The following is a 142,005-nucleotide window of genomic DNA, read 5'->3' as shown; positions in this document are numbered from 1 at the left end:
AAATTTTAAGAATATATCGTTAAAACTCGGTCACCGTTATTATAAGAATGTTAGAAAATTATTCTAAATATGTTTAAAACTGTATAATATAGACGCCAATGAAACCGCTACTCGATTACCAGTTTATCCTACAGTTAGCCTACCTCTCTAAACAGGTATCGCGCTACGACACTTCTTAGTCAACACTTGTTTGTGTATATACACCGTAATAGTAACTATGTCGTACACATTATGTTTTATTCATTCCCTTAAGACCAAGAATATGTTACGAGATACACGAGATTGCTTATACGTGTTCGTCGAATAATTATTTTTAAGAATCTATCTATCTATTCTTACCTAGGCTCACCCCTGCACCCAACTCGGGTTTTGGACCAGCGGAGAGACTACTGACTATACCGCTGGAGAGCGAGCTGAGAGGCGCCAATTTCGAAGCGAACGCGTCGGCCAAACCGTTCTTAGCGCCGGCGAGGAATGTCGTGGCGCTATTTATCACGGGTCCGACGCTGCCGCTGGTTGCTTGGATCTTCGCAGCGACCAGGTCGTTAATGAACTTGCTAGTGGCCGAATGTTTCGTATCGATGCCGTACGCAGCATTCTTCGCTTTATTCGCGTCGTCCAACACGGCCAAGGCTTTGGTCTTCGAATCGATGAAGGAATCCAGTTTCTGAAACGCAAATTGAATTGTAACAGATGCTACCTTCTGCGCGCGAATAAACGAATCGATGTGGGAAACACTTTCGTCGAAAAATTTTATCTTACGCCGAAGACGAAGTTGATGATTCCGTTAGAGACGCCAAGCTTCACGACGCCGATCTTTCTTTTGTCCCTGTCGGACCTGTCATCGTCCAGCCCTTGTTCGTCGTCGGCTTCCACGACGTATACCTAATTTTATTTGTTTACTTAACCACATTGTTTGTCATATTACAACGACGAATAATACTTAAATAGATGGACAAATAGATAGACGAATAGACAAAGGCAAGAATAAGCGGTAGAATAGGCTTGACTTCGAAACGGCCGACCACGTGCGCGCACGGCACAGAATTTTAGTTACACTCGCGTATCCGGCTCCGCGTGTTTAACCGTTCGTATAGAGTTAACCACTTTCACTCTTCGCTCCTTCCTCGAGAATCGTGATTGTCTCTTTTTCCATTGGACTTCGTCTCCCGGATCTTCTTTCTCTCCTGTTAGCGCTTCATCTTTCACGCGACGCAATCAAACGCACACCTTTCCAAACTCGAAGGAATTTCGATTCACGAGTAAACGAAAAACAGTTTTTCCTCCATTATACGTTAGATCGAACAAAATTTTGAGTTATAGAATGAAATTTCACGGTGAAGGAATTCAAATTTGTCCGCATAACCGCTCGACCGAATTGCGTCACGGTAACGTGTCCGAACGTTGTTTTTCAAATTCGTCATCTATTATTCGAACGAAATCTTGCCCATCTGTGCTTCGAAGCACAATCCGATCGTTGTTCTCGTATGGAAGACGGTAAGATAATAAAACTTTGAAATACGCGCTTTCACTTTCGCCATTCTCGACACGTTCTGTTTATGAGTTACATTTTGATTCCAGACGCGATACGTAACGATTACTGCCACCATACCAGACTGTTTTATCGACTTTTTCACTGCTGTATAGCATTCTTCTTTTGAAGCTACAAAGAGAGGGACTTTGGCAATTTAGACTTTCTAATTAATTTACCGACTCGAAGCAGCGGAAAGGTTTGAATCGTTCGCGAGATAAAAGTTAAGCGAGTTTCGACAAATTTTAAGATAACGATTAATCTTTAAAACGGTTAACGAGGTTCTTACCTCGTTGAATGGACTCAGATCCTCCGACTCTGCTTCTCTCTTGACGACAGGACTGGAAGCGACAAACGCGACCGCCAAAGACAGGCCGATAAGCACACAGGTTATCCTCATTTTTCTTACTCCTCGTCCGCTTTTTGCGATTCGGTTTGTTTGCTCTGAGGAAAACGATGTATCGTAAGTAGACGGAATTACTATTTCGCCTAAGAGTAGCACCACTCTTGGGTACCAAGCCGAAATGTCAAGTGAAAGGACCTCGAAGTGGACACGATTAATTGGTTTAGACCATTGAATCTCGTCGTAACTTGAAAACTTGATCAACGAAGAATGACTCTGTTCGACAACTATATTGCCTTTCCAAATATTCAAAGTAAAAGGTACTTCAGAGTTTGACGTAGAAATGATCAACGTCACGGTAGCGTGTATCTATCCTATACGCAGCGATAGGTGCGATTACTTATTGTATTAATTGACAAAACGTCGAAAGTAGCAACGTGCGATGGTAATAAGAAAGAACTAACTAAACAGGCACGATCCAAGTTAAATGTTCGAGTACATAGAAATTGCTTATTCGCGATTGATCGAATTACTTGGTTAGATTTGTCACAAGCGAGAATGAAACATCAGAAACATGCTGTGACAGAACATGAACACAAAACATGAGTGACTCGAAGCGGCTGTCAAAGCGAAGAACGAGCGTCGAGGAAGCGGTCACGTGGCGATATTCAGAGAAAAATAACTAACACGACGAATTTGTGATCAACTTACGAGCGAGGTTGTGCGGTTGCAATTGCGCGAGGAGATGTGTGCTTGACGGAGCGCGAGCCTCGTTTGAGGACCACGGTGAAGGAGATCCCGATGTCTTTAACCGGCCGAAGGGGAACGAAGGCGAGCATGTGTGCCCCTTCGAGAATCGAGAATCGAGAATCGTGGATCGAGCTTCGAGAATCGCGGGCCTCGCCTGCCTCAGGTGGGGCACGTTCGATTTCCTCCGCGAATCCCACGCAGCCTCGTTCTCTCGGCACTTGGAATCGCTGGATTTGTCCCGCAGAAGGGATTCGAGCGTGCCGATACGCGGTCATTACGTAACCAAGACACACAGGGGAAGACGGTCTCGATCGGCGTGGTAGGAAACGACCTACGATCTATTACGGGGAAGCGGCAAATTTCAAAACATATCTTACACACAACGACAAAATTCGAACGTTCGCGCTCGTCGAGATCGGGAATGATGTGGTGGGGCTGCCAGCGAGCAGAATCGAAAATGTCGCAATTGTACGACTGTGAAAGGAAAAAATAATAGCAAAACCGAATGTCTCGAGTAGTCAAAATTGAGGAAGAAGCTACACCGATAGGATCGGTCCAACAACACACTCGTTAACATTGTATCAATTTCCAACTATAACTACCAACTGTAACATCGCAAATGGTAATTATGATATTTTTACATCTTGTTCCTCATCTTTTAAACATACAATCCTTGCGTTCATTTTGTAACGTATTAGTAATATGCAAATTCTGAGATATCGTTATCCAGATACCAACCTGTTTTCTGCATAATTATTGTACTCAATTTTCGTTTAATCGAACGCTGAAATAAAATTGCAGTAAGGTGAACTTGTTGGCATTTCTTGTAGGGTCGATACAATTCGGAGATCCTCGTCGAGATAACGATCTACTATCAGAATTGCGAATTAAAGGATGCTAATATAAAATAGATAAACAACTTAAACGACTTGAACTCTATCGTGTGAATATGGATTATTGGTAATTCTGTACTCGAGAAATACATCTTTCTCGTCCTCTTTTATGTCTTTTAAAAATACAGTCCTTGCGCTCATTTAGTAATGCGCGCGTATACGAAGACAATATGTAAATTCTGAGACGTCTTTGTCCTGATTTCAATTTGTTTTCGGTATATTTATCGTAGTTCACGGGCTGTTCTCGTTTACGAGTTAATCATAATTAGCCATATGTACTTGTCAGGGTAAATTCCATAAATTTTACAATTCCGCGAATAACGTCGTACTTGTTTATTTTCCCTCTGGCGTATTTATATAATTCCACCAGTAACAAGGAAAGTCAGAACAGCCGTATATTATTATATAATTATACATTTATACGCGGGGCGACGCATTCTTCTCTCCCGATACAACGATTCTATACCAAAATAGACAACATTCCAGATTATACGGTCCATAAATCGCTCGTGTCGTATCGATTATCGAGAACGTTGCTACCATCGCGATTATCGTGTTGCAATTTCATTTTCAAATACAGACAAGGTGCACCCGACTGCCGCTTTCTCGCAGCATTATCTCATACGACACCGGAGCATCGTAACGACGATTACGCAACGTCCAGTTTCACCAAATTGGACCATTCGTCTTTCTCACTTTACATATTGCGATATGAGTCGTCGCTGACCGAAACGTGACAAAACTTTGACACGTCTTTACGTATCGTTGCGATCTAATTACGCTAATTAAAACAGCAGACGGAACCCGTAACGAGGCGCGACATTGTTTTAAAGGGTATCGCAACCGTTGTTCCTGCAATTAGCCCCGGGTTAACCGTCGACGTTTTCTCGTGTTAAGTGGCCGTTTCGTTTCGTGAATCGACTTTTTATTAACCATCGAAACGTTTCGTGTCTACCACAAATCGCTATGTTTATTTTAAAACCTGCTATTTACGATAATAGAGAGAAACGAGATCCATTTGTCTAGCTGTTATCGCGCTCGGTCGGGTCGACTCCGACAGAGAAAGCTAATCGGGACAACCTACATATTTACCTTGGCCATAATTTTGACGATGCTATGGACTTTTGGGTCACATAAAATTTAAAAGAAGACGAGGGAAACGTTTTCAACTATACCGCCCACGAGAATCAAAGCACGTATTTTAATTTTCAAGGTGATACAGGGCAATGCCTTTTACGGAGAAGCGAAATTATGTAAATTCCAGTGCAAGAAGGGCTACTCTGTCTCACGTTTCGGGCAACACTTGCGCAAGGAATCCTGTTGGTTCCAGTTTGTCGTCTCAAAACTCATTGTTCCTAATACTAATCACGTACAGAGGAAGAGATCGATTCTCTGGAAACGCGTTCCGAAAGTGTATCCTCATGGTCGGGCGGAGCGGTTGCTTTTGTAGGTGAATCATTGGATTAGAATAATTTTACGACTATTGCGTGAACCGTTATCGTTATCCTGACCCAGGAATTTGAAAATAGATATCTTAAAAAGTACGAGGCTATTTAGAAAGGAGGTGATATTTCATCATCGGTGATTGTCGCTTTATTAGCGAGAAAGATGGAAAGACGTACGCCGTTGAAGTCGAAACGTAATATTTCACCAATCATGATTCAACGTAATTTTCAAACGACGAGAAAACTGCGGCCATCGAAACAACGTATGATGGGAACAAACGCGTAAGTAGTACAGCTATTATGTGGTCAGACTGTCGTCCGTCTCTACTTGTCGTGTGGTGCCACACCGCGCCCAGATGCGTAAATACACCAGGTATTTCAACCGCGAATAGACGCAACTTTCCATCTTAAAAGAGAAGTAGAAAAAGAGAGAAAATGTTTCTGTATTATATGCTTCAGAACTAGAATTCGTAAGAGCATTTGTTCGAAAATACGTATGTTAAACGTAAAGAAAAAAACAATTCTTATATCTATAACGGATATTTTCCTACAGCGGGATGGCAAGATGTGAAATTCGCAAACACGGAGATAAATTTCTAGTAATTCGTTTTATGAAAAATAAAAAGTACCGAGTTTATTGGAGAAGCCGGAAGGCAAGCACTTATGTAACACACTCGAAGGTATCGTTTGACCAATGCGAAACTTGATAGCCTTCGAGAAAGGAACAGGATGTCCCTTCTCATGAATTTCGCAAATGGAACGACCATTTTTATGGACCCCGGACAAAATTGGGGTTCGGAACAAGGCGAAATGCATCCCGTATGTAAGAAAGTTATGCAACAAGCGAGCCTCGAACGGAAAGTGGATGCTCCGAGTTCTCTCGTTTCACTCAACCAGTCGAGCACGATTAAATTGTAACCGCTTGATGTACCGCTAGCAATGATATATTTCGCCCAATGAATTCAATCAACGCAGCGAAACGTAATGACGTAATACATTACATCGCCTGACATTTCTTGGAAACAAAAGTAGAAATTGCATCGAAATTTACCTCTTATTTTTCGCATTATACGACGAGGAAAAACCGCAGATGGCCTCCAAGATTTCTGCAACGTGAAAGTTGCAGCCAACTTTCTATCAACGAAGAAACTTATCGGAAATATTCAAAAAATTTATAAATTTAAATAGAAGTTAGCACCGGAAATGGATTCGACCCGCAAAATCCAGAAAAAGCACAGCTTTTACTTTAAGACACGTATACATCATTAATTTTCCTTGTCATCTTAAACATATAACTAGATAGAGATAGCGTTTACTTACTCGGTATCGATGTCCTAGAAGCGTCCCTTCCAAAGATTGGACCTCACAGTTCACCACGGTATCGCAACGTGTCGAACACGTGGTATTCGCGCACTCGGTAACTCTTACGTTATACGATGCTCGATCGACGCACCATGTCATAGATTAAAAGGTTCGTCGATAAGCATCTAACACGATCACCAACAGTTGTAACACGTTCAACAAAAACTGTATCGATAACCGGAAAGGACGAAATATCGAAGTCACTTTGTGATCGAGCAAAGATCGGTTTTGAAAAGAGACCGGTCGAGCACAAAACTGATATCTCCGACTCTCGATGAGAAGTGCCTTGTAGAGCCCACAGAAGCCTTCGAGTTTTCGTCAACTGGCTCTAAAGCGACGATAATCGGTGCAATCCTCTCTGATCGACGTGAAAAAGAGCGTATCGGGCGCTCGATACGTCTAAACTCGATACGCGTCGTCTCGATGGAGGAATAGAAGCGAAGAGACCGTCGCCACCGAACGCTAAGGAAAGTCGTCACGGGGAAATTGGTAGAACGAAACGTAGGCTACTCTACCGATGGCGTCGGAGGTGGGCGAAATTTATGGCGTAATTCCAACGCCGCGTGACTCAAGGCGGGCCAGCTTTTTTTCGACGCGCGTTTCCTGGCACAAGTGGATTGACATGGCATGTAATCAGGAAAACGTTTACGATAGAACCTCCGTTATACCAACTGTGCGACACGCGTCGTATCAGATTATGGAATGCTCGTACAAGAATACACTTGCTCGTGCTCGATAACAACTGTTTGTGTTTCAGAAAGCATTACATAAAATTCGTAACGGAGAACGGAACGGAGATGCGTAAGTGAACGACTTGAAAATACAGATTGTGTGGAGACGATGAACGCACCTGTGCAATGAAACAATTTTCTCAGAAATTTATGGTCCCGTATTATTTTAAACGTCCAATTGGCGTGCATGATTTTGGAACAATTAAACACGCGACGCTACATTTTGCACTCCTGCCGTGTAATAATTTCGTGAATCGCGTAGCGTTGTTTCAACCCACTTTCACGCGATTCGGGCGAAACCAGTTCTTTATTCATTGTTCCAGTTTCGTTATCCACTTTCTTGGCTGATTCGAATAGATCTTGACTGTGATGATTCGCGGAGGTGCCCTTGCCACGACCCTCCTGCGAATCGATCGTGTGCTCGATCGAGTTCAAAGAGCTCTCGTCGCTTTCGCTTTCACGAGTTCGCACGGTCACGACAGAAACCGCGATGAGAGGTTCCGTTCTAGAAAGGCCAGCGAGCTTCCTTGACGATTGGGTCGAATGCTTTTACGTAACGTTGCTGCGCGCGTGACTGGGTGTTACACGTATGTATCCTTTTGTACCTGTATTAGCGTGTAGTAGCTACTTGCACGAGTATAAGTGCGCTTTGGTGGTAACGGGTTCGACGGATGCACCTCTGAGAAAGCTCCGAAGAACAACTATAAAAATATAAACAATTACAACATGTTCCTCGATGGTTACTCGAATGAAAGGTGTTTAATTAACCTACATTTTTAGAACTACATGGTTTCATAAATCGCCTCGCAAGGTTCGAAAATAATATTCGGCTGTTAAACTATGCCTCGCGAGTCTGAGACGGTTCGTACCCATCGCTACGTATATGTATATCAGCTTACACGCCGAATAAATAAATCGTCTTTACTTTCTCCGGTTAGCTCGACCACGGAACTTCTGACACTCGTTATTTTTACGAATCGCAGCGACTACGTGTTTATAAACATCCGTATCTCTCAACGCGTTCGAGAATTACGTCGTCGTGGTGCTTTATTTTCGCAATACAGCGAGTGTTACGACATTGGCGCGAGCTTTTTCCCGACTGGAGAAAGTCGAATATTTGTATAATTTCTCTATGGAACGATCCCAGCTAGGGATAAATATATTCTGCGTTAATAAAACAAGCGTAAAGGAAAGCGGAGTGTTTTAGTACTTCTAATTACGTCATAAGACGAGGATAACGAAATGCGAGTAAAAAATTCCCAAGGAAAGTGCGTCGATTAGAATGACCGCGCCGCGCGCCGGCGCCGCGCCGCCGTGGTGAACCGCGTACGCAACGGTAATTGGTGCGATAAAGTTGCTGTGACGGAACGCGGACACTTTTTCGGACTTGTCAATTGGTGCTCTATGACTCCTATTAATATTTAAACATCGTGACACTTGGAAATGTTTGTACAATTCATCTGCATTTCATTCTAGAAGAGCGTTGCACGAGCATGTTTAGCGAATTACTCGGCCTGCGGGGATGAGTCAATTTTGCACGCTAAGATTGCGTGTATAATTGCACGATACACGTTTTCTTCTATGCAGGCGCCGCATACGGTGCAACAAAGGCATCCGTTCGACGGTCGCGTTTCGCAAGTCGGTTCTCTTCCTCTTTTCAAGTTATTTTACTGGGATTGGGATATTAATTGCTCGACTAATTATTCGCGAATGGTGTGGAATATACATTAGAAACATCAATGACTAATGGACGCTTTCAATTAGAAACCAATCGTACGGGATGCTGAGAGGCATCTGTGGTAGCTCGAAGGATTTGTTCTTAGAAAGTAGCATTTCCTATTGTAAACGGTACCGAACAAAATTGCGTTTTCTATTCAAAAAACCCTGGCCTACAATGCTCGCCTATAACGCGACGTGCGATGTCCGTGTGCGTCCTTGCAATAATTTTATCAACTCGTTGCGTAATGCTGCATGATCTGTGTATGTAATTACTATACCAGCGATTTACCAAAGTGAATCTTTTCAGTCTCTTCGACAAAGATAAAGCATATCTCCGGCGAAGAAGTTGATATCACGGAAAAAGTTTTCAGCTGTTCGATGCTGGATTACGTAACAACGATTCTTATTATGTGCCATCAAATTGATCGAACGTTCGTGGGATTCGTACCGATGCGGTGGGCGGATGGAAAGTAATCTACAGGAGACGCGGTGTAAAAATCCTTCGGATCGCATGATTGCGTAACTCGCGAATGTGTGAAATTTCCGGATGAAAGGGTACACAGTCCCAGACCTTAAACTTTCCGGCTACTACTCACGGTATTTCAGCTGCTTGAAAAAGGAATTCTGCGTAACATGGAATTATCTCTAATTTGGGACGATGAAAGAGTAATTAAGTAAAACGTAAAACGATAACAATTAAGTATTATAATGATACAGTTCGTACATTGTTTGATATATTTTATATTATGTACAACCGAGCTACCGGAACGATTACGAAAATTGAGCTCCTCTCCTGCCGAATGGTGATACTAGCATAAACTCTATTACGTATCAATTATAATTTAAAAAAACGAGAGTGTATCGACGATAAACGAGTTATTATTACATGTGTGATTTCAACGTTCATTTGACATTTGAGATGACGATTGCTGCAGCACGCGTAAAAAAAAAGAGAACAATTAAAGCTATAATTTTCTTAATTAAGTAATTTATATTTATAAATCCCCGTAACTAGTAGATACAAGACCCCATATTCACTGCTTAATTGCTGCTTTAGGACTGGAAGAACGATACTTACGACACTCGCAATTATCGTCGCAGTTATTAATTCGCCTTTCGTTTGCTTTGCGTAAATTAAGTAGAAACATGTCTTTATTATGCACAGCGTAATTTTTATTATCTCAATCGCAGAGCAAATGAATCGAAAGTATTTCGACAGCCAAATTATTAGTGGTAACAAAGAGATTTAGACTTTAAAAAATCACCTCGTTACACGTCGTTATTTTCACCCTTAATGTTTATTTTCTAAAGCTATTAATCACGGATGCTGCCTCGCTTTTAACGATTAAACCGGCATTGTCGTATGAATCGATTAATAGCACGCAGTACTTGGTAATCAGGTTAGATGAATGCACACGGTATTGTTTCACTTGAACAACCACTGGTTTCACAAAAACGTTAACAGCGACAAAAAGCAATTTCGAAATGGTCTTAGATTTGCATATGTCCTTATTTAACAGAATATAAGAACAGATTGACACGGATATTTGTTATTTAATAGCTTCTTCATGTTCATAGTCGGGAAGATACGATGTTTCTCAAGGTCCGCGAAACTGGTAATTAGGCTGAAAAAGAAATTGATCGATTAGATATTGAGGCAGTTAAACAAGATACATAACAAAGCGAAGGAAAAACTAGCAGAATGAGAACGATACTTTTTAACTAGTAGCTATTTGTCAACAACCGTAAGGTTATTGTCTGATTAATATACGTGAATGCATGTGTTGAATAGGTAACTTTTTCCTTTTCTTTTTGCACACAATAAAAACGTATAATAATAATAATGGTAATGGTAATAATAATAAAAGCTAATTTATAAACGTCGTTACGAAAGAAAACGGTGAGACCTGATTATGAATATTTATAGAGTTAACATTACAAGAGACGCGAAATCTAAAATGGTTATAAAGCGATTAATTAGCTGCATCTTTTGCAACCGATTCGCTTCTCGCGGAGACACGACTTTTCGTTTACGTCACAGAAATTTACAACGTATTCTTTTCGAAAGATAGACAAGAATTAGAACGTAGCCGAACCAGTTGCACAGCTCAAAATGTTACAGACGACAGCTACAGTGAAAAAGTTTCGCAAATGCGGTCCAAGGGTCAAATGACGTTTTCGCAACGCCAAAAATTCCGGCTTTCTTTTCAGAATGGAAAGTAAATGGCCTTCGAAACCAGCGTTCAGTCTCTGTGACACACAGTTCTCTATAAGATAAAGCTCAATACAAATCAATTACGAGGAGAATGCCACGACCAATATTAGATCTCTTCGATCGCGTGAATCATATACGGTCAGCGTTAACGGGAATTCGCTGGTACCACCATGACTTTCACGATTCGATAAAGATATTGGCAAGTGTAAGAGGTAAGAACAGGTAACATGCAAACTGTGTCGCGAACAAACGGAAAAATCATGATCATCCGCAGTTGTTCATAAGTCAAACGGTGAAATGTACTTTCACCTTTCAGCTTGGAAAGGTTTCCGATCGATAATTAACGTTGGGTTGAAAAGCGAGTTCATTTTTTTGAAGATGATGAAATAGGTTTCGTCAAATTACTTAGCAGCCTGTTTGTTTACCGTAAAAGTTTTGCATCCGTTGCGAAAATTTCGACTTATCGGCCATGCTTTTAATTCACCAGGCCTCGCAGATTAGTCGTAATCGAGGTGAAATCGAGAGGTGCATCAATTAATCGACTCTGTGTCGTCACGCAATGCGATTGCCACACAAATGTTGCAAAATATACGTTGGATCGCATTCGTGTACAAGATATGTTCTAAATACTGAACTCGTAGACAAAAACTTTTAAGTGTATTTTTCCCAGAATTATATGTAATAAAAGTGTAGTAAATCGTCTCGAATGATTCGAAACATTACACCGTAATATTAATGATAACAAAATAGAGCAAGATATTTCCATGACGATTTGTACTCCTTGTAGAAATTAATTTCGATCGTCGCTGAAGCGATTAAATTCAATTCACCTAACTCCGTAGGCGGAGAGAGTCGATCAACGACTCGATCCTCTCCTTTTCAGGAAGACAATCGTTGCGTCACGTGTAAAATTGCATCTGTCTTGTTCGCTAGCGGAACGTCCGGTTTTGTTTTAGCCCCCTTTTCCAAATCATGTAATCCGTAATCGCGTAACGCGTCATACACGTCACTATACAGACGTATAGTGATGCACACGCACCGCCACTTTTGGACGACTTGTCTTGGAATATTTCGCGGAATAATATCTCTCCCCCGATGCAAAGTAGGTAATTTTTCAAAGTCCGTCCTCTCCATCCATAAACTGCATTTTGAATATTTCACCGATATTGCCTAATCGAGAGTATATCGATGCAAGGATTTATATGTTTGATTTTGTACTTATAAGCTGTTTGAAAGTAGTAAAGAGGGTAGTAAAGGAAACTGGTTGCTAGTTTCAGTTTGTGACAGTCGATGTCGACAACCCGTCGTTAGGCACAGAAGTGTAGCGAGACGGAGCTCGAATTAAGACGTTTAAACGTCCCATGGTTCCATGCGTCCCATGGTTGATAAGAAGCCACGGGTGAAAAAGCGAGTCGCGTTTGATCGATCGTAACGAATCGAAGTCAAACCAGGTCGAATTGAAAGTAACTCTGGTCGATGACGTGTCTTGCATCCTTGGATTATCGCGCGTTCGTAATAAATAATTACCTGTGTACCCACGTAATTTCAATAGTTGCAAGGTAAACGCAAAATAATCATTTTACATTTTGCGTTACTGATAAGAATTCGCCTACGAATTTATTTCGATCAAGGACGGGATGTTTCAGGTTTGAAAAAGTCCTGATCCTCTTTCCAATTTAATCTCTTCGGAGACAAATCGATATATAAATAAAGGAAACGTTTAATATACCTACGCGATAGCAACGAACTCGGCTTTATTGTTCACAAGTTACGTTTATACAAAGGAAAATACTTGATCGCAGCGGTTCTAAAACTTTTTGCTAAAATGATACGGCGAAGAGATTAACTGGAAAATCTTAACTCGACGAGCTCGATGTTTTTTTTTATAATAGGCGCTTGATTTTCGTTCAAAGTTCACCGTTAATTAAAGTAATTGCACTGAATGTATTTGTCGGTTAACTTTCTGGAATGAGTATTAGTCGAATGGAAAATATATGTATTTAAAGGGTTGTTGTTAGTTTAGTTCCCCGTTGCGGCGCACGAAAATTCCCGATCGAAGTATCTCTCGGAGGGACCGCGTAAGAGGATGGTGTGCCAGAGGGATGCGGTACACCATAGGTACCACGCGGTGGACCATAAGTAGGTTCTGGTTCCTGAGAACTGTTTGAGGAAGCAGTCAGGAGTCCCGTGAATGAGGTTATTAAGGAGGCGACCAGTTTTAGTACCGCGTTAATGATGTCTTTGATCGAAGAACCTAGCATGGCGAACGAGTTTGTGTTCATCGATGGGCTGCCTTGCTGGAAAGTTGATAAGTACAATGTAATGAGAAGACAGCGAATCACGAGAATGTTTTTGGAGTCTAGGTAGAGGGGCGTAGGATATTTTTCGAGTCTTCCAAGTGCGGAGAGAAAGAAAAGGAAGAAAAAGTGAATAGAAGAAGAAGAACGACTGGATAAACAGAGAAAGAGGCTCTGCGAATACTCACAGGATAATAAGAAGTACCTCCGCCACCGTTGCCGCCACCAGAATCGCCACCGTAGCTCGTAGGGGCACCGTAAGAGTCTCTTGGACCACTGGATCCTGCGCTGGTACCGGCGACCGATCCTGCGACCACCGCTTTCACGAGACTCGTTATGTCGGATTTCCCTTTGCCGTTCGAGGAAATCTGGAAGAGATCCAAAAATAAGTTCCTGGACGATATTTAACATTGAATAGCAGTCACTTTTCAATGGTCATTATTTTTTATTTATTTTCTAAATACGATATTTATTTCTACGACTATTCGCTGAACGAAGAACTGGGTTAAATCGAGACATTGGTTCACGATGGTATATACGACACTGATTTATTGATAAAACGATCGATTTATTGACTGAAGACAAATGCTTGTTAACAGAAAGATCAATGCGTACTTTGCTAAGATTAGAGACGATTCCGGCGATCAATTTAGACAGTTGACTCATCTTGCCGGGTCCAGTTGGCTGAAAATAAAAGTAGACAATGAGAATTGTATTCGACCGTGACGTTACTTTCAAAGAAATTACATAAATGATAACAATCACCTCGAGTAAAGGTCCCAGTAGAGTTTTTATCAAGTTCGCAGCAGAGGATCCACCGTTACCCGGAGGCTGAAATTCACGCGTTACCCTTCCGACATTAACGAACGGTAGATAATCCATAATTCTAAAAATATAATCAAAATATAAAGATTAGCGGCAGCAGATGACAATTGAATCGTAAACAAGAATTACGATTTGCGTTTCGACCTGGATGAGTGCACGAATGATAACATAAACATACCCGTGTCTGATAAATTCTAATTCTTGTTTACGATTCATTTTGTATTAACCGCCGATAGTCCTTGCATTTTGATTATCGGTGACTAACAATAAGTCTAGCTAAAATCACTTATTCTACATGCCTAATTCTAAGGGAAATGTTTCTATTTACTTTGCTGCTTTGACGGCTCAATGGCACTAGTAGAGGACCGACGAGAGGACCGATCAACGGTGCGCTCAATTGGAGGAGAGGCGTCAAGATCGCTGCCGAGTCTCTCTGCCCATCTGGGCCCTAAAACAGATTTCTTTACTTGCTTTGATTGAAATGTTTACCTCCTGTCGCTCGATATCTCGCGTATTTTAAAAGCCAACTTTAAAGAAACTTGGCAACTCACTTCGCTAAACTGCAACAAGATCGGTACCAACAATCCAGGGATGTCGTAGCCTGGATTCTCTCCGTCTCCCTAAAAATTTGAACGATTCACCTTTACGAATGATTCGTCCTTATTCAACCTGTCTTTGTTTCTTGTTGAAACATTTACCTCTGACAGCTCTTGCAGAATCGGAAGAGCTCCATTGAGCACGTCGGCGATATCGGCGTCAGACTCAGGCTAAAAGAAGAACGAGGCGCGTTGCTATTGAAAATACGATATGTAAACAGTCGCGTATTATAACCGTAAACCACGAAGGTCATCGGCAATCTTACGTCGCTAAGATCTTCCAAAATTGGAGCGGCAAGTTGAAACAATTCGATTACAGCTTGAACGGAACCACCACCCTCTTCCTCATCATCATCGTCGTAGTCGCTCGAATCACCACTCTCGTCGGAGCTATTCTCCTTCGATCCATTATTTTCGTCCCCACCGTTTGTTTCGACGTCGTCGTCGCTTTCGTTGCTCTTCTTCTCGCTACTATCGTTATCGTCGTCGTTGTCGTCGTCGTCCTATAAATCCGAATTTTCTTTAGCTAGTCGGCTACAAAATACCCGATAAGATACGTATGATCGATAACAAACGTACCTCCAATTGTTGCGCCAAAGTCGTCTGATTACGTTTCCCATGTCTCAACGATGACTGAAATAAACGCAAAGTTGGACATTAATCGATTAATTTTACTCGCACGATTCGGTGACCAACGAAAACGAAACGGCGAACATCGTTGGCGTTGATCTTTCGAGGGCGAGTGCGAATCGATCAAGCGAACAGCAAGAACGCAGACACGTAACGTAATGTTGTGTCAAAATGGTACTTTCGTAGCTGTTTTTGACACGATTCGCAATAAAGCAACCGAAGAGTTCTTTTATTCCATGGAACGAACATTTCTCGTCGCAAAAATGACGTAATCTTTACGTATCCCGTAATCGCACCCGTTTACATCTTTCCTTTCACTGTTTTAATTATCTTAAACTACAGCTGTCGTTTATTCCATCTTTCTCTCAACTCGAGCTGCTTGACTCGCGCGTTCCTTTCTCCGTATAAATCGATAGGTACAATTAGCGGACCTCTGTCCCGGTTGTACTCGGCTTACTTTTACTCGATTTCGATTCTTACCGGCCGCTCGGTGGAAACTTGCGTCCTCTGTGGCGTCTGGAGCTTTTGGTTCGCTTGAAACGTCTGAGGTGTTAACGGAGGCGGTGTCAGATCCACGGGAAGACTGTTATTTCTCCTGAGCGACAGGAACGCTTTAATGAGACGGCTGATCGTCGACGGTCGTTTGGGCGTTGTTTTCTGACTCTTGGTTTGTTGCTTACTCGAGTTGTCCTTTTTCTTCTCTTGCTTCTTTCTTTGCTCCTTGCGTGTTCCGCCCTTGGCTTCGGTCACTTGACTGCCGTCATCGAACACAACGTTGATCTGTCCCGACTCATTCGTTACGGTGTAATTCGTATCGAAATACGGAGGGAAACGATCCGGTGGATCTCTGGTCGGTAACACGTAGTACATGTCTTTCTCGGTTCTTAATGTCGTCTGTTCATCGGGTTCGTCCCGCGTGATCGTAATTACCGCCTCGAAAGGGACCCTGAAGAGCGGTTTCAACGAATTCGACAAGTTGGTCTGCGTGGTTAGATCCACGCTCTTTACCGGCACTGGAATTTCTTCGTTGAAGATCGACGGCCTGAGTGTGGTGGTGAACAGGAGGTCCGAAGGAAGAACGCCAAGGTTGCTGGAGACGTTCCTCTCGACACCGTCAAAAAAGTATCTCGTGACAAACGGATCGCTTGGGAATTTGATGGTATCGGTGGTTGTCACGGGAAGATAGTTCCTCGGGGGCGGCGAAACCGCGTTCGCGTTTCGAAAGATATCGTTACCCTTGAAATCTAAAGCGGGTCCAAGCTCCGGAAACGGAGGAACGAACTGCTGATCGTTCGTCAACTTGAAGGAATTCGCTACGTCGAAGATTCCCTTGAAACCTTGTTCCTTGATTCTCGACTTTGGAACGTTAATGTTCGCGGTTATCGCCAGAGGACTATGGACGGTGGTGTCTGCGATGCCGAACGTTGCAAAAGTCGAATACGTCTTTCGATTGTCGAATCCAGCGGTCGTCGAACTTGGCAAGTTTTGAATAGCGATCAATTTTTCTTTTGGCGAGGAGACATTCCCGATTCTGGATGTCGTTTTGCCCTTTTCGGGATATCTACTCGTCTCCAAAGGCCGGACGGTCCCAAAATTTGTAGCGTGCTCAAACTTGTTTGAGTTCTCGAGATTTCTAATATTCTCCGCGTATCTAGATTTTTCAAAGTTCTTTCCGATCGCGAAAGCTCGAATGTTCCCGTCTTGCTTGACGTTTTCCACGCCTCTGAATCCCGAGTAAACGTTGTTCAACTGTTTTATGTTGTCCGACTTTTCGACGCTTTCGGAACTCTTTGGCGTTTCCTTCACCGCAGCCAACGTAATGTTTATCTTCGAAGCCATCAAGCCCATTACGTACTTGGCCCAGGCCACTAGATCATCCTTCGACGCAATCTTCAGCGGGAGCTGGATCTCCAGAATCTTTGGAACGCTGAAAAATCCGTTTGTTCCATCGCTAGAGACGGTCTCGGGCGAGCGCTTAGCGAGAGGCGCGGGCATCGAAATCACCAGGTTCGTCGCTAGGAGCGCGAGCACCGGGTAGGATCTCGGTAACCTTCTCGAAAGTAGAAAAATCATTCTGTATAGGTTTCCTTTGTGTCCGTAACGATAACGATCTCTTCAACGACAGCAAAAATATATTGGCACTCGTTTTCAATGGTCGTACAACGTCCATTCCACACACGCGGCGCACCTTGCGACTCGATCATCGATCGCTGCGTCGCTTTTCAAGAATCGGTTGGCTACAATTCGAATACCGCGTTCCTCATGTTTAACGACAAGAGTCGTTTCGTTCGAGACCGAACAAACGGAAAATAGAAAATGAAAAATCAATCGTAGAACGCGACGGTAAAACTGAAAGGATGCGTCGAAAAATGATTGTTTTATAGTGGTTGGACAATCGATCGCCCCTTTCCTTCCTGATCGTGGAAGCGTGCACTTTTTCCATGCACCGTCCACCTCGATCGGGATATTGGCATTCCTAATGATAGTGCACGACGCCAGCGGCGAGTGCATTCACTTCCGTCATTGCACCGAGGGTACAATTACTCGTAGGAGGTCCGCTTCGGGGTTCGCGTACCGCGCGAAATATACCTGACGACAGCGCAGCCTTTCGCAATAAACGCGGACCGCCTAATCTGGTGAACATGGGGAAACGACGAGGCTTCGACCACGAATCGTATCTCCGATTTACTAATTAGCTTACGCGACTATCGATTAACCTCTGGCTCGCTTCGATATTCGAGCCCACGCGAAAATCGATGCTTTCTAGACGAGAATCGTTAACCTTTCATTAGTCCCAACGTCGTTGATGTTGGAAAATCCCGATTGCAGCAGGAAATCGAGTACGTAGGGCATTGCCTAATGCATACGGATTGCGATAAACGTATACAACGACATCGACAAAATCAAAGAACGATCGGTCGCATGTAATATTTATAATAAATGTATGTACGTAAAAAGTTTTTCATTTAACATAATAGCCTACCATTTGGTTCGCATCCTCGAGAAACGAGAAAGTTTGACAAGTATTGTAGACGGTAAGGCGATCTCCTGCTGGCCATAGCCGTGATCGCGATCTTGACATTCCGGACGGTTAACAACGTGCTCGGTAGCCGATGAACGATCTCTCGCTACGATCGTTAGCTGTTTCCAGTAAGGAACAAAGCAAGGACAAGTTTAAGGCTCTCCCACGCAGATGAAAGTTACCACGCTGGTTTGCTTGCGTTCATTAAGTCGATCGTGCGCGTTTTACGTAGAAGCGAATTAATAATTTTGTACTAGGCTACGTCGACCACATTCTTCGACCACTTTGGAGCATTCAGCTTCACCTCAAATTTTATTATATTTAATGAAAATATCGAAAAACTCTCGAGCGAGAAACTCGTATGATCCGATACGTGTCTCGTGAGTCGAAGATTCGATTATGGTATCTCGTGGATCATCCTCGATCGAACAGGTTTTGCAACCTATCGCAGACTCGAGCAGCCTTACGACGTACACCGTTAGATCGGTTTACTGACCAGCCTCAACCGACTATCGTGTCATAACGATCGCACTAGATGTCGGCCAGCCGCCTTTTAAGGTGCAGATCTTTTCAAGGTCGCGTTACCCTATAGAATTTCAATTGCTGACTCGCAGTTTAACGTCCGCCGATCTCTATTTACCGACGATGAACAGAACCGAAGCTGACCCACTTTGCGTAACTAACGTTACGTCAGGAACGGTGCCAACTCGTTGCTTTCAAGGGATTGAATTAGATTAGAGAAACCATTTTTCTCCTGACGTGAAGATATTATTGCATCCGACGAGAAAGCATCTTGCGTGATATTTATCAAACAGCGACATTGTCGTGATCACGGGAAATAAATAGACGTAAGGTATGAAAGGTCGTCGTGTTTTGGAAAAATAGGTCCCTTGCTCAACGAAACGAATCTTCGTTGCAAAAATAACGAGTCATTTCTATGAATCTTTATCCGACAGATCAACAATTTACGACCATCTTTTCACAGGAATTACAACAGTCGTTCTCCAGAGAGTTCTTCATTGAAATTCCACACGCACGGTACAACGCGATTCAGTTTTTACCGTCCGCCGAAAATAATCCCTCATGAATTAAATATCCTCGAAACAAGTTTGTACGCTACGATGCTGTACACTGTACAGCTCGATTCCTTTGTCCTGCATTGACCTGCGTTTGTTTTACCATTATCCTTAGCTTATACAATTTTTTAAAAAGAATTCACGATACGCTCGATTGCATCCGAACGACTTTTAAGTTGCAGGTATTTACATAGCATGTTGTTTTGCAAGTTTCTGCATTGTAACCGATTCGATTCAAAGTTACGTCGATTAAAATGAGGAAACGAGAAGATGGAAAGAAAATCTCAAAGTCGGATAGGAAGAGTCGACGGTAGGAATGGTTGGGCGAATCACGATTGGCCTCGAGGCAACAAGAAACTTCAATTCCTTTCCTCTCCAAAAAGGATCGTCCGGATTTTGCGGTTTTGATCTCGAATTTCGCGTGTTTCTTTCGTATCGTTCGAGCAGAGTGTCAAGAGACGGAAGGCCTTTCACTTTTTCCCCTTTTGCATCGTTGCGAAACCGTGAGAAATCTGTCACAAGTGCACAATTAATTACATCGTGTTTCCGAAGAATGATGCAAGTTCTCTAAAAATATTTCATGAAACATCTGGTGTACAGCAAGCAGCAAAGAGCAATACCGATGCGAACGAGATATTTCATAAACAACGATAAACGACAACAATATTTCCTTCCTACTTCGCATTGTACGCGAACAAACGACGTTCGTAACGATGTATAACGACAACAGCAATTAGTTAGCTTTCACGATCAGAAAATCGTCCTGCTATTCTTCCATAAATATATATTTTTAAACAACGTGGAGACGCTTCACCGGGTACACCACAGACCAGAGAGAAAAGACTGAAACGCACGACACCGGGGGACTTTCTACTGCTCGAATATCGGGCTGTCGGTATCAGGACGTTTGCCTTTTGAATATCATTTTGCGCCATTATTAATATGGATGTCGTTTAATGCGGATCAATGCTATTCGTAGGAAGTAAAAACACTTATTATTTTGTTTTCGCTTTTACTGTGCTTTATCTTACGACTGTATGTCGTATGTATTATTATTGTCATAATATTTTTTTATATCAATCATTTCATCGCTCTACATGACCTATCGTTACTCTCTTACGGATTTAGTCTATTTTATAACCAGACCGACAGTTTCTACTTCCATCCAAACCGAACAAGTAGGTATAATAGATCTGATATCGTTACAAAACGCTTCAGGCAATCCTCAATTATTCAAAGTTTTTTTCTTACCGCATTGAACGCATTCGCTTTCGATAGAGTAGCTGATCTTTGTTCATTATTATTACTAAACGGTAATGTCAGTTTTTTTTGTCCGATTGACTTTCAACGTGAAAAAGGAAAACGGTATAGCGCGCGAAAGAAAAAAAATTGCTTATTGGTCGTGTACACTTGTCCAATTAGAGAATATAAATAGAGAGCATTGACGGATACTATGAAAACTTGATAAGTTTCTATAACAACATTTCACCAAATTTTTGTATAGACTGTGTGATTCGCAGTTGTGACACCACTATTTATCACTTGGTTGGATGCCCTATAACTCGACGCCTGTCCACCATTCATTCGCGATAGAATCTACACCGAGGCGATTGATCCATAGGTCATCGATCCGCATGTGCCATTTACTCTGACGACATTTCGTAAAATGGTAAAAAGTAGCCGAGTGTAAAACAGAACACGCGAAATCGTCGTTGCATAAGTAATTCTTATCGTAATTAATTCCAGGACACCTTGCGAAATTCTTCAGTCTGCTTGAATCAATGGGTTCACGGGTCTCTCGATTTCGCGTCACCTCATGCGGAAACGTCGCGATTTACGTCACGATTGATGTCTTAGGTAAAACAGGATGCAAGATAACTTGAATAATTACAGATTAATAATCGTAGACCGTTATCAGCAAAAAACAGATGAAGGTGTCTCCGTCTGGTGATCGTGCACGCAAGCAGCGATAATCTGGGTCTCGAGTGGCCGGTTCTCCCGTTGTCGGTAAAATCGCTATCGAACAACGAAGATCTAGCTATCCGCGCTTCGGCTAGAAATAAACAAAATTGAATTCTAATGAAAAAGACAAGATTCGTGAATCGGCCCATAGGTGCTATTAGGTCCATAATTTGTTGTTCGTAAGAAACCTTGACTCTGCGATGGATATCTAGTTCGTCAAACCAGTGACTTGAATTTTGAAGAGAAACCAATCGATAGAATGGAACACAAGGTGGAAGGTATAGCACAACTTGTGTTTCGGAGACAAGTAGACAAAAACATCTAAAGAAGACGAATGGTGCGACAGACACGGAAATACACAGTAGCGTGAAAAGAGGAAATGCGATAAGCTGCTTGAATATTGCGAATGCAAACTTTCAACGATACGTTAACTCACGTTTCGGACGCAATTAAGAACGCACTTTAGCTACATGCAAGGTTAGCAGCATTCGCGGTGCAGCCGGTTTACAGCTAGTTTCAGGATATCGATACACATAGATACGATTCATAATTTTTAACCTAATTGACGTTGCGAAATTCATAATCGCAGTTAATTGCAGCTGAAAAGGTTGACAGAAACAGCTTCCTTTTTATGTTACAAATTTCCAATTTTTTTCAAATTCATAGCGAAAATAATGATCTGGTTTTTATCGAGATCATTAGCGCTGAACGATGCGAGCTCTCGCGTGCTACGAATATTCAATCAGAAATAAGAAACGAGAGACGATTTACGCGTGATTTGTTTCGATGAACTTATCTTTCGAATCTTGTCGCGACTAATTGACGCTCTATGTACAACAATCTCGAAACAATTATGACTTTTCGTATTTCAGCGCGTTTCTCGGTTCAGAAATAATTCCAAGTATTTGTATTACTAAAAAGGAAAAGGTAATCGTGTTATTCGTGCTACGAGGAAAACAAGCTGCAACGGGACCTGCAGAATTTATTATTTCACGTGCAAAAACGCCTCGGGGAAATTTCTTTTCTAACTGGTCCACGTAATCGTGACTTGGATGACTTTTTCTCGAGTCTTTGTTTTCGCTTATCCGACGTTATTATGCAAATTCCGACATAATCGAATTCCCAGGGAATGACTGACTTGGAATATACCATGATCCTTTTGAAAGGACTAAGCGTATAGTAACCAGCACTGGTTACAGGGAGAGGAACAGTAACGCGTGATACTTTCTCCGATGGGTTTGCGTTACAGCCCGTGCTATACGAAAATCCACCGTAGCTTATGAAATCAGTGATTTAAGGGGAACGCTATCCGCATGACTGAAAAGAGCTGACATATAAACATTTTTTCGGACGGAACAAAAGGTTTAGTATTCTCAACTTCTATGTAGCGTCTAACCGAATAGTTTGCGAGATCAAAGTTCAAACTACGAACTTCTACTTTCAGCTTTCAACTTGCAGCTTCCGACACTCGATTTCCGGGCTTCCACTTTCGCAATTCTTGAACACATTCGCGAAATGGCATATACATACATATGCAGAACGAGAGAAAGGTGAATGAAGAACTCGTGGCTGATCACCGAATCGAGAAAGAAACTTTTAATGCTGTCTTTCGTCATCTTGCAAAATTTCACCACGTCATCGACAGTGAATTCTAGATTAACATACAATCGCGAATATAACAGACTTAGCAACATCGCGTTCGACCTAGCATCGCAGTTGAAAGCGACTCCCGTGCAGAAAGATACTGGTAAAAACTGACTCAACCTACTTTTGTAATAACAACGACGAAAAGCCTTGGCCTGTTCGAGGTCAGTCGGGATAGAAACGAGGAACTTTTCTATTTCGTTGCTACTGCGCCTTCGACTCATCCAACCATCCCTCCTTATCCGATAGAACGTCGTCGATTATTTATTAAGGCGAAAAATGCACGATATTCATGTTCTTTGGGCGTGTTTCTTATTTATTTTCTCAGCTTGTCAATGGAAAAGAGGAGGAATCGCGAACACAACATTACTTGAGAAAGATAAACAGGTGTCCGCGTATGTCGCGAAGTGAAGACTACGCTGCGATACTTGCAATGATAATTTATTCTCTGCCTAAGAATGTTCGTTAGGAAAAAAATCAAATAATCTTGTAACAGAAGGTAGTCTTGTTTCTCAAGTACAACGTCGGTTACACGATTTATTGCATGCATCGTAAATAGGAAAATTTTTCTAAGAAGATGGTCAAAAGTCCACAGTTATATGCTTTTGGAAATATATTCTCTAGTATTGACGGTTGATGCTGTCCTTTACGAAAGGAAGAAGAAAGGAAGTCTGCGAACCGTCTCGTTTCACGCGGAATTGCATGGAACGTTCGAGCTCACGTTTTGTTCATTTTCGCCGATCAGGTGCGGCGGTTTCCTCGGATAAACCGGTAGCGGAACCATCGTTATACACGAGTCGTTCTATCCCGGATCAAGTTCTGGAAAACGTTATGTGGCCAACCCGTGTCCACTTGGTAATGTGCGATTGGAAAATAAATAATTTAGACCGTGTTTTCTCAACACTGACTTACATAAATTCGTCGATTGCTCAAAGCGACGATGGCTATTATCTACTTTTCATTCGACCAGATATTGTGTTGAAACTGTTGTACTTATTTAAAATAATATAAAATAACCTTCCCATTGAAATAGATACGTTCTCGAAAAACTAATCGCTACTTTGAAATTAAAGAAATAAAAGCTGTACCGATACAAGTTTCTAGCTCTTTACACGCGAGATATAAACGATTGCATTCTATGATAACATATCCTGTCGCGTTCGTATCGCTTGAGTGGTAGAACGGCCTTATTTGGATCGAAGGATACGTGTCATCCTTGAATCGTTCGAGGGACAATTTTTATCGAGGCGCGTAATGGAAGAGGAACTTTTTCTGTGTCGCGTTCGTTTCAACGAGGACTATGCTCTTTCTGAGCGATTTCTCGACGGCTCGAGAATTCAACCATTCGCTACGAAAAACGAAATCGTTGGATTCGTTGGAAGAAAAGTGCTCGCAAGAAAATAAGTTTAACGCGCGGAGAATGAGGCCGAGCTGCGCGAAAGATTATCCTGTCAGAGAATCGATGAAAGCGGAATCAAATCGCGCATGAAAGTCGAAGTTACGCAACGTCGAAAGTTCCTCCGAAGATATTTTTTTCATAAAATTCGAATAAACTTGGAATATCCCGACCCGATGAGGGCTACATCGTTGGAATTTTCCGTGTATCATGTAATTCTGCGGTTAGACTAACGTCAGAAATATGCAACTAGTAGTTCATAGAAGTATAAATTATTCAACTGATAATTGCTCATGAAACTAACGTTTTCTTTCGTTTCCAAAATTGTTGAAGACAAAGCAAACAACTTTTGAATCCTCTTCTTCCATACGATAGCCGATCGAAAAATTCTCAGTTTCGTCGTCAACTAACGATCGCTCTTCCTCTCATTTCTGTCGTTCACTTCGCTGACAAGTATCTAATAAGCGGAAACGTCGCAACAAGAAGCATTTCAGCGACATTTATAATTCTCGGGAAAATAAGACGTCTCTAGTGTTTTCGGTAGCAACCACTCTGCGAATCACGATAAAGTCGTACATACTCTATCCTTCTGTTTGCTAAAAAATAATCGTATTCGACTCGATCGTAAGAGGACGCTGACGTGCAGCATGTTTGCAGAGTTTACATTTGCATACAATCATTAAACGAATGAAGATAGCCAGTGATTAACTTCGCCTGAAGCATTAGACACAACGTTGAAGGACGCGAGGAAATTAAAGAGTTTGCCGACGAACGAGTTCAAGGCAGTTGAGTCAAATTTTCTCGAGGACTGTTGACTTCTAATGAGTTTCCTGCTCCTCGATTCATCGAAAACGAATTGCTTATCTGAAAAGTACCGTATAGTCGTGTAAGCTTCATTACAGAAACGTTGTGAAACGTCGTCTAACGTCCGTTGACAAATTTCCAGAAGAATTCGAAAAATTGCCCTTACCTTGACGAACGATTGTTTCGAAATGAATATTACGATTTATTTCGTGTCACGATGTGGTATAAAACTGACCTGGAATTACCAATTGTTGGTTAACGTTTAAGGCACCGACACGAAGGAAACTTTCAACGGTGATTGCCAAATTTTCGGTAACCTATCGATAAACTCGATCAAGCGTGACGGTTTCTTTGTTCGTTAGATTAGCGATGCGTGTCAAACGCATAGTTTCGCGTCACATTTTATTCTTCGAAAAAAGTACTCGCAACGAAATTTCAATTGAGATAGTTTTTTAAGTAGACCGTAAATGAGCGAATCAATCGTGCGGCGAACGTCGTTGGCAAGATTTGATTGTTTCCAGGTGGTTTGAGCCGTTTCCGAAGAACGAACAATTGCACGGCAACATGGAACGAAAGTTCTGGGTTTCCAACTGTACCGTGATGCAGATCAACGAGATTTGTTTGGGATCTTAATGGGATTTTCACTGGATAAAACTGACAACAAGGTCGGGGAGGCAGTAAACTAAACTGGAAACGTTTCTCGGAGAAAGCACCGGTAGTCCACCGGGTTATCGAGATAAATCCAATTTACGCGGTGACTCGACAAGGACTCGTTTACGAATAATTGGAGGAAAGTTTCTTTTGGGAGTGTGTAATTAAACGTTAGGAACCCATTGTTGCGGGAAACGATTCGCAGCCAACGGTAACCCCAGTGGATCGCGTATACTTTAGCGTCTGGCAAGGCACGGGCATCATCTACCGCAGAAACAATATTCCTCGTTCGATGCTTCAACCGAAAAATTTGTATTTTCTAAGGACATTATTACATTTTTCGTATACTTCTTCGCCAGTAATCTACCGTCTGATCATTCTTACTAATCTTCGCGAATAAATATAAAAACGAACGACTAGGATTAATGTTAGTTAACGTATCAGACTACGACGACGAAACGTTCCGGACGATGTCCGTGGAAAGAATAATCAACTTTCATAAATTGTATCATGTCTTTATATAGATTTGTAGTCCCTCCTGCTTGGAGGGGGAAAAGAAGAACCAGTTCCATAATAAGATACAACAGCGAAAATTAAGTGTTACGTACCGTGAAATGCGTTTACGATCGTTTAGAAAAAAAAGAAAAAAAATGTCTCTCGTTTCTTAAAAAGCATAAAATTGGATCAATAGCAAATACTTTGTGCGATTCGTTAAACTCATTTTACAGATGTATGCATTATTTTAAACACTCTGCCCGAGAAGATAATCTTGCTTGCTTTTGATACTATATTCTTTGTTGTCACGCTTGATTTTCTTTTTGCGTTTGTTTTGTTTATAAATAATATAAGTTTTCTCGAGGTGTCGGAAAAGGATCGTTTCGCTGAATCCACGGGTAGCTTCCGTTTATCCTCACGGTCGAATTCGAGGATCTCTTTCGTCGGTCGTCGCTACGATCCCTCTCTTCAGCATCGCGTAGCGGCGAGCAGAGAAAGAGGAAAAGAGAGGCCGGAGGCTTAAGTGTAGCGTGGAGGTGGTGCCAGGCCCCTCCTTCTAATAAAAGCCGCTCACTAAGCTCCGTTACACAGACAGTCACAGAAAAGTCGACGAGACCAAGAGCCGCCGAGAGCTCCTTTAGGGTCCTCTTTAGAAGCGGCCAGTTTAAAAGTTACCAAGTGACGGATTAATAATCGGTGTGTGGTGAGTTCCTAGGTGAACGACAAACACTCTCCGACGCGACTACGTGCAATCAGTCTCGTTTTCAGTGACGAGAAACGTGAAAAACGAATCACGTGACGGGATCCGCAAACAGTGAGGAAACTATCGAGCTTCCGGAATTTCGTCTTGAAAAACTGTTACGATATCGGTTACGTTCCGTTCCATTCAGTTCCGTTTAAGCAGAACTTGAAACGCGTGTCCATTTAACACCAGTGACGTACCCTTTTCGCGACCCAGCAGCACCAGAGTCGGGTAGTGATTATTTTGTGATTACGTTGTGATTACATTATCGGTAATCATAAATCGGTAATTCTGTCTCTGGTCCTCTGCAGCATACAATGAAATTCTAAAAATTACGTTATTCGCGAAAATATATACCAATTATAATTGCCAATTACGTAGCAAAACATAATCGTGGATCACATTTCTTCGACATTGAATAAAAGTTTGAACTAATCGATTCCTTCGAGGAATGCTTGATGGTTTCCCGTGTACAAAATGTTTGCAGTGGGTTCGAGCTTCCTCCTCGAGTTTCTGTTCGATGTATAGTGATTCGCGAGCCACAGGATCACGCCGCGCCGGATGGAACAAGAATCGCCAAAGTGAAAACCTTCTTGGAGTGGTTCTCGAGCAAGAACGACGAGCTCGAGGAGAAACTCGAAACTCGCGAGTCACCTCGTGCTCGTGCCGTGCAGGAAAATACGTTCTCCGTTGAACTGTAGCTGCGAAATCCACGTGTCGTTGTTTCCTCCATATATTTTTCTTTTCGCAACATTGCCGAGCAGCGAAACATCGTTAATTTTGTCTTTCGATCGGAGGAAAGTTTGGCAGCTGTCATGGTTATTCCCTTTCTCTATCGGAAACTGTGTTTGGCCCGTTGCCTGCGAAACGTGTTGCCAACTTTTTGCAACGATCGCTTCACGGTTTCAGGAATAGAAAATTTACGACAGTTTTTAGTTCCAGGTGAAATGGTTCGAGAAATCGAGAGGGAAGTAAAGTTATGGTAAATTATGTTTTTCGCGTCGTTCTTTTGTTTTCTGCTTCAACGATGGCTCGTGTTTAACGTGCACAATGATAAAGTATCAATGAAACTTGCTAATCCTTAACCACAATCGCGCAACATTGCATCACCGGCTAAGTAGAAGCATGCGTACCGAATCTATATTACCTCAACGTGTCGCCACTATTGTATTCTGGTTACTCGTTCCTGCAATTATAGATTCGATTGGATGCCTAATCGAGTAACAATCTCATTTCAATTTTTAACTTGCTTTGCGCACACGTGAAATGAAGATTAACACGTTAGACGTAAGATGGCAGCCAAAGATAGAATTGCACGTGCTAAGACACACGAGCTGTGTTTATTTTTCTACCAACGTTCTGTCCCTCTGTAATATTTAATTAGCAACCTATTTGTACCAGAGTCAATTTGTAAAACACGATGTACCATCTTCCCTCGAGAATCTCCGAGTCGAGGATGCCAACGGCATCCTCGACTTTCATTTGGTCGAAAGTGATAGTTTCGAATGTATGCTCGGGAAAGGAGAGCCTCCCCTCTACGCACTCCCTCGCCTTGTCTTTGTCTCCAGAATCTCATCGAACGATTTCCGGTCCACCGTGTAACAAACACACCAAAGATACAAATTTCCTTTCTTTTAAACGACAGATAATACCAAACCAACCTCCGACCAAAAGATAATCCCGTGAAGAACAGCGACACCATAGGACGTTCGATTGACGAAATTGTATTTTTTCCAGACACTCTCTACCATCAAACATGAAGTCCGCATTCATCGTCATGGCAACTACGCTCTGCGTGGTTTTAGTCACCTCGCATCCGCTTCCTTCGGAAGAAGAACATCTTCGATCCGAGGTAAGCTTTTAAAAGGAATCTCGGTCCACGAACGTACCGCTTCGAGTTCAAATTTGCTCGGATCAACTTTTTAACTTGACCCATATTTCCAGGAAAGAACGAAAGCAAATTCAAACGGCGAGTTATGTAAATTGAAACGAACGAATTACCAGCCTCACCTATCTATTTTTTTTTTTTTTTTTATCCGTTTCCTTTAGAATTTACGAAACAATCCCACCCTCGTCGTACTGCGCTCCGAAACGGTTGCTCGTCTACGATTGAAAAATGATACGTATAACACGCGTGTTCGATTGCTTTCTATACGTCACGCGTGCTACCGAACCGTTAATTCCGTAAACGGTGATCTTGGTTATCGAGAGCCCCGAAACCGCGTGAAAGTTTCAGTTTCCGTTTGCAAAATTCGCCGTTCTACAGCGACAAGCACGACCGCGGTTAATTGTCGCGTTAACCGACGATGGAAGAAACGTCGGGCGTCGAACGTTGCGAAAGTTCTCGCTTCGACTTCGATGTCCGGTTAAACAGCCGATCGTTGGACCGAATCGATCGATTCGGTGATCGGAGATGATATTTCACTTTCGACGAGACCTCTTTCACTCGGGCCGAGTGCTACGACCTCGGCAAAACTATCTATCGTTGTCGAGATGTTCAAAAATTTCCTTTTATTAACAAAGCATTGTTATCGATCAAAATTCAAAAATGGTACTCTAACAAAATTTTGTGCGTACGATTACCGATTACCGGACCAACAGTATTTTACCTCAAATATTATGTAGTTTGATACTTGTGCCGGATTCAACGAAGAATAGGCTGGCATTGGGTTTCCAATCTAGATAGCCTTCGTGTGGCTTACGCAATTGCCAGAGTAAATATTGGAATTACTCTGAAGACTGACATTGGCACCGCGAGTCTCTGCAACGCAATCGAATAAATTTATATTTTTTATTCTGAAAAACTTGGATATAAACTTACATATTTTCCTGCTGCCTATTAAAAGAACTGACGTGCATCGGGTTGTCGATGTTCGATCGTCAAGTATTTACTCGGAGGAACTCGTTGCGCGGACATCCTGGAAACTTGTGCGTCAAGCATGAAAATCTCATAGTTCTTGGAAAGAGATTTTCAATGGAAGAGGTTGGGCAAACCGGGCTAGGTAGGCGAATGTCGTGTCACGAGCGATGAAACACATGGTCCGTCGAAAAGCCGAACGTCCGATCGGCTCTCTTCTTCGGCCCGGCACTTTCACTGGCCGCGAACACTTGCGGAGTTACGACGGACACTTTCTTCGCTCGATCGATGCCCAATGGAAAGCGCGTGCGAGAACGTCCACGCGTGTTTCAACCTCTCTCTGATCTGTGGTTCTCGAGACCTCGTGCTCGACAGCGATTCTCAAATGTCTTCCCTTCGATTCTCAGTTTTTACTCTCCGAATCGGGAAACATGGTTAAGCGATTCTATTACAGTTTCGATAAATTCGAAAGTAGAATAGACTTGTAGTGCTTTTTTTCTGTAATAAGCGCGAAGGGAGAAGTTACGCGAAGCAACTAGGCTTTGAAATCGAATCGAAACACTTCCTAGATCTTTGTACGACAGGAGGATCGATCGTTCGAAAGTAACCGATCGGTTCTCCTTTAGAAACAACGTGAAATTGCGAGATGAATTTATTAGAGCGGAGATCGAGATGGTCCAAAAAATTGATGTGGACGTAAACGTAATGTGCAGGAACGAATATCGTAACAGCCGGTCGAATGTGAGCGGTGTTTGAGGGAAAGTGAATCATGAGAACCAGGTTAAGCAACTTTTGACTCCGAAACCGTCCAAGTGTCCAAGATTGATCGATACATTTTATCGCATGCTTTTTCCACGTTGTTACAACACATGACAACAGGCTCACTCCTAAAACGAAACGGTACTATTTTCGTTCTATACGAGCAAACGACGTCGTTCCTATGATACTTTAAACGTGTACGTACTGTACACGGTAACAAATGGTAGCGGCACTAATTCACCGTTCCTCTAATCATACGCAATCAGATCGTTTAGCTCTGTAATTCTGTTTGAGTTATTGCTCCAAGTACGCAACTTTGCGACTCCGCCGTTCCATCAGACTATTTTTATTGCCCTCGCGTCTCGATTCGCCGTTAAACATCAGGCACGCGTAAACAATGATCTCGATAAAATCCTTCCGAGTTAACGTTACTCCTTGCGTTCGGCATTATTATTGCGCAATAACATTACCTTACTCTTACACTCTCGGGCACTTTCGACGAACTGTCTGTCTGGCAAACGATCAAATTGCATTCTCGGATACTTCCTCGTTCCCGTCAATGACGCAGCCACGAAGCAACGATTCCGTTGTCTCGAGAACCAACTTGCGAATGGATTAAACGGAAAAACGTGTTTCCTCAGTTTTCAAGAATTGGTTCACGAAGAAATGGGAACTGTTTGTAGGGACCAAGGGAAACTTTTTTCAGACACTCGATCGGTTGATGATGATCGAAGCCGACAACGAGGCCGCCCTACGGAGCAAAAGGACGATCGGTATCCTGCGGGAATTGTTCCCCGAAATATCTCAGGTGAGCCGCTGCTAAACAAAACGTAGCGAAATCCTGCAGACGGCCAGGACCATTCAAACTCTCCCACCTTTGTCCTTCGAGTTCCTGTGTCGGATTCGTTCACCCGACAGAGAACTTTGAACGTCCTCGAGATTGTATCGTAGGAGGCACGCGGCAAAGAATTTCGGTCGTCGACTGTGACATCAACGGAACAAGTTCGTTGATCACGATGGAGTAATTTTATTAATAGAAGACTATCTCGATTACGTGGACGCTTCGTCCTTGGAGAAAAGAGCGAAACGACGTTCTTTAAAAGAGACAAATCATTGCTATGAAAATATATGTAATTTATGCGATCTAAGTTAGAAGAGAAACCGTTCACGCTGAATCGGCATTCCTATCAAGAAAGTTTCACGTTCGATTCCCGATTCACGATTCACGATTCACGATGGGCATAGAGTTTCCTCGTTTACGATGCGTTCTGTCGCTCGATCGTACAACCACGTTCTTACTTATTCATTTGCTTTCACGGATTAAGATACAATCTCGAATGAATGGGAATTACAGGAACACGTTTCCCAAATCCCGTTGACAATTTCCTCTTTGCAACATTTGCCACTCCTTATCACAATCACTAGAGCAGCCAGTATTTCGGCAACCTAACAATCGATACCTCGACTCCGATTTTTTCGTCCAACCTTCTCGATTACTACGAAGGCTAACGACAAATTTATCGTTGAGCTCGATGAGATTTTGAAACGTTAACTCGTTGCTCTTAAAGCTGTCGCGTGATATTTCGGCGACATATCATCGTCGATCGATATACAAAATCGGATGCCTAAATGAAAAGTTCGACATCCTCGATCACGAAACAACGTAAACGTCTCTCCACGATTCGTTGACGAAGTAGTGGCGGTCGATAACTCGGCTAAAGACGTGCCGAGCCAATTTTCGAGTCCAGAGAGAATCGAGCCAGTTCGACAGAACGAACCAGCTAAGAGCTGTTGTTTTCTAGATGGTCGAACAAAAGGTGAACGCGATAGTCGCGGAAGTCATCCGAGCTGTCGGACCGCTCGTGCTGCGCAATGTCCTTGGCAACAATCGGCAGGATAGCGGATCCGCCGGTGGAAGTTCGTCCAGCGACGGATCGACGGTGACCGTCGCGTCACCCTTCGACGACGATGACGAGGAATCTGGCGAGAACGGGTTCGCGTCTACCAGCTCGAACGGCTCTAAAGTCTCGATCGCTTTGCCGACCTTCCCGCCGGACGAGGACGAGGACGCGGATTCGACGACCATCGCTTCCAAAGAAACGACTACCGATGCCAACCGGAACGCTGACACGACGACCATCGCCACCAACACGGTGGCATGACAACGTTGTGGCCAGCTCAGCGAATCGTTGGAGGTCAATGAACCGGCCGAGGAGTAACCACACGAATTGTATCCGGCAAGGATAACCACCGCGCAATCGGGACTGCTGCGGGAGTCAAAGCTCTGTCTCTTTGTCAAGCACATTTCTTTTTTGTCGCTAACTCCGTCATATTCTCTGTGCGTGTTTGTGTGTGTGGGTTTACGCGCCTTCCCTCGAGACTCGTCTTTTCTGTCTGTTCGTGTTGTCGTTCGCTTTTTTCTCTCTTTCTCTCGCCAACTTTTTTTTTTCGAAATCATCCATCGTCTGTGTCTACGATAGGCGAAACTACATCTCTATTCTCTAAACGCTAACAGTATTTTTCTCGTTTTCTCCTGTCTTTACGGATACTACGGATTACCGTTCGCTTTCGCTTCGTTTCAAGCTTCACCAGAGTCGCGGTCGCGATCGGTAGATCGTGATCTCTTCCAGATCGGTCGACCTTACGAGACGTCGATGACCTACCTGCAAGATAAGCGTCGTCGACGATGCTTGATCTTGAGATTCTTCATGTTTTATTTACTATTATTCTTTATTCGTGTCCTTTACGTACTTGCGTAAATTTTTGACCTCGACACCTCAGCATCTATCGGACAAATAGCTTTCTTACCATATTAATACCGAGTGGTCAACTTTTCGAGTCTATTCACCGTTCCATCGACGCTTCATCTTTCCAAACTCTTTCGAGCGGACTGCTCGAAAGTTTCTCTGCTTTTCTGTTTTTCGATTCGCGATCAGTCATCCGTCATCGTTGCTCGTTACTTTACGAGCAGTTTATCATCGAATACTGGTTACTGTAATTATTTAGGATTAGGAACTCTGCCAGTATCGTGTACTCAAAGAGGTTAAGGTCTGTTCACTTACGTCGTATTGGCTAATCGCGATCGACGCGTTTCCCGATCACGGGACATCGCGAGAATACGCGTCGTACGCTTCGCATCTCTTTACAGGCAAATACTTTGCGTTCCGGTGTGGGTCGTGGATCGATCGTCATAGAATATCGCGAAGACGCCTCTGCGTCGTTTCACTGAAATATGTAGAAGGAGAAATCGTTCGACATGAATAATTCGCGACGGTAGACCGATCGAACTCCGATCTAAACGCACAGCAAGTTTTTTTGGCGATCGATCAACGACGATTCGTCTCGAAACTAGGTTGAAGAGGTCGACCGTAAAACGTTTGTTTACAGGACGTGAATCCGGAGGCAGAGGACAGAGCGAACGAGGTGGCGGCGGAGTCTCAAAACAACGAGGTCAAAGTGCAGTTTGCCGACGAGCAGGGAACCGACGACTCGGCGCAGTTGACGCCACTGGACGAGGTGGAAACCGAGGACGACGAGAACAGAAACAAGAGATTTCTCAACTTTGGGTTCGGTGGTTCCGCGTCAAACGGCGGCAGCGGAGCCGGCTCTGGCAATTTCCTCTTCGACATTATCAGGGTGAGTCTCCTGCGGCTGCGGGAATTGTTCCCTCTTCTTCGATTTCGATCGAATGGCGGATGAAAAATGGAGGTATCGTTTCTCGTTTCGATTCGAACGATGAATATATTTTTTTTCTTATTTTTGACGAAGTGGAAGTTCCGTTATTATCAATTTAAAGAGAACAGTTTTTATATCATCGGCACGTATACACGCGTATTCGATGCGTGAGCATTCCTATTTCCACTTCTGTCTGTACGGCTGTTTATAAAACGTGTATTAATACTAAAACGAGTTTAAACATTTTTCTGGTACACAGAGACTGGTTTATTATGGCTGAATATTGCTCGAACAGCATCTATTAGCGCCACGTTTATCGAATATTATTGATATTCTCAACCGACGCCGACGTACGATTGACGTTTGTTTCGGTTACTCGTTGCAACAACAAGAAAAGAATAAGAGCGCGAAAATTGTATCTATATACGTCGGTAACGCAAGGATCTCGATCGCAGCGCGACAAAACCGGTAAATTGTTTAATATTCAAGTAAGAGGCAAGTCTCGCAGCGCGGCGGCGGTCGCAAGGGCGCCTACCTACTCGAAACTCCGGTGAAAGTCATCAACCGAATTGTCGAGCTCCGTCGATTGGTTGCCATTCCAAGGTTTCTGACCTAGCCACGACCCGACCTCGTGGAACACACGTCCTCGTCGTTTGCAACAGTTTACGTACATCTGACAAAACTGGACAAATATATAACAAGTATGACTAAAGTTGTTGGTTCAGCTTTCGATCAGGACCCAGCACTCTTGGATTAATTACGGTTAGAAATGACGAAAGTTTCTCCAGTCTTCTTCTTACGGTAATAACGCGATGAGAAAATTATTAGAGATTTCACTTATTTTATTCAACGAACAAGTTTATGTCTCTGCGTGTACGCGCCGCGACTCGTTTCTGCGAGAGAATCTACGATTCATTGTCCGTATACGCTAACGGTAACGACGCGATTGCGAATAATATCTAGTCGAAACGAAACTGGTCGATAGTTGCTTGCCTTTTACGGAGTCGGAAAACTGTTATTCCTTTTTCTTGCAACTATACGGTCGCGCCGCGAATGATTAGAGGGTAATAAGTACGACTAAAAACTAACAGCCTAACGACTCGTGTCTCGCGAAATCGAATTTTTCATCGCAACGAAACATTTCGGTCCTCCATTTTTCACCCAGAAGCGAAACAATAGCAACCGTAACGCATATCCCGTGGACCTCGCGCAACCGTCCACGGTATAAATAATTCCGTTACCGACAAAGCGCAAAATCAAAAGCATCGTTGCGACCAGAAGAATCGTGGAAGATGAAAAGATCCGTCCTCTCCAGCAGTGTTAAAGAAAAATTTCAGCAGCTTTGCAGGGGGTCCTGTTCAACGAGAGATATAGCAGAGGGAGGCCAAAGTCGATAGTCGCTGACCGAGCATGATCCAAAAGAAAAAAACGAACGCAAAGACAGGCTATCCTCGAGGAGCGGATCAGTAAACGAAAGTTCTCGTTTCTGTTCTCGTTTAGCAAGCGGCCGACGGGGCGGCAAGAGCGGCGGGCACGGTGTACCGCGTGGTGGCAGGTACGCAGAGCCTAGGGCTCGGCTTAAGCGCCTCTCGGGACTTGGGCCCGGCTCCCCAAGATGCCGCCCCTGCTGCCGCTCCAGCTGGTTCCTCGACCACGGCAGGATCCTCGACCAGCGCACCGGCCGCGTCAGGAGCCGGCAACCTACCACCGGTACGCCAATCCTTCCGAGCAGAGCCGAACTGGACACTGCCAACTGCACTTATCTCCTGGTGAACGGAACCAACCGAGACTCCAGAGTTGCGATCTTCGGCCATCTCTCGACGCCGAATATCGTTTCGATGGCACCTCGTCGACTTCCGTTTACCCTAGCTTCTTTCACTCTGACTATCTCTTTATCTCTATCTATTTGTCTCACATTTTCTATGTTTCTTCGGTTTCACTCACATCATGCTGGGGACCACCCGCCGAGGCACAAACGAAAACGAATACTTCTTTCGAGGATAAATCAAATTAATCAATCGTACATATATATATATGTGACACGATGCTCGACACTATAATAGCCGATCATTTGAATACGCGACTCGAAACTGAAACGATAATAACAATAAAGAATAGTCGCTTTATAGTATCGCGCGTATTGCAACCACTCGTTACTACACATTATCTTCTACACATGCCAAACCACGACAAAATTAGAACAGAGTTTGTTTCGATTCCGCGAGTCATACGCGAATGACAAGACAATTACTTTTTTGTCCATGTTTTCTCTGAGAAAGAAGTATTTCGCGCGTCTATAAACTGTGAATCGCGTCTTTAACAACTCGAAGCACGCGGCCATTTGTGCAGCGTGCATAATAGCTGCACTCGACTGTGTTTGATTTGCACGTCATACTCCACGCACGTGGCTAACGACCGCCAACCACTCGTTTCGCACGTTTCTCCATTTACTTTCCGCCTTCCGTTTGCTTAACTACTCCGCGTCCAAGCGAACAGTACTTCCCGTATGGTTTCTCATTCTTGTAGTTTGCTCCCAGTCTTTCTTTTCCTCGTCGGCTTGCGTCTTTCATGCGTGTACATCTTTAACGTTATCCTTAGCCTTGATCGTGCACGGACTGTGCGCCCGGATCTCTACTTGGAACGATCGCCGAGTTGAAAGTAACACCGACCAGAGATTGAACAAATTATTACGTGGATACATAATTCAACATTCGAGTGATCTCTCGAGAGATTCATTCTCGAGAGATCCTGACGCGCAGTCGGTTTCATGGTCTCTGTACGCGTCAAGGTTACTGTTCGTGATCCATCGTTATTGTCACTAACATGTGCGCTCGGAATCGTTTAATCCCAGTTACGGCTGATGTCTTTCCAGAAGGATTTAGAATTAATCATGTCTTGAAACGATTGTTTGAATATATCGTTTTTCCGTTTATGTCTAATCTACGTGTGATAAACTATTTTTAAAATGTAGCAAAACAAAATTCAGCCTTATCTGTGTTAATAGCGATCATCGTCGCGTCTTCCCACTAACAGTTTTCGCGTAAAAGTAACCTGTACGCGTTTCGCGACAAGTATAGAGCAGCTTCCCCCCTCCCAAAGATCCGTTCAGTTCTCCAAAACACCTTTCCGATCGTTTCACCCGGCCAACGATCCCGACGCGACACCGACAACCACCGACTAAAGACTTTCGGAGAAGCAACTGGCTGATTGGACATCCCGGCCGATTCGACTCGGAATCACAGGGCAGCCATTGATCGATTGCCGATTCTCTCGTTGTTGTGATCTCGTACTCGTCCATTGCACCATATTTTTTGGCGACGTAGCTGTAGTTAACTCGTTGCTGCTGGAACGGACCGAGGCCAAAGTCCTGTCAGACGACTCGGCTTCGTCTCTACGAAGAAATTGTAACTTGTTCGAGAATATATTAAAAATTGGTTCGAATCAAGACATATTCGAGCAAAGATCTCGCAGCCGAATCGTCTGCCTTCGGGCAACAAACATTTAGTAGCAAAGTAATCGCAGCACGGTGCGTGACGTACGCTTCCGTTAACGGACCGATCAGCGGTAAGTATCGTTGAGTGTGCGTCACGCCGCCTGTAATTTTCACCAGTAATTTTACCGTTTTATTGGGTCCTGGTAAATATGTTTCTAGTTTTGTTGCACCTATGGGGTGTCCGTACCGCGACGAAGCAACTACGCGATTACCTCAAACCCGTTTTTCTTGGCGTAAACGCCGATTCCAAGTTTTCAACAATGTTTTTCGAAGCATACGGACGCCCTGTAAAATCTTCCGAAACAATGTCACGAGCCGAAGGAGCGCACGTAAGGATCGTAGCAGCAAGATCGATGGATCGTAGCCGCAAGTAGGATTCAGGATGTAAAAGCACCGTAGTGTCGGGAGCGCTGGAGCTAGACGTGGAGCTGCTACACGCTGCAATTATCTTCCCACTATGTAGTATAATAAATAAAAGAACGTTCGCGCAACGATCAATGACAAACATCGATCTAGGCGACGTGTCTTTCATCCACCTTCTTTTGTGCTCATCCCGAGAACAGACGTTGCGTCCTGGTCGATGTCTGACTAAACGAAGGGTTTGATTGTTTACAGCTGGTGGCAGGGAGCGGAAGTCAAGCTAGTTCCTCGGGAGGCATAGCCGGTAAAGCGGAAGAAACCCCAGAGGCGGTCCCGGGTCCGGTCACAAGGCTCTTCGTCATCGCGAACAGAGGGATCTCGAATCTCCTGCAAGACCTTATCCTTGTAAGTAATGTTAACAGCACAAAAGAGATAATAATAATAATAATAATGATACGAATACTACGGTAGGACTATTCGAGAGCAAAAATGATTAAAAAACTGCGAGTAAGTGGAACTTATCAGGCCATGGAACGCGGTCTATCGGTAGTTTAGACTATAATTACAAAGTCCAACAGTTTTTACACGGATATACACGCTTTTGCATGACGAGTATAAAAATTTGCGAATAGAAGGTTTATTCTTAAAGATACGAACCCGCCTTCTCTTTTGCGGATTAGAAATCGATTATGCCTATCCAAACAGAGACGATACGAACGAGAAAAGGATGGGTCGAAATCGTTATACGGTTACGACACAACGCTGTTTCGAGCAGAATTTTCCAAGCAATCAGCGTGTGACGAGCAAAAACTTGGTAGAATCGTGTGCGTGTTCAAGAGGGAGAAGGACCTTCAGTCACCTTCCGTCGAGAAAATCGTACTTTTCCAGGTCGAGTTTGAAACAGAAATTTTCGTCGCGGCATTTCGTTTTGTATCGTTTTACGTAATCGATGCGTGCAAAAGCGAAAGTACTTACATAGATACTATTATCGAGATCGCGGTACGCACTCGCGTTTCATTTTGCAACGATGTACAGCTAGAAAGAATCGTGGCTTTTTTTTCTACGTCAAGGTAAACGCAATGCGTTCTTGCAACGCTCTCATCAGACAGCATAGAATCGTACACGATCACGGCGAGAGCAATTTGTTCGAGACCGTCGCGAGATTAGAATCGTGCTCTAGTTCTGTACTTGAAATCGAGCGTAGAACGAGTCGATCGCTGAGTAAAACTAGACGTAAAAAGAATCACGTGATCTCGTCCAAGATCCGCGAAACCGGATTCGAATTCGACGCTGACCGATCTATCGCGTCGATGTCGTGCGTCGAGATTTCGTCGAAAGTCGAGCGAGCACACCGTGTTGTCGTTCTAGATATTAAAACCGGCCAATTACGCAAGTGCCCCCGTCAGAATCGATAGAAAGCAAAAATGTAAGCGACTTTCTCTATGAAATAGCTCGTCCATTTGCTGGCTGACTTATGCAAGCAGCTGCTACCTGCCACCTGGCACGCGATATTGCCAGGGGCATGGCTGACCAGCTACTCGATTCGCGATGATCAGCGATCGTTTGACCAGGGACGACAGGTCGTCGAATCGGGCCACCCGAATACTCTTGACACGATCGTTGATTCTCTCGGTGTCCGAGAGCATGTTGCGTGTGAAACACCACGGCCATGATAATTTCGACATACTCGTTGAGCACGTTCACCGAATGCATGTGTAGCGTTTCGCGTAAAGTGTTGCAAACTGTGTTCTACGACTACTCGAAACAGTACTCGTATCGAAAATGCTTTTTACGGAGGAATGAGAAAATAAAATTTAGTAGACAAAGAAATTGACACTGATGCAACGATATTCTCGCACGATATGATTTCGTAAAAACTGTCCTGTTTCTTGACAAATGTTGTCGCAAATAGATATTAACGCGGCTAAAAATAAGGCGTGGTTTTACAGTTAGCCGTTGATAATGATAGTCGCGTTTATATTATACGCAACCTCCGAGCAAGTTCGTTGGCAAGCAGCGGCTATCGCATTGGTTGGAAAGCGTTCACGCTTCGCGCATCGCACGGAATTCTTCTGCTTCCTATTGACGCTAAAAGTCGGAAACTCCGCTACAGACTCCGGTTTCGTGGTTCGAAACGAAACAGCGTGTTCGTTTTTTCACACGATTCGGTGAAACTTTGGTCGTCCGAATAAGAAATATTGAAACTAATTGTAATCGTTTTATGATTCGTAGCGCTTAGCGGCAACGAGCGAACGCATCGTAAACTTCAAGGCGAGACTGATCACTTCCATCATCTAGAACTCGGTGCGAAAGGACTAGGGTGAGCAAGTACAAGAAAAGATTCGGTGGTCCTGATTTAATCGGGCCACGTTGGAGCCATCGCCGAGCCGTAGCTGTCGCGGAACACGGGTACGACGTTGGCAACGTAACCAGCCAACACGTTGCCCCCTTGTCCCCGAGATCCGAAGTGTTATTCGTCGATGGTAGAATCGTCCTCGTAATAAAGCGCAACCTCGCGACTTTACTTTTGCAATCGAAATCACGAGTCAGATCGCGATCCCGTCTCCTCGTTCTCTCTGTTCTCTTCTGCTTCGCTGTTCTTATTTTACTGTCACCTTTTACCCTCAGTCTCTCGTCCTCCGATGTCTCTGCAACACTTCTCCCTCTATTCGTTCCCCCACTATTTTTCTGTCTCTCATTTCTATAACTAATCTTTTTTGTAACTTATCCAATTTCTGTGTAAATGTAGCGGATACATAAGTCGCGTGGTCAAAAGTCGACGACCGTCGCAGGAATGTGCTGCAAAATGGAACTCGATACGTGTTTGAAATCGTAAATCTACCCGCGACTAGATACAAATATTTGGTTAAAATACGAAATTGATGACATAAACTGCACGGCAGCCCTATTCAAAACGTATCTTCCTGTCGACGTTCGACTTTGACATCTCGTCCTTTCGTTGGATCGCGTAAAGCTGACAAGGGATTCGCGAGAACTTGTATATAGCTCTTCTCGGAATGCAATAGTGCCAAGCATTGACTTTTCGTTTTTTCTTCTTACGATCTACCTATATAGGTTTCCTTTTAATTTAGCAGCCCTTGTTTCCTCGGCTGTTGCTTCTCTAAGGGCTGCTAACGCGGCTACGATTGCGGTGAAACTGCTGAGTTAATGAACCTTCGTGTCCTTTGTACAGAAACAGGCGTAACTTCAAGTTCTCTTTTGTAGACTTGAAGTAAACCGATAATGCTTCGCCATACCGTTTGTAATATATTGTTGGTCAAAGGTTCGTCGCATTCGACTCGAACTTGTAACGATACCATTCCCTTTTTAAACTTCCCGAAAACAGGGAAGTGTAATAAGAGAACGGCTATCGTCGATCGATATCCGTCCAAGTGTGTTGATCCTCGAATTGAACGCATTATCTCTCTTATGTAAATCGTCCCTGTTGTTTTGTAGTGTAAATAAATAAATATTATTGTCATAGAACGAGAGTACCTATTTATCATATCACCTAACAAGGAATAACGATCGATGTACCCCGTGAAATTGCATACCACTGAAACTGTTTGTTACAATAGATAATCAATAATTATTATTATGCTCGTTGTAAATATAAACGGCGAAACGTTGGTTGCGCTATGCGCTAAAACGTTTCGAACGTCCTCTTAATCCTTGATCGACATTTTGAAAAAATATATTCGAAGAACGATCCTCGCGACTAATTGTTCTCCGAATAAGCAATCTCTTCGTAAGCATAATACATTTGACAGAAACACCAACAACACCATCGTTGTATAAATATCGCACGTCTTCGCGTCCCAAGTTACGTGAACGACACACGCGAGTTTAATCGAGTCCACGAACGGAAAAACACGAGCTTCTATTTCGATTCACTCACCGACACGATTGCATTTGTCGCATTTACGAATCGCGATCATTGTCTTGCTCGATTCGAAATTGAAAAATTCATTTTCCATTAGGCTTTTTCTACGACTTATTCTTATTGCTCGACTAGGTAGGCAAAGAGTCTGTGTTGGACGATTCGCAGGCTTCCTCGTAGACGAGTATTTCATCTTCGCAGGAAGCCCACCGGTGTAGCTAGGGAGGCGTGATCAACGGCCGCGGCAGTCGTTCGGTAGACTCGCTCACGTAAACTGGATCCCCCAATCGCACGGTACCGTTCGAACTTCGAAGACCAAGGTGAATTCCCAACACTGGACTGTCGCCGACGAACTTCCGGAAACTAGGATCCGTTATTTGCCTGTAACTGTAAAGTAAACGATAGACAGTAGCAGAGTAAAGATAATAAATAACAAACGCAACAGAGTTGATGAAAGATAGACTGTATTTCAGGACATACGCTCTGAGAGTTTTCAAGGGTTCGGTCTGAGGATTCTTTTCACCCGTCGTCGGATCGATGGTAGTGAAGATACACCTGGTGCACGGCATAACGTTCTTGAAGATCACATCGCCGATCTTCACCCAGCCCCAAGTATCCTCTTCGTACGGAGCGGCGCCTTTTATGACGAAATTTGGACGAAACTGTTCAGCATTTATCGACTTTTCTAGTCGAGTATTCAGGTCCATCACCGAACTTTCGTTTATCAGGCAATAGCTGGTGGCGTCTGGATAGGCTCCCTGTGCAAGAAAACCATACATGTATATTTTGCAAACGAAACGAAACGAACACGAGAAACTTACAGTGTCGTTCTTGGTTAAAAAGAATCCGTTGTTCTTCTTCCTGATTTCTCGCATCGGATACTGCAATGGATAGTAGACCAGCCTGTAGCCAACATCTTCCTGAAGAAGAAACCGTGACAACCATCTTGCTGGTTCTTCGCCGCAATCGCATGCTGCCACGACCTGACCCCAAACAGCCACGCGGAATCCCTTACCTTTGATTTGTGACAAATCGAGGGACATGGACATCATTCCCGGAGCGGAAAGCGTGAGAACTGATCCGGAGAAACTGGGTGTCACCTGGACTCAAACAATACGTGTTTAGTACTATGTAAAACGATCAAGTAACGCAGGTTCAATTGAATTACCCGAAATTTCCAACGTAAAAATAATGAACATTTCTAATTTTATGTAAAAGATTGAGCCAGAAACGCCACAAAGAGACAAGAGCGTTCCACGAAGGAAGAACGCATCGCGAAACGAATTAATCGTTCGCTTCCTAGCCTGGCTATTAATTCCGTGACTTTTCACGATGATAAAACGGTCCGTTAATTTCGATTATAAAAGTCTCGCGTTCTATGAATCAAAGCCTTCACCTAAGCATCTAGAAAACTCGATTCCTAGGACCGCGCGCGAACCGAAATCTAAAAATAGCTGGACATTGATTTGTCCTTCTGGTTATCTCGAGCAACGGTGCACCCGTTTTCTTACAGAGAAAAACAAACAGCATCTTCGTAAGAATTACGCTGATTAGATTAGCTGTTTCGTTGCGAATCAAGACAAGATGTGTAAACTCGTGTTATGTAAACGTGGACTATTATGTACTGCGATGACGAAATATCGACATACAAAAGTGAAATCGTTTGCTAAAATTCTACAATTAAAAACTAACCGAAACCCTCGGCATTACTTGTTCTAGTTCCGCAGCTTCTACGATCATATTCGTGGGAAATTTTTGCACGATAAAATTTCTTACCTGGACCATCTTTGGGACTTGTCTGGCGGTGACAAAGTGTCCGTTGAGGTCGATGACCAACAGAGTCCGATCCCTCATCCAACCGGACTGCAAGCCCAGTGGCATACAATCCATCGACGTCATTCGTACGGACCCGAGCGATTTCACCGGAAACGCGATCAGATCGCTGAGCTCGCCGACCTTCCGCCATTGCGAGGGTAACGCTTCCTTCTGCCTCTTGGTCCACCACCACCAGAGGAAAACGGCTACCGTCCCGGCGCCAACGACGGCCGCTGACGTGTACGTCAGCCGCATTCTATCTGCTCGTGAAACGTTCACCGATTAATTCTCAACGGTTAAGCGACCATGCGGATCGGTCCGCTGCGTGATCGTTCGGTTGGAATTACGATCGAACGGTAGGATATAAATTGATCGTTCTTAGGAAATTATTACGAATTTCCGAAAACTTTTATTTCAGATATGATATCGAACGTACACCTCTAAATAACAGATCGGCTATTTCGCGATGCAGCTCTCCATCCAAACAGCCCGTTTGTTCCTAAACGGTGTACAACAGGCGCTTTCGTCGCTACCTAAACTCGCTTCAACTAGAGCGTAAACCTTTCTCGAGTTCTTCGGATCTATCGTTGGTTTCGCGAATGGTTATCAGATCGCCGAATCCCGGAAAGAAATGTCAAGTCAGGTATAAATATGCGCGGCATCGTTATCTATGTAGATATGCATGCAAAGTGGAACGCCTTATCCTTTGATGGTCGTAAATGAAAAGCAACCATCTTCGATATAGAGGTACGAATTCCGGAAACGCAAATTGGACGTCGACGAACACGGTGATAATCGAACAGAACTCGATGTTGTTACCGTGAAAAGAAACGTAATAATGTTTTTATGAATGATCGAAACTGGCACCGACATCCTTTGAATCCGGAGAAATTGGAGCAAGCATGGTGTAACGGAACACGATGACAACAAATGTGCTCGGAACGATTTGCACAATTTGTTCGTAGTAAAATGTCTCGTGTCGTCGATACTGTCGCGGGAAAGTAGGTTAAAGAGGTTCGTGCGCTTTCGAAAATGTGCATAGAATATTGCTCTTTGTTTCTCCTTTTCTTATACTCTTTTTTTACCCGCTGCGTCACGACTTATGTACATATGTAGGTTGACTAGCCATTTTATAATGTTATTGGAATATAGAACGTTCAGACTTGGTCTTCTAATCGCAAGTCATCGCGAATTCACATCAATTCCGTCTTACCCGATATTTACCGATACATCTGTTTCTCTTCCACTAGCGTTCAAGACATTGAATGCCTCGTGGCGTGATGTGACAACGCACTCTTTGCGTGGAATCAATACCACGGGCGTCGCTCTCCAACGTGCAAACAACGATGCAAATTAACGCTAACGAGAGAGCCGAGTATGACTTACGAGATACGCGCTAATCTCATGCTAGAGTATTGAACGTATCGTTGTTCAAATATAGTTATCACTGGAATCGATCCAACATTGTTTCCCTAAGGATGGATGACCGGAAAAAATAGTAGAATGCTATCTCGCACGGTTGGTGCCACGACCTCGACCAGCGATAAACAGCAAATTAAATATAAACGTAGGCGTATAAAATGCGTAGCTTACGAGGGTAACACGAGTTTTCCGTTACAATTGACCTGCGTGCCCCTACGCTTGTCGCAATTTCACTCAATTGTTTACTCTTGACCGGTTCACAACGTACCAAGAAGAAGAAATAAAAACCGACTCTGACGCGGCGCATTCGATTCATATTAATCGTTGTTAAGACACAACGGTTTCCAATTGAACCTTAATCGACGAATCCCGGGATCCCTGACATGTCGCGACGAGACAAAATCAATACCGGTGAAAGCAAGATTCGAACTGATTCGATATTGACTATATAAAGTAGAATACTTACCCAGAATCATCGGTAAAGTTGCAGGAATCCTTAAAGAGGAACCAATTTTACGGACGCGGTCAATAGTCGGAGGAGACTCTGAGGTGGTGGTACACAGGCCGGTCGACACCGAACTGAAACCAATGTGAGCTTCCCGAGATCGAGCGACCGTGTTCTTCCTCGCGAGCCGCGACGAACTTACCGTTATCTATCCACGCTTACGTTCTGCTATCTCCCTTCCCAGTTCTGGTAGGCACAGTCGGTGTACTCGATAGGGCGCGATCACGTGTGAGGAGTCATCGAACCTCACGCAACTTCTAAACCCTTAAAACTGATTTATTAGCCGCCCTATTCATCGACTTGACAATTGCCATGCGCATCCCTACTATTTTCGAGTTTTTCAACACACATCGGAATACATTTTACTATAATAAATGCTGATAAAGAGAAGCTGACGCAAGGTGAACCATTCGAATATAGATTTTTGCATATCTCTATGATTTATGGATATGTAAAAATAACTGAGGAACGATAAAACGTGTTTAGTAATCTTTACTCCTACTGTATAGTGTGCATTCGTATCGACTCGAATTGAATATCTTTCCAGAATTCTTATTAAAATTTTGATTAATTTAATCTTTTGCGCTCGAAATGCTTTAATTTCATTGCATTATTTCAATGCAATCGAAGGCAATTAATGGACACACGAATGGTATTAAAATTAAATTAAATAATAAGTGTGCGCCATCGGTGGAAAAACGGCCAAGTTTGTAGTGAAAATAGTTCCCAGTGTTTCTGTACGGTGGCGCCATTGATAGCTTTTAATGAATTATTCATTAATGCATAATTAACACGACTCTTTGCCTTACAACAATATAATATATTATTTTAACTATCATTTTTACAAATAGTTATTTAAAGCAGCAATAGTTATCGACGCCATCTAGTAGAAACAGTGGGAACCATTTTCTCTACGAGCTTGGCCATTTTCTCACCGATGGCGCCACGGGTACTAGACACACGCCATCTACCAACAGCAATGGGAACTATTTTCACAATAAACTTGGGCGTTTTCCCACCGATGGCGCCACTAGTATTAATACAGTCAGCGATTGTCATATGTCATATACGAGCGACGCAGTCATAAGTCGTGACTTTGTGAATGTGTTAAACCACGGAACAGGTGTTTTGATTCCCTTGAATCTTTTGTTATAAAGTGACAGTTAACAGTTCACAGATACGTTTTCAAAAGGGTGACTGTTCAGTGTCCATTTTAGAGATACGTACAACATCGAAACGAAGAAATTATCATTTCTCTGTTTACGTCATCTGATTTTGTTGAGGTAAGTCGCAAGAACTTTTGATTGTTTACTTGGACAAACTGAAATGCATATTAGTTGATGATATTTTGTCGGTGTTCATGTCTCAAACGTAAGCGATAAATTGTACAAAGCGTCGACCATTGTTTGAAGGTTAGGAACTATGACGTGTTATGAATCATCCGTGAAAATTGTTTCCTTTGACCGTCTTTGTTTATAAATTCAAACATTGTTTCGTCGTTTGAGCAATAACTATCGCTATTATTTGTACCCCTTGTTCGCTGTAGCAATATCTTGTTTTTGGTAGTGTTCTGTTCGATAGCAGATAAGAAGATTCAATTGTAAACATAACATTATCATGTGGAGGGTAGATTTCTCTGGGTTAATTACATCGTGCTCACTATTTTTCACACAAACAAAAGCACAAATTTAAGTTGATATTTTGCATCTGTTTCAGTGTTCGCCATGCCAATTTTGTATACAGTGGTGGCCAGAGGGCCTACGATACTCGTGAAACATGCCACCTGTGCTGGAAACTTTCAAGAATTCACGGAGATATTTCTTGCTCGAATTCCTCCTCAAAATGACAAGTTAACGTACTCGCACGGATCTTATTTGTTTCATTACATCTGCGAGAATAACATTATATACATGTGTATCACGGATGATGTGAGTAGTTGGAAAAGTTTCAAGAAACTACAATTTGGAGTACAACGTATAAACTCGATACTATTTTCGCTTTAAAGGAGTTTCAAAAGTCCAGGGCATTTTTGTATCTTACAGAAATTAAAAGAAGGTTTCTGACTATTTACGGCGAGGGTGCGCAAACCGCTCTCGCATACTCAATGAACACAGAATTTGGTAGAATTTTAGCCAACGAAATGGTAAGTAGAAATGGGTTCTTTTGATCGTAGACGTTCCGCATTTCTTCACGTCCGCATCCGTTTGTCGTTTAGAAATATTACGACGAGTCGAATAAGGACATCGACTTATTGTCTAAAGTTCACGGTGAACTGGACGAATTGACTGATATAATGGTGAAAAACATCGATAGTTTAACTACGCGTGGCGAACGATTAGAGCTTCTCGTACATAAAACGGAAAATCTAACTGCTAGCGTAAGTACGAGTTCGCTATCGTATGTAATTACAGTCGCGATGAAGCATTTATCGTTACGCGTTTTTCCAGTCCGTTACGTTTAGGAAAACCAGTAGAAACTTGGCTCGTTCGTTGTTCTGGAAGAACGTTAAAATTTATTTAATTATCGGTGCTATCCTAATCGTAAGTAACGACGTCGAATGTGGTACCTTACGAAATAACAAATCGCACGAAACGCAACTGACTTTTAAAATTTTATAGGTTGTGACGTTCGTTATTGTGTCCTTGTCTTGCGGAGGTCTTACTTGGCCAAATTGCGTCGGAAAGTAATAAACGTACGCAACGTACAGACGGAATATAGCGTCTCTGAAATGTGATGAAAAATTATCTGAATATGGGTCGATGGTCGGGCTGTGCGCGGAAGGATATTTTTAAGGAAATAGAAAAAAAGACGCGATGCGGATTTTATTTCTTGGTTCGTCGTGCGTATAAGAGATCGAGAAATAATGTTCGATCCTGCGATACGTATGTAAGAATAATACGAATACCCTTACAAGAAGTATGTATAGATATAAATATGTATAACACTTACATTATTTTTATTATATCACCGGAAAGGTGTCGATACCATTTATATGTTCCAAACGAGAAGTATAATTTTAATGTCAATCATGTATGTACATTGTATCATACGATTACGTTCCATGAAAGAGCGATAAAATAAAATAATTATATTACACGAATGCATGGATTTATTATTCATTTTCGTTGTCACTCTCGAGTGCAACAAGTGAAACTCACTCATTTTATTTCTTTCCCCTCGCGAAAGGATTTCCTTAGATCGAAAAATGTATCGTCGGCCTAGAGTGTTTTATTTGCAATGTAGATAAAATCAACACAGAAATTTATCGAGTATCCAGTCTGTTCCGAGCCATTAAATGCATTAGATTTTTTCCACGTGAAAGAGTTCGTACAGTGCAAACTGCGCACTATTTTTCTCGTAATAGTATCGGGCGCATGCTCTATTCATTTTTCGTTCTTCAATGGACCGACTAGTCCGCGCGAAACCCTACGCAAACCTGATTTAAGTAAATGTGTAGTGCTTTTTACGACCCGGAAAATTTGTTTGTAATTTATTCGGATGCGTTCAAGTAACGTATTATTATTTTATAGCGTATACGGTATAACGGGTGTCTTATGAGCCGAGAAACTCGATAAGCGGAAAGATAGGTACGGCCCTGGTCGAGCTGCTCGACGTCGTCGACGCTGGACGGGTGGCGGCGTCGCAGGCGCTGCCGTCGCGACGCCCGGGACATCGCAGCAGCCCGGCGGCTCTGGCAGGATGTCGATGGTTCGCGTGGCGCGCCCTTCGGGGGGTGTCCAACTGACACTCCGGTGGTTCGTTTCGGTGGCTCTCGACGATTGATCGCAGCGTCTCGCCCGTGAACTCTCAACGGAGAATTATTATACGTTCCATCGGCAAGGTCGCTCAACAAGTTCCGCGGCGGTGCGTGTCGGGAGAGCGGCCGCAAGATTAATTGAAAGAGGAAAACATCCCCCGATTCTCGTCATGCATTCGCGCGCGTTAGTGAATGCACTCTGAGAATCACGTGAATCTCAGTGACAGCGAGGAACTATGCTGTGAGTTGGCCACGTTGCCGACTGCGTGTGTTTACCGTCGCGAGTGGGGTGGTTTCGTGCGGTGGCTGGAAACCGTTTCGCGGACGGGCACGGAACCGCGGAGGTTCCGGATACCAGAGGTGAGCTGACGGCTCCGGTGCCGCGATCGGATGTCCGCCAGGGAGGGCAGGAGGGACTACGAGCCGCTGGATGAAAGTGAAAACGAATCGGCCCGCGACACGGGGGGATGAGCCGAAGGATACGCTGCGCGGAGAACGTCCGGCGGTGCAAACTTCAGACCCCGTAAGTCGATTCTTTCATTTGCCCCCTTTCGTCCATGTCCAATCGATGTCCCATTGTTTTCTGCTTTTCTCGCAACTTTCTTTCTACCGCATCGACGACTTTTTTTTTGCGCCTTTCCGTTCGCAGGAAACAGTAAAACGAGGTAATTCCACGGATACACTATTCACCTCTCTCCGTATCTTCTTCGTCAATCTTTGTGCGTTTTTAAATCACTATTAACATTCTATACAAATATACACCGTCGAACAAAATAGTTGTCGACTCGATTGCATCGACTAATGTCTCATCGGTCGTTATATCGATATCAACGTTCCGCGATTTGTATCGTGCACTGTATTCCTCCTTTTACTATTCGTTAAGCTCTCCTGAAAAGGTCCGGCATCGTTCTTCTATCGAAACAAAATAAAATACTTGTGCGATAGTACCAACACCCGCACGTATGAACACTAAATATACGGTAAGAAAAACATTGAACGAAAATAGATAAAATATAGCTTACATATCGCGAAATATCGCGGCAGGATCTGCTCGCGCGCTCATACATTGTTGTGCCGTCCAACTCCCTGGGATCTCGCGCTAATTGCATTGTTCGTGCCGTGTTTCGAACAAAGTACAATCAAAACAGGGTATCGACGCGAAGAGCTAACCAACTACCGGCGAGCATGAACGCGGATGGAAGTATCAGGGTTTTCCGGCACGCAAAACGACCGACGGAAAATCGTTGTTGCGAGTCCCTGGGAAAAGCACAATACGACCACTGTTCCTGGAAGATTGCACGACTTGCATCGCCGGGTATAGAATCGCCGTATCGATCCCCCAACGCGTTCTTCGAATTATTTCACGCGATGCATCGTTGCGGTTGCCTATTCGAACAACGGAATGCCTAGAAAAGTTATTCTTTAGCGAGACGATTTATTACTAGATAAAACGGGAGACGAAGTAGGACGCTCGCGTTAGATTATAAAAGCAAGGAAAAAAAGTTGGCGGCAACGTCCCGAGAGATTCGCAACAACGATCAGTCCAAAATACTTCCGACTTGGCTCGGCCGATGAAAAGACATAGCATCTTATCCCGCGTTATCTCCCTGCCGTCCCGTAGTATTACCGTAACGTGCACAGGGAGCCTTTCGATGTAGATATGCACGTATGCGAGCCATAAAACATCCGGGGAACGGGAGGGTCCGACGCGCAATGGCGTTCCGAGCGATCCCAAACAGGAAGAATGTTCATCGACGGTCGGACACCGAGGTCCTGGCGATGTCGATGCGGCGCGCCGTTTCACCGATCCTCGACTGGATCGCTCGCGAGAAGATAAATATTCTACGAAGGTGGTACGACGCTCTCGTGTTTCGAAAACCCTCGAGTTTCATGTAAAGTATCCTCGCTTGTCGTTAACTTTCCGTCGAGGGTGGTTGGTCTCGTGCTTCCTACCCCGAGAGTTATCTTCTCGTTACGCTTATCGATGTAAACGTACCAATTCGTACTCGGATAATCAACTATATTCGAAAAGGGGGGGAAAGTCTCCGGTATCTCGAAATCGAAAACTCACTTTTCATCGAGTTCCTTCGAACACTTGGAAACTATAGAGCTAAGCCCTTAAGTAGGTAAGTAAGCTCTGTCTCGGCGAGTAGCGCGACGTCTTTTCGAGAAGGTGTCGATCGTCGCCTCTCGAGCCGTCGGATTTAATTAAGTCGCGGGAAAGAGATTTTTCCGCGCGTTCGATTCTATGGAGCTCAGGGCCGCCTCCTGAGAGTCGTCTCCTAGTTTTAATTAAAGTCAGCCGGTCGGAGTCGCGGCTAAGGCAATTAACTCGAAGACAAACTGGAGGCCCGATTGAATTTCCTAGCTTTCCGTAATTAGTTTCGACGTAACGGAGTCGTTTCTCCATCGGAGCCCCTCATAATCACACCTACCGAGAACTTACCCGCGTGAAACCGACGATCGGATATTTGCCTACCCGGCGTGCATCCGTACATTCTATATAGAGATGACGAAAATTAAAATTTGTTAGTAGACGTTCGCTAAATAACTATATCGTACCTTCCGACAAGTATTAAAACTGGCTATTTTTCGAGCGTGGATGTAGTGGATGAACGATCTCGAGTGCTCGAGAACTCTTCCAAGGAAACGGGAAACGCATTCGCGGCCCGTTGGTTTCGAAACAGGACGAGTCTCCTTTCAACCGCGCACCGTTTTCTCCTTGTTCTCGAGTCTCTTGTACAGGGCGAAAGTAACACGGTAGCCGAAAGGGGATGAAATTTTAATTCGCGCGCGGAAGTTTGATATTCAGAGATCCGGAGTCGGCATTCACGGTATCACGTACGACCACTCGGCGACTCTCCTTTCAGCGGGGACATTTTTGTTTCGCACCGACGACGAAGGAACTCTTGTTCTCTGTTTCTCTGATGGTCGCGCGAGGCGGAGAAAGGTACGGGAAAAAAGAGAAAGATAGCGAAAGAGCGTAGCACAGAGGGAAGACGATAGAACGAGACGACGATCTGTCATTCAAGGACGATTCTTTCAGCCTGCAAACTCGGTGGATTGTGTGTGCAGGGCCACCCTCTTTAGAATTCTACGACCGTGGAGCAAGAAGCTCGTAAAAGACAAAGGGGGTTGGTAGCGTCACAGGGGTGAAGAAGGCGAGGCGCGAGGGAGAGATCGAAGAGGAAGGAAGGGCGACAGGAAGGTACGCGGAGGAGCGAGAAAGGAGATAAGAAAGATGGGAGAAAGCTCACCGGATCTCAGCCTTCGGCTCCGCCGTGGCAGCTCCGACTCCAGGGATTCCTTCTACATGGACTTTGCTCAGGTACTAAGCCCCCGTCGATGCTGTCGATAATCCCTGATAGATCAATTTTATCGCACGAAGGGAACGGTAAATTTATATTAATAAGTTTCGCCGACTCATTTTCCCGACAGTCTTTTAGCTCGATCTCGAATCATCCCTTCCTAACCTGCGAGAATCAACGATCGAACGGATCGTTATATATTTTTCCTTTCCTGCGCGGACCGAATTTAACGGTGTACCTCGTGAAACTTACAACAAACAATATCTCGTGAAAATATGGGCAAAATTTTATTCGAATACCAACCTATAGCAATTTATTTACAACGTTGATTCGTACAAACATTTTAGCGAACAAAAATTCGTCAGAGGGGAAAAGGAAAATTGTTATGATAACTGTTTACGCGAACAGGGCATCGACTCGGACATCGAGGAGGTGACGCGTCCGGGGGACAACAATTCTGACCCGATGATGGGGAACCACCTCGAGGAGAACGGAAACGAACTGCCGCCGCCGATCGAGGACATCACGACGATTCCGGAGGAGGCGTCCGAAGAGCTTCGCGAAGAGGAGGAGGCCGCGGCTATGGAGGCTGCCCTGCGAACACCCGAGGGCCCCATAATTAACACGGAAGCAGAGAAACCAACGCAGCAAATCCCGCCCCAGCTCTCCACGCTCGCCCCGCAAGAGTGAGTATGGAGAAATACCATGCAAACGAAATTGCTGCTGCTGCTGTTACCGCACACGACGGGGATAATTTAATCTGAATTTGTCAGGCTTCGGTTTTAATTGCAATTTGCGATTTTTTTAAACTTCTCTTCGATTCCACGGAACCTCTTTTCGAGGTTCGAGGTATCGCGCAAAATCTCGATACTTGTATGCTTACCAAACGAAACGACACAAGTTCTTTGACCTAAAATCGCTTTAACTTTCACCTCGAAAGCCTTCTGCAAGTGAAAAAACTATTGGTAGTTGATCTGATTTATTCATGCGTACCAGCTCTCCTCTCGACGCGCACCTTACACACCGTGTTCCTTGCGGAAATATTTCCGGCCGTTAACGAATCCCCGTACGTCTCGTTCAGACGACGTTTCTCTGGGTAACGCGCGAGGGTAAAATAAAAAAAAAACGATGCTAAGTAGGTGAGCAAAATGAACGTCCGGATCGCGACGTCTGGGCGAACAAAATGCGACGGCTAGGGTAAAAAATATTACTCGCGGTGGCGCGTAATTGCACGGCGAGAACTCGCGAGAAAACTGCGGCCAGAACGGTGCGACATCCGATTAAAATGTTAACGCGTCGAAGCGGTTTCCTTGCGGCAGAAATGCGTAAAAGGTGTTAAATAAAAAAGACGATGGTAATCGAATCGAGACCTCACGGGATTATTTTTTTTCTTCTTTGTAAATTATTTTTGATTTTAGAAACTGCCCGGCAACGAATATTCTTGCAGGTTCGCGTCAATTAGTTTCCGCTTCGTCATTCATACGTAACTTGGCGATGTAAATTACGAATCCCCCTAAACGGACACGTTTCTCCTCGTCTCATCATTCGAATGACCACCGCTACTAATCACAGCCACGAGACATTATGCACTGTCCACGATTAACGGGCATCCCTCGGCTCTCGTATCCAGCAGAGTGGTTTGTATCTCCGTCGACGATTGAACTTGATCGTGAAAAGTCGTTTCGCAAAGCGTCTCCACTTTGCTTCTATAATTTCTACTTTCGTCGAGAGTACTTGGAAACTTGGAGTTACTACATCGACGCCCGTTTGCGAACCGACCAGGATAATGAAAGCATGCTAACATCTGCAATTTACTGCAATTTTTACACACGACGCATTTACGGGCGCCAGAATCGTTTATTTCCGTGTATCGCGACGCGACGCGACGAATCGTGCGATTAAATCGCAGCTCGAACATCGATTCCTGTCGATCTCTGCCAGGCGATTAGTAGACGAAGGACCTCGATTTCGGGCAAACTCAATTACTTTCGCCGGATATCGAATGCGAGTTCGCAAACGCGCGACGAGCCAATGGCGTCGAAATTGCCCCTTTGCGATATTGTATTTACAGGTTACTGCTTCAACGAGAAATTAATCGATGCAAAAGTTTTGACGAACGCGAAAATGAAATTAATACAAACGAGTACTGTAGAGACGTATAAGAATTTTAGAGAAGAGCGCTACTGTCGCGTCAGAGGTGATTCTAGAGCGCAAAGGGTTAATATTGACCTGTCGCTTCGTTACGACCAACAAACGACCTTCGTATGCGCTTCTCTCGTTTTCGATCGTGCCTTATCCCTCTCCTCTCATCGTTTACTCGTCCTGTCTCGATCTCTGTTCTCCCTTTCTCTCTCCTCCGTTCCCGTTTCACCGGAACCCCCGTGAACCGTCCTTCGTCCCGGACGAGACCAGGGAGCCTAGCCTATTCCCTCGATTTACATGCAGATTCGATCAACGTAGACGCGTATTCGAGCTCCGTTTCCTTTAAAGCAAACTTATCCGCCGGAATCCTCTTCCGTAAGGTAGCCTCGGCCTTCCTGTTCCTTCGCTACGACTGCTCGAAGGCGAGAATTCTTTTTCAAAAGCTTGCGATCCGAGATCCGTATTCTTCGATCGGGGAATAAAGCAGACGATAGAGAAACTCGAGGTTAACCACGATCATCTTACGTTTCGACCCTTTATTTTAAAATCACCTTTGGAAGATGCAATCGTTGCCGTCGATTAGACTGTAGAAAACGTTCTACTTTTACGAATCATCGAGGTGCTACGAACATTTCGTTTTATGAAACGGTTCGATTGCCGGCAAGTCGTTGGTACGTTTCGTAGCCTTACGCCACTGCGAATCTCGTTCGGATAACGAGCCCGCTATCAAACGAGCGCGTATCCAGAGACGATTCGGTGATAGAGCGGCACGGGGATGGAGAACGATGTACGCGAGGGGCAGGGGGAAAGACAGAGATCCGCGGTGCCGCGAGATCTAGCAGGGCCTCAGTTTGTAATGCGGGGTCCGTGAGTATCGTGACACGAGCCGCAGGGCCGTGACTGTGCGATTCGTCGGTGTGTTCAGCAGCCAACGTTCCGTCGAGAACGGTCGAGGAAAGCGCCAGTCAAGGTCACGGACATGCTCATCAAGGAGACCTCCCTCAGGTACCGCGATTTCATCCCAACGACCGCGACCGCGACCGCGACCGCGGATCGATCCCATACAGTCCTCTCCACGGACGACTGGCCGGAATCTTGAAATCGCGCGCGCACACGGACACGCAACGTATGTCTGCGATATCCGGTGGCACGACATCCCCATCTCCGCGTATACTCCGCGTGCTCTTCGATACGGAATTTCGATCGAGAATTCGCTAGAGCAGCCGACTATGGAACCCAGGAATACGTTGAAACGTTGAGGTTCCAAGTAATTCTACCGTGAAGGAATTTTTCGCTTTCCAAGAGTAAGAAGCCTCGGAAACTAAACTACTCGTCGAGGCTTGGAATCCTCACGAATTTGGTTGGGTACTCCCGGGATCTCTAGAGCCAAAGTATCGATCGCCTTCGTCAAAGAGCAACCCTTTTAAATGTCCCTTAAATCGAGTCGAGTTTATTCTTAAATTTATTAAGAAAAAATCGTACAGCGTAACAAGATGAACCTCGTTAAAACATTCCCAGACACGAAGCGCATTCTGTATCGAACCGAGTCCCTCTGACCCTCGAGCGAAACATCGAAACTGTAATCCTTGGCTAGGAGCGAGGTGATCGCGATAATCGAGAAAACGAAAATGCGCTCCTTATTCCAGGAAAACCAAGGAAAAACGAGAAAGAAAGATGGATCGAGCAGTTATGTGTCGGCATCGTCGATGAAACGATTAAACTCTTTTTCTTCGTTCGAGTGGAAGCATCGAAAAACGCGTAAAAAAAGAAGACGAAAATGGGAAGTAGATTCCTGAGGGATGCCCCCGAAGGAGTAGCGGAGTGCCGAATCCACTGAAACAAGGGTGAACCGGCCTCGGAGTCCTCGAGCCACGGATACACTCGTGCCACAACGAGGGAACGGCACTCAACCACTGAATCAACCCCTCGGTGCCCTCGCACACCTCTCGACGCACGCGTCCTTCTCGTCCGGCAACACCCTCTCGCGCTCTTCTGCTTCTCCAACACTACGTGATTATTTCAAAAAGCTTCGAGCCAAGGGCCGAGACTCCGTACCCTTTTCTACGCTCTGCCATCTCTCCTCGGGAACCCACCACTCGCTTTCCCTCTTTTCCCTTTCACGGACCCTTTCGCGTGTGCGCGCGAGCGCGACTGACCCTCCTATCTCGTCAAAAGGACGAAACTTATCCGCGTCCCTCTCATCGCCTACTATCGGTCTCGTAGGGGTAGGTCGTTTTACGCAGCACCTCGTTTACCTTCTTAAACGCGCGGATCAACCATCGACCGATTTCAGATATACCGAGTGACCCGTTAGAAGCCCCATGCCCTGTCAAAATCTTTGCTTTTTTAATTAAAATTTTAATTACAAATTGTTTATCGAAATCCTCGTCAAAGGATAAGTAGTAAAGGTGTCGGGATTGTAATCTGTCGCGTGTTACGTCTCGTGTACGGGTGAGAGAATGAAAGATCCGCCGGAAAGTAGTTTCGTTTCGTATCGGGTCAGACGTCTCGAATATTTGTCTACCCAACCCCAGAAGCTGTAGCCTCTGCGGAGACGCAGAGGGGTGAATCCATTTGGCGGTAAATTGAAATTTCGACGCAATATCGCGCCAGCGAAATAATGTACGTTCCTCTTCCTATTCGGTGCGGCCAAGCCTGAGCCAGTTCCGAGGCTAAATTGTTGTCGTAAATTCCATGGTAACGCGGCGCGTTCCAAGAGGTTTCGAGTAACAGAGGGTGTAGACGTTTGCGAATCTCGAAGCGCTTCGTTGTGAGACGAACGAGCCGACTGTATTTCGTCGACCGTCGCGCGTCTGTTAGAGGGATCGGTCAGGATAATCATTAGATAAACGACCGACGTTGGAAAGTCGTCGTTTAATGACGCTCACAAAATCGTCCGCGCTATAGTGGGTCTCTTCCTGCAGCCAGTGTCAATGTGACAAGTGTATCAAACGTTACAGCACCGCGTTGACCTTAAATTAGAAGCGAGAGACCGTTCTATGCGACCGTCCCCCTTCGTACTCCGCGAAACTTTCTGCTTTGCTACGGGAGTGGACAAGCGGTTATGCGAAATTGAACGTCGATCGTATCAACGTAACGATGCAAAGTGTGTTGCTTTGCACACCTAGACTTATCGGAGGAAAAAAATCGACCACCATGACCATACCACCACCCATGATCGCAATAGAACCTGCTGTCGCGATGCTCGACGACAAAAGTTTTTCCAGCCATTCGTCGCCAAGGATTTAACGAAACGCGATTGGCGCCGTTCGCCGAACAACGACAGCCAGTTTCGCGGCTCCGAACTTGCAAGTAACTGGCTTAACCGTATCTCCGATGGGCAGCCCGCCAGCGGAAACTCTCTTAAACGAATTACGAGGAACGCGCAACGACGCGAGTCGCTGCAATTTAGGTGGTAACTTCCGTCGAATGCTTTAAACGCTACCTTTGCAGGACCGAAGAAATTCGCGTGGTTAAACTATCGAATTCAGCAGCGAATCCATTTTAAAATTATGTCGGCTATAGCTGGATCCCCATTATCTAATTGTATTAGCGGAGATATGTTGCAGTCAGGTATCCATATTTTTCTACGCGCCCCTATTCCTCTCGTTGACATAGTTTTTATTACCCCGAGCTAATTATCCTCGTAATCGAGCAGTCAACGTCGACGAGTCGATCGGTCAAGGACAGAGCATAAATAACGAAGAAACATGGTCTGTTCAGCTGGCCAGGATTGCCTACTGTGTTACCGTCACCGGCCTCACCGTCCGCGGTAATCGTTTCGCCGGAAACGCTGTCTAGACACAGCAGCAGCTCACCCTCGCACACCCACCGGCCACCCCAGTTTGCCTTGGCTCTACCATGTTCCTCGCAGCCGATTTCCGCGGTGTGCTATCCGGGCCCGACCTTCCTCGACGTTGGCGAGGACCGGAAGTGGAAGAAACTCGGATGGTGAGTCGTTAATTTCTCGTTACTTTCTCTTTTCCGTGACGCGTAACGATATTCCAACCGAATACGATTAAAGTTGCCGTTCTTGACACGCAAACAAAACGCCTCTCTTCTTTAAACACGGCCCGTGGTCTGACGATAGTTTCGTGGATATCGAACATGAAAAGGTTAACGTTGTTCTCGCTTCACGTTCTATAAATCTATACGTGTCCACGAAAGTAACGGCAGACAACGACGAAATACGGAAGTATCAAGTTAGGCGGTAGGTGGTGTTCGATAGCGGATAAACAATGAACGTCGTTCGGATTTAATCGATCTCGGCGGCGCGTGTATCGGTTCGTCGAGATATTTCATCTCGACTCGTCTCCATTCCCGCCAAGTGGGAATCAACGCCAAGTGGGGGAGAATATATGCCGGTCACCACGGAAATTTCACGTGATCCTCCGTGTTATCCTGACCGACGTCTGCACCGCAATTACCGGTACTTTATGAATCAAACACACGCGTACGACCGGCCACGCGATTACCCGTAATTGAGCCAATTCTTACGGGGGTGGATGTATTTGCGGCCAATGGTATCTCCACTGATGCTTCCCGACATTTTATTCCGGGGCCGCTGCGTTTCCTTTTTCATCCGGTAACGTTTTAATCGATTCCGTCATCTACTATCGACAACCAACCTAAAGGGGGCATATACTCTAGCCTTACGTTTGTAACGTGAGAACACGGTAACGAAATTAGGTTGACGGTATATGCCTGAATTTTGCAAATATTTACTTAAAATCTGTACGAAACATTGACTATTCTTTCTACCCTCTACCCTTCTACGCGTATATACCCCCTCGAACGATTATGGTGTTCATCTTCCATCGCGGAAAGATTATATCGTTGACTCGAATTGATATTTCAAACGAAGCCGCGTAAGGACGATGATCCCAGCTGGTATCGGTAATGGTGGTGAGATACTCGACGTCGAAGAAAGCACCCACAACAGGTAGGGCCGGAAATAATCCTATTTCCCTAGCGGAGAGTCGAATCCGCAATCGCGCGAACGCGACTCCGATTTAAGCGCAATTTCCGTTTCTTGCGCAGCGACGCCCTGGCAACGACGTTTAGCGCTCTATACGGAAAGCTGCTGGTCGTCATGGGAATCGCCTTTCCCATGGCGGAAGTAATATCCACTTACATACCGCCGTCGTTCTACGAGGGATTCTACCTTTACCTCTACTTTGGCAGCATGATCTTCCTCGTCTACACGTATACCACGCTGGTTCGCGGCACCAAGTCCAAGTCAAGTAAGTCGATTCTCGTTGCGACCGATCGGTCCACTCCATTTAAAATCTCCACGAATCCATAGGCAAATCAAATGAAATGTTCGAATTGACGTTTCAGGAACGTCTGCCGCGTCTTGTTTTACGAGTAGGTAATTCCTTCTCCACGAACGGCTATAACCCTCTCACTTTCGACACGTTCATTCAAAAGCGTCAAAAGCGAAAGTAGGTTATCCGTGTATAGTTTCTCGTTGGTTTGATTACTTCGGATGCATAAATATCGATAAGCGCGGTAGTTGTACATTATTAATCCCGTTCGTTCGTTCGTTCGTTCGTTTCCATATCCTCGAGCGAGGCACAGTCATCCAAGAGTCAAAGAATCACGCGGAATCAACTTGGACGAGCAACCTCGTCGTAAATTCAGCAGATTCCGCGTCCGCGTTCGGTCGCATTCACTCCGTTTCCGATGACGAGAAGCAAGCGCGGTCCCTGTTAAAACCGCATTAATCTTAACCGGCCGATTACCATAAATTTACATGAGAAGAGAAGCGAAAGGATGTGTGCGACCTGGACTCGTCGCGATCGTCGAGCGGCGCCGGCGGCGATAGCGACGCGGTTGACGCCGCCTATCCGCACGTGGCCGCCGTAAGACCGGCGCAGCACTACGGCAGCTTCTACCTACGAATGGGCGCCGTGGCGTTCGGGATCGGTTCGATGATTTACTCGGGCCTGGAGTTCGGTCAGTACTTTGAGCTGGAGCAAAACACCAAGTGCCACAATATCATGATGGCCCTGACGCCGGCCACCAGGATGGCCTTTATCTTCATCCAGATGTATTTTATATTTCTAAACAACGAGGTAAGCATTCCTGGTTTCTCGCACTTTCGAGTCGAATACTTTTCTAAGCTTGATAAACGAAACCGTTGCGCAAGTCCGTGCAATATTTCGCGAAACGATCGCGTCCGAGGATTCCCTTGAATTCGCGAGGGGAGTCATCGGCGTCGGCGTAACTTGGTAGGTGACGAGGCTAAAAATAACGCCGGTAACGATGCTGAAGAAATCGGTGCATAACGCCTAATGAAAAAGCGAAAGGGTCCAAGCAAAACGAGAACCATCGGTGAAAAGGTCAACGAAACGGAAGGGTGAGCAACCCTGAAATTAATACCGGAACACGAGTCGTCCGACGCGACGCTTCCCCAGCGATTTGCCGTTTCCTTTGCCGCGACTATCGATCAACGTCTATCGTCCCCATCGACCGTTTTTAATCAAAGCTTTTCAGAGAGGCTGCTCTCGAGCGAGATTCTTGATCGTTCATTGTTGTTTGCGACGACTCAACGGTTTCGCGGATCACGGTCCACGGTCCGACAAGACGATCGAAATTATTTTCGTCGCGCATCGATCGTTGAATTTCTTTCGTTCCAGACTATAATGTTGCTTCCCGATCTCGTGAAATCGATCGTTTCCCGTGAATCGTAAACGAATCTTTCCTCGATCGCGAGGCGAGTTAATCTCTGTTCTCTGTCGACAGCAAATGAAAGTTTACCGTCATCGGGTGGTCGCGCGTTTCGGGCTGATGCACATGATTGGCACAAATCTGTCGGTTTGGCTGAACGTTCTCGTCCAGGAAACGAAACACGAGATACTGACGTTCTACAACCCGGAAAACAACTCTCTGAGAATCTCCCACAGATTAGGTACGAACCGTAAACACCTGCACGCGTAGCTTTAGACAACTCCATCGTTCTCCGAATCTAAGTCTTTATTCGTAGGGCTGCCGCATTCTAACATTCATTGATACGTTGCGTATCGCATCATCGTGCACCTATAATAACACGTGTCCGTTTGTTTGTTTTCTTTTATCTGTTATCGTGACGTTTGTAGTAAGGGAGTGGCTAATGGCTACGCGTTTAAATAAATCGATTGAAATTAGGTCCGAAGGGTGGTCTGCATCTCGGAGGACAGAGTCATTATCACCACGGAGAACACCTGAGGCTCCCGAGGGGCTTGAAAGGACCGCATCACATGTTCGAGTGTCGACGAACCAACATAATGGGCTCGCTGGTCCAGGACGCCAGCCCGTTTCTCTTTCCCTGCACGATAGAGTACAGCTTGATCTGCGCCGCGATCTTGTACGTGATGTGGAAGAATATATCCAAGGCGGCGTTCTCACCGCCTAAAACGCCAACGGGATCGCGACATCACGCCCACGCCTATAGGTAAAACTAAAAAACGTAAAACCGATTTTCCCGCTAATACTTATCATCCTAAACTCTAACGTTACTATTGACGCCCATAGGAGGTCGCCTCATCATTATAGCGTGGACTGTGCCGGTGCTCACAAAGGCCTGTTCGTCGGCATCCTGATCCTGGTGCTAACGATCATCTCGTTGATCCTGTTCTTCGTGCTGATATCGCGACCCGAGTTGGTCAACTTCGCGGTCACCGAAGTAAACGTCTGCGAACTGACGTTGTACGGGATGTCGACGCTAGCTACGCTGATAGGGATGTTCCAGATGCGCAGCCTCCGCTACGACGGTACGAGAAACTTGGAGCTGGACAATATCCTGTTGGTCGCCGCGCAAACGGGGACGTTTATTTACTCGACGTTCACGATTATCGGCGCCCAGTTCACGTTGGCTAAGCACACGGTGCTGGTGCTGGTAACGGCGTTGGCGAGCGTCGTGCAAACCACTTTGCAAACCATCTTCATCCTGGACGCCTCGAGACGAACGGTCGCCACCGCGAAACAGATCCGAAGGAAACCTGGCAGAGAGATCGTAACGTTTCTGCTGGTGACGAATCTCGCGATGTGGGCGATCAACACTCTGGAGAAGTCGCGAGCTGAGTCTCATCCCGTCCAGTTGCATTTTTACGGGCTGTGGGCGTGGACGATCATCACGCACGTCTCGATGCCACTGGCGATCTTCTACAGGTTTCACAGCACCGTCTGCCTCTGCGAGGTCTGGAAAAGAGCGTACAAGGTTAAACCAACCTACATGTGACGCAAGGGATCCCGCGAGGTCGTGTGCAAAACACCGGCTCCACAGAGACCGAAAACTCTGCCAGCCAGGCTGGGTGCCATCGCGGAGAACGATCCGATTTACTTTATGTAATCGTATCAATCGCTTTCTACGATTCAGATCGAACGCTTTTAGGAAATTTAAGCACATTGTAGTCAGTTCCGTGTAGTGCAATTCCGATTTCGACTGTAACAGAAAAACATCGCAACTACTTTAACGTAGCCGCGTTTTTTAAACGAGACGCTACAACGTGTTTCAATTTCATCGTACTCCGAGCACGGTACTTGGAGCACGGTAAGTGATCAGTTTAGCGTGGAACAACCTCCGAATCTGTTCGCGTCCTCCTCCTTCGTATCCGTTGAATATTTAAGAAAAAACTACTACCGGAGACTCCGTTCGAGCGCGTCGCGCACAGTCCAAGTGTTTCGCAGAGACACGGAAACGTGTTCATTCTATTATATATTCGTTGCTCTAGGTAGGTTATAATATAAGTTCTAGAACGCGAGACGCGTCGAACGACCCTCGTGTCATCGACTTTACATCGATCCGGTAGGGACGAGTCTCGGATATTGAAGAAACGCGAAAAATCCACAAAAGGATTGACTATTATCCACACCGTTTCGAAAACTTCGTTTAGATTAGTGTTTTCCAAGCTGATGGTACCGAGAAAGAAAATTTCTAATGTAGTAAAATGTCAATCACTCGCACATCTCTTTCCACGTTAATATCAAAGGTTTACGAGCGCACTTAATTTGCCAAGAGTTTCTCCTTAAACAAATTAGTCAAAAATCAATAAAAACAATTAAATTTTGTATGAATTACGATAAAGGGAAGAAAACTTATAATTACAAGAAGTTTGGAAACCACTGATTTAGCTTGTTGGAAAGTATTTTCGGGTCGTTCTTGCGCCGACTAGATCCTAACGCGCGATGTACATACATGTAGTTGGTGCGCGGTGATATTCAAAAACGGACCGCGATAAAACGATGTTCGAAAACGATCGACCGAAGAGTGACGATGCAAAATAGCACGATCGACGACGCACAATTTTTTTTACTAAGATTAGTTACGTAGACGATTAGACGTTTAGAATCGTCGAAGCGACGGCTCGATTCCTTCGATTTCTTCGGGAACAATAAGATTTTCTTTAATACGTACAAGATAAGACGATTTTCTACCGATCAAAATAGCGAATGAGAGGGAGAGAGAGAAATATGGATTAAAAAGTAAGAGAGGACCTTTTTTACTTTGGTCGTAGCGTTCGTAAGAGACTGAAATCTAAGCAACCTTGGGGTGGTTGGCTTAGGCGATGGAAGAACGATTCCCCTTCGGACGCGAGTCGACCTGAATCCGCATTAATCCGGAACCCCTGATCGATCTGTCCTTCGATGTTACTCGAATACTCTCACGGACATCCGTCTTCCACGTAGTACAAAATACAACTTAAATAGCGTCTCTCACGTCCAAGTAGATATTTCGTAAAGCTAGCGATCGAGAGAGACAGGCTGCCATCCGAAGTCCGAACCGTAACTCTTGTGTCACTAAGATCGGATAAAAAATGCAGTGTTTTATTCGTTATCGGCAACGTGCCTCGCGAACGTCCGTTAAGATAAAAACAGGACGAAAAACCACCGAGTCTGTTTCTGCCGATTTTACGCAGCAATCGGTTCAGCGATCGATCGATATTCGTGTTTTGAGGTAAATGGAAGCCCTCGAAGACCGGACATTCGAGCACGTAACACTTGTCCTACACGATTCCGGCCGAATCACACCGAAAAAGCACGTTTTCACCGGCTCCTCGCACAACGTTGCAATTGAATCGCGAGTCCAAAACCGAGGGTCGGACGTACAGCGACGAAAAAATGCGGTCGATTTTGAAGATTCGGCGGACATCGAACTCGGCTGAGAATGCAACGTTGGCGCAGGGCCATCGTCCCGTAGACTCCTATAGATTCGAAATCGTACAACTCGGAGTGATAGATGCAAGTTAAGTTGCAGAGTTCAAGGGAGCAACAGAGTACAACGGCGAATCATATCATTAAGCCTTAATCCGTCGAGAGCGCTGTCCAAGGTTCGATAACGAGGAAAGGAAACGAGAAAGAGGATCGAGTTCGAGCACGATCTTAACTCCGAGAAGGCTGGATTTTGTTTTGCTATTTTTTAATACTATCTCACCAGGGCTAGTTTAGGTGTCGAAAAGTATCAACCACGGATGTCAGCCTAATATATCTAACATTAAAGCACGACAACAATATATTTAGACACTTTGTTTAAGAGAAATTCTAAATCCTTCTGGAAGGACGTTAATCGTAAATGGGCTAGTAAAACCGAGACGACCTACTCGAGGGTGTTTTTATTTTTTTTATTTTTTGTTTGCTTAAAGGACAGTCGCTAAGGAAGATTGGACAAGAATGTGGCCGATCCGTAGAGCGAATCGATCGATGGGCGATACTATTTTGCGAGAATGCGAGTACGTGAGTGTGCATGTTTTCCGTGTGTTGTGCGACGATTGCGTGTCCTTTGGGAATGAACGGCGAATAGTCGAAAGACGGAAGAACGACGAAACGAACGTTGTCACGAGGACGCTATTCAATTAACGCGTGTTTCGTGCTAACGACTAGCGTTCAACGATGCCGGTCTACACGATGATTCGAATGATTTTTCTTTTCGTATAATAAGATACAATTCGACTGCGAGACGGCTGTAAATATGCGAACGAGTAAAAGATTAAGCGATGAGAAAAAGGACGGATCCTCTCGGTGTTTAGAGCTAGTTGTGTCGACATGTTTCTTCCTATATTATATATAATATATACACATATATATACAAAATATAAATATATTTATTATTGCGTTGTTCTATTATAATATTTATTGTATTATCAGATATAGGATTTACGCGCGATACGTTACATTTATTGATCGGGGCTCGTGTCGAGATCCTTCGTTTCTCTACATCCGGTAACCGTTTCACCTGTTTTCTCCGCCTATTCCCTTCCTTTTCTCTTTTACTTCGTCCTCGGTGTCGAAGACGTTAAACGATACGTTAGATTTCCGTAATGTTTCCTCGCGTCCGTTCGATGTTGGAGCTGACACGATCTCGGCACGAGTCTTAGCCGAAATTTAAACAAATCACGAGATCAAATCACGAGGTAAGTCACGATGTGCGCAAGTCGGGTTCGCGAGTCGAACAAGAATGCACGCGAAAAATATCCTTCTACGTCACGTCTCTAAACTGTACTTTTTCTATGTCCGCATACTCTAGTTCCTACGCAATGTTTGTACTCTTATACCCTTTGTACTATTTGTACCTTACGAATTGCAATACACTCGTCCGCAATAATAACTTGGCTTACGTTATTCCAACCACGCGGCCGCACTACCCTCGACGTCTCTAAGCTGGCGCATGTAAATAAACAAATAATAGGATTCATGTCGTATCCAGCAAACCAAACAAAAATAACACGAAACAAAGTCGAGCGTCGAAACAAGGGCAAACGATCGCGTCGACCTAAATATGTACCACCGATTCCAGTCTCAAGATCGCAGCCACGTCTGCGATCCCTCGATGTTGAAGCAGGTCTGCGTCGAATCCACGGTCATTCGGCGGGAGAAGCTCGATTCGAATCAGAGTGAAAGGAAATCGATTCGCTACACGACTTTCTCCGAGCAGAACGAACTCGAACAATCTTTTCGATCTTCCAAGGGAATCTTCGTTTCGTGCATCTACGCGAAGAAACGATATTTTTGCGCTTGGAATGCATTCATAGAGTACGCCTGAAAATAAACGTGACAGTCCAACGTTTCATGTCACGGATACCTGATGACATCCTCAATTAAATCTGCGTTAATTGTGCTCCTTTGTCGCGTGCACGTTCTAAAATCGCCAAGGTCAGCCTCTGAAGAGAGTCGTTAACATGCACGCAATCGGGTGCATTGCCTATGCACTATGAAACCCGACTCGTCTCCGCGTAACGTGAACAATTTTCTAATTCGGAAAATCTTAGCAACGTTCGCTTCGGTGGTTTCTCAATATTTCAACGTAGAGTTTCCGACATCTTAAATGAAAATATCACATGTCGACGTATGCGCCGCAATTTGCGCTAATTACGCGATCAATTAAAAGCATGTCTGATATGTACCGTGTGCGTGCTCGCATCGATGTCTTACGAGGCATGCATCGTCGTCTCATAAAACACAATCAAGAATTAAATTAATCGCATCTTGTAGCTCACAGCATTTCGTTTCAGCCGAACCTTGTATATTCGAAATTGAAGAAACGACTATTAGAAATTGCTAAAAAATAATCTACGCAGTTCCCTGTCACCGAAACAAGAAACAATTTGAAACACATCCTCGGTATCGTTTCGGAAAGGAGCGTGCACGTAGTTAAATTTGATCGTGCTGCGTGAGAGGAGCATAAGCATAAGAGAGCGTTGCGCAAGAGAGCGTGCGAACGAAACGACCCTTTACACGGCTGTAATAATGTTGGCTGGCAGGTGAATCGACATGGGTGTGTATCTCGTTCTCTTCGCCGCGTTTCCCTTCGTTACGCGTGCTCTTTGTTTTTCACAGATCCTTTGACTCGTAGCATTGTAAATTTCTTTGAACGAGTCGTTCTTTCCTCAAACAATTCTATTTTGTTTCAATTACTTTCACCGATTACAGGAGTCGAAGCGAGAGGATAAGGCAAGCCGAAGAATAATTACTATCGTTGCGTCGACACTGTAAGTAGATGAATAATCTAACATAAATTGGCGTTATACCGAGTACATAGAGTAAAGCGTGACAGAAAATTTTCTCACCTAAGCGAACCAAACAGCCTGGTGGCTGATCGTTCGGGAACCAGTCCCCGTAATTAAGGGCTAAATTCAACCCTCGTGGGCGTTGTCGAGCTCCCACCGGTCGGACGAGGGTGTACTTTAGTCGTCAAACTCGTCATAATACGCTCTCGTATCCATCGTTACCGAGGCCAGTTTAACGTGTAATTGGATAAAAATCAATAAACGCCGAGTGCCCCTCGGACGCGTCTGCCGAAATCTAGACGATGGAAAATATACACGAAAGAATCACGTGTTTCGAACATTATCCTCTAACCTTTCGTATTTTCATAGATTAAGCATCTCTGGCTAATCGAGTCGGATTCAAATACGATTTCCTTATAAATTATTAGATCGTTGACGAATAATAGAACTTGATACCGGTGAATATGTTGAAACCTGTATCGCTAGACAGTCTCGAAGCGTGTACTACGCGATCTTAGTAACTTTGCAACAGAATTGAAAAGCAGCCAACCGCGTTGAAATCGTCCCCTGACCGTCGGCGTCGGCGTCGCGTGCAACAAATCCCTGACGCGTGGGAGACGCAAAGCCTCCTTAAAGTTCCCCGTTGCACCGATTAAGCCGTCACTCTGGCCACTCGAGGCCACCCTCCGATGTAATAATTGCAACGTGGAAGATAAAGAGGCATCGGTGAGTCGCATTCATCCTCCCCGAGATTTGCCCATTCCATCTCCGATCGCACCCCTCGCGGTGCTCGATGTCTTACGTCGCGACGATCAACGAGTATTGGCAACGACAAAGGCAGAGAAGCAACGCCGTCGACGAGCATCGATTCCGACTCCATACGCGGCAATGTTGGATAGAGTGTGATCCAAGATTATCGAGCAACAGTCGAGTGATAAAATTATTCGACTCGAGTAACGCTACGAAAATATACGAAATCATTTGTTTCGATAATCAGCTTGAATGTAATTGCAAATCAAAATAAAAAAAGGATCGCTGGCAAAATCTGACACAGAGTTGGCATCGAGAAGAGACGAGGTCGCGACAGCAGTACATCGTCAGGGACAGGCGAGCGTCACAGAGTGGAAAAGCGTATCGCGGGGGTTCAGGTATTGATCGCGCTTCCCCATCGTGCATGGGGGTGGCTTCGCGCGCGGCAACCCCCATAGCCGTTGCGACGCCATTATAGCACCATGGATCGTTGTACGGGAACGAAGCGACCTCGGTAAAAGCGACCGAACTTGTCGAGCCACGGACCGTACTTACACTGTAACAGGCTCTGAACGGGGGAGCCTTTTTCTTTTGAAGGGAAAAAGACGGTCGACGGGGCGCGCGACAAAGACGGACAACGAACAGTGCGGTCGACGGGGAGGGAAAATATCGGCGAAGAGGATAGAGAAAGAGGGGAACGCAGAAGTCGCGTGTGCGGGCAGAAAGGTCGGCGTGGTTCGCGGCGAAGCTCCCGGATAGAGCGCAAGCTCCGAACACCTTGTTTACATTCGTCGAACGCCGCAGAGGAAGCACGTTGCTCCAACTAAATAATCGAGGAACTCGGAGGCGTGACAACGTGGAACTGCGGTGAACGGATCCAAGACGATATCCGTGGAATCCATAGCGAGAAAACCGTTCCGTTTCGAACCGGAGTACCAAAAACTAGACTCAACGCTTCGGAGGACCACCATCGACGACCCATGGCGTTCCACCGCAGTATCGTCGTCGGTTAATGGACGGGTGAGTACGCTTAGACGCCTAAGTGCGTGTCGAGTGGTTTTTTTCGGGTAAGCTTTTCGCTCCCTCGAATACGTCTGTCGTGTCCTTTGCTCGCGATTAACCAGTTTCCTGGAAAAGCAAATCTTGCCAATGTTTACTTATCGAGTACTCGGAGCGGCACGTTTCGAGCAAGATCGACGCTTCGCAAGCGTGGCTAGCTTTAAATGTTCGTCGAAACATTACAAACGTTGAGATCGAGACCATTTCGGAGTAGGATAAATATTCCAATTATCGACGATCAGTTTTTAACCATCAGAATAGGTACTTGGTATTTTTCTTTTCATTGAGAAAATATAGCACTGCATGGGGTACGAGCGTTACATTGTCTACTTTTGCTGTTTACTATTAAGACGCGTAATGATGTAATTTACTTCGTAAAAAACAACTGACCGCGTTCGGCCGTTTTTCCCGCGCTCTGCCATCTAACGATGCAGAACTATGAGACAATGATTCTCAAACTAGTGTGTTGCAGCGTCCCAGCGGATCGCGATTCTTTCGAAACAATCGAAACGATAAAATGTGATTAAATCGCTGCTTGGTGTTTTGATTCGGCATCTGTTATTCGAATCAACTTTTGCCCACCTCCGATTAAGATAACCCTCGTTCGAGCAAGACGATAAACTCCACGAATATCGATGAAATTAACGAAACTTTGGGACGAACTCGGGCGCGCGATTATCTCGGAGCGAACGCGATCATGGCCAATTACAGAAATCATGGTCTGGCCGTGGATCGGTTTCGCGTGCGCGTCGAAACTGGCGCGATAAAGAACGCCGATTTCCAGCCTCGCGACGCTTTCGCGGTCAATGACTTTTCAGCAAAACAATTTCCACGCGAGCTTTATCGATTTCCAAGGAGGTCGGTCGCGTGTAACGAACGCATCAGGTACCGGCATACATAACAGCCAGGATAATAACGTTGGAGCTAAAGCTATTTACTCGCGCAATATCGTTCGATTACAGGCTAACGGTTTAGCTAATCGATAGGCGAATGCGACAAGCGGATTCGCGTTAATTAACATCCGTTATTCAGACGCTCTTCGATACTTCTTACACGATCTATCTCTTCATCGATGAGATGATATTTCCGCGGAACTAGTATGAGACTACATACATATCGCCAATTCCGATAGACCGAGGATTATTTTACAGCCCGATCACGATTTATGCTTACACGACCCAAAAATCGAGTCAAGGTCCGACAAATAAAAATCACAAACTCGATCGAATACGGTGCACATGTGTAGTCGTCTAATAATAAAAAAAAGTTTGATGGTCGGATTAGCATTGTCTCATCGAGATATCCGATCCCGGATCATGTTACTGTCCATTTACCGTAGAGAAACTTGTGCATTTAAGGAGACTGTTGAATTATATACCCTGTATACAGGGTCGTGGCATTGAACCGCGCCTTCGGGATCGGGGGAGACCGTGGACGAGGGGCTGAAAATGGAAAATGGGAAGGGATGCTCGACCTCGGCGAGAACGTACCCTTGTTCCTACGTATCATTCCTCCCCGTCGAAGGGATCGTAAAATATTCGCGTACAGCGGAAATGAAACAATTTGTATAAATCGCGAGATCCTCTAAATGTGAACTAACGATCTTGTATTCCGATCGCCGGTTGTTACGCGTCATCCTGGTCGGAGTTACATCGATCTACGCGCATTGGTGCAACATTTCTCGTGTTTCGAGTGGGAGTGCGCGAGTCAACGATACTCACGGTATCGCCAGCCAAACATCAAAGAATTTCTTCGCGCGTAAGAACTCTGTGCCGTTCGAGATTAAAGCCATCAAAAGCAAAGAATTTCCAGACCGACTCGAGGGAGAACCGCGTTTCCTGCCAAAGAGGAGAGCATTTTCAGGCGAAAGTGTCGCAAACTCTCGGCAGAAACAGACGTATCACGTTCACGGGACTAATAAAGAGATCGTGGTAGCGCTGTCGGTACAAGTACCATCGATCCGTTGCTACCATTGGTCTTTACCATCGTGTAAATTTCAATTCCCATCGTAACGAGTCGTTCGTCTCGCTTTCTAACACTCATCGTAGATATCCGAGCAGACGTAATTCGAAACATGCGACAAGTAACGCCAAATAGCGATCTGGAAGGGGGAATTTCGTAGGTTCGCAAACCGAGAAGTGACCGAGTGTCGAAGAGAAGGAGAAAGGAGCCAGGTATCGGGGGCCGATCATAAAACCACGATTATTCGCGTGCGAGCGAGCAATCGCGATGCGAATGCCGCGCCACGAGGCTGACAATTAAGGCTACGAGAAAGTTTCGCGCGCTCCGCGACGTATACGCCGATAAATTGATTAAGAATTATTTAGAGCTATTCGCGGAAACATCAGTGATTTAGTGTTCGATACAGTTCGTATCCAGTGAATTTCCTTGTTTAGCAAACAAGTTTGGGATTCATTATGGAGGTAAGACATCGGAAAAACTTACGTTAAAAGGTATGGGAAACATGGAAATGTTTGCGCATAACGCGTTTCGTATCGATACAATTTGTTTTTGTTTTGAAATCCGTTCTTACGTCGGATTTCAGTTGAAATGCTTACGCATCGAAAACGATCGTTCATTTCATTGTTTGAAATTAACAAAGAGTGGCAAGAGTTTCATTTACCGATTTCTCCGGCATTGTTTCCGAATCGCAACATTTTACACGGTCTAGCGAAAGCTCGGTGGGCTTGTATTCGTGTAAGCGACAGAACTGTATCTAACGAAGTATAAAATGACGGTAATGGAGCCGTCGTAATAGTATTTTTCTCGCAAAGAAGAACGTTGCAACCGGTCGGGTGACGTCTCCCGTTTCAGCTTGGATAGTTTTCCGCAAAGTCGAAACGTTCGATTGCTAGACTATCGAACGAACGCAGTCCACGGGAACTCGACGCGTTGTTCAAGCTTGCAGTACATCATCCCAACGACCTAGTTTCTCCGTCAAACTCCTCTCATATTTTTTTTTTTTTTTAAACTGCTGCGCACTCGCCGCTTCGTGGAATGCTTGAAAATACCGAGAAACGCGAACAGCGGATAATATCGGACGGAAAGAACAATGGCGGTTGTAATCAACGTAATTGCTGCGATTACTATCTTCCGAGCGCGATACCGCCATTACAATATCAGTCTCCTCGAAGGCCCGAATTTGCGGCCATTACCGAAACGACCGTACCGCGAAACGAATGAAACCGATAAAAGATGTAACGGTGTATCGTCAAAGTAGACACGAATGGTATATTTCGATAATTTTCGCATTGAAACGATTCGATTCTAGAAAACGTAGTTCTGCGAACAAAGGTGGACTAGATTCGCAATCGGAAAAAAAGTTGAACGCTTTTGCGAAACGAAAAACGTTGATTCTGTTGTGTATTATTATATCATCGAAAATATAATAAAATTATCGAGCTTACGAATGGTTCGTTGAGACGATCGGTGATCGGTCCCGGGCATTCGTCGCGCGATGCCACGGTAATCTCGAAGGGAGCGCGATGCGAGAGGGTCGCCGATGGGTCGATGGACGGCACACGGGCACAGGCACGGGCACGGGCACGGATACGTGGGCGTCGCGACGCCGGCGCCGGTAGGAAGCTCACAGGTGGTCGCCATGCAGTCTGGCCGTGTTTCGTGGCGAGTGCCGCGGCAGCACCTCGGCGTGTCGCTTTTTCGAGGTCCACGACCGACCGCCTCGCCGCGCCGGCAGAATCGATCCACCGCCGCCGACTTCCGGCCTCCGATTGTTGTTGTGACGCCGCGTGCCGCTTCGTCGAAGCCGTGAACCTTGCCACTGCAGCTTTCCAGGCATCCTTGTCCTGGAACGACGCTCTCCACCGACAGGACTGCGAGCACCGTAAGCCTCACTCGATCGACCTTAGACAAGCTTCTCCGCGTTGCCCTCTCGATTCTCGTAGGCGCAACCTTCGGCCCTCTATACCTACACAAGGGGAAACACAGGGGATGGAACACGATTCGACGAGGCCCTTCGATAAGGAGGAATAGATTGGTCGGAAGTTAGCTGTAAACTCGGTTTCCCTCGTCGCTTCGTACCGAGCAAATTTCATCAGTGATTGTAGCCTTCCTGTGATATTTTCCAACCAAGTTTTTACGATTACGGTAGAGATGGATTCAAAATGTCTGGTTCGGGGGGTTAATGTGGGCGCTCGGAGGGTGGCGCGTCCTAACCTATTTCGATCCTAACCTATATGCCACCGTGCAACACCCTCTTTTCCGCCCCAAGTAAGTCAGCAAACGCGTTCTGTTCGTCGAGGGATTCGAGTACACGAAGAAATTGCAAGAATCGAGAGCGAAGAGTAATCCGGCGCGGCCGGCGTTCGTAGTTTTCATCGACGACAACAGGTAACTCGGGCATAAACAGTGTTATCCGACGAAACCTTAAGCATTTCGATGGATCGGGTGGGGAACGCGATCCCCGAAAAGCACGGAACGTTCGAAGATCGTTCGATTATTTCGAGAATATCGACCAAATCAGCCGTATCGATCAGATTCGACAGCGCAAGTGTGGGCGGAGCCGGCGCGATAACCTCGTTGTGTTTTCGTTTTGGAAACCTTGTACTATCCGTACCTCCGCGTCCTCGTGGACTCTGCCCATTCAGATCTCTTTCCGCGATACATGTTGCTCCTATGACATCACGTGATACCGCGTACGTACGAGTGGACCCCGAGCGGACCAACTTCGTTTCGTTTGAGCCAGAGCTTCTTCGATTACAACCTCGAAAGATTACATTTGAATATTTTATGGATTTCAAAAGTTGTTCTGAAAATATACAAGTTTGTTGTTGTTGTTGTTGTTTTTATTTTTTATACAAGACACTTGGACATCGCGATCATTCGCGTTGAAAATATTCTACGGTTCTCCAAAGAGTGACGTTGCTCTCTACTAAACGGATAATACCAGAGTTCGCGAATCGAAGGAAAGTTTAGGAAATAGGATTTCAACGAACGTCGAACAAATGGAGTTAAAAACTCTCCTGTGAACATTTTTAATTACATACGCGACGAGTTCCCCTCGACGCCCTAGTCTTGACTTGTTCGCGCGGCAATCGCCAAGTGCACGCTCCGAGTTTAACCTACAATGCCGAGCGCGATTGAACAACGAAACTTTCACTCGCGATTTGTTATCGCGCTACGGCAAGACTCAAACAAGATACAACCTCTGTCGAGGCCGAGCATAATGCAACGCTCGGACGCATTTAAAATCACTCGCGGAAGCTTCGCGAGATAAAAACGAACTATCCGCGAGCTTTCGAACTCGTTAATTCGTTATAAATCCGCGACATGGAAGAGCTTATCCGGGACTTTTGGCTCGCTCGAAACTTGAATCTTCATCCAAACGAGAGATATTCGATAAAAGACGAAGAGAGAGAGAGAGAGAGAGAGAGAGAGATGTCGCGGATGGAAAACTGAATCGAATTGTCCCTGTTTCGAGCCGAGGGCTGTGACGAGGAGCAAACAACTATCGAGCTGGAAACAAAACATTCAAAGAAATCGCGATAAACCGAATATTAATAAACCGGGAAAAGGGGGATTTCGAGACCGGTTGAAGAGGTTCCACGAACTGCAATCAATTCGATGCTAATTCTAGGATGTCGCGAAGGAGAGGGAGAGGAGGAAGGTCGACGGATAGAAATCAACGAAAGAAATTAATTAGGCACGGCGAGGGTGCGGTATTAGAGATTTCAGTAGAGTTCTTTAGCCGTTCGGCGATACGACAATTGGCGACGTCTCTAGAAGTCCAACGGGAGCACGATAACTCGGATCGAGACTCGACAATCCCGTCTCGATAGTGGTTTTACAATCGAGAATCTATTAGCCGAAGCTCGATCGATGGCTGGTTACTTAATCTGGAATTTAATTCCTTACCAGCTTTCGGCCTAGCGATGAAGTAAATCCGAGGAAAGGGCTGCCAGTGACCGAAATAACATGAAAGCCACGTTGAAAGGAACGACTATTACGGGACGTATCGCGAATCCGTGATTCGTGGCTGCGAACATGCACGCAAAATTAAAGAGTCGGCTAAATAAAAATAAAAAGCAAACAGTGAGAACGATTCGAAATTTTGTTAAAAGTTCGTTTCGAATTATGGGAGGAATAATCGAAAACGTTTCGTTCGAAGGAAACTCGCTTTACGATCGAAACAAACGACGATCGAGTTGGACTCGAGATCGTGCGATTCGAGCAGAGAAAGAAACGAAAAGCGAAAGCAACGAGACGGTCGCGAGACGGAGCGAGAAACAAAAGGAGCGCGGGAAACAGATACTCATCTCGCACGCGAATTGTTCGCAGGGCTGAAAAGCGACAGAGGAGTAAATTAAGTTCCCTATCCAGGGTTCCATTAGCGGCGGGCTGGATCGATGTTGAACGCGAGAGGGGTAGGGGTTAGAGCTTCCTGCGTTCGCTGACAAGGCGAGATCTCGAAAAACGATCGGTGAATCGCGCGAAATGGCGGAACGGTGAGCGCTCTAGGAGCAAGCGGTCGACGCCGACGGTCGGCGGGCCGGTGTATCGGCGTCGACGCCGTCGTCGGGCTCGCGAGCGGAGCAAGCGTCGTTCGAAGTCAGGTACGAAGGTAGGGGGAAGCAAGGTAGCGTGGGAAGAGGCAGGTTGGGGGTACGCTCGGCAAAAGGCAGAAATAATTCCACATTTGCCGAGCTGGCTCGCACGTGTCACATCACCTCAGGCCCGCACACGTGCGCGCACGTGTCCGTTCTCGGGCTGCGTGACACGCGAATAGAACGACACGGCTGTAAACGAGAACGAACCGGAGACGAGAAACGAATCGCGCAAGAAAAAAGATCCGAACTCGGAGGAGGAGGCGGAACGAGGACACAGTGCGCGGCATACAAAAGGGGGGAGGATTCAGGGTGGAGACAAATCCGCGGTGACAGTGCGATAGTCGGCTCGAGAATCGTGACTAAAGCTCTGCGACGCTGGCGATCCACGCAGATTTCTAAATATATAGCCGGCGATGTGCAAGAATAGGAGGCAACCAGCACGGCCCGCGAGCGCGTCTCCAGAGAGAGCGAATGGAACGTGAGCTCGCAGTGGGCACCGCGACGCCGCGGCGTCACCCGGACCCGCGTTCGGATAGGTCAGTTATCGCGGAACAAACTAGCTGCCGGCGAGTTCGCGTTAGAATCCTGTATCAGCCTCTCGCGCACACAGGTAAAACACCAAGGATTTTAGGATTATTTTCTGTGTATACCCGAGTAGACCATTCATCATCCCCTAAACATTGGAACATCCGAACATCCCTTAACATCGTAAGCTCGTGGTCTGCGGTTGGTACTGTTTGCGTTTCTTTGTCAAAAAAAGAAAAAAAAAAACAAAAAAAAAATTGCGGCACGTTACTCCGCACAACTGAAAACCTTGGACAGTACTAACCGTTAGAACCCAACCGACCGTTGTAAAATTCTCTTCGAATTTCAAGTCACTCGCGGCCTGTTGATTATACCGTGGTTTCTCGCGCTGCGCTCTCTCTCTCTCTCTCTCTTCGTCCTCGGCAGAGATGATTAGTCCGTTAAACCGTTCCTGCACTTGTTGAATTCCCCCTCGCACGAACTCGCCATCGGGTTCAGAAGTGGTCCGTGTTCGCGATACGAGTCACGCCACCTCTTCAATTTCTCCGGGAACAGACGGATCGATCATCCGAGGTGTATTTCGTTGTTGCACGCCCTTCCGTCTTTTCGTCGCGCTCACTGCGTTTTTTTTCTATTACGAATAGTGTCAACTTTGAGACACGAGCCGCTAAGAGTTTCCGAAGACTCCTTTGTCGCACCCCGAAGACGCTTCAGTGTATTTGCGATGCGACCGGTCATTGCCACCCTTCTGTCATTGCTTTCCCGTACTCGCTCGTCTCTTCGCAGAGTCGAGTTGCAATCGTGACTCGAGAAAGGTTGGGAACTATACTCGCTACCTTACGCCCTTTAATCCGTACCGTTTTCTCTCGAGTAGTCGGTTCTTGTTTCGCGACTGCAATTTTCTCTCCTCTCGGAGGAAGCTCGAGGACGCATTCTTACTCTAATCGGACGACGGAGAATCGTAGAAATTTCATCTTTGAAAAAATGTACCTATAACTTTGTGTTCACGGGACTAAAGTAACAAACAATACGAACAATAAACTCGACTACTTGGACGTACAAATTTAAAACGAAATTATCAATTCGCTGAAGTCACCGCGAAAAGTTAGATTTGTCGCGAAACCTAAAATACTCGTGACGAAATCGGCACTAATTCGCAACCGACTAGGCTCGCGTAAGCGTTTCTTCGAAACGGTGTTAAATCTACGCAAACGAAAACAGATGTAGCAGCAGCAGGCGCAAATCGTTCGGAAAATAAGGCGCGCTTGAAACGATTCTAAAGCCGTAGCTCCAAGTCGTAATTTATACCGCGAGCTTGCGACAGTGTAACTTCGCTACACGATCGAGACTAACGTTCGCGGTTCGGTCTGAAAATAAAGGTTCCGCCGTGTCAGAATTTCGGTTAAACTGATATCCTGAGAAAGAATATCCTTTGGAAAAGCACGGCAGCGCTGTGTTCCGTCTGCTCTCATGTTACACGACAGCAATTTCGTAGCAGAACATTGTATTTTTCAGAGATGTATCACGCAACGCAACTTCGTTGGTTTCTTTATTATACGCGTCGGTGTCATCGGTTCTCCACCGTTATAAATATCCGTTGCCGTTAACTTTACGCGCAACAGCGTTCGATGGTCGATAATTTGTCCCTTGTGAAAACGCTGCTGCGAGAACCGTAAAGTAAATATAGAGCAACGGAAAATTGAAGTGCATCGACTCCGCTGCTGTGCTATTTAAAAAGTAACAATTATTATTCCCGACATATTTCGACGACGAAGGCTTCGTTACGCATCGTTTTCTATTCGTCGATCGATTTCGTTTATCGAGTGAAAAATATGAAAACCAATTAAAGTCTGAATTTTGTTACCATGACAATTTAAAAATCATTTCTCGTATAACGAAAAGAATGAAATCTTCTTTACGCATATAAAGATCAAAAGAACTGCGCGTTGAACATACCCAAACCGGACAGTTGAATTATAGAAATCAACCGTGTCCCGACGACTGACCCAGTTAATCACTCGATACCTCGCGACAATCGACACCTTTCCGTGAAAACGAGATAACTGAGAAATCCGATTCGTCGACTGTTCGTAACGGGAAAACGTACAACAAGTCATTCTTACGTAAACACGATACTCCCGCTAATTACTCGCGCTGCGTCGAATGACCTATTTAGTCTCGCGTTCGAGAATCGATGGGCTTTTCACCGCGGAAACGCTCCATATGCATGACCAGTAATTCGAGCAGCAAACGAAAATAAAAATTTCATTCCAAATCGATATCCACTTTCTTCTGTTTAGCGCGTTTGCTCGCTGCACAGATCTCTTTGCCAATCCTGTTTTGCGTATCGGTCGATCTTTATTTATATATTCGCTGCGCGAATGAAATGTTTGAGGCACAAGGTTTAGATCTCCGACCATGTACCACCCATGCGTCAAAGCGTGCATGTTTAGTTTACAGAAAAAACACGTGTAACCCTCTATCAAAACACATCGCGTGATCACTGTAATGGCAGCATTGATGTTACAACATTTTCAGAGTAAATTGTCACGTCGACACCAGAGAAAAGCATCGATAGTTCGATCATTAGGTCAAATGAAACGCAAATACAGGATCTGTCTCTGTCTCCGAGTCCTGCATCGTACTACTTGGTCCTGCTTCGATGGTGCGTCCGTCGGCGTCGTCCAGGTCTCTTAAAAAAAAACTCGAACAGGCTTCGCCGTGTCTTCGAGCCTCTCATTCGCTTTCCCGTCTCGTTCTCGTCAAGTTCCTCGAAGCGTGTCCGCGCGGAAAGATGAACGCACGTGACTTAGCGGTCCGATCGTTCGCCAGTCGTAGCGCCATGTTTGGCGATCTCTGCCACGGAGAGAGAGCGAGCCGCGACTCGACGAGGATGGGACTGCTTCCCCTTGAACCAGTAGTGCCGATTCGATCGAGTTTACGCTATCGTTGCTCGGCCTAAACGTACCGCGCGATCGCTAGCCGACAGAGATGGTCCAAGTTCTTAACTAGATAGAAATGTTCAAACTGAGGATCAACAACTTTCGACTCGTACGACCATCCGAAACGGTTACTCATTAGTCGAGTGGAATTCTGCCCATCTCTGTCATACAAGTAGTCCTCGATTTCACAGGATCAAGATCGTTTGAATGTTTCTCGGCCGATTGAGAGGAGCTTTGACCTCGGTTTGCTCGAGCTTTTCGTCGAGTAAGTTGGAGAACGTGTGCTACGTATTTGATCAGTTGGCGACAAAGATGAAATTACGATCGCTACGTCTTATCGACTAATCGAGAAAACAGAGAACGCGAAGAACCATCGTGCTATTAAAATTATTTTATCGCAGTCGACACCGTAGCTTGGAATTCTTGGACAATCGTGCATCGGACCATCGGTTAAATTAACCTTCGAACGTTGCTGGCTGATTTCCAGGAACCACAGGACAACACTTGCGAGGAAAAGCAGGAAACCTTCCCTTTCTTTCGACGTACACCACACATCTCGCATGTCTTGCAACCGAATACAACTTAACCGATTACGTCCAATTACATCCACCATATCGATATAAAATACACCGATAGATAGACGGTTTTGTAGTGTACGTACGTGCAAAGTTACTATCAACAGTGTCTACGAAGGCGAGAGAACCATGTTGGAAAACCTGCGCAATCTCGGTAAATACGGCGACATGTTCGATAAGACCCGACAAGACGAAAAGATCGTAATCCGAAAAGGGTGGGCGGAGGCTTGAGAACGCTGAAGCCTTCCTCTGTTGCTCGATCCGAATCTCCCGGACACTGGGTGACCAAGTAGCCGGCTACTCGATTTCGAGAGCATCGATCGAACTCTGAATCTACGGCGCAGGGAAACGGGGACCCAGTCGATTGATAGTTGGATGCATTATTCACGAACCGTAATTAAACTCATCGTTCGCGAAAGACGACCACGGCACAAGTTGCCTCTTTGTGTAATTGGTCGTCGAACTTTGATAGAAACGATCCAGCTCGTTTGTTTTGCAAGCAAATCTCTCGCGTTGCTACGCAATACGAACAAAAATATCACAAAAATCACGTATTCGTATAATTTCACGACTCCTTGTAAGAGCGACAAGGATAAAGGAGAAGAGTACCACGAACCAAAAAATTTGAAAAACGCTGGACTAATCTTTTTTTCGTCGCTTTGCAGATCGACCGAGAATCAGCGACTCTGAAGAGATGCAGCGGTGTCCATACCTACACGAGATGAAGGAGCGCTTGCTCTCGCAACCAACACCGACGGACAGCCTAGACATGGAGAGGCTCGACGGCACTCCTGTCAAGGAGCCCAATCTGCACAACGATTATCCTGCTCACACCAACCCCGGAGTGATACCTGACCCACCGGAAATGCCGCCAGACTCGCTAATCGGCACGGTCGTCAAGGTACATTACATCCTCGCGGAGATCTTCGATTTCGTGTAACTCGACGTTTGCGCGATTAACTTGCTCTAACTTTATTCGCTGTTTTTGCAATAATCACTCTCTGCTTGTGGCAACTGGATTAAGAGTGCGCCAAGTTAGAAATTCTTTGAAATTGCCACGCTTGGTTGCCAGGAGCTACCGATCGACTAACAAGGAACGTCCATAAAGTTTTCAACTTTCGAGGAGCAGTTTCGATCCCTTAAAATCGAGTCCAACAAGGGAATATCGCGAATCGTTAACATCGATTTTTATCCGAGACTTTGTAGAAATGTTCGAACCGTGGTTTTTAGACTAATTTTATTAGATTCGATCGATCGAACGTTTGCGTAAAGTTTTACCACAATCGACGGCCAATGATTCGCGATCGATCCTTGCAAGAAGAAATCTTCCCCATCCATTGGAAATATGCAACATGTTTTTTTTTTTTGTTTCGTCGTTCGATGGACGGTCCTTGTAAGTTTCTACAACTATCCTCGGTGGTTCGCGACTTCTTTCACGAAACTTTCCAAGTTAGAAGTAAGTTTTAGGGAGGAAAGAACGAGACGGTTAGATTATCGAAACGGGATTCGAACTCTAATATTTCTTGCGTCGAATGAGCTTTCGGACGAATCGAGCTATCCGGAAAAGGAAAAATGGTACATTTTTTTCTCCCCCAGGCCAATATTCCGAACCTCTACCCAGCCGAAATTTCTTTCCTCGGTGGGCCATAACTCTAAAGTCTTTAATTTATTGCTTTTAGCTGAATTCCGACGGATATGGCTCGCACACGTCGCCGGCGCACGCGAGACAGCCTCTGGTGCCTCAGAACGCGAATAATCCGCCTCTCTGCCTCGCCCCTGCGCACACAGGCCCTGCCACTGGCTCGCTGCCAAAGAACGCAAAGTGAGTACATTCTTACGAGTGCATTCTTAAGATCCTCGGAATGACGGTCTTTATGATGGCCTTTCCGCGTCTCGTCGCGCGCGGAGGATTCTTCGCGGATGTTGTCTAATTGCTTTTATACGCCTCGGTTTTACGCCCAGCAATCGCTGTGAATGCCGCACGGTTTGCATAAACGCGCGCCTCGTTCTCTTTGTTTCACTCTTTGGTGTACACGAAGGCGTTTACGCCTCAATAAAAATAGGACGCGACGAAAAGAGACGCGCAGACGCAGAAGGCAGAAGAAGAAATGGATATGTCGTAACGAGGTTACAGGTTTCAAACGAAAGTATTGCTCGATATTAAACCGACGAATTAAACTTCCACCTTGCCGCTATTTTCGGTTGTGCTGTACCATGACATACTTTAATCCGAACGAAATTGGCCATACGATGCGAAATGATTCTTTGACAACGATAGTTTTCTCCATTTTAAACGTCGAGGAAATTCGTCTTCTTACCGGCTCGTTAAGAATAGAACGTTGCGTAAACAAACGCGTCGAAGGAAAGAAAAAGTATATGGAAATGATATAATATCGAGGTTAAACGCGATTCACAATCGACCGGCATAATGCGAACCAAATCGCAACCGATGACGACGTAGGACTTGCTGCCACGTGGAAGTTGGTTATCGTGACGCGTGTGCTCGGAGAGCTTCCTCCACTTCTCGCGAAAGAGCTCGTGGTAGCCTTTAAGAGGCCTAAAATAACCATCGAGTCGATTCACCGAAGTCAGTTTTACGTTTTACGATGTCGTCATCTGACGGACGCGCAAACATAGTCTCGTGGTACAGGTCGTAGGCATCTGCGTGTTGCGAACCGTATCCACGTGCAAAGCGAAACGTTTATTTTGGGCATCGGGAAGGGCTGTAACGACGCGACGTTCACGAACAGAAATGATCAGCGAACGCCGTTCGAAGGAATGTTTACGTCACCCGAAACCATTTTATATAAAAACACATACTTGTAGACAAAATACAAAAATGACCGTTTTTCAATCAGTGATATCGTTTAGAAAAACCATGATTTATTTATGCGTTAGCGACAATTACGCCAATAGAAAGAACACCTAGACGTAATTTTTCCGACACATACTTCAACTATTTCTATCTCCATTGGTCACCGTTTCTGACGTGTCCGTATTCCTAGCACCGTGAGTTACCGCCGTGAATTATTGACAAGTAGAAAGTCGGGAATAAGAGACGTCGATTTAAATCAAATTAACGCTGAACGATAGCGTTGAATTAATTCAAAGTTAAACGTCGTACGTGTTTTAGAGATACGAGTTCTTGGAATATTCGAAACTGAACTATTCAAAGGTCCATTTCGAGTGAAATTTCTCAAAAAATTCAAGGTACCTGTTTTTACTGATCTTTCCCCAAGCTCTCGTCCAGTGTTTAGTTCTGGAGGCGCGGAATCGTGGCAGCACTGCCAGCTAGAACTCGAAATCAATACTCGTTGTGCGTGAGTCTGGCTTGTCGCAATCCTTGCAACGCGATATTACAACACGCAAAAAAACGCTGGGAGCACCGATATTGCGCCGTATCGATGACTCGATCCAAATCATCGTCGGGAACGCGATCGATGCTAGTTATTCTTCCTTCAACGATCTTCCGTGACCCGTGTTTCGTCCTCCCTTCGAAACTTGGAAAAAATGTGTCCCTATAGCGTGACACTTTGCATCGCTATCATTGGAGCTGGTTACCGAAATAATCGTAGATTTATCGTAGCCCTCAGTTTCTTTGGCTAGCGTAACCGCACCCGACACGCGAAGACGAAAAGTAAAAATTTTTCGGATAGAGAAAAAAAGGTTGGAGCGGTAAACTATAATTGAGCTCGACGCGGTAGATTCGGTGGACGCTTGCCAAGTGTCTCGATCATCGAGCTGCCAAACGGTCGACGACCTCGACTCGGAAAAACAACCCTGGACATCCATTCGCTACACGCGGCATGGAATCGACTCGTAAATGCAGTTTTCACGAATGTTCGAGGGGAATTCTTTGCCACGAAATAAAATCAGCTAATTCTCTTGCTTCAGCTTGAAATCTATGGAACTTGCATAGTGGTTGCTCGTATTTAAACGTTACGCGTGACTGCTAGAGAGAGAGAGAGAGAGAGAGAGAGTAATATAATATAGAAAACAGAACAGAGGAGACAATGGAACTTCTACTCGTATGGGACGCGCAGATTCCTCGTAACGGGGACGAGAGATGATCGGAGAACGCAAAGCATCGGTAATCTTCGAGGAGAGGGGTTGGGGAACACAGATAATCTACGATTCTGATCGTAATCAAGGGTCGATTCCAATCAGTCGATTCGAAAAGCACCGTACGTTCGAGAATTTTGTGGTAGGGTAAGGTTACCGACCTCGGTGCTAGCGTTATCGAGCGGGTCAGTGGGTCGCAGAACGACAGAGCACCCCCTCCCACGACCCTCGACGACCACCCCGTAGCCAGCTTTCCTGCCACCCGTCGTTCCGGATCCTCCCGTGGGAACACGGCCGAATGTGCGCGCTAGACGGCCCGAGTCTAGAACTTCCGAAGAACGCTCTCTCGTTCGAAGAATCGGAGCCTCTCCTTCGTGGAATCGAAAAGAATCCCGTGTTGGAGGATAGATGACACCGATAAAAGAGGTGTTCCGAAAGATGACGGAGAAATGGTACGGAAACGCGATAGGTAGTCGTAGGACCCGCGATTCCCTCGCGAATAGATCAGGTACCACTCGCGAGGAATCGCGTTTATCACGATTAAATTCGCGTAGACAAAAAAGACGGATTCGGAGGTTCCGCGAGACGACGCGGAACGAGTTACCGGGAAAGGGTGCTTCACCGATTCTAGCTAACCGTAGACGGTAACTGCACCCCAGTTGCGTCGAGGACCTCGCACAAAGGCGGCACGTGAATGCATCGATGCCGCGTCTTGAGCATCCACGATGTCCGGGACGCTGAAAATAGATACGAAAGGATATTTAAATAACCCGAGATCGTAGGATATAAATGGAAAGAGGACGTTACCTGAATATTTATTCGCCGTTCATCATCGGGGAGTGCTGAATGAGCGGTCGAGAGCGGCGGAGAGTACAGTGTCTCTTGCGAGATGAACAACTTTCGTCGCGACTTCCGCTGCTCTCCTCTCGTTTTTGTACAATATTTTCAGCATATTCACAGATGAAAATCCTCGCTTAAACTAACAATCGTACCGAATAATTTTTACGCAAACGTTTGGTAAACGAAATGGAAGAGAGGAGGACTGATCCGGAAACCCAGTGGCCGCGATCGGGAAAATAGATTCGCGAATGAAATTGAGCGAGTCGCGGTTGGATAATCCGCGTACGAGTAATCGAGAAAACGACGCCAGGACAGGAACAGGAGTCATCGAGAGTTCCCCGCGGTTACGGGTGGAAATTAAAAGGAACGAAAACGGGGACACGGAGGGTACGAGTAGAAAAAATTCATGACACGACGCGAGATTCCGTTGGGATAAAGGGAGATCCCGGCCGAGGTAGACCAGCCGAGAGGAATCATGGTGGAGGATTCTCGTTGCACGTCCCCGTTGCGCGAGACCACAGGCGGGGCTTGGGGGAAAGCTCGAAGAAGAGCGTCGCGCGTGAAAAGGGGTGAAAAAGACGCGACGCGTCGCGGAAAGGATCGTAAGAAGGAGAGGCAAGATCCCGGCGGTGAAAAAGGGGGCCCGGAAGCGAGAAAGGGACAGCTGAAGAGAGCACGTCGGGACGATATAGAGTGAAAACCGTGGACCGCAATGCGCTTGTGCAAGAAGCTGCCGCTGCCCGGGAAGAGACCTCCCGGCCAGCCTCAGTCTCCGGGATGCTGGGGGCGGCGATCGTGATTCTACCCCCATTTCGTCGTGCTCCGATAACATAGTCCGTCTCACTCGGCCTCTGCCTGTCCGTCCGTCCGTCCGTCGCTCTGATCCATTCCTCGCGGATTAACCCTCGTCGGTTGTGGACGCCTACGGTCGCCACCGTAAGGTAGACTCCCTTTCGGTGTCTCTGTCCCTCTCCTGGTTCCACCGGTCTACGCGTTCTCTCCCTCTCTCTTTCTCTGCTCCCGTCTCCTCTCCGTGTGTCTCCGTTGGTCCCCTCTCCTCTCGTCCCCTAGACTTCCCTTTTCTCTCACCGACCTTCCATCCTCTATCCCTTCTCCGTTTCTACGCTTCACACCCTTTTCCGCCGAACCCTGAGTGCAGTCACCGCGAGAACCTTCGGGCAACCGCCTCTGCTAGCAGGTGAGCACTTTCTTGGTCGCGTATACTGGTCGGTTCGTTGGTCCGTTCGTTGGCACACTGGGTACGACGTTCGTCGGGGTGTGCATCGCACTTGGCTGGTGATCGCAGCCGCGCGTCGCCCATCGCCCGTCGTGGTCGTGGTCGTGGTCGTGGTCGTGATCGTGGTCGTGGTCGTGGTCGTCATCAGTCACCGAAGCGAGAGTGCTCGATCCTCCCAGGGCTCAGGTTCGGTCGTGTGCACGGAATTTTCCATTAGCTCGTTCGACCAAGTGCGCGGGATCACAGAGAGAGAGAAAACCTTTGGGGTTGGCCCAGCTTCGTTTCTCTCGCTATTCTCCTTTCCCACAACAGTAGCTAACTCTTGTCTCGTTCTTCCGTTCGGATCGACTATCTTGCGCTTACCCTTCGTCTTCCATTGATGGCATGCTCGACGCTCGATTCGGGCAAAGTCGAATCCTGAAACCTGACCGGGGTGTCCCTTTCTCGACAAATTTTCCATCAAGCAGAAAACTGCGCCGCGTGTTTCGTTGCGTATAATCGCGCTGTTTGCGCGAATCGGTAGCATTCGGAGACTCGAAACGAATGTTTCGGTGGAGAACGATCCAAGTGTATCGATAACGAGTTCTCGGTGACCCGTTCAAGTCCTATGCTCCTTCCAAACCTTAGATTCTTCACCAGACGAGGTAGACGGAAACGCGAATTCCATCGAAAGCGCAGAATTAGCTGCGCTTCGTGCGCGCTCCTCGGCGAACAAAAAACCCGTAGGAACGAACGCGCAGGCGTGATCCGCGGAATCGAATAAACAGAGAGCAACAATTCGGGAGAGAGTTTAGACTCCTGCCCTCATTTTCGAAAGCGGTGTCTTCGAGTCTGCTCGACTACTTTGAAATTCTTCTCGACGGTAAAACCGTTCTCGCAACGCGAAGAATAGTTTCGAAAGGGAGGATCGAACTCGCTCGTAATTTCGTTGGAACGTCGAAGGTTGTTTCAGACGTTCGCCAAAATGGCGGTCGTGGCGTAATCGAGACTGTTCGGTCGCGCCACTCGTCGATAATCGCGCGCTAGTTTTTCGGGTGCGAGTCCCAGTCGTGTCTTTTGCCGATCGTTAGGGCCCGTTGCGAGAAGACAAGGAATCCGCGATGGTGGGTGGCGGTGATTGCAAGGTCGCCACGGTGGAGGTCGAGGCTGCCGCGGTGGACAACACGGCGACGCTTCCTGTGACCAGGCCTTTGAATCCGCAAAATTCACCACCGAACGTGCAGGACAACGCCGAGAAGAACAATGCGGCCAATAAAGAGATGGAGCTGAAGAACGTGCGGTCCACCCCAGCAAAAAAGTAAGAGCGGTAGTAAACCTAGCACCTCGAGGATACGGTACCCTTTCTTCTTTCATTCTAGTATTCTCGTATTCTCGATATATGATTCGCGCATCGATAATCAAAGGTCCCGAATATCAAACGTTACGCGAGACGGCGAGTACACCCGGAGAAATGGGAGTAGGTCAAGACTCCACTTGACCGGAACTGCTACGTAATCTGCGCGCTAACGAACCGGTTACAGCTTAGGGGCGCACTCAAGTTCCGACTTTCCGCTTTTGTATTGCCGAGAACAAACTAGAGGACAATGGGAGCCAGCGGTGTTTTTGGATGTAATTAGAGAAACGTAAATACTAATCGCGGGGTAACCGGGTCGTTGTTCCGCGAATTCCTCTTCGACCGCTTTTTTCACGATGGATACACGGTGTCTACGAACCACGTTTATTCGAATGATACATAAGAAAATAAAATTAAATTTGTAATTGTAAATTGGATATAATCGAAATTGTAATTTTTATTCAACGAGTAGCGGATAACAGGTTGTCAGTCTTTTATTTGTTGTACAAAATTAGAATTTCGTCCACCTCTGACTATAGCTGGCGGATTTCGACATTTCGTCGTTGAATAGTGAAACGAGCGCCGCGCGATGTCGAGATGTCTTTTACGGTGGAAAGCGATCCGGATTCGAACATCTGACGCATCTGAAAACGGACGTCTGTTGCGCGACTTCCGCTCGGAAACCGGTCGAGTAGACGCGCGTAACGATTTCCAGTCGCGGTTCATCTAGTGCCGTCTTTTCCGTATAGCAGGTTGCATTTATCACAGTCACGCTTTTCAACGCATACGCCCGCCGCCAGAGGAAAGAAGCGAGAGACGAGGAACATCGAACCGTCTGCTCGAAAACGACGCGCGTTACGCGCCGCTATGATAAACGAGACGCGAGAAGCGTTTCAATAGCTCCAAGGGAATGAAAACGCTTGTTTCGTAATGCAGGATATTAAAAGATACATCGAGGGTATAAAATGAAATTCGAATGCGCGCGGAAATACTTTTAGCTTCGAGTCTGGTTTCTACGTATCCGTACTCCAGCGGAAAACTTTACGAAAGCCTAACGATTTGCGTTTGGTTTGTACGACAGGGTAACAACAGAGGTCGTCAATTTCGGATACATCCCGCGAATCAATAAACAAATAGCAAACTATGGTTTCGACCGATCAACGGTAATTATGGGGAGGTAGAAATAAATAGACGACATTTATCGTCCTCGTGACCGTTACGCCTTTTTTTTCACGGGATATCTTTTACGTTTGTCGGGGAACGGAAGCGAGGGGTGGAATCGTCTCGTCTGCGTTTCTATTCGCGACGCGCTTCGTTAGTTGCGACGCGCTGGCTATGAACCGCGTCTTGCGTCTACTGTGCATTACACGCGGCCCCGAGTTATGCACTCGCGCACGTACACCAACTACTACCCCGCGTTGAAAGAAATAACTAACCGACCGAGTCTGTGTCCACGAACGAATGGAAATCATTCTCGAGAAAGAATCGAGGAAGTGGAGCGTGAACGTATTTCGAGTCGAGAAGGGACGGTGTGGTTTATCTTCGATATATCGAGCGTCGAGGAGAGAGCCCGTCGAGCGTTAACCCTAGGGCGCGACGACACCTTTTTCATGGAAATTGACGAACGCGCATAAAAGAAGCGCGAAACGTAACGAGGATCCTCCTTTCGAACGAAGTCTTGTTATTACGATGTCGTGGAATGCTCGCGTTAGAACAAATCTTGCCGATTATTTCACTCGATTCAAATATCGTATTGATTATTAAAAATATAAATACTTTGAAGAAAAAAAAGATATCTGCATCGGTAGCACCGTAACACGCCAACTAGTTTTCCCGTGCTTTGTAATTTATTAATATCGATCGAGTGGCAAAGTATGACAGTGATACGGCGCGAGCGGTCTGTGCACGCAGAACGGCCAAGCAATACCTTCTCAAATTACACAGTCGCAGTCGCAATTGCATTAACACGGACCGAAGGCGAAGCTTCGTCGACGTCGGTCTAGAGTCTAGACGCTGAAACAAGACAGTGTTACGGGCCTCGTGAACGCGACTGCACATACCTTCGTCAAACGAGGAACGCGAAACGCTAAGAAACGATCCGTGACAACGTCGTTGCCGAAAATAACGTTAAAGCGTTGTCCGAGAATTCTCGTCGAACGAACTGTGCAACGCAACGCGATGCATGGACCTGATGCATTACCAAGAAGTAATTATTTATTCCCGATCTTTTTCGAATACGTTTCATCTTGATCGTGAAAATTAAGCAGCACAAGAGTTAAAGAGAAAACAATAGATACGTCCGGAAACCGCGAGAACGATCTCTAGGCTCGTGCGAAGAATACGCCGTGATTGGATGCGACGGGGAGAGCGAAATTCGACGGGAGAATACAGATGAGGCGGGGGTGAGTCGAGAGGGCGAGGTACAGAGAGAAAGACCAGCGGCTGGAAGTAGGTACTTCGAGATATCGACCAGCAACCTGGTTCGCTCGGAGTCTGTGCTACCCGACGCTGTTTCCACTTCTGGCCGCTTTTCTCCTTCAAAAGTGGAGAAAAAAAAAGGCCATGCTGGGACACCGCTTGGTTCTTTCCCATCGCTGCGACAACTTGCAGAAACTTTTCGTCCCTCGGGCTGTTCATGCAGCGTATCGCTAGCCGCCTCGCGCGTTACGCCCGACACCGATGGCAATCATATTTTATGGGGAAACGGTTTGAAAAAGACTTTGCGATGATTCGAAAGACGTACGAGTATCGACATATCGACTCGATAACGCGGATAGCGAAAGCTCGCGCTTTCTAATTCGACGACGCGATTAACGCGAAGAACTGGTTCTCCGAGGTGGACGCGGTTAGCAACTAAATGAAAACCAGTTTCTGCGAAATGAAATTGTTGTTTTCGGTAATCGGTACTGGCACGGTCTTGCGCGCCAATGGACCGTATGTCGCGAAAAACAACTCGCACGCGAGCAAATTTCATTTCTCCGTTTTCAAGCCCTTTGGCGCCTGTACCGAGACGCGATAAACGTATTTCTTCTTTCGTCTAGAAACGTACACAAAAGTGCATCGATTACGGTAGGCGAAGGTGATCTAGAAGTTATGAAAAAGACAACTGAGAGACAATAGGAAGTCGTCGAAATATCAACGGTCACGATACAAAAGATACCAACGCGAAGAAAAATCGAATTTCTGCTAGCGTCACGCTAAATATCCTTTGTCCAGGGCCGATAATTATCGAAGAAGAAAAAATACCTGACAAGAGTGTACAGGCTCGTGCGGAAAACAATAAAGTCTGCGCCCCAACCCCTGAAATGCCAGCGTGACAAAGGGTGGTTAAGCCCTTCTCGACGAAGATGCACCGTACGGCCGCCGAGCCCCTGATATCCCCGGTGCCAGACGTCGCAACGCGGCTGCAATTGCAACGCGAACGTCGCTCTAGCGGATTTCGGAACATTTTTTCCTCCCGTTTCCCTCGTTGTTGCACGCTCGTCGGCGTCGTCCTCGTCTTGTTCCGTTCCATCGATAGAGAAATATATCCGGTCTCTCTCTTGCGATTAATTGCCGAGACGAGATCGGGCCAACGCACAGAGCTCTGCTTCCCCTTCGCCTACCGTAAATTATCGATTCCGAGACCTAACCTTTAACGAGAAAAAGCACAGCCGACGAACAGGAAGAGCAGAGTTCGTTCGAGAAACGTCGAAGCGTTAACGACCATCGCGTCGCTACGCCGACGGTCTCCTCGACGCGGCATCGACGGATTCGAATCAACGTTTCTCGTTCAGTGTTCCGCGGCGACTACCACCGATTTAAATTAGCGAGAAGAGAGATCGAGAGAACACCGCGGTGGAAACTGTGAAAAATCGACGAGTTCCCTTGCTCGCGGTTCGACATCAAAAATAGAATCCTGGTGGATCGAGAACTGTGTCCAGCGGCAGCCAGTCGACGCTCGTGAATAATCCCGACACGACGCCGTCGCGGTCCGATCTATTCTCGTGTCTGCGAACGAATTAAACGAATTGCCTACGAGCAAATGTTGAAACGATTCGAATAGGTACATTCCAGTACCGGAGAACGGAACGGTAGAGTCACCGATAGTTTCCGAGTGTAAACACGTGGAATTCGTCTCCGCGAACACTAGCGATGGATGTGGAAATTGTGCCGATCATGGAGAACAACGCGAACAGAGTCGAGGGGCTGCTCAGACACGGCAGTAGGGTACAAATAGTTCGAAAGACACGGTGAGAAACTAGAATTCTTGTCAAAAAATTTTAAACGGCCAGATGATTGGTCAGCCGAGACTGCGAGAACGGCGAGGAAGCTAGGAACGAAGACTTCGCGGCCCTGCGTAATCAAAATTATCGACAAGGATTACAGCGATGTTACCCTTTAAAGATTCGAATTCGCGAGAGCCGTTTGCGTCGGTTTATATTCTTTTTCTTTCGACTTGCAGGACGTCGCTGTTCATTATCATGAGTTTCATCTACGCGAAGCTGCTGGTGGTGGTGTGCATCGCTTACGTGATAAGCGAGGTGGTCACGCACAAGTTGCCGCTCTACTACTACGAGGGTTTCTTCACGTATTTGTACGGGGTTAGCATCTTGTTCCTCCTGTACGTCTTCTGCTTCCTACTGCAAGAAAGCGCTTGCTGCGCCAGAGGAAGCGATTCGCCGCCGCCGCCTCCGCGGCCGCCAAAACCGCCCAAAGAGCCCAAAGACAAGAACAAGAAGAAAGACAAGAAGGACAAAGAGCAGAAGGCCGCCAAGGCCAAGAAAGAGTACCAGGTTCGTTGTAATCTCCTTTCTTACACCGTGATCAAAATACATCGGACGCTGTAATTATTATAAAATGATCCGATTTATCTTTTTCCCGTTAAACAAAATTCTCAGAAGCGATCTACTTTTCGAGGCGCAAAAGCGAGAAGATCCCCTTAATAATTATAGATATCTCGGACGGTTACTAATTTTGTATTCGCGAACGATTTTCGTGGCCACGACGATACTCCATTTTACGCGATGTGTATTTCGGTGCGAGCGAGTATCGAGCCCGATGCCGATGATGCGATGTTAAAAGAGACGCTTTCGGCGCTGAGGCAAATGGGTTAGCTCGTGTCCTCGTCGAGGGCGTATCAAAAGTCGTTCGAAACTCGGCAGTTTAGTCCTTGTTAAAGTTTACTCGGCTTTTCGACGTCGAAGCGGTAATTACGAAATTAGTCCCGACTCGTGTAATTTGACGACCCGACGGTCTTTGAGCACTGTCGGAAATTAACGACGAGGTTGAAAAGGAAAAAACTGATTCAGGATGCGGCCGATGTCGAGGCTGGAGTGGCCACTCGAGCTTTGCGAAAGCGAAAAACTTCGCAAAACGATCAGAGCCATGGAAGTTTCTTCTTGAGAATCGGGGCAATAGGTGAGACTTTGTCCCGATTTATTATTCACGTTTAACCTAACGTTGATATATAAACGTACCTTTTAATTTATCGTTAATTATTGTATTATATGTTTTTCCATTTTATCCTTTTCGAGCATGTACGTTTTGCTCCCTGTAATTTATTTACTCGTCCTTAATCGTTGCAACCATGTTCTCTCTTTTCAAACCTTCTTTCGTATTTCTCCGTCAGCTTTCGGCTTGGGTACCATGGTCTACAACGGTTTAGAGTTCGGTACCTTCTTCGAGGTACCACCGACTTCACCGTGTTACCAGATACTCCAAGGAGTCAATCCGGTTCTACAGATGATCTTCACCTTTATGCAAATGTACTTTATCTTCATGAACTCAAGGGTAGGTAATTCGATTAGCTAGCGTTCAAGGCAGCGATCATCTTGAGAAAAGATTTTTAAAAGGTTTGGTTCGATTTGGTTTCGTTTCCTAGCTAAACATTCACCGCTTCAAAGTGATTGCGCGTTTCGGCCTGATGCACGTTGTCGCAACTAATCTTTGCGTCTGGATCCGCACCCTCGTATTGGAGAGCATCAAAGAGATCACGAAGCACCATCAGAAAATGGGACAGTTCGAAGCAGGCATACTCGGTTAGTTTATCGCAAGGAAAAGGAACTTGCGCTAGTTGTTACTTTCTTTTGTATTTATTTGTTTAACGTCTGTATCTCGTATCCCAGAGAGCATCAAGCAACACTCTATGCGAAACGCTGCAGCCATATTGGGAACGGCGCCTCGGGATCTGTCTCTTTTACGCGAAGCTCCATTGACCGCCACGAGGTCGTCAACTTCACCTGCTTCGATAGTTACAAGCACGACCGCCGCCTCGTTTGGTCGACTGATGAGAACGACATCGAGAGCGATCGCGAGGGCCGTTACGACGCCGACGACGACAACTACGACCGACTGGATCCCTCCGTCTACAACGACTACCACCACCTCCACCACCACCACCTCGACACCCTTGCCCAATTTAACCGCAACAACGGCAACCACTTTGTCCACTCTCTTAACCTCGTTGATTCCGAAAACGACCACCGAGGAACGGACCACTCCGACTACCACCGCTACCACCACTACCACCACTTCTACCACTACCGCCGCTACCACCACACCTTTGAAAATGTTCTCGTCTTTCTTCTTGGAACAGTTCGATGCTCCGCAGATGGACAGCCAAGAGGAGGTACGAAATTCACAGTTTTCGTTTGAACCTAGAACCTGGTTTCTCTAAAACAATCGTACTTTTGTCGCGACACAGGTGCAGCAACTGCTCGACGCGAGCAATCGCACCAACAGCAGCGACTTCTGGAACAGCCCGCACTTTGGAGGCATCGCGGCAGCCTTGACGGACGAGGAGATCGCATCGAATTCGTGCGGCCGTGTCAACATCATGGGAACCATCGTTCAAGACGCGGAACCGTATCTGTTCCCGTTCATCATCGAGTACAGCCTGATCGGGGCAGCGGTGATTTACGTGATGTGGAAACACATCGGGCGACACCCGCGTTGGCCCCATCAGGTGGAGGCCGATCTGGAACGACGTCTCGAGGCCATGCTGTCTCGTAGAGCCGTTGCTTTGGCCCACGCAGGTAATTATTCGTTCGCGTCTATAAATTTGCAGCATTGTCTACGCGTCGAACGGTTATCCGCAGAATTGCACGTGCTCGTAGATCCAAAAGGTTTACATTTTTTAATTTAAATTGCCGTGAAACTTTGAATCGTAGTCCTCGCTAGTCGCGATATCGTACAGTATCGGTAGATGGTTCGAATCCCTGTCTAGTTTCACTCGTGATTTCATTTACGCGAACCACGCCCTCAAACCTATCGAATCGAACCCTCAAGGATATCGAATATGTTTGCGAACGAACGGTACGGCAGCTTCGAGTAGCACTCGACGCGTTGATCGGAAATTATCACTAAAAACTGCTCTCAACGCGAAAACTAGGTCACACAAGGGTGGACTGTGTAGGAGCGAGCAAAGGACTGTTCTTCGGCCTGCTGCTGTTGGTCGGCTCTCTGATATGCCTGATTCTCTTCTTCGTGCTGATCCATCATCCAGACTTCGGTCTCGTCGCTATTTACCTGGCGGACGTGTCCCATTGCGTGCTGATGGTGCTATCGATCGTGGCCATAATCGTCGGCTTCATCCGAGTACAGAGCTTGAAATTCAAGGCGGAAGAGCAGAGCGACCTGAACGACATCTTGCTCCGCGTGTCTGGGTTCGGACTGTTCGTCTACGCGGTGTTTAGCGTGATCGCTGGCTCGTTGGCGGCGTTCACCCACGAACCCAACCTGCTGGTGATGCTGACCGGACTCTTGTCGGTCGCACAGGTGATCCTTCAGATGCTGTTCATCGCGGACGTGTCCCGCAGGAGGGTCCACCTGCCGGAGCACGATCGCAGCAAGCCAGGTCGACAGGTGGTCACTTTCCTGCTGATCTGCAACCTGACCATGTGGGTGATCTACACGTTCGAGTCTCAGAAAGTGATGGCGAACCCGGTGCAACTCGATTTCTACGGATTCCTCGCTTGGGCTATCGTGCAGAGGGTTACTCTGCCGCTGTGCATCTTTCATAGGTTCCATAGCGCGGTCACGTTCGCGGAGATATGGAAGACCAGCTACAAGGCGCGCCTCGAGTAGACGATCAACATCGGCCAACCTTTCGTCGGGATCAATGGTCCGGATTGATCGTCGCGAACAGAATCGACAGAGATCGAACGACGGGACCGAGGTTTCCTCTCGACGACTCGAACATTCCTCGGCTACGCGATCGACTTGGAATCGATCTCGAATCTCTGTCGAACGCGACACCGAATAGAGGATACCAACAGGTAAGAGGAGGATCCGAAGATCGTTCGAGGATCGTAGGAGAATTCCGGGCCAGTTTGCACGTTCTTACGAAGCGTCCGAACCAGGACACTCGAGAGATCACGATCGAGTTTGCAAACGACACGATCGACAACGAAGACGGGTTGATCCGATGGGTTCTCGTCGAGGAGAGATCGGGAAGACGCAGGTATCGAACTTGCGTCCACCAAGTCGAAGGTATTCGCGATGACAAACGCGAAGCCAGAGAGAATCACGAAGCGTCGTTTTGTCCTTCTTCATTTTTTTTTTTTTTACACGCTTTCTGTTTGGTTCTCGGTTCTCTTTGCTTAGAGCAGCTTGGACGTTGCTTCCCTGATCGGTAATTGAGACGAGAGAGCACGAATTGGGAGGGAACAGGTCGGATTTACAATCACCGAGAAACAAGAATCATCGAATCGAGGTGACACGAAGCAAACGTTCATGCGTCGCTACGACGAAAGATTCGACGCGATATTATACGTGCGATACACCAATTCGCAAAAAACAGGGCCCATTTCCTTTCACCGCGTTTACTCACCTTTTACGATCTTTATATACTGCCGCCAAATTTTCTACTTTTATATATTATATATGTACCTTTGCCCCATCGTGCATCGAGAACATCGTTGAAAATAATTCTCTAAGTAACGCTCTTCGAAGCGTGGAAACATCTCTTTTCGAACGTCTCTCCTACCAAGGATATTCCAAACGACATTCACCGCTGGTTGGAACAACGGTTCCGAATCCATAAGATTTGCAGCTAGAAGAGAGAAGACGACAAAGTCGATTGCAAACGTTCTCGGATAAACGAAGAATGAACGGACTTCCGAAGGAATCGCATCGTTAGCGAACGAATAGGTTCCGCCGTGAAAAGCTCTTTCTTAGTGGAAAGAGAAAACGAGAAGAGGCGGGCTCGATGCAGGAACAGGGTACAAGTTTCGTTGCGCTGCGCGTTCAAGCAAGTCGACAGGATGTACTTTTTTGGTCTCGCGAACGATCTGTTTTGTTCTCGCGAGTAAGAGAAATGGTGAATGAGAGACGAAACCTGTCCGCTCGTTACCGGCGAATCGGCGAATCGAAAATCGAATCCGAACCGGAGAGGAAAATCGCCGACAAACCGTATCATACGATAATGGATGTCGGATAGAGGTATTCGATAAACTTAGGCCACGCGTTCGGTAGCTTATTCCGAACAAAAAGAGTCGCTTATCTCGTAATTATATTTTGCTCGGAATGATTCGATAAACGCGTGGAAGAAATTTGCTGAACATCACAACGGACATCCTATACGTATTCCGATGTTCTTTCTCGTCACGTGCTGCAAAGTACAAAATCGTTTCTGACTTTTAGAAACTTTTATCGATACACTCTTTCGACGTCCGCGGATAACGAATGTTCGCGTACAAACGAAAGTGTCACGGAAACGAGAGGATAGAGGCAGGAGAGACAAGTAAAACGTCGATGAAGAGACGAACAAGTAGTAGTTGGTATGATCGTCGCGTAACGAACAGACGCGGATCATCGTGTATAGAAGGTAGAGTACCTTTTTTCCATTTTTTATTTCAAAAAGCCCCAAACACCCAGGGGACAATGATGTACCACGGATGTAGATTTTATCGCGAGAATAACAGATTATAGGAATAAGAAACGAAAAATATCGTAAACGGTTTTAAATGGACGAAACAAGAAGATTAAAAGAGGTTGAAATTATAGCCGGCACACAGGTAGTGAATCTCATACGCACACATTCACACACTCGCACACTCCCACACTCCCACACACACAGACACACGAGCCATTCATTCAAGATAATTATTAATTCCATTATCGATTAGCGTGTAAGCCTATTCGAAAAACAGAAAAAAACAAAGCGATAGATCGACCTTTCGCGTTTACTTCGCTACGAATGTCGTGCGAAAGTTTTTTCCAATCGAACGTACATACGTACCTAGCGTTTGGAGTCGAAATATTTTAATTCTTAGACGTCTGTATAGGTGAGAGTTGGGGGCAGTGAACAGGAGCAGGAAAAAACAAGGGACGAAGTTGCGAAACTGATATACATAAAAAGTAAACTATACATAAGTGTAATCTGAAACAACATTATTGAAAACAAAGAAATGGCAACACGATATATGTATAAATAAATTGATATATATATATATATAGATAGATATATATATATATATACATATATATATATAAATATAAATACGAATACGGAGATCTTTTATTAATTTTGATGTGAGCAACTGTGAGAGAAACGATGATGAGTGCAAATATGTAAATAACGATGCACAGAATATTATTGTTCAGCAGAGCCTGTCTATGAAATGAAAGCGACTGCGTTGCGAGTACTGTCTTCGAGGAGGTCACGATCGAAAGGGGTGCGTCCGTTTCCCTGAAATTGTGTTTCTTATCGAAAATTCGAAACGGAAAGTGCAAGGGAAAGTCGCGAACCGTTGCAAATTCCCTTTGTTGATTCCATCGTCGAATAAACGATCGCTAATTTTGTTCGTTCAAGGTCGACTAGCTATAGTTCGCACCCCTTTGCCTCCTAGTCCCTCGTTTCGAGCACCAAAACCGCGAGACGAGTTCGTTGATCTCAAAATCAAAAATAAAATACGGAGGGCTGAGCTTTTTCGCTGCTCCGCGACCGAGGAGAGCCTGACGCGTGAAAAAATCCGTTCAAAGAAAACCTTAGTTAACGAGGCACTGCCACACAGGACCAACAAAAGTCAAACGCAAAAGGTAGCAGCCAAAGGACGAAAAAGAAGAGGAGACGAAGCGAGGAGGAGACAAAGCACGCGCAAATGCAAAGAGGGAACCAAATATACCCTGCCAATCACCGAACGTGTGATAGGGCGAGAGAAAGTGTAAGATGCCAGTTTACCCTTCCATGTTTACCGTGTGTGCGTGTGTGTGTGTGTGAGAGAGAGAGGGAGAGCGAGAGAGAGAGAGAGAGAGAGAGAGAGAGAGAGAGAGAGAGAGAGAGAGAGAGAGAGAGAGAGAGAGAGAGAGAGAGAGAGTGTGCATGCGTGCCCGAGAAACTGATGAACGGCGCGCGAGCGACGTGTTCGTTTTTATTCGGCAAACAACGTCTTTGTATACTCTGCCCGTGTTCTAGAGAACAGTGGGATCATGGTTCTTGTATATGTACATCAGTATCTCGATAGTAGCCGTAAGCCTATCCAATGAGTCGCGGATTTGCTGGGAATTTTGCGCGAACGTTCGATGCTCGAATGCTTTACATGGGAAAATCGGAAGAAAATCGAAATTCGTCCAATTGCTTTACCGTGAACTGTACGATTCCGAGTCGCGTTGCAAAACGACGGACAAAAGTCGAGAAAAGAAGGCAAATCCGCGACGCGTCGTCGTCATTTAAACATTACGTAGTGAGTTTTCGATGTCTTCGAGCATAATTACAGTTTGTACACATTACACAATACGCGCGCACAACCGACATACTTCACGGCTCCGTCGAATCGACAGGATAACACTGGAGAACGGAGATCTCGCGAGAGCGAGAAACACTTAGGACGCTGGGTTCAGAATGCAGGACACAATGGATAAAACTCTTTACAAATTTACATATTGTCGTGTAAGCAGTTTTTCGAAGTCGAGTAGCGACGATACGAACCGTAAAACTCGTAAATTCGCTCGTTCATCGATTCCCATTTTGATTGTATAACGTTAACACGTCGTTTCATTGTAATCCGTTGGGGCGGCACGCTACGGTGCCGCCGTAATTTGTAACGATATACGATTATATTGGTTAATAAAAGTTATCTAGATGTATACTTTGCATTTTTCAGATCTTCCTCCAACGTTCGACTTTGAGAACGATTCGTTTTCCAAAACGATTATTTAGAAATGATACGCGAACAAATACTTTGATTACTTTATTTGGATTTTGGATGCTGTTACTTACGTCATCCAATCGCTGTGAAATCAAATCGCGACAAACCGAACAAACGAATGCATTTACAACCATCGTCATGTACCTACGATGGTTAACCCTTATCGAGCGAAGGTACATACAGTGTACAGAATTCTGCACAAGGTAAAAGCTACGACAAATCTGATTACGGTTTGCAACCAAACGCGGAAAAAATATCCGAAATCACATACTCCTGAATACCAGTCAATCAAATAAGGAAAATTGACTACGTTCGAAAGACTCGTACATGACAATCTTGTACGACGATTAAGAGTATCCTACCGCTAAAGTTAGTTCCGTCGATCGTCGATAGATGGCGCAACGAGATCGCTAGCCGGCGAGGATCGAGATCTTCCGGAAGTTTACGATACCGCTAAAAGAATATGATCGCGATGCAACGTTACGGTGACTCGAAACAATTTGTCAAAAATTATACGAAACCCATAATTAAGGTAAGATAGAAACCACAATGAATGAACATAAAAAATTCCGAACGCGGTTCAAGAAGCCAGGGCAACCAAAGATACGCATGCTCGCGACGCGCGAAAATCCTTTGCACGCGCAGCTTTGCTTCTTGGTCTTTACGCGGGTTAAATCGAGCGGAAAGCTAGAAGGCATTGTAAAACGGACCAGGAAATAACGGGGACCGTGTGGATTCCGAAACAGGAAACCGAGGACCGGATCGAACAAGGGAACGAGCCGTAAAATAGCAGTCGAACAGAAAGAAAACAAAAGAGAAAGCCACGGGGAAAATACATATGGATGCGTGGCCTTATCGACGACAGAAGAAGAGAAGCGTTCACGGTGAAGAAGCTGCTTGAGAACGACCGGTAAACAATTAGTCGCGCCGTATGGCGATGAATCATTATTAAAGACGATGACGAGCCGACTGTCCTCAAGCGCTTCGTTGTCCCGGTCATTCGAGTCGGTTGGGAGTCCTGTTAGCATGCGACATTAATTTGCGTAAGGTGTGTTTTGGGGCGCTACTTGAAAGGCAGCGGATGTGGGTGCGCAACAGAAAAGGAGATGACGAGCCAAAAGACCGAGGAAGAGCAACGCTGCCTCTCATTTGCCTTTCAATACCGGCTCCCTTCTCGTCATTGTGACAGCGACGCGACCATTGTCGTACCACTGTACACACTGTGTATTACCTACCTGTTCGTTCCTGTGCCTGCCAGCGTGGGTGGCGGCCGGTGCACAGCAGCAATCGTCTCTTCGAAACCATCCAACGCCTTCCAGATACCATGTCTTTGGTCAGCAACCGCAGTTTTCTCGTTGTCGGACCGTCGGTGATTTTCTATCTGGAAAAAATCGAGGAATCCGGTTAACGCGTTACGATTAAAGAAGCATCGCTAAAACAATGCCCGCGGAGGGAAGGAGTAAAAAGAATAAATCTAAAGACGTCTCAAGTTTCCTCGATAGAAGGAGGGTGACGTTCGTTGAAATATGAGGATACATCGACTCGTGTTCAATTCTGTCCGAGTTTACCGCGGGCGAAACACGCTCGGCTCGCAGTCATCGTTTGCGTCAGCGATCCGACGCTAATCCGCGCCGGTGAATACCGACGAGGTTTAAAATTGATACGAGGTAATTCTTCAGGAATGTTGAGACCGATTCGCGAGTGTTGCAGCTTCGACGACTATTCGGAGCGACGATGCCTCGTGAAATTGGTCGACAGGCGAATCGTAGCCGAGCGAAATCGGGCGCGTTCGAGAGGGCCAAGGCGCTAAGCGGTGCGCGGCGTGGCGTAGCGAGGCGAGAGGTAACGCTACTCTGTTTGTACCGCTTAAGGTAATGAGCCACAGATGGCGATATATCGTCGGAGCTCGCGGTATAAGTAGTATAAGGTGGGCCGAATGCGAGGGAGAAGATAGATCTCGGCGATAACCGAATCGTTGCAAGGTGGCTGAAAAGTCGAGCGAAAGGGGTTGGCCTCCTTCGCTCGGCTCGATGGTTATCTTGGCCAGCCGGTCGTCTTTGGCTACCGCGTCTGATCCTATCTCGCGATATGCACCCTCCTTTTAACCCGGTGCACGACGAACCTGCACGCCGCTAAATGCACGCGCCCGTCCGTCTTTTCGGTGGCGGCGCAGATGCGCCACTCTTTTGCACTGCTTGCGCCTCGCCGCATGCCTCGAACTCTGCTCGAGGAGATCGCGCCGAATGCCGTGCGACTGCTCGATACGCCCGTCGCGGCCGTTTACCGCTCGCTTTGCATCGTAAACAGATCTCCCTCTGCACGGATCATCGTTTGCCCGCGACTTTCTCGTTGCATTAAAATACGTTTAAACCCTATCGGTATATAAAACAATGTTCGTTCGAGGTACGAATCACGAATCCTGGCCCAAAGTAGCGAGTCGAACGTACGCTCGGCCAATCCCGTTTCTCTGGGTAGGCTGGCGATCCGGAGGCAATTTAGAGATGTCTCGATAGCGTAATTACCGTTCCGTGGGAGCCGAAGAAACTACAAAATTACAGCCGCGTCTAGCATCGGCGGGGACGAGCGATTCGGTTCACGCGTCGATGGGATCCGGCGCTAACGACCGAGCGAAAAACTGACCGCAGACAAGCACTGCGAGCGACGAACGAAGGAAATAGATGCACGCCGTCTACCTATTATCCTTTTATCGGCAGATCCGTGAAGTAATTAAGGATGCACGTATTCCGCCCCTAGCGGAAGCTCTTCCCACTTTTCAAAGGAGTGCAAACAAGAGCAGGAGCTCGGTATCGCGCGTCGATCGCTCAGCTCTACGCTCCGTATCGCTTTACTCGATTGACGTCGTCTCATTGTTCCGTTCGCTTTCCGTGTTGCTTTCGTGGCATCGAACGAACAAGAAGAGACGTCGTCGTCGTCGCGACCACGTAAACATCGAACGGGAAACTGGTCTCGATTTTTCGTTAGGCAAAAAAAGTCATTCGGCTTGCGCGTATGTGTCGATTCCTGACAAAGAAACAGCTGCTGTGAAATCGCGAATCGCTTCAGTCACGGTGTGAAATCGCGGCCGTCCCCTTCGACATGCTCCCGTTTCGTGCGCATTTCAGCCGGTGCTTACGATTCGCGACCCACGTGCACGCTTCTTTGCGCGCGTGCCGACTTTCGAGTCGCGCAAAAGGTGTCCGTTCGCGATCATCTTCGATCTCACCTGGTTTACGTTGCTCCATTTCGATTCGCTGATTAATCGAGACTGAGAAATTTGTTAAAATAACTAAAAACTGACCGCGAGAAGCTGGCAAGTATACTTGCCGTTACACCAGAAAAGATTAATCTCTATCGCTGGCAGCTATTTCAAAGTTCCGTGGCTGACCAGGTTTGCGTAACGATTTTCCGAGCGGCGCAGGTGCTCGAGAACGCGCTTCTCGGAAGCGGGAAGCGTATTTCAGCGGCGATGGCGCGCGTTTAAAATTTACCACGAACTCGGACGTCCATAAATCCAAGCCGTAACGACCGCTATATTATCGCGAAAATTACGCGCAACGCGCTCGCACGAGCCGGTTCGTCGACTAAAATCGCGCGAGCAACGACGACCGATCATTTTCACGTTGTTTCTACGCGTTTTCTCGATGGAGAAGAATAAAAGATAAATAAAATTTTATCTATTTGCGGTCGAACGAAAGTCACATTTTCGAATGTAACGCGATCTCGTCTCTTGGGTAAAAGCCATCTTCACCTGGTCGCACGAAACGACGCGGGCGGCTGCATAAAATAGGTAGACTTCGCTTATCTACGGAGTGCGCGCGTACGACCGCGGTTGCAACGACCCACCGGCTCGTAGTTGCGTTAAATTATAGGTAGACACACACGCTCGACAGTCGTTAATTTTCTCTCGTATCCACGCTCAGCCCCTACGACCCCTAGCAACCAGCTCCAACGACAAAGATGTTCGAGGGATCGACAAATTTTTTTTCAACATCTCTCGTTCCGTTTATCCCCTTGATGATCCCTCCTGGTTCACCGATGACCGTAATGGTTACCACCTTTTGTACCGAAAGGAAGAACGAAGGACTATCCTATCTTGTATAAACGACCACTCTCGTCCGTCGAGATGTAACCGTGTTACCTTCGGGCGGACGAGATCGACGGCGCATCATCGATCTCCTTCTCACGGTTTCTCCCGCGACAGGGATCGCGCTATCGAATGGAAAGAAGGAGTACGAGGAAACGACCGAGACGCGACGAACGTTGCGCAGCGGAGTGGAAGCGAGACGGCCGATGGGAGGCAAAGCGAAAAATTGAAAGAAGTTATGAAAATAAGGCGAAGCCGGAAGGGGGCGGACGATAAGCGCATGCGACGATCGACACGCAACGCAAACACTCTAATTTTAGATCTTGTCACTCCGACGCCAGCTGGTGCGCTCCTCCCCGCCTATTACGCGCGTTTACGCACACTTACGCGCCGACTCTCGATCGCCATCGCCACGATCACTTTGTTTCGCGGCTGCGCGGCTGTCTTCGTACGCGCATACGTTGCAGTCAAGTATGATTTCGAGTAATGTCCCAATTAGAGTCGATCCAAAGATTCTTGCGAAAGCTTTGCGGTCAAGCGATACTAAAACAAGAATTCTTTTCTTCAAAAGAATTTAAGGCCAAATGTTCTCGCCCACCCGTAAATGTTCCGGGACAGTCGAGGAGATCGACAGTTTCTGTTTCTTCCAACCAACGTATCACCCTCGCGTCGATACGCTGGAGCAGTTATAGAGACTATAATTAATTTTTTCACCTCGCTCGTAGGTAAGCGGGAGCGTACAGTTCGCGCTGGCTCGCAACCCTTGCGAAATATGCGTGAGCTGGACGCTTACATTGCTATTACCCAGCAGGTCGATGCTATGGGATGCACGCGGTACAGTCGTGCCGCCGATCCCTGTACTAATTGCTCGTCCAGATGTTTCCCGCGGACCTCCGAGTCGACTGATTTCACGCAAAGCCATTGTGAGCGAAACACCGGCGCGAGAGAAAGCCGAACTCGTTCGAAAAAATTGATTATACGCTCCTACCGTTCGCTTGGGCGACCGCGGCTGAACCGATTGCGCAACGCGCGAGGCTCTCCAAGGCGAAAATAGCGAGTATCGAGTTTTACCGGACGCGCGTTGCACAATTCGCGACGACTTGTCTTTCGGAACAGAGAAGGAGGGACTTATTTTAAAAGTTGAACGTTTACCGTTTAATGTTGTTCGTTGGTTCCATCCGCGGCCGATTCGATGATCGTTGCCGCACTCCGTTCGAGCGATTCACCGCCAAAGGATACACGGTAGCATCGACTTCTAGCGACCCGATGCAGAGAAACCCGTACAACTAAGCGCAGACTTGGCGATAATAGTCGCTTATTAGATCTAGCCTACAGAAATTCTAAGATCGGTCGATCCAGACGCGACCGCGTGGCTGCCCTATCGTAGTCCCGAATTTAGAATTTCCCGACGAGAACTACTCCGAAACGATGATTCGGTATTTCGGCGCGAGTAGCGTGTCCCGGGCCGCAAAATTCTCCGATTCCTTATCAGCAGAATAACTATCGCGGTGAGCAAACTTCACGAGGCTTTTCCTCTTTCCTCGACGAACAACGCTCGAGTAATAATCGCGGACACGAATTACGCGAATTCGATTTCGCGTACCGCATCCGGGAAAGCATCGTCTCGCAAGCCTATCGCGCGAGTATCGAACCGCTGGATAAGAACGGGCGAGGCTTCCGGTAAACGGAGGTCTAACGTAGCGGTTCGAAACTTTTCCAAGCTCGTGACACAGTTCGGAACAAGTTCCTAATCTTTTTACGCTTGCGACAGCGTTTGGTATACGCGAACCTGACACAGTTAGCGCTGGCGAGTAATCGCGGTAGCGCGAGGGAACGCGAAGAACGGATGTTACCGTCGAGAGAAAGGGATGGAATAGGCGAAAAGACGTTCTCCGGGAAAACAAGAGCGTAATTTAGAATGGCACCGCGATGCATAGGCTAGGTCAAGCCGATCGAGATAACGGACGATGCGAGGGGCATCGCGCGGCAGATATATCTCGGTTAGATGTACACCTAACGGGCACGTTGATGAGAGAATGGAGGGACGGATGATATCTTCGGTTAAGTTCCATGGCAATCGAGAATGGAAAGAAGCCGCACTCGTTGGACCTTCACTTCCTCTCATTGTTTCACCCTGGTCTCGTCTCTCCTTCTCCGTTGGTTTCTGTTCGGACGGCTACGTTCCTTCTTCCGTCTTTTTCCCGTCGACGCTTTCTCAGCTCGCGTTAATTCACCCGGGTCTCGTAGCCGTGTACTTTCGGAACGGTGCTGCCCGACAACAATATAACATCCGATTAGCTCATTATGCAAAGATCGACAGATCGATAAATTCGACGCGCCGGATCTGGGCCGAGTACGCGCGATTATTTTACGCGATTTTTGCCGGTACGGTGGATTCCGTGACTTCAGATATCCGCCGCCGCTGTTGCGTGTAAGCAAAGATTAGAGATACCGTTCGACGAGGGAAAACGTCGTTAGTCGATAGACGGCTGACCGTTCGACGAAACGTTTCTTCGGGGCGTCCGGCTGCATCGGGGACCGATGGAGGATTCCAACGAGTAAAAACTCCCGCGCCGATCGTTCATCGAAATACCCGCTAACGAACCACCGTCTAATCGTCCGCGATGACTACGCTCTAATCCAGTGGTTCTTAACCGATTTTTAGACTTCTCGTCCTCGAAATCTATACCCTGGAAAGATCGGCGATCGTACCATTTCTACAACGGTGTTTATATCGATCTTCTCGAAGCAAATGGAATTTTCTTTGGTAATCGTTGAAAAACTCCCAACCTTTTTGCCACGTGACTTGCTTCGAAATAAGATTTCCAGTCTTTTCGAACTCGTCTCGATATTTGGAGAGAAAACAATCACGGCACGCATCTTGGTACACATAATTGTGCCATATCGCGAGCCACGGTGTAGCCGTGTTCGATATGCGCTGGTTAAGAATCACTGCTCTAATTCGTTACGCGGAACCGATCTGCCGGGTGAACGGAGAAAAAACCGTAACGGTTTGACTCGTTCACCGAAATCGTGCGACGCGTGTTGTCGCGAAGAAGATCGCACTGCGAAAAACTCGGCAACAGCGATACAACGTTCGATTAGGTTATTATACGAAGATCGGGCCCGATAAATTGGAACGAGTCGGGCCCTCCGAGGATCGAGGCATACGCAGCTGGTCGTCCGCGGTTCCGCCGCGATAAGGGGACTCTGGTAATGTACGATCGCGATCTTCGCCACCATCGAGTCCTGCCGAGGCTAACATCTGGCCGCGGTTTCGACGCTTACCGAGCGACGACCGCAAGCATTCCGTGCCGCGTGCGCCGCGCCGTATCGCGCCGGTAGGCAGCCAATTCGGCAGGTGATATCACCGTCCTGCCTCACGGCCCGGAAGCGAAGGTGGAGAGATTCTGGACGCGCCGATACATCCTCGATGTTATGATTTATCGAGAGCATCGGTTCCCTTCTTCGACACAAAGATACACCGGACTTTGATATGCTTCGCTTCGAGGCATTTTTCGAACAAGGCTGGATCATATCGATTCGAGCTCGCTGTTTCCTTCGAGAGAACGGGGACAGTTAAACATCCTAATCAACGATACTCGTGTTCGCGAGGGTGGCTTCTCGTTACCTCTCGCAGGGATACTCGCACAGGAAATCATGAGAAGCTCGCTTAACCGTGACTCGTTTCTAGACCGGTCTCGCATACTATCTCGTCGAATCGAACCGACACCTGGACCTGGAACGACTACCTTTGGACAGTCATAGTTACTCCCACCGGTCAAAGTCAACCGAGTCGACGAGTTCAACTGCCGAAACGCAGCCGATGAGAAGGAAGTCGCACGGCTTAGGATTAACCGGTGCGAAGGAAACGTCGCAAACGTTTCCTGGGATTATCGTAGCTCTATAATCCGCATGGATGGATTACTCCCGATCGTTATTACGCGAAAGTTCCCGATCGTTGCAAGGCTCGCAGTTTCTCGCGCAAAAGGGCAAAACGAAGAAGTGGGTTATCGATCGTTGGAATTAACGTGGCTGTACTCTACAAGCGGCAAGCTTCTCGTCAAGAATTTTCAACTCTTAGGAGCAAGTGATTTTCTCCAGTGAAACACTCTTTCGCGGGCATGGGTATTTCCGTAAATTACCATATTTTATGTAAAACCACAAAAAGCGTGAAGCTTATCTACAACAGGATAAAAAAAAACTAGGACCACGGTTCGCGGTTTTCCTTCATTAGCTCCGAGTTGCGTTACGTGGCGTACGCGTTCGTCTAGACAGAAATTAGTCAAGTTGCAATTCACCCGATTAAATTTTTATTCGCGTTTACTGCGCGTGCGAGTTTTTAGTTCGTCCCGCTGCGCCAACTGATTACGCTGTTTACCGCGCGTTGCACGCGAGCTACACAGTTGCATAAATAACAACGAGCGTGCATGCGAATTAAAATTCGCTGCCGACGGCGACGGGGGACGCTGCCGAACCAGGTAAACGCGATCCATGGAGATCGATGGATTGAAATAGATTCTTCGAATACGCGTTTCCTCCATTTCTTCGCCAAAGATCAGAGAATCCTCTACAAATAAACACAGACGAATATTCGCAGCCACGGAGTTGCCAACTCTCCCGATATCTGTACCTAATTAACAATTCTAATCTATACTTAAGCGATAAATGTCGTGGATTTCTTGTTTAGTTCTGCAAAGTCCTATCGCATTCCGGTATTGAGATCATTCGATTACCTATATATATATATATACATAATATTGTTTCTATTTCTTTTAAACTCTAATTAAAATTTATATTATTATTAAGCTCGCATTAAATAAGATTTCAACCCGGTAATTATCGAAATAAATAAACAATCCATCAAAATAAATTCGCATCTATCTCAGCATCGATTACTTCACCAACGAGTTTACTCCGTCTCGTGCAGCCAGGCGAGACGAGACCGGATTCTAATTCTCGAGGATAATCCGTACGCTTACATGCGCGATTAGAGGTCACCGGAAAGTATGAAGGCAATTGGTTAATTACACGAGAGCCATCTTTAACGCGCCAACATCCTATTATATTATACTCTGTATCGATGTCACCTCGGTAAGGGAATTTCCATGAAGACTAAGAAGAAACCTTGTCTCTCGAATGCACTAATCTGGAACGCACCGATTCGTCCGAGGCATTAATAACGCGAATAATCGTATCACTCGATTACAGCAAAATGCATTAATAACGAACAGCCTGAAAGAGTCTAAAGAAGAGTTCTTCGAAGACAATAATCCATTGCTCGTCACGGTGATCGAGCAGAAACCAGCGGAATCACGATTGGTTATATTGTTTTTCAAAACATGCATGCGACACGAAGTTGTTCGAATCGTTCGCACGAACGAACGAACGAGCGAGCACGCGCTTAATGTATACGTTTAAAATCCGTTTTCAAACGATATAAAGTCATGATATTTGTCATCGTGAAAACATGTACGTCGTGGTTGTCACGACATTTCGATTATAGTTGTCGCGTTGTCATCGTATAATTTTCGTCGTTTTACTAATTTTTCCACTATTTTCCCCATAGATCGTTTCTGTTAAAACAGTGTAGCAGGAATAGTGCAGCAATCGAAAAAAATTAAACCTTTCGGAAAAATACTCCGTCCTCGGTTCAAGGGACGAAACTCGTGGATTCGCGTCAGATAAAAACGAACCTTTACAAACGGTGGCGCCGCGCCGAGAATCGATGAATTAAAGGAAGGCCCAAGCCGTGGGCCACGGGACCGCCGAGTGAAGAATCCCGGCGTGACGGGCCACCTGTTTTGTCCACCCGTTCGCTCGCCCATCCGTCTGTGGCCTGGTTGTGCCCCAGTTGGCACAGGTGTTCCTTTAACTCTCTCGCTTTATCTCTTCCACTCCTCTTTTTCTTTCAAGTCTGTCTCTGTCGTACCCATCTTGCCCCACGGCCCTCTATTCGTTACGAAGCGCCACCGGGACCGAGAGTGAGTGTCGACCGAGAGGAAAGAGGACGGACGCGGTGAAAATGACGGATCGGTAAGGAGTTAAGAAGTGACAGCTTCGTACGAATAGATGGATAAGCATCTGGGTGTGCATACGCTTACGCGCGCTTATAGCACAACGATGGAACGAGAATCGATAGGAATATCGATGCATGAATAAATATGTTTCCGTTAAAAGGTGAATTTATTCGTAAGCAAAGACGAAATGCTCGTTGCAAAAGCTCGTCGTTAACGGAGATTAATTCGTAAATCTGATACTCGTATAATTTTCATTCGATTTGACTCGACTGATTTTTATGAAACAATATCCAGGCGAATAAAGGGCAAAAGGTAGCAACGTTATATACGCGCATATGCAAATCGACGATGGAATTCGTTAAGACATGGCATGTTTTTTCATCGGCAGGATGGGTGTCTTCGAAAGCGACGAGGAGAAACAGATGCACGGTCAGACGGATACGCGCGACGCGAATAAAGAGATCGCCTGGGAGCGTGCATCTGTCCGTGGACGCGACGCTCGCGTTTCGATACATTGTCCGGGCGCAGACGTTATTCTGGAAAGCGGACATAAACGACAGTCGACAGTTTCTTAATTAACCGGATCATCCGGCCTGTTACGACGACGATTCAATCGAATCGAAATAATTTGCTCATCTTTGCACGATTTCTGGGATACCCTCGAGTGTGCATAGATGAATTCGAGACGCAAAGGAATTTGAATATGTTTTGAAAGTCATTTGGTTTTGGACACCACTCTGAGCATAGACACTTGGTTATGCAAATATAATTGAAACAAAATTAGTTATGCAAAATTTAGTCAAATCCAGATCGTCGGTTACGATCCTCTTCTGGCATTCGCCGATCCGCGAACCCGATTTCTTTGAAATCACCGATCGAGTAGCACCGCCGAGAGCCACCCTTCCAGCCGCACCGAACAGAAGAACAAGAAGAATCGACTGCGGGAAGAATTTATCGCGAGGTTTGCCACACGATCGCATCTGTCCCCCTTTAACCAGTCTTTATTACATAAGAGAAGTCTCTCCACGCATATTAGCTAGGCCATATCTCTTCTTCACGGTGCGCGCACGCATGCCAAAAGACATCGGGTGTTGCTCGCACGCACACGCTTCGAACCATCCATCAGCTTCCAGTCTACGCGCGAAACAGCGCATCCGATTCGTTGCTTCGATTCGTGCTACTCAAACACGTTTCCAATATCTTTGTAAAATGTATCGCAAAGTACAAAGAGATGCGTTAATCTTATTCGTTACTCGTAACTCCAATAAAACGTTTGTTCATCTATGGTACGTGCCCGAGCGTATCCGAGCTGCGCGTAAACAGAAATTCCAGACTTTTCGTACGATACTTGTGCATTTTATTAAAAAGTCGGTCAGCCCTGCGAACACTTTATCCGCCGCCTTAAGAGCAGACAATGAGCGACCGCAGCTACTTTGGCGTCCAACTATAGACGGGTCGTAACCACTTACCGCAATTCTTCCAAAGTGCTTTGTACTTTGCAAAGCCAAACGACTTCGGTTTCCTCGAAAACGATATTCTTACGCCTACCGATAGAAAATGAAGCAATCGAGACCATCTGTTTCTTTTCAAGGATGTCCTTTACGAAGGTATCCTTGCCACCACCTTGCTCTCGCTGGACAACACTTTATTGGAATAATAGCTGACGAATTGGAACGTTATTCGTTATTCGAAATTTTTACTCGGTCTGACACGGACCGTTTGCCGTGGGCGCGTAATCGATACAAGAAACGACGCAACGCGCGTGAGACCACGATGAGACAAAAGAGAGACATTATTATGCCGGTCTCCATGGTTATCGAAAAGGGTTGCACGGTCGCGGCCCAGAGGTCCGATAGGTAACTCGCGATAAGCGACGGGTCGACTGACCCACCGAATTCATATGCATGAGCCCTTATTATATGGTATTAGCTATGCGCACAGGTGGTTGCCTCTCGACTAGGTAGGATACGGTCTCTCGTTTAATATGTAACACCTAAGCATGCGAAGCTGCTGCGGCTGCTGTTGGCTACCGACTTCTTCTGTGTATATCCGTTGATGGATCCGAGAACGGCTGAGCCGCTTGTGCGTCATTATTAGCTGACAACGGTGCCTTACAATTATTTAGGCGCGCGCCAGTCGCGTCGACGATTCCCGTCGCGGCTAACAATAGGCCTGCTCGAAGGGATTACGAACGAACGAAATGGTAGCTTGTTGATCCAGGCGGTATTCTAATCCCTGGAGGATCTCGCGTTAGCTTCGTACACGAATGGCCTTTTCCGATCACCTTTCGAGCTCCCGAGGCGCGTAACTCGACCGAAACATTCGTTTAGGTACGTTTACCCTCGGCACCTCGAGAATTCTTTTTTAATACGAGCGATTAGACACTTTAAGACAGTCTCGCGACGAATGATATAGATTTTACGATAGAGCAGCTGAAAGTGTCGTAAACTCGATATACCGAGCACTAAATAAAATATCAAACTCGTTGGAAAAGGTGACGTCGAGTAGCCGGTTCGATTGTACTTACGCCGACTGTAAAGCGTTAAACAATCTCGTTTGTTAGCCTACGAAGCTCGGACTACCGTTTATCGTGTCGTTCGCACATCGTTTCAGCCCTTTCCGTATCCACGATCGCTATAGACGTAGTAGCATCTATGCCCGAGCATAGAGCCACGCTACCTGCCTATACCGGGTGCTTCTATAACGGTTAAACGCGCGAACAAATTTTATTTTTGCGAGATGGCCCTTTCTCGATTGTACCACGATTGCTGGGTACATCGTGTACGGGTTGGTCGAATGCCGTGGAACGCGTATTTAAACGATCCCGAAGAGCAACGAGAAGGAGAAGGGGGGGGGGCAGGGGCATTGTTACGTGGTATGACAGGAAGAACGACGGGAGAAGAGAAACTCGCGATTACTGGAAGCAATACGGCCGGTTGCGTTTCACGTGCGGCCGTTTCCCCGAGTTGAGAAATCGACTTCGGCCGCGTCTCCATCCGGTCGCGGGCGTGGTGGAAGACGGCGGAATCGACGACTTTCGAGTTCCATGCATCGCGAGGGAAAGCGACGCAACGGAAGGGCGGGCCTCGGATTTTTGTTGTACCGGTCGTCGTCCACGCAGACGGAACGAAAGCGTCGTCGATGTTCCTTTGTTCCTCTCGTTTCTGTGGTCCTTGTAGCCTTTAATCGTTGCGTGCGCTGCGCGAACGCGACACTTCGACCCTGGGAAGCTTCTGCTCGAAACAGAAAGAGTGACAGACCTCGAAAATCCTCTTCCTTTTGTTGCGAGCCACTCCGCCTCCGTCCAGATGGTCTCGCGGAGAACTGGGTTAACAGGCTGCCACCGCAGCCGCGAATGAAATTACGCGAACAAGGAGTTCCGGCTGGACATAATCCTTCGTTTTCGTTTCGTCGATAATCGCCAAGACAAAGTCGAACGATGTTTGAAATTTGAAGAAACGCCGAAGCAACGCGAAACGAGTGGATAAACGTAGCTATGGTTGGCAACGATTGAGAAAATGGCGTAGCAGAGCTCGAGTCTGACGCATTCGAACATGGTTTGAATTCACCTCACCGACCGACATCGATCGTTTGCCGAGCTCCAAACAATGACGGGATAATATTATGTAAATATTAGAGTTGCCGTGTTAAAGGAGAAAAACGATTCCGCTATAGTTCCATTCGCACTCGACGGTCAAGCTCGACCTCGAGTCGGCTGGCACCGTTTCAAGAATATGAATAACGCTGATTCCTAAATCACCGGAAAACTTTGCATATTTTACGTCGGAATGCATCGGTGACTGCAAACAGATTGGCATGTAAATACAGACAGAATATTTATCCGCCAGGGAAAGTACGAGAAGCGATAAAAGTTTCGCGTAGTTGCCGAGAAAGACGTAGACACGCTCCACACCGGTTATACGCTATTTGCCTCGATCGTAATGTACCCCGTGGTCTTTTCGCGGAGCGGGTAGAAACAAAGACCGAAGAAGCACCGCGACAGAACAATTAATTCCCGAATATCGCGCGTTACATGCAAATACGTACTGTTCACGCTCTCGTAGCTACGGCCAGCGACGTATTTACAACACCGTGCACGGTTGACTTATGCGAAAGCCGCAATTAGCTCTGCCCTCGCGACCGCTGCAAATTACTTACGGTATACATGCAGAGTAGAACTATCGGCCTGGTGATCGCATAATTCTGCTTAGAACGCCAACGATCCTATTCTTCCACGCGATAGTTGTTCGGGAGACCAAATCGCGTGCTATAAAGTTCACGACGAGACGATAGAATCGCTCGAATATCGATCGATGTTTTCGATTCGAAACATACATTTTTTCTAGAGTTGCTATCGGACGTTGTAAGTTATAATAGCATCGCATTCTACGTCGATTAATTCATTTGTGTCGCTCTCGTTGATGTCTCCCGTCCTCTACTTGAGTTTGGACGGTTTGCATGGTCGTGTAACGTCGAATAGAGCGATGCCTAAAAATATCGTAACATAGAGCTCCGTTTCGAGTAACCAAAATTACCGCGTACCGTACATCGACTTTATACAATACGTAAAACAAAGTAATCGAATAGCATGAAAAACGATACGATTTGCTTGAAAGATGTTCGTTCCTTCGTGTTTTCGACGGTTTAAATAATGTCCAAGGGACGGAAAATGATTATTTTTTCTTAATCGTCGGATTACCGGAGCGGTTACTCTGCGGCGTCGGCGGCGGCGGAGCGACCTCGATTCAACGAAAAGACACGATCCCTGGGCACGTTCTCGTGAAGGGTAGCAAAAACGACATTGCAGCAGAGCCGCGAAGAGGCTGCGTCGCGGGAGTCGGGCCGGCAGCCGATAGCGTGGTATCGCGGCTGGCTACGCGTCCAGATCTTGTCGACCAATCGCAGAAAGCTCCTTCCCACCAAAGTAACCGTGTCGGTCTCCGCCTCCCGGCGGAACGCCTTTTCGTCCAGGTACCCCAGGCCACGGTAACCGGCCCTGGCGAGCAGGTAACACAATCGCCGCCGCGAAACAGCCCCCGGGGGATCCGGTAAAATCAATAGGCCAATGGCTACTGGGACGCGTGCGTACTTAACGCGGATGACGGACATTGCCTCTGCCCTGGCAGCCGCGACCGCGGAGGTTCCTCCCGGCCGCGCCCGCGCCGGCAGGGAAGGGCACGGAGGGTGTCCGTGCTCGAACTCATCCTACCGACACCCCCATCGGTGGAGAATACGAGCGAGGGGCAGTTTCGAGCGCGGATACGTGCGAGCAGCAATTTAGCCGAATCATTCCTGTCGCATGATTTATCACCGTCGCCCTTTTCAGCGTGCATGGCTCGCCTGGTAATGGTACGTAATAGCGGTAATCGTGCCTGGACTTTCCGTCTGTGTGGGAGAACCAACCTGAACGACCATGCAAACCGTCCACGATAAATCTTTCTACCCGCGATGTGTACCTGGCCACGGCTCCCCTCGTCCAATAATCGTTGCGATACATATACTTTTTCTCTTCCTCCCTTCGCTACCCTCGCAGTATCCGCGACCGCGGTCGCCAAGGAGGAACACGACGCGCAGGTCGCGTGGCGCATTGCGTGAAAAAGGAACCTGCGTCCTTAATTGAATTAGTCACGAGTTCTCCTGACGGGCTCGCGGAGATTTTCCGGACCGCGAATCCCCGATTCGCGTGATTCTCGTATGATTCAACGATCGCAGCACACGATCCACGACCGTGTTTCTTTTTCCGTTTATCACGAAGAGGACAAGTCGAATGGGACGAATAAACCATGCTCGACGGTTGTAACTTGGAAGGAAATATTCCGACGATTTCTAATCCTTCGAGGAGCACGAACGTACAATTACGTTTTGCGCTTTACGCCAAAACGAAAACAAACGCAGCGGATGTGCGTCGAACGTGACAAGATTCTTTGCATGCATCTTTGGTTCGAGGAGTACGACACCCACGAAGCAGCTGTGGTCGTGTATGTACTCGATTCGACTTGCTACTACTACGGAAAAAATCTTCCTTCGTTTTACCCTCGAACCTTGTTTAATGTTAGCGAAGAACTACTGTAACGAATATTATGCCTCGTGAATCTAGACTTTCTCGATACGTGCAACCAGAAACGGAATGCAGCGGAAACTGGTTGGATGATCGAGGTCAACGACTTTATTATCTTCTAATCGACGGTTCCCGACGCGACGAACGCCTCGTTCAGCTGTCCAAACAGACGGATAGACCGATCTCGTTAACCGGACGATGATCGTTGTAATATTTACACATACGGTAGTCTAATTGATTCGAGATCGTTTACCAAACAGAAACGTTGATATTCGATGGTAGCCGAAACTACCCGGAAATGTTAGAGGATCAAGACGGACAATAAATCGAATGTGTCGATCAACGAAACGGAAACGAATTCGTTCAAGTTTCCTGACGGCCAATGATCTCTTTCGTGCCGTTTCGTGGGGTCGTTCGACTTTAAACCTTCGAGGGAAGCGAAAAGGTAGTTTCGTGGTCGATGGCTAAATTACTGTGACCGCATCGTTTAGCAAATTCGGGAGGGGGCGAAGCAAGCGAAGGGCCGTAAACGGACGGGCCAAAACAACCGAATACTAACAGGATCTTTCTGGTAGAGTAGCAACTTAATAGCCGGCGTATCGTTTCGGTGAGATTCGGTTTCGCAGAGATTACGTTCCAAGATTTAACTTTTAGTTGAAAAGAGTGAAACTTGAAAATCCCACCGGAAGACGTGGTCAAATATTTATTCGAGCAAATCGACTAAACGAGAAGACTGTACAAACGATCTTTCCCTAATCGAGGTCCACGCTTTGACGATTATACTTGTACCTCTTCGATACCTACCGCGAACGTCAAGTCCGCGGCGCAGCGACACGACTTCGAAATTCGTGCCTTTGCGATATCGCAGCTCGAACGAAGCATAAAAGCACGTCATTTTGAGATCGATACTCCGGAACATTTTCCCGAGAGGTAGGCAACCATCGATCTGTTGGCATGTCCCCGGCAAACCGGCACGCGAGGAGCCTTCGTCGCAACAAAGAATTTACATCGTGTTTCTTTGCTTCTCTTGCTTCTTCTTCAAGCCTAAACAAAACAGCGTTTACCTTAGCAACCACAAATATCGTTACCACAGTTGCTAACTTTGTAAGGTCCACTTTAAAAATTAGATGGATTTCCATCCGTGACACGGTCGATTGTTTCTCGTTTCCTTCGAGCACAAGAAAAGAATTTAGACGATGATAGGCTACCCATGGCACGCAACCAGATCAAATTGATGATCCGTGCTTGCGAAGGACACTGCCCCGAGAACTCTTCGCGTGAGATTCTTGGCAACAACTACAAGAACTAGGAATTTACTTCTTTTCGCTTTTATAAGAACTTATACCATCCGGACGGGCCTGTCAGGTACGAAACCATCTGGAAACGGTTTTCCGCGATCTTCTTTCGGCGAATCGATTTTCTATTTTCAATGAAATTTTTTCATCCGTCTCCTCCGACGCCTCGTTGCCAGTTAAACGGTGAAATTATCGAGCAGCTTCGGCTCCATTTGGTCATCGACCGTTGAACCGTATCCAAGAAAAATCGTTTGAAACGGTGTTTCCGTTGGTAATTTGTTCTTTTTTCGAAATGGTAACGAACCTTCGTTCCAATTCAAGCAACGTCGAACGAAATCCTACAGGTACAAATAAAGTCACAGACAGTAAGAAACGTTTGCGTTCTCCACGCGAAGTTGCGCGTTTCTACTATATCCGGTTCTCTGCTACAACGCCCGTTTCCCATGAACTCCGGCAGTTTAAATACATTTTTTCCTATTACTAATTATCGGGAAAAGGCGATCGGTTCACGTCCTGATAGTTTGCACGCCGAGACAGCGAAAAAATGAAAGAGTAGCTAAAGTCGGGTCGATGGACTGTCCGCGACATTTCTTCCGTAGTGGCTGGGTTATTTGCGGAATCGACGCGAACAGGGGATGCGTAGCGTCCAGTTAATGGAAAGACAACGGCACCTTGCTGTTGGATAAAAACATCGAAGAATCGTTCTCGTATTCTGCTCCGCCAGCGAAGCAACGAAAGGCGATCTTCCGTCGTTTCCTGCTTCTTCGGAAGCTCGCGTTGTCTCGTCCGCAAGTGTAGCATTTTTTGGAAATATATCGAGGATTATCCTCTGTCCATCTCTCCCGATAACATCGAGCCACGAAAACAGTCGAAACGGACTAGAATGCTGATGAGATAGTTCGAGTCGGGCGTATTCTTGGAAGGTCTTGGAACGATAGGAAAAAGGAGTACTGGAAATCCAGAGGCAGGCTAATCGTTGGAATCGGCAATTCCGGAGCGTAGCCGGCATCCGACATCGACATCCGATTTGGGAATTAATCGATCCTGTCCGTGGAAACGACAAAGACCGGAGGAGCGAGTGGAAGGCGGAAGGGCGCGTTGGTTACTCGGCGCGGCGCGGCGCGGCGCGGCGCGGCGGCGTGGGCGACGACGAGCGCGAGGTTGGACAGATCGGTGGGCGTCCACCGGTTCGCCCAATTGGTCGATCGAGCCGGTAATGGTCGGTGGGCGTCGGGTAAGCTCAGATGCGCGGCACGGAGTGCGCACTTGGCTGGCTTTAGCCAGCTCGTTCCATGCATCCTCGCGACTTCCAACTTCCCCCTTGCTCACCTTTACTCGCTTCGAATAAACCGCTTCGTCCGTCCACCTCTCCTACGTCGGTCGTCGCCTCCTCTTCCTCCTTCTACGATCCATGGTGCGATCGTAATCGACGCGAACGGACCCTGCGTCTTCGAGCTAGCTCTTGCCATTGCTCGCTGCTCGTATTTCTCGTCCTCTTCCTCGTCCACGACGTCCGCGTCCTCCTGTTCGTCTTCGTCAGCGCCGCTGCGCCTAGCCACGCCGCACCGCGGCGCCTTAAATCTTGATCTCACCTCGAGTAGTAGGGAGGGTGGGGGTAAAGCTAGTCTGGGTGCGCTTCGAGCCATCGAACGGAAGGCAATCTGCTCGAATCCGGCGGACCGCGAGCAGGTTAGCCCATACAAACGTTCCGCAGCTCCTTCTGTTCACCATCGACTAACGCGGCCCCCTTTTGCGCGCGTTTCATCTGCCATCGACGGGGTTCGGTCGACCAGCTGATCGGTGTCGCGGTGGAGGACTTTTGGACCGCGAGAAGATTCGGACGCCTCGAGAAAGGTAAAGTGAAAGCAAATACACGGTGGATGACCGACGAGTGAACCTCGGACTCGGCAAGGGCCGAGGGTGTCTCGAACCGCGTATCGACTCAAAAGGAATCGAGCATCGATCGACGGAAGAACGGTCGATGCAGAGGAGGACTCTCGACTCGCTCGGAAACGGAAGGACCGAAGAAACTCGCGTTACCTTAAATCTGGATCCTCGCCTCGGGCGAGCAGCCGTTGTTCCCGCGAGGGCACGCAAGTGGGGGTAAGGCTAGTCGTTGGCGCGCTTCGAAAGCCCGCACGGGAAGGCAATCTGCTCGAATCCGGCGGAGCGCGAGCAGGTTATCCCGTGGTGAGCGCGTTTCTCGTCGGGCCGCTATTGGAGAAAGGAGTCGAGAGATCGGACTTGGCCGCAAGGAGAAACAGAGATCGACTCGGAGCCGTGAAACGAGCCAGGAACATCGGAGCGAAAGAGACCAAGAGGAGGGAGGAACGAAGAGAAGGGCACACACGTCCATAGGTAGTCACGAGCTTCGACGAAGCGCCTGCGCTCGCGAGCACTCCTCGCCGTCACCTCGTCGCATCGACCACGCTCTCGTCCACGTAGCCGGGACCGACAGCCGACGCGAAAGCTCGCGCCACGATGAATCGCGACCGCCGTCGGCCCGTCGGACAGAATGTCATTCTGTTTCGCTAATCGGACGCAGGAAGCCACGACGAACCGTGGCGTCGATTGGCTCCTGCGCCACCGCGACTCACCAACTGGCTCAACTTACTTGTGACTCTGTGTGGGTGTGAGTGCGAGTGCACGCGGATCGAGCCGACTCGCTGGCATCGCGAAACGTCAAAACCGAAACCGATACGATCCTCTCGGTTCGAACTTTCCGCGGAATATTTTCTTGTGCAAAGACCGACACGACTCCATCCGTTGCGAAGAATCGCGAAACAAGACCCACCCACCGAATCCAGTCGCGAGTCAACAAGGGTGCGCGAAGAACCGAGGCGTAGGCGTCGGCGTCAACGTCGGGACACTGAGGGACATCGGGACGAGCCGAAAGCTGTGGAAATAACCGTCGGATGCAAAAGCAGGAAGAGGAACGGCTCGAGCTTAGGGACGGCGTAGCTGCAGAAGTGGAAGCAGAGGGGGACGGCGAGGAGGAGGAGGAGCTGGTGCCCGGTGTGGAGGGGGTGGAGGTGATCGTCTGGTGATGATGATCGGTGGCGGCGTCGCGACCCCTCCTGGTACTGCCAAGTCGGCGGCTGCGATCGACAGCGAAATGGTGCAGGTCGACGGCATTGGCAGTGGTAGTGTCAGTGGCAGTGCTAGTGGTAGTGGTAGCCCCGCGACAGGCGCGACTACTACGCGTCTCACCGCCGCCAGTAACGCCACCGCCAACAACAATAACAACAACAACAACAACAATAATAACGGAGACGTTGCAAATAATAACAACAACGAAGTTCACCAGGCGGTGAATTGCAGCGGCGGATCCACCGCGGCTGCCGACAAGTTTTGCTGTCACGACGACGATGCACCCGTTAGCACCGGCGTCGCGCGGCCTTGGGAACCACCCTCGCCGACCTTCTCGCAGACGAGGTCGCATCTGCTTCGAGTTCATCCGCCACATCCTCATCAACATCCAGCTGCGCACCACCATCAACAGATGACCGTGCCGCCGGTGTCTTTGATCGACGGTCAGTTTTCTCGCCTCGACATTCCTTCTTTTCTTTTCTTTTCTTTTCTTTTCTTTTCTTTTCTTCGAAGCCCGCGAATCTCGACGCGAACATGTACATTGTCGCGTCAATTTCGCGTTTCCCATTCGACGGATAAACCGTCGAGAATACACGACACGAGATAAACATCTAGAGTGTCGATGTCGTTGTAGCTGCCTCCGAACAAAGTACTTTTAACGAAGACCGCGGTTGATTGCGGACGACTCCGCCAGCTATAACACGCACGCGGAGAGACAAAGACGAGCCAATTAACATCGCGATTCGTATCGTTAGCCATTTGCTAGGTACTAAAACGCTTATCGTTACTATTTCTATAAGAAATTAACAATGCTCCTACTCGTTATCGATATTAATTATTTGAGTACTTTACGTTTACCAGCACCGTGGAATAAAGTTACCAAAGAGTTCCACTTTTATTAATTTATTTATTTAACGAACGTTCGCTGAACACTTGTACACACCGTTGCCGATAATCGACACCGGGAGTAATCGATGAAACTTCTCCCAAAGAATCTGAAAATTTCCATCGAACCCGAACAGTGAGGCGCGGCGACGCGTCGGCATTGTTTGCGCGAACAATTCTTATCCGCGAATAAAATTGCTACGATTAAATTTAAACGAACAAACGCAAACGCCTGTCGCTCGTTGATTTACGTTAGAATCGGGAATCAGCGAGACCGTGTCTTCGTCGCGTGTCTTCTCGCTTGTACATAGTATTTAAGTCAGGAAAAAAGAGAAGCATTTTAAATCGAATTAAACGAGCGTAACAACGACGTTTCATGGTTCTCCAGGTGTGCGTCGAGACCGTCTGCTGGTTCGGTAGGTAGGTCGATTCTCAAGGGATGATACGATCTTCCCCTCTTCGCGATGATATCTCCTTTCGGAGCCCTTTGAGTTGTTAACGCGCAAAAAATCGCTGGTAATTTCGTATCTGAACGCGTCGATTGAAATTGTTTGCGACGAAGCGCCGATTTTCACGAGAGGAATGCGAGTCAAAGTCGCTGAAAATGACGCGAAACCGTCGACGGGTCTTTTCGCAAAATTTCACTTTTTTGCGAATTCGAAGAATTGATAAAGAATGAAAACCTAGAGCAAAAGAAAATGTAGGAGAGATGAAAATTGGTCGCGAGGAGAGGGTGTCGATATTTTTACGACGCGGAACGCGCAGAATTGCGTGTCTCGAACGAGCAGCGAATAGGATTTTCGTTGACTCGACGCGTTCGTAGCGTTTTATCGTCGAACGATCGGCATTTTTTCGTTCGGCCGAACGTTAATTGAACGGTCCAGAGCCAGAGTCGAGTCGGAAAGTCGATCTCTCGTCGTAAGATGTCCGCGAAAACGTCTACGGAGTCGTTCGCGCGATGATCCAGCTGAACGCGACTCTGAGACCAAACGGGCCTCTAAACGGACCGTCGATTCTTCCAGAGACACCGAGAGAATCCGCTGATAAGGCATTTGCGGGGTGCAATCAACGCCCGAAGAATGCCCATCGAAACTGAATGCGAGCGAGGCATCTAACTACTGGTATATTCAAAGATGCTTTCCGTGGTTTACACTTGCCGAACGAAACGACGGAGAGCTACCAGCCATACTCGTTCAGAACCGGTTTCAATGCGTTACCAACAGTACGTCTTTTCGCGATGAGCTGCTACTCTCGTTGAACCTTTCGATACCCGTCCATACTGTTCGGTGCGGACGACTTCTCCGCCCGATACGGACCGCGGTTACGGATATTCGCGTACGAATCGCTCGGGCCATTGCACGAGCAACGTTCAAGTTTACCATTTCGGTGCAACCGAGGTATCGAAACGTTTATCAATTTTTGTATACGCTGACGATCGGTTTATCGAAATGGTTAAAAACCATTTTTAGATTCGACTACCCCTCGATGAATCCCCTCGACTGAACCAACGATGAATCGTCCCGACGAATAAAGTCGATTTCTGCGCGACCCTTTCCACCGTGAAACGCGACTCCGGGTCGACCGCTTCGTTATCAAAGTCCATTAGTCGTTCGACTTCTTGTCGCGTCCCTTGCAAAGTATCGGAAACCAGCATCGACACCTTCCTCGTCGCAAACCTTCTCGACCGCGTTCGTTCCTTTCTCGAAATTCGCAACACCGTGAACGGGGTACGTTGTTTGCGTAAGTAAGATAGGAAGCGACATCGTTTATAGATCGGCTCGATACTCGCCACCTTTATCCAGCAGATTTTACTACCATGCCCGGCAGGTATTCCAAGGCAGGTATCGTGGTCCGGTAGTTGGCAGGTATCTTCATCTGTTCGGGCCGAGGGTCGCTTTATTTCCACCTTTTCGCTGTCTCTTCGAATCTGTATCCTCTGTCGTTGGGTAACGAGCACTCGGTTGTTCACCGTCGGACGCTAATTCGAAACTTCTGGCTGCTGGTAACGTTTCGATGGGAGCTAAAGTTGATGCATAGACGTACCAGAGCGTGTAAATCGGTTGAAATAATTTCAGTCTGTCGGAGGTCCTCTGCGGTAGCGTATCGATTGAGAAATCTTCGAGATCGAGATCCTCGGATATAAATCTGTAGGAACATTTCATTCTCAGAGCTGTAAATACGGAATCTGACCATGAATCAAAAATTACCCGTCCTCGTTCCCTGCTAATACAACTAATTAAACGAGGACAATATTTGATGGAAGTATGCACGACTAATTGGAGTCCGTGTCCATTCGTCTCCAGGCCCATGATTTATGCTGCGTTACACGAGGATAACCCAAGTATCTCGTTGGTCGTCGGCTGAATTTATAGCCACACCCTACGCGTTTCGAGACAGGTACCCTGTTCGCCGGCGCGGCGTCCGATTTCTGCGTTCTCGTGGATTTTCGGAGCGAGCGAAGCCGAGGTCGCGGCTCGAAACGAATTCGCGTGTAATTCAGTGTGAAATTGATCGGAATCGTCCCGTAGGAATCTCTCGATCACGCGTCGGCCAGGTATCCGCCGCGGTCGTTTATCGTCCCGACAAATCTTGCCTCGTCGTTCGAAGGCTCGAACGATTTTCATTCATCGTTCGCGTTCCACGGATCTCGAGAAGTATTCGCGCTTCCAGTTCTTTTATATCGATTATCTATCGTCTGGTGGCAATGATCAGTCTTTTCTACGGAGCGATTTCGTGTATACGTAAAAGAATACAGAGGACTCCAGTGTCAGAAACTCGTTCAGAACCGGTTCTAGGTCTCGACGTCGATGCAACGACACGACGCATTTCTTTCTGTGCATCGGCTACTTTCGTTTTCACGACACCTCCGATAGCTTTGACACGAAACGAGCGCGGAATGCGCGCCGATGCGCCTTTCAGGGCAACCAGAACGCGTAGGTTTCGCCGGTCTCGCGAGTACGATTCGAACGGATGCCTCTCGACTGTACAAAGTGCTTGCTCGACCGCTCGACATCGTTTTCTTTTCTTTTTTTTTTAATACGTTAGTCGCGCCAAACGTGCACACCTTCCTAAACCTTCAATAATTCAATTTCAGACGACTTCTGGAAAACTACGATAGCAATGACACGAACAACACTCGGCGCGAGAACGTACACGACGCAAAGTAATTACAGTATTAATTCCGTCACTTGCCAACGATAATATACTCGCGGAGGACGTAAAATCTTCTCTCGACATTCTTATTCTTCCTCCTCTTGCACCGATTCCTCTTATCGTTCGTTCTGCAAACGTGGTATTCTTGTAACGATGGCGAGTCGTACAATGGTATGTATATTAATCGAGTTTTCGATATATGCATATTAATGTAACGCAATGGGAAAGACTATGCCAATTTCCGACTACTTTTCAAACGGATAAAACTAAAATCCCCAAACTGTTGCCTACACCTAATAGTTACTTTGTCGAATATCAGCGTCATGTATCGAGGAGAAGAAATTACTGTTAGCCGGATAACGAGTGAAGAGTATTCGCGTAAAATCCATCCCGGACGGTGATCGGCAATTCGGCCAGACCATAAAAGACTAATTAATTGAACGGGCCCCTATGTAAACGAGCGGACGCGTACGCGGTCAGGCCCACTCGTAACCAGTCGAAACATCGCGTTACAAACGAGCCAGAGACCGGCCGTTTCTATCTACCTTCGGAATTTAATTTCCCGTTCACGATTCCCTTCGAAACGACGGCTGATCGTTGTCGACGAGAGACGCGTAAGATCACGCTCTCCATCGGCTCGTGGACGCGCGAACGCTACTCTTCGACACCGTCGTTCGGATCGTAAATTATCGTCCTCGCGGATCGTACGAAACGTCGTTAAGATTATCCGCCCATAAAATCACCGACTGTCCGCGAGCTGGACGCTAATTACGATTATTCTATCGACCATGATTCCCCCTGGAAATTAATTCGAGAACCGGTGAATCCGCGGCCCCGTGTATCGGCTGATTATTAACAGTGTCTCCGATCCTGGCATTTCTTGTAACGACGCTGTATCTATCTTTGAAAACATCGCGAACATATCACCCATGGCAACAAACGAATATCTCGGTTTCGTTAAATGCTTTTTAAACAATTTCAAAACCCCGTCGATCTCCTCCGAATCGTTTATACATATTTGTACCCTGGCAAGCTCTTGCTTTCTTTGTACCGAAATGTTATTTTATCGCTGTTACTTTTGAAACTGATTCCGACGAAAAGCTTTTTCACTGCGTCGTACATGTTCTCGTTTTTCCGATGAAACAATATATCTACTCGCGACTACGATCCTACTTCGCAACGCCTCCGCGTGCGTACACTTGACCATAAAAGGATAGTCTACGACACGCATTTCATCTACGCGATTGTAAATTATCGTATCGATCGATCAGATTTCCTACGCTAATCGATCGCACAGTTCACTATGCGATCTGCTCGAGTAGCGTTTCTGTTCATTGCCCATCTCTGATTCACGATGGCGCCGCCCGCGCCGCGCGGCACCGTGGAAAGTCGGCAACCGATCGTCGAGGAAAAAAGACTGATCTGGTTTTCGTAAACGCTAGCCGTCCATCGCGACACCCTTTTCGATCGCCTCCTCTCGTGTTCGCACCCCGCCACCACACCCCTTCGAGGAAAGATACGATCGGCGCCCGAGGCTCGAAGTAAGGCTCGCGCTGACCGAAAAATGTATCGCTCTCAATACCGTGGCCTGTTCGATCGTAAATCGTCGCCTCTCTCTCTCTCTCTTCCTCTCTCTCTTTCTTTCTCTCTCTCTCTCTCTCTCTCTCTCTCTCTCTTTTTCTCTCTTTCTCTCTTTCTCTTCCGGCCGAGTGGCACGAAACGAAACGTCGTCGAGATTAGCCGCCTATAAAATCACGAGGAAGTCGCGAACCGCTCCCGAGGTGTCCTTCGAGGAATTACCAAAGGGCCTTCGCACCTCTGCGTGATTAATCGCCGCGATTTCAACAGACAGATGCGACGGTTCGCAAGCTCGATATCCTCTTCGCCGAAAGATCGCATCGAGACCAAATTGCGCGCCATCGCCGCCGGATCGAGTAATTTAAATTAATTCGCTCGATTATGCCGACACTTCCACGCGATCGCTTTTGACACGCTCATTATGCGCGCATTGTCGACGAAACGAACCGTTCCCTCGATTCAGAAACGCTCAATCAACCGACGAACAGCCTATTAAGCGTTTCCTAATCTTTGTTAATCGTGAAACGCTTTTCATCTTACGGTCTACGTATTCAAGTGAAAAACATACGATTATTAACGTAATATAGATAACAAAGATATGTCAACTTGTACGTTGACAGGCGCGAGATTCGTGTACGAGTACACGTGTCTTCGGTTGGTTTGGCTATTCGTTCGATGCGCGGCTTCAGAGAAACCAAAGAGGAGAACGCGCTACTAGATACTATTTAAGGTATCGTTACCTAATATTTAATCGCGTTATGTCACTTCTAGGCGTGAGCTTGCAAAACTGTACCGCGGGGCCATTTGCTAGCGGTAATGGCGGCGGAGCCAGTCGACAACGATTGTTGGAGCTGTCGCATGGATTAGGTGCTCTCAGACACTACAACGATCTGGCCAACCATGTGTTGTCGTTGAATCAACAAGGTGCTGTCGTCACGAAACTTTTGGGTAAGTTGTCGATATCTAGTGTTTTTTGGAAATTATTCAACCTAGAACTGTAGTTTAATTAACCGATAATAGAGCTAACGATGGTTAGGAAATTGATGTCGGTTTCAGTTTGGCGTCAATAGAGAAAATTAGCATGCAGTCGTAGGCAGTCGTTTAATAAATTAAATATCAGATCGTGGCATAAATCATTGCGTACTTTGCTGTGCGAGTTTTTCGCCTACGCGCTAACTGCCACATTAACAAATATTGATCGATTGTTTGCATTTGGACGACCAATGAACGTTGATGCTATAGGTTAAACGGGACGGTAGATAATTGACTAAAAAATCCTTATTTTGTTGCAAGAAGTCGTTGAAAGTAGAAGAAAGACCAAGTTTTCTTCTTCTGCTTCTCGTTCGTAAAGTGTGATTGTAATTGTAAGCTGATTGACGATGACATCAGTGCATTCGTTTTAGAGTCGACGAGTTTTTTCTTTTAGGCAATCTATATTGCCTTCGTTTCGAAGTTTATAACGAACTGCACTCTACACTGGCTGCTGCGTTCATCAGTAAAGTTTACGACAGCGTTTACCTATTCCGAAGCTAAAACGACTTTTTGCGAAACAAGAACTTAAACGACGCGACGCATTGAAATCGACACTGAACTAGTTCTCGAAGACGAATAAACCGAACTGTACCAAAGACGAGCCGATAAATTAATCCAAAGATAGATAAAGAAAACGTACGAGAAAATGGTCGCTCCGTGGATGATTAAGGGTGTTTCTGTATCGCGTACAAGCTATTTAAGAAAAGATGCTTAAAATTGTTTAGGTGAAATTCTTGTACGAGTTCTCTGCAGTTTGTTGCGCACTCGTTAAGTATATCCGATGCCAATCAATTTCTATACGGTGCCATTATCCGTCTACTATTCTCGTAAAGCGTTGGCAATCTTTGAGCGATAGCGATCCCCCCGTCGAAATCTTTGCAAATCAAACGACGCACGACGGTCGATTTCCTGATAAAATCCGAGAAAGGTTAAGTCTGCCTTTGGGTGATGATAGACGCGGAACATCTCCGTGTATTCGAATAGCGATCGTTTAGCCGAGCGAAACCGTCGTGCCGAGCAACGTGCGCGAAATCAGTTACGCCAGCCGCTCGTGCTACGTTCGTTGCAAAAGGAGAAGAAGAAGTTCAAATTGGAAAAGCAAATAATCCGTAGAACGATTCGAGGCTCGCGGCTATCGATCGCTATTATTTTCCTGGACGTGGAGCAATTACTCGCTCGTAATAGCGTATCCGTCCCTTCGTTAGACTATCCGGATGATCCAAGGATACCGCTCTAATCGCGTCTAATGCTCCGCAACACGGAAGCAACCGATTCGTTCGCAGTCTCTTCTAAACGCCAACAAAAGAACGAAAGTTGCGCGTTCTCTGAAATCTCGAGCGCATTATTCTCGTTACTCGAACGAGAACCCGCTGACGATTTATGCTGCAACGAGCGTTAAGAAAAAACGGCGGCCTTTCGAGCTCGTTAGCCGGTGGGGATTAACTCTCGTAACAGCCGTTTCTTTTGCCCGTAAAACATGAACTTGGTCGGTTCGCGCGTTCTCGAATAATTCGTCAATAATTTCCTCGATCCTTGGCGTTTCTTTCGTGTTCCCTGTTACTTGGGCCAAGTACTTTCCCCAGGAATTTTTGCTGGGAATTACAAACATTTCTACGAGAAACTGACCGACAACGACCGCGTAAACAAAAAATTGGGAAAATCGTTAAACGAACAAAGATGTTGAAATTTCATGATCGGTATTCTCGATTCCGTCGACACAATTCCCAGCCATCGGTCGGCCAACGAGTTTCTATCGAGGCTAAAAATCTATTTTCTTTTCAAGCATTAGCGATGTCAATAGCTTCCAGACACTCGGGAGTCTGCGGTTCATCGATCAAGCTCAACGTTAGAACCTAGTCTCGACTTTCCTGTTCGCAGCAATCCTGCTATTCCGTGCTTCGAGTTCCAGAACGATACAAATAAAATGCAAATAATCTATTTACACGACAATATCTATTTAGGTGCCTTAAAAATAATCCCCATTGCTGACGATATACATATACCAACGGTTTATGTAAGATCGTCAGCATCGATGGAACTCGATTTCTCTATCGTCCTCGATTCGTTTGTCGTCTACCTGTCATAATCGAATCCTTCGCAGCCTATACGCGGCATCGTGAACATTAAATTTAATGGAAACTCTTTGCTCGGCAAATTTCTACGAGATGAAAATTACCGAAAGCTTCGAATTTCGTCTCAATTCGTCAATTCGTTGATCGATTCGTCAATTTAACGAGGCAAAAAGAACTGGATACTACGTTTCGCTGCTTTTCGCAAACGAGTTTGTTCTGGAAGTTCTGGTGCGAAGAAGCAGAGCCAGTTAAGCAAAAGCTGTTGGACTCGGCGCGCACGGTGCTCTGAATTCCAGCAAAAGCAGGAATCGTCGATCGTCGTCATCGCCGAGGGACGTTTTATCACGGATGAGAGTGGATAGGCGAGTCGAGTTCGGCGGGCAGGTGTGAAACGATTCACGGGAAAATATGGTCTGGTCGGCGGTGGCGTCCGTGCGGACGGGAGCTCGCTCCACGAGGAGGAAGAAGAAGAACGCAGAACGTGGCCGGCCAAAGCAATAAAAAATGGAGGCGAGCCACCGAGCATCGGTGGAACGCCGCGCCGGTTTCTCTCTTTCTCGGGTGGCTGCTGGGTTGCCTCGGTCCTCGTTAACTTTACGAGCCGCTCGTAAAAATACCGTTCGGGCTGCTCTCTCGGCTCTCCGGTAATGTCTTCATCTCCACCGGATACGGACTCCTTAGGCGTCCCGAGGTGAATATAATGTACCATAATCAACTGGCCAATTACTTAACAGCGGCAAATAATTAATCCGTTGACTCCATCCGTGGTCCCTGGCCGCGAGAGAAACGATTCCTCTCGGCCGCACCGGAATCTATTTACCCCGATCGACGGGGACACGCTCCCATCTCGAGAATGAGAGAGCACGCGACCGATACCATCTGTCTCGCCAGCAGCGTCGCCATTTCGCTATTATTTATCGTTTATCCTTAATAGAAACGGTGGCACACAAATATTCTTTTAAAATTGAAAAGAAATTTGAAAAGAGAATCGATGACTGTAGAACTTTCAGTCGATAGGCGATTGCTGCGTGCTAGTTACAGTAAAAGATAGATACGATAAGATGACGTAGGTTACAAGAAAAGAAACAGATGCTGCGATATGGTCGTATAATCTAATTGGAGAGGACAGTATCGATGACGGTTAGTTCAGAAGAGTCGTAGGAAGGATCGAACGAAACGATGTAGTTGGGATATTTGTAAGCGTTTTATTGACTCTCCATCGAACGACCGTGTATTCGTCTTCCGCCTCGAAGTCGGCGTGTACGACGGACAAATTCGTCGAGAAAGATCTCGCCGCTCGAATACACACCGGGTGCTTAGAACAACGGAGTGTTTAACGAGCAGCTCTATCAGCGCACGATAAATTTCGTTGAACCGGCAAGAAGGATGTAACGCGGAACGACCGACATCGTCTAATTTCATCGTCTAATTAATTCGAGCGTTCGCTATCGGTCCTCTTATGCGCGAACAACAAGATCGATCGTTGCGATCGTCGACGATGGAACGAAAACCCTTGAGAGCACGGAGTGAACCGAGGTATGGTTTTGTTCGTCAACGACCGTATGGTTACCCGAACGGTGGCCTGTTCCTCCACGATTACGTCTATTTCACACTTACGTCTATTTTACACTTTCGTAATGGCGAACGTCTCTTTTTCTCTCGAGAAAGTTGCGAAAATGTTTACGCTGATCGTGATCCATCCTCTTAATTCGCAATCGATTTTTCTTTCTCGTTGCGGTACGTGCGACTGACGTCGCGACCTCGATATTCGACGTCCATTGGTCCGCGTATGCGTCCATTTCGCTGGAGTAAGTAAGTACGCAGCCAGTAGGTATAGGAATCGTGGCTTCGTGCGGTTTCTTTCATTAAATGGGCCTGTCTCGAAAACGTTTCGTACACGAGCATCGTGCACACTTGCACGCGGGACAAAGTGTAAAGCACAGAGAATGGAAAACAGAGAGAGACGGAGACGGTGAGGAACAGAGAAAAAAAAAGAGAGAGAGAGACCAGGTCGAAGTAAGGAATTTGCTCGAGGCATGGATACCTATTAGGTGGGTACATCGTTTATACCCGGCACGCACTTCACCCGTGGGAGCGCACGCGATATCCTGCCGGCTTAAGCCATCATTATTGTTATTAATAATGGTACGTAACGACCGATAATTGCTCAAGTCTGCCTGCGCCTCTGGTTTCCATTACCTTGCCAACGCCGTCCGTTTCGAGGACTCTCCTGTGGACGTTTCGAGTTCACGAAGATATCGGCGACCTTTCAAACCACGCAACGCGCAACTATCTCCGGCGTTCCTATCCACGATCAAAGTGAACCCCTCGCGGAAGAAGGTTCGAACGAGTTGAAACGTTGGATCGGCTCGTTAAGAAAAATGTCGAACGTCGAATCATCGGATTTATCGGGAAACGTTTGCGGCACGGTGTAATCGTCTTTGCGACTTCGAAGACCTATTTTCATCGAAAGATTCGATTGTTCTACCATCAATCACCGCATTACCTCGCCGTTTGTTGGTCTTCGTATTTATGCATTCACGTAACACCTGTGCATCTCTGACGCATGACCCGTCAGTTTTTCGCGTCGCCATCATCGATAATGATACCGCGACACGTTCTACAATTACTCGAGTCTCGTTGCGCCTTCAGCTTGAATTATGCAGTCAGACCTGTACGGTTCGAGCGTCGACTCTCCCCGGGGAATCGCAACCCGTGGGACCTAGAACGAAGGGTGAAGTAGTAAAATCAATGATAACCAACGCGAGTCCGCCGCGGAAGAAGCGTCTAAGCGAAGCCTGCCTGTGGCTAGCTGTAATATGAAGTAACGCGTTGCGATCGTCGTACGCGGATCTTTGACTAGGGTCGAAAAATTACATCTCAAATGGAATAGAAAAACGAGAAAAGAGTCGGTCAACAGCGAACGATCGATCCAGTCTGTTTGGCGATTTAGTAACGATTTACAATTTCAATCGACGCGTACACGATTGCCGTAGATGGCAATTGGAAAAGAGAGAGAGAAGGTGATCGTTTAATTCGCGCGACGGTACGATTTTCAATGGTCAGTTCCAGAGACGATTAGCTAATCCGGAGGAGCTCGAGACGGTACTCTCGTGCCGAGAGAGGCGAGAAATATAACGAAGCAGCATGGCAGCCTGAACAAGTATCGGAAACGTTACACGAGCGTCTATTCCGCGATCGGCTCGTATTAAATATCTCTGATTATCGCAGGCTATCGCATGCCGGTATCGTTTCACGCGCTAAGCTTCTAATGACTGCGCCATGGGCCCGCCCAGACACGATAGGATTAGTATCCGATGTCGAGCATGTATACTCCTCGAGATTTCAACCAAGGATGAGCTAGTATCGCTTTGCATCTCCATTTTGTCGATGCGAAACTCGGCACTTTTTGCTCGAATGTGGGTAGCCTATTAGCCACACGAATAATGGCTCGTCCGAGGTAACTTGTTATTTATGAAACCAGTAATTATTGGAATTAAATAACCCGTAGAATTAATAAAACGTAATTATAAATTGCCAATGATGGTACAAATTAAATTTCGTATTCAAATATCGTTCTAACATAATGCTGGTCGTTTGCGGCGCTAATCATCGAACGCGTTTGTCGAATCGCGATAGTCGCGTGATTATCCGAAACCATGGAGGATTCGGTTGGACGGCGCGGCGTTGAATACGACACGAGACGCGTAAACGCGGTCTGGTATCGGAGTTTACGAGCAATTTTATCGCGTACCAAGAGTATTGCCCGTACAACTCGGTCCTTGAAACTCGGTCTAATGTGTTTCAGGTACGCTACGTCCGCCAGGTTTAATCGGTGGCAGTAAGCCAAAAGTCGCGACGCCGGCCGTAGTCGCCAAGATCGAGCAATACAAGAGAGAAAACCCGACCATCTTCGCGTGGGAGATTCGAGAGAGACTCATCTCCGAAGGTAAGCACGATCTTTCCAGTATTCTCGCTTTAGAATTGATAAGTCCCCCGTTAATGAATACGCGTGTCCAAGACGAGGCCCGGCGCGGAGTACTTAAAAATTGGGAAGCGATTATTAGGAGACGACGCGAACCGAAATAGCTTGTCGTGCGTTTTGTTTTTTGCGCACGTAGGAAAGTGACTTCGAACGATAGATTACAGACGAAATAACGGAAAATGTGTGGCTGTTCTGTATAAATTGGCAAGGATGTCAACAGGTTCGTTGCAGGTTCGGTAAACGTGTAATTGCCGCAAACCAGCGAGCAAACTTCTCATTCGATTATGTTACAAGTTGTGTGTTTCTTTCATCAGTGCAAATCGTTCCGTAATAATAGTCGCATGTGTCTGCGTACAACGTACAATTGTACCGTAGAATCAAGAAACTCTACCATGGCCTTGTTCAACGACACACTTTATTCTTTTCAAAGCGAGAATCGACGCGTCCGGGCTCGCATCGCATACCTACTTTCGTACGATCAACGGTCTTCTCTTACCTTCGCTTATTACAATAATTATCCAAATTCGCATTCAAGTTCTTCCTACGTTACAGGAACTCTCTCGTTAAAAGCGTGTTTGAACGTCATCCGCGCGTGATTTACATGAAAATTAAGAGTATTCGGGAACGTAGAAAGCACCGGATGCGGGGCGTATCGTCTACGATTTCAAAAGGACAACATTCTGAAAACATTCCGTAAAGGTCGACGCGAGAAACGCGAATCGAATAAAACATTTTGTCAACGATGTAATATCGCGACTCGACGAGGCGGTAATTTTGACTCGTTTATTTTCGAAACGTAGTAGATAATGGTTGTTCGGAGATTGGTAAATATTGGTCCGAACAAGTTTCTTTTCCGCTTAGCATTAAAATCCCTCGATCGATGTACGTACACTTATAGGACGATACGTTGTCATCCCTCACCGATAATACGAAAGATTACGAGAGAGTGTATAAATCAGAGCGTTCCAGAAGAAGCACCCTCTGTACTTTGCAGGCGTCTGCAGCAACGCTACAGCGCCATCCGTGAGCAGCATCAACCGAATACTGCGGAATCGCGCCGCGGAACGGGCGGCTGCGGAATTCGCAAGAGCAGCCGGATACGGATTATACGCCGCTGGGCCGCATCCGTATTTCAACAGCGCCCATCAGCATCCGACGACGAGCCACCATTTGCCCGCCGGCTGGCCGGCGCCAGGGGCGACGGGACATCCTTGGATGTTGCCGCCGTTGGCTACCGGAATCTCAGGCGCTGCTTCCGCTCTGCTGCTGCCCCCGTCCTTGAGCCCAGGAGCTGCCGCTGCCGCGGCCGCAGCCGCCTCCGCGTCGGCGGCAGGCACAGCGGACCACTCCCTGCACGCTGACGCGATCGCTCGGGGATATTTGCAAGGTGATCATCGATCCCTCGAATATTACCTTCGAAATCGATCAGCCGTGGACCAGTGTTACTTCTTATCCTAACAATTTATATCGTATTAAACGTTTAAATTCAATGATAAACGCGCGCGGTATTAGATGCTACAGATGCTAAAGGTAACGAGTTGTAGACGACAATCGTGTCGTAAAGTTGAAACTTTGGAAAAACGACATATCGTACGTGCCAGTCCAATGCTCTTACTATAGTTCTAATTGGCATAGACTCGATTCATTGTGTGTTTCGTGCTACTCGTGAGTCATTCGTTGGACTGGGAAATGGGACGCGTCGAACAGCCACGGTCTAACACACGCGTCGCACCGCGCAGTTCGGTTCAATCCAAATCCCGCATTGTCTTGGACGATTATGATGAATAGTTTCGAGCATAATTGTTCGACTGCATCGTACGTCACGTTGCGCTATCAAGGACGATTAGCTGCACGCGTTCCTTGTGCATTTCCTTGGTATCCGACCCAACGATTAGAGACTACCAGCAGTCCCTACCGCGGGCAGATCAGTCAGTTCGTTTGAGCCAGGGCTTGCACTTGCGAAGATTAAGGAATATCGAAATGTAGATTCGTGATTTTCGTAATAATATTTTGATAATAATTATCGGGATGAAAATTGGCGGTAACGAGAACTTGTTACTCGAAATAAGATTTTATTTGAACGCGTTGTTCGCGTTTGAAACGTAAGCGGTCCCGGCCTCGTTCGATCCCCGAAAGGCCCTGATCGACGAAGCGCGGGCTGCTAACAGAAAAAGCTGGCTATTTGTCTGCGCAGACGGTGACGGAGACGACGGAAGTTTAGACGGATCGGAGCAGCCCAAGTTCCGACGAAATCGCACCACTTTCAGTCCGGAACAGCTGGAGGAGCTCGAGAAAGAGTTCGAGCGTTCTCACTATCCTTGCGTGTCTACGCGCGAACGACTAGCCTCCAAGACCTCTCTCTCGGAAGCTCGTGTACAGGTGAGGATCAATTCCATCCCAGATATCTTTCTCGGAGAGCTTGCACGATGGTTTCGCAAGGGCACGTTCTCGATCACGGTTTCCCTTGCTTCTCGTCTTCCGACTCTTTTTTTCTGAAGCAAACGCCGAAAGCGACCGTCGCGGGAGAATAGGCCCGTGCTTAGGCGTGCAGCCCTCCGAGCCTTAGAAATTTGATCACGAGCCTTCTAACGACCTAACTCGTGACTCTTAGGTTTGGTTTTCCAACAGACGGGCAAAGTGGCGTCGTCATCAGCGTATGAACCTCTTAAAGCGTTCGCCACCGCCACCTCCACCGCCTCCGCCGCCGCCGCCACCGCAGCAGCAGCAGCAGCAGCAGCAGCCACCGCCGCCGCCGCCGCCACAGCATTCCGCATCCGGTATGGAAATAAGCCGTACGTCAAGCTGCTCAATCGCCGGAATGGGAGGAGAAAGTAGCGCGTTCCGCGCGGTCGTCGCCAACTCCTCGTCCAGAGAGACGACGGATAGGAACGAGAGGATCGACAGGGTCGATCCGGTCGCCAAACAGCCCGAAAGAAAACCGAGCGCCTTCAGGATGATCAGTCAGTTGGTCGGCGAGGATTCGCCAAGCATACCAAGGCCCTCGAGCCCGACATACGACCACCAAAGGCACGGATCCAGCCTCGGTCCAGGAGCTCCATCCGACTCGGCGAACAAAGATGACTTGGAGCACATCGATGACGAGGAGGACGACGAAGAGATCGACGTTCAAGACTCGGACCAGGACGTTCCCTCCTCGCCAACCGTTGCCTGGCGGGATCACTGGACGGATCAGCAACCCTTGGAACTGACCAAACACGATCGTTGAATGTCTTCTCCGCGCTCGACGATCAACAATCGATCGATCGATCGGTGCATGGTGTTGTGCTACGTTTGGTAATCCATCGATCCGAATTCGAACCTTGTCGCGATTTCATCGTCTCGTATCGAGAACGCCTAAAATCAAAGTACTCCGAAAAAACTCTCGATCCGTTTCCGTAGATCGCCGGTGAACCGTCGAGTCCCGAGCTCGGGCGGAACAACGAACTCGATTCGATCCTGAAATTTGAACATGAACTCTAAATTGCCGGTTCAGAATCTCATCGAGGAACGGTAACGAATGGGAGAGCCGTTCTATCGTTTGCTTAATATCTCTTACTCTTTATTCGCATCGACGAGCTCCGGCCAATCGCACTTGGTACTTGTGCAGTTTCATCGGTGAGATCGTACGACCGCATTGCCCAGGTTTCGTGCTAGCAAGAGCCCCGAAGATGCGAAAGGTAGCTGAGAAATTTCTTTGCTTCCACGATCGTCTCGGAATTTGGTCCAACTAGCAGATTCGACGACGAAACGCGAAAATGTTGCTCTTTGTACCAAAAATATTACTCATTCCACGAAGAAGAGTCTTTTTCAATATTAGGGTGTCCAAAAGGAAAACGACCCGGGCCTTTCTCGATTTTCGAGAGAGCCTCCTGTACCTATACAGCTACTTACTACGATTACGGTCCATTTATTACGATTAAGATTACGCTAAGTGCTACGAAGATCGTTGTGTAACGTTAAAGCGCAATATACGCCGGGGTCGTTGAGACGTTCGTCATCGTCAGCCGTGAATCATCGGCGATTTTAGATAGGTAATTAATTGCTTGCTCGATACGTATCGCCTACCGATCGTGAACGGTGCGCTTTTAGAATTCTACGCGGCGTCGGCGAGACTTCTGAAAGACGCTTAAACGTGCAACGCGCAGAGACAGTGTCCGAGCCTATTTGGAACTAGTCCTAGCCGAATCATTATTGCCGCGGATAATGTATCGTCTAGGCACAGCATAGATAGGAGTAGGTGTCGAAACGATAAACTCTGTAAGCAAACTCTGTTAAATCGACTTTTATTTAAATGAATTCGTTTGTAAATATCCACACGGCTTAAATAATGCTCTTTTACAATCCAAAACGTCTTTGAAACGATTCGACATCACACGCTCCCGCTCCCCCTCACCCTCCCCTTGCCACCAATATGAATCCAGGAGATTCGAATCCAAAGATAATTTTCTCTAAACTTGCATATCGTATGTTTTCCTTTATATTTCAGTTTACCAGCAAACCGTGAAAGTTGCTATGATGACTTTGATATAGGAACAACAAGTTTGACGAAGGAATGAAAAGATATCGAGGCAGGTGGTGGCAAATTTAATTTTGCAACGTAAAGTCGAGGCGAGCTGATTTTTTGTGGAATAGAGTTATACACGGAACAATTTGTAACTTTTGAATTTTGCGGGAACGACGCGCGAGAAGAGACGAGACGAGACGAGACGAGACGAGACGCGCGAGCAGGAGGACGGGCGAAAGACTCGTCGACGATTAACTCGAATCTACGGTTTCGTTGGGCTCGCAAATAAGGAATCTGCGCGTGAAACTGGTTTCTCGGCGACACTCTTTCGGGACACGGGCGGAATCGGTCGTTGGCGGACAGCACGAAAACACCGGATCCACCGACATTTCGGATATCGTGGTCCCCGTCAGCGGTTAACGCGACTACCAAATTTATAACCACGATTGGACCGGGGATGCGCGCACGGCAGAGAAGGAACGAACGATCGGAAGAGAAGGAGATTCGAGGCTGGACAAGGAACCGGGACCGTGAGACCAAAAAGGACTCGGTCGCGTTGTAATTGAAACAAACGTGACAAACGCTCGCTTTACGGTGTTGCAAGCCAAACTCTGTGGGCAGTTGCAACGTCGAGGGGTCGGAAGTTTATTTAGAATTTGCTAATCTCGGACGAACCGGTGGGTGATTATCGCCAAGAGTCGTTGGGAAGAAGGACGTCGTAGAACGAAACTGTAGCGAATCCGCTAAGGCTGTTAGTTGTTGCCCGTTTCGCGTATCTTTCTTTCCGTCACGTGTTTCGTGTAATCGAAGTAAAGAATGCAAAATACACTCCAAGAGATCCATTTGAATCGAGGAATCGGTATCCCGGACGGTGAAATCGGCCGCACAATAGAAGAGAAAAGAAAAAAGAGGAAAGAGAAAAAGAAAAAGAAAACGGGAAGGGTAGAGCGTACAAAAGGCACTGGGCCATAGACTCGGGGCGCGGAGAACGAGACAGAGGAGAGGGATCGACGTTATTGTAATGCGAACAAACTTGCGAAAGGCATTAACACTAGTGGTGGGTGAGGATCGTTCGGCACTCCCACCGTAAAAGAAAGAACAAGGGACGAGCGGAGCGAGCAGCCGAGCACACGCGGGAAACAGGGTGGCTGGAGGAGAAACTTGAAGAAGAGGAGGAGGTGATCGCCGCGCCGGTGAGGAAAAGGTGAGGAGAGGAGAAGGTTCGGGCAACGAACAGAAGGAGGGATCGTCGAACACATTCAGGCAGTCAGCCACGAGAAACGAGAACGTAACAATTACTATCTGAGACCGATCGGTACGGTAAGATTAACGATCTTACTCGTACCGGGCACGTCGGGGCCCGTCTTAGCCGCGATTGCTCATGGGAAGAGCGTGGGGCCGACGTTAAAGTCACCTCCTCCTTTGCTCAATGAGATATTGCCTGCCGAGCGTAGCGCACCTTTCCGTGCACGCTGAATCGCGCGTGCTTCCCTTCCTCTTTGTCCTTTTCGCCTTCCACGCTACGCGAACGCGTACCTTCCGTCCGAAGAAAAATACCTCCGATAGGCCGATAGTTAAACACCGCGACGAGGGACGTTTTCCGATTCACGCGGAAGCTCCGTCCAGATGCGTCTCCGTTTCGGCCGGTTAACCTCTCGAACGCGATCTTTGTATCGCATCATCCGACCTGTCTTCGGAACGGATAGTCGAGTGTCTCTCTTTCGTTTATGTCAAATTGGAGACGCAACAATTTGCTCTATAAGATCGTTCGTCCCGTTCGAGAGTAAAAGGGGCGCGGTAGCATCTCGGACCGTCGAGTTTTCGTCGCACGAGAATCGCTACGGATACGATGGAAACGGTAAAAAAAAACATGGTCCTAATTCGGTAAGCTCGATTCTTCGCAAAAAGTGAACGTGCGACGCGCGAACGACACGAAGATCCGAGGAACGAACAGATCCGAACAGCCTGAAGGGTGGGGAACTGGGAGAAAAGGGTGGCATGGTCCCAGCCATAATACGCGAGAAATCGTGAATTAGTGAGCGTCTTTTTGAGCGAGAGAGCGGACGAAGGAAAGGAGTGCCCGATGATTTCTCGCCCAATTAGAGTCGACCGGGCTATAAACTTCTTCGCGGATAAGATAGGACCTCGGTTTTCTGTGTTCCGTCCGAGGTTGGAAACGGGGGATTGAGGTGGCGAACAGCCGTAATGTCCCGCTTCAGCCCGGAAGCCTTCCAGGTCGCATATAGGCCGGGAATCTGTGGCTGGGTGGGAAAAAGATAGACCCGGTCGTTCGAGAGAGAAAACGGCGAGGGTGTCAGGGGGAAGACCGAGGCAGAAGAGTGTACCTGAGCATTGGGACGGAGCTAATTGGCTCGTCCACTGACCATTGAAACCGCCGTCCTGGTATCGTCTTCGATCCACGGAGCACATATACGTGCCAACGTTTCAGGACGATCAATTAAACGGAAATGGCCGAGAGATATCCCACGAGAAACAGACGTTCTCGCACGTCCCGAGCACCGCCTGTTTCACCTTGGCTTGCGCCTGCCAAGAGGACGCCTTGCCTTTTTCACCGGTCAGAATTTCTAAAGCGGGACTCGACGAAACACCACGGTGACTCTTTTGCGCGGGAATCCGAGTTCTCCGTTCGAAATCGATCGATCGAACGTTGCGTCGGTCGAGAGGGTGAGTTTCGAATCGCAGGTCTCGCATTGTTCGCCGAGGAAGGATTTCCGTCGCGAGATCGTTTCCACGAAAAACGTAGTGCGCGTATCCTACCCGTTCGTAAAGCACCGTTCCCTACATAAATTCCGTCCGCATTAGCAGGCGGGTTCGATTTTATTTTACGTAATCGGTTGGTCCTCGAGGGAATACGCTCCCAGGACGTAACACACATTCTACCAAGCGTGTTTTCTCTCTCTTCCTTTCTCTACCTCTCCCTCGGTTAGTCTCTGGTCTCCGTCGTCGGGCTCGCGTGCAACCTGCGTATACGTGGCTTGCTCGCGCAGACCTCTCGGGTTGTGTTTGCGTGTGCACGTAGGGCCAGCGAGCGAAGTAATGGCGCAGAAGCCAACTCCTACTACTCTTGCGGTCTGAAATGAGTCGACTAGGATGGTGTCGACGTGATGTACAGCGACAGGGTTGATAGCGTTACAAGAGCTACTAACCCTCCTTCCTTGCATACCCCCTGTCTCGCCCCACCCGACGATCCTCGCCCTTTTCTCCGCCACCTTCGCCGTCGTTGCAACTTGCAACCACCACCGCCGCCGCTGCCGCCACCGCCTCCTCTCCCTCCTACTCTTGTTTCTTCGCCACTTTCGCCTCTTTCTGCTTCTCCGGCACGACGTGTTCGAACGCATCAGCGTGTAAAGCACGCTCTCGTGGTCAGACCAGGCCTCCTTTTCTTCATCTCCTTCTCACCCTATCCTCCTACCACTCGGACTTTCTCTGTCTCTCGATCCGCCGCGCCGCGCCGCGCCGCGCCACGCCGTCCGGACTCTCTTTTGCGGTCCATCGATGTCTCCCTATCTCTCTGCTTCGCTTTCTCTGTCCGCGATAGCTTCTCCTTTCGTCCTTCGACTGCCACCCTCTCGTTCTCTCTCTGGTCTTGTTCCAAATCGTTCCTCTTTTCGTTGTCCGACGTTGTCTCGTCTTTCTCTCTCCTCGGACTCGATTCTCCTTTTTCACTCGCTCCCGTTCGTGTCGTCGTTTACGTAGGTATACGGAGATTTGTATAGAGGCTGAGTCGCGCGCAGAAAGACCGAGACTATCGGGGCCACTAACTTATTATCGGGAACCGCCATTAGCATGTTTATAGAAGTGACTGGTCGACACGCATGAGACCGTGCCGCTGCGGAACGGGGGGCTCGGGTCCCGAACGGGCCAGCCCGATTCTTTTGTATTTGTGATCAATTAGACGGTGTCCCGTGTCCACCGGCGGAACACCTTCTGGGGATACGCCTAACCCTGGAATGTTCTCCTTCCCTCGGTTCGTTTTTCATCGCGGCAAGAATCGGCCGGCGATCGTTATCGCCTCGATTTCAGTGGCCGGCATACAAATGATTGCGGTATCAACCAGAACGCTCGAACGTGATCCCGAAGACTGGATCGAGACGCATGCAGGTTCCAGAGAGACGAGAGAGCT

The 142,005-nt window shown here is 46.8% G+C and overlaps 8 protein-coding genes across 31 annotated transcripts in view; 5 read left to right on the top strand and 3 right to left on the bottom strand.

The window, feature by feature from the left end:
* LOC128887612 (uncharacterized) overlaps positions 1-6,824 on the bottom strand; it is a 10,150-nt gene extending 3,326 nt beyond the window's left edge. The window contains exons 1-4 of one of the 2 annotated variants that reach the window (XM_054143700.1): positions 6,283-6,824; positions 1,821-1,975; positions 763-885; positions 340-667 (exon numbers count right to left, since the gene is read on the bottom strand). In XM_054143700.1, coding sequence (XP_053999675.1) covers positions 340-667; positions 763-885; positions 1,821-1,931 — 562 coding nt within the window. In that variant the 5' untranslated portion in view covers positions 1,932-1,975; positions 6,283-6,824. Of the gene's footprint in view, positions 1-339; positions 668-762; positions 886-1,820; positions 1,976-2,585; positions 2,841-6,282 lie in introns of those variants that run through there. The other variant, XM_054143699.1, reaches the window with a different exon arrangement.
* A 3,360-nt stretch (positions 6,825-10,184) lies between these two features.
* Positions 10,185-18,588, bottom strand: LOC128887735 (uncharacterized). The gene is made up of 10 exons (XM_054143938.1): positions 15,818-18,588; positions 15,287-15,340; positions 14,974-15,210; positions 14,810-14,878; positions 14,663-14,731; positions 14,440-14,559; positions 14,052-14,117; positions 13,902-13,970; positions 13,475-13,654; positions 10,185-10,399 (listed from the first exon to the last, which is right to left on the bottom strand). Exons 1-10 carry the CDS (start codon positions 17,408-17,410, stop codon positions 10,373-10,375), a joined length of 2,484 nt encoding a protein of 827 aa, XP_053999913.1. The 5' UTR covers positions 17,411-18,588; the 3' UTR covers positions 10,185-10,372.
* Positions 18,589-26,958: 8,370 nt separating this feature from the next.
* Positions 26,959-41,759, top strand: LOC128887625 (uncharacterized). The gene is made up of 7 exons (XM_054143727.1): positions 26,959-27,090; positions 28,867-28,981; positions 31,452-31,553; positions 34,133-34,381; positions 35,921-36,130; positions 38,529-38,678; positions 40,506-41,759. Exons 2-7 carry the CDS (start codon positions 28,886-28,888, stop codon positions 40,569-40,571), a joined length of 873 nt encoding a protein of 290 aa, XP_053999702.1. The 5' UTR covers positions 26,959-27,090; positions 28,867-28,885; the 3' UTR covers positions 40,572-41,759.
* A 469-nt stretch (positions 41,760-42,228) lies between these two features.
* Positions 42,229-46,185, bottom strand: LOC128887610 (mitochondrial amidoxime-reducing component 1). 2 transcript variants are annotated; one of them, XM_054143697.1, is made up of 6 exons: positions 46,038-46,185; positions 45,857-45,969; positions 43,930-44,228; positions 42,975-43,253; positions 42,634-42,911; positions 42,229-42,540 (listed from the first exon to the last, which is right to left on the bottom strand). In XM_054143697.1, exons 2-6 carry the CDS (start codon positions 45,864-45,866, stop codon positions 42,372-42,374), a joined length of 1,035 nt encoding a protein of 344 aa, XP_053999672.1. In that variant the 5' UTR covers positions 45,867-45,969; positions 46,038-46,185; the 3' UTR covers positions 42,229-42,371. The 2 variants fall into 2 exon arrangements, with proteins under 2 accessions (XP_053999672.1, XP_053999671.1); XM_054143696.1 differs by having other exon boundaries at positions 45,857-46,156.
* Positions 46,186-46,949: 764 nt separating this feature from the next.
* Positions 46,950-48,995, top strand: LOC128887620 (vesicle-associated membrane protein 7). The gene is made up of 6 exons (XM_054143713.1): positions 46,950-47,178; positions 47,612-47,823; positions 47,901-48,038; positions 48,111-48,272; positions 48,343-48,435; positions 48,514-48,995. The coding sequence occupies exons 2-6, from the start codon at positions 47,620-47,622 to the stop codon at positions 48,580-48,582; spliced, it is 666 nt and encodes a 221-aa protein (XP_053999688.1). The 5' UTR covers positions 46,950-47,178; positions 47,612-47,619; the 3' UTR covers positions 48,583-48,995.
* Positions 48,996-49,053: 58 nt separating this feature from the next.
* Positions 49,054-66,830, top strand: LOC128887598 (proton channel OtopLc-like). 10 transcript variants are annotated; one of them, XM_054143667.1, is made up of 11 exons: positions 49,054-50,175; positions 52,728-52,980; positions 53,369-53,646; positions 58,826-59,053; positions 59,967-60,044; positions 60,143-60,345; positions 60,443-60,469; positions 60,866-61,179; positions 61,850-62,015; positions 62,252-62,537; positions 62,618-66,830. In XM_054143667.1, the coding sequence occupies exons 2-11, from the start codon at positions 52,894-52,896 to the stop codon at positions 63,321-63,323; spliced, it is 2,373 nt and encodes a 790-aa protein (XP_053999642.1). In that variant the 5' UTR covers positions 49,054-50,175; positions 52,728-52,893; the 3' UTR covers positions 63,324-66,830. The 10 variants fall into 10 exon arrangements, with proteins under 10 accessions (XP_053999642.1, XP_053999640.1, XP_053999643.1 ...); XM_054143665.1 differs by having other exon boundaries at positions 60,863-61,179; XM_054143668.1 differs by lacking the exon at positions 60,443-60,469 and having other exon boundaries at positions 60,863-61,179; positions 62,618-66,829.
* A 2,720-nt stretch (positions 66,831-69,550) lies between these two features.
* On the top strand, positions 69,551-97,107 carry LOC128887594 (proton channel OtopLc). 12 transcript variants are annotated; one of them, XM_054143652.1, is made up of 10 exons: positions 69,551-69,855; positions 81,168-81,403; positions 82,182-82,324; positions 92,419-92,749; positions 93,266-93,374; positions 93,586-93,746; positions 93,838-93,994; positions 94,082-94,584; positions 94,660-94,990; positions 95,347-97,107. In XM_054143652.1, exons 2-10 carry the CDS (start codon positions 81,197-81,199, stop codon positions 96,039-96,041), a joined length of 2,637 nt encoding a protein of 878 aa, XP_053999627.1. In that variant the 5' UTR covers positions 69,551-69,855; positions 81,168-81,196; the 3' UTR covers positions 96,042-97,107. The 12 variants fall into 12 exon arrangements, with proteins under 12 accessions (XP_053999627.1, XP_053999629.1, XP_053999623.1 ...); XM_054143654.1 differs by lacking the exon at positions 69,551-69,855 and adding an exon at positions 72,118-72,317; XM_054143648.1 differs by lacking the exon at positions 69,551-69,855 and adding an exon at positions 73,290-73,738 and having other exon boundaries at positions 95,371-97,107.
* Positions 97,108-119,364: 22,257 nt separating this feature from the next.
* On the top strand, positions 119,365-137,665 carry LOC128887601 (paired box protein Pax-6-like). 2 transcript variants are annotated; one of them, XM_054143676.1, is made up of 6 exons: positions 119,368-121,095; positions 127,040-127,216; positions 133,181-133,321; positions 134,352-134,744; positions 135,552-135,736; positions 135,969-137,665. In XM_054143676.1, exons 1-6 carry the CDS (start codon positions 120,609-120,611, stop codon positions 136,581-136,583), a joined length of 1,998 nt encoding a protein of 665 aa, XP_053999651.1. In that variant the 5' UTR covers positions 119,368-120,608; the 3' UTR covers positions 136,584-137,665. The 2 variants fall into 2 exon arrangements, with proteins under 2 accessions (XP_053999652.1, XP_053999651.1); XM_054143677.1 differs by lacking the exon at positions 134,352-134,744 and having other exon boundaries at positions 119,365-121,095.
* Positions 137,666-142,005: the final 4,340 nt, after the last annotated feature.

This window comes from Hylaeus anthracinus, unplaced genomic scaffold (genome assembly GCF_026225885.1).
Source record: "Hylaeus anthracinus isolate JK02 unplaced genomic scaffold, UHH_iyHylAnth1.0_haploid 11989, whole genome shotgun sequence".
NCBI lineage: Eukaryota > Metazoa > Arthropoda > Insecta > Hymenoptera > Colletidae > Hylaeus > Hylaeus anthracinus.
The sequence above is the reverse complement of the archived record's forward strand: the minus strand, read 5'-3'. Positions and strand labels throughout refer to the sequence as shown.

What these genes read in the sequence shown, in the direction of transcription:
- LOC128887598 (XM_054143665.1), top strand. Translation starts at nt 52,894, where the DNA reads ATGGGAGAAAGCTCACCGGATCTCAGCCTTCGGCTCCGCCGTGGCAGC. An exon ending in AAGTGGAAGAAACTCGGATG is followed by an intron (nt 59,054 to 59,966) that starts GTGAGTCGTTAA and finishes TTTCAAACGAAG; the next exon opens with CCGCGTAAGGACGATGATCC. An exon ending in TTATATTTCTAAACAACGAG is followed by an intron (nt 61,180 to 61,849) that starts GTAAGCATTCCT and finishes CTCTGTCGACAG; the next exon opens with CAAATGAAAGTTTACCGTCA.
- LOC128887594 (XM_054143646.1), top strand. Translation starts at nt 73,405, where the DNA reads ATGGACGGCACACGGGCACAGGCACGGGCACGGGCACGGATACGTGGG. An exon ending in TCGCTGCCAAAGAACGCAAA is followed by an intron (nt 82,325 to 92,418) that starts GTGAGTACATTC and finishes TTCGACTTGCAG; the next exon opens with GACGTCGCTGTTCATTATCA. An exon ending in CGTTGCTTTGGCCCACGCAG is followed by an intron (nt 94,991 to 95,346) that starts GTAATTATTCGT and finishes CGCGAAAACTAG; the next exon opens with GTCACACAAGGGTGGACTGT.
- LOC128887620 (XM_054143713.1), top strand. Translation starts at nt 47,620, where the DNA reads ATGCCAATTTTGTATACAGTGGTGGCCAGAGGGCCTACGATACTCGTG. An exon ending in CGGAAAATCTAACTGCTAGC is followed by an intron (nt 48,273 to 48,342) that starts GTAAGTACGAGT and finishes GCGTTTTTCCAG; the next exon opens with TCCGTTACGTTTAGGAAAAC. An exon ending in TTATCGGTGCTATCCTAATC is followed by an intron (nt 48,436 to 48,513) that starts GTAAGTAACGAC and finishes AAAATTTTATAG; the next exon opens with GTTGTGACGTTCGTTATTGT.
- LOC128887610 (XM_054143697.1), bottom strand. An exon ending in AAGTCCCAAAGATGGTCCAG is followed by an intron (nt 43,254 to 43,929) that starts GTAAGAAATTTT and finishes GTTTGAGTCCAG; the next exon opens with GTGACACCCAGTTTCTCCGG. An exon ending in CCCTTGAAAACTCTCAGAGC is followed by an intron (nt 42,541 to 42,633) that starts GTATGTCCTGAA and finishes TTTACTTTACAG; the next exon opens with TTACAGGCAAATAACGGATC.
- LOC128887625 (XM_054143727.1), top strand. Translation starts at nt 28,886, where the DNA reads ATGAAGTCCGCATTCATCGTCATGGCAACTACGCTCTGCGTGGTTTTA. An exon ending in TGTTCCCCGAAATATCTCAG is followed by an intron (nt 31,554 to 34,132) that starts GTGAGCCGCTGC and finishes GTTTGTTTACAG; the next exon opens with GACGTGAATCCGGAGGCAGA. An exon ending in GAGCCGGCAACCTACCACCG is followed by an intron (nt 36,131 to 38,528) that starts GTACGCCAATCC and finishes GATTGTTTACAG; the next exon opens with CTGGTGGCAGGGAGCGGAAG.
- LOC128887735 (XM_054143938.1), bottom strand. Translation starts at nt 17,410, where the DNA reads ATGATTTTTCTACTTTCGAGAAGGTTACCGAGATCCTACCCGGTGCTC. An exon ending in TTCTGCAAGAGCTGTCAGAG is followed by an intron (nt 14,732 to 14,809) that starts GTAAATGTTTCA and finishes TCAAATTTTTAG; the next exon opens with GGAGACGGAGAGAATCCAGG. An exon ending in TCTTGTTGCAGTTTAGCGAA is followed by an intron (nt 14,560 to 14,662) that starts GTGAGTTGCCAA and finishes AATCTGTTTTAG; the next exon opens with GGCCCAGATGGGCAGAGAGA.
- LOC128887601 (XM_054143676.1), top strand. Translation starts at nt 120,609, where the DNA reads ATGATGATCGGTGGCGGCGTCGCGACCCCTCCTGGTACTGCCAAGTCG. An exon ending in TGTCGTCACGAAACTTTTGG is followed by an intron (nt 127,217 to 133,180) that starts GTAAGTTGTCGA and finishes AATGTGTTTCAG; the next exon opens with GTACGCTACGTCCGCCAGGT. An exon ending in AGAGAGACTCATCTCCGAAG is followed by an intron (nt 133,322 to 134,351) that starts GTAAGCACGATC and finishes TGTACTTTGCAG; the next exon opens with GCGTCTGCAGCAACGCTACA.